Raw genomic sequence first — 144,179 nt, forward strand, 5'->3', positions numbered from 1 at the left:
TCTTTAATATGATATAGTAATCATCTAGTGTCAATAGTGGAATTAAAAAATAGAAATTGTATGATCATCTATTAAGATTGGTTGTACATCAAGCAGTGTTATATCAGGAAATGTAAAAAAATTAAACTAAGCTTGATGTACAACCAATCTTAATAGATGATCATACAATTTCTATTTTTTTTTAATTCCACTATTGACACTATAGATAATTAAGTGTTCTTCATCATAAATAAATAAAGTGATTAGGGGACTGGAAGTGCAGCTCAGGGTTAGAGCACTTGCCTGGCATGCACAGCATCACAAATATAAAATAAATAAACTAAGTGACTTAACATTTTACCTACATTTTGCTTTTTCCCTTAAGTTCACGTTATTTTAAGGTATCTTAATACCTATTAATTATGTTAATTCCGTACAAAGTTTCAACATCATGTATTTTCTTTTCCTGAAAATGTCAGAGAGAAATCAAGTTCTTCTTTTCCCAGACAATTAACATTACATCTACTCCTTAAGTCTCAACACATAAACACAATAAAGGGGTAAGATCATATTGATGAATCTGATTTTTAAATTTCCGTTACTGATTTAAACTTTAATGCTGAAGTCTGAAAAAATTAAACCTTTAAAAGAAGTGCATAATCATTCAAATGCCCCAAACGATGACTGCATCATATATGGCCATAATGAAGACAAATTAACAGTAAGATTTCAAAAATCTGGCAGTATGATAAAGCCAAAGCACACAGAATAACTTGTTTGTTCCTAAGCTACTGGGGGCTTAAGAAAGGCCCAACTTCTTCTCTGGGTCTATGGCGTCTGAATTAAGGGAGGACAATCTTATTGTAATCTGGGTTCGGGCTCATGGGTCACAAACAACAAAGGTCTAAACTCACTACTGAGAAGAATCTTGTTTTCCAAAAGCTGTTTTCAATTTAGTTCAAAGCACTGACAGTGGCACAAATTCACACCTTCAAGTTTAGGTTTTTAAAGCTTAAAGTGTTATATTGTATTAACTCCTTTCATGCCAACTTAAATTTATCCTGGTCAAGAGAGTTTTCTTTAAACCACATGTATGCAAAAGGATTTACCAAAAGGTCTAGTTTTTAAACCTGAATTATTAAATTTAGTAAGTTTAGCCCATTTAATTATTCTGAACAATGTTACCTAGTTTTGAAATGCTTTGATGTATTCTCTGTGTACACAGGCCTGTCATGTCATAATAATTTCACCAAATATTATTTAAAACTAATGTTTTAAATGGTTTTATGTGTTTAAATAATAGATTCAATAGTATTTAGGTTTTTAAATAATAGAGCTAGGATGACTAATTAAGAAAAATATTTTGTTAATTCTTAAAGAATGTGTCAGAACAGCTTAGAAGTACCATTTATATATATTAACCACTCATCCAGCAGAAAATCAATAAGAACAAAAAAGAATTCTATCAGGATCTCATTATGACCTGGAACAGGGATGAAAATCCACTTCTTCTATAGCCATCAGCTATAGAAATGCACAACAAACCACTCTCGTTATAAGACAAAGGATGGTGAATGTGAAACTATTTGGATAAGTCTAAAACACGAGACCACAAAAGGAAACAGATTGAACAGTGATTTAAGCAAAGACTGTTATACCATAGTACACCACAATATAACAGCAAATTGTCTTTTGTTGTACAGTTGGAAATAAATTAATGTTACCTGAAATCTTTGTAGCTCCTTTTCATTTACAGTGTGCTTTTACATACAACAATGTGATTTGAATCCTGGGAGGCAGGCAGAATGGTCATTTTTACTTGCACTTTAAATGGGTTAAATAAGATCATCAATTTGAGAGGTGATAACATGAACTAAGTCTAACATGTATTGAAAAACAATACAAATTATTATTGTATAAATGGGGCTTGGAATCAAAATGACACATTTTATTAAATGTAATGTGCAAAATAAAATGAAGTGACCTCTATTCAAAAAAGGTACAAGACAAATATTATTTAAAAGGCTTTAGTAGTTATTTTCAATAAAAAGAAATCTGGTATTATAAAAATACATAAAATAGTCATGAATTTATACCATTAATTTACATAAGATATTTTTTGCATAAAACAAAGTTATAAAATACTTTAAAAGGTATTTTTATACGAAAGTTACTCCCAGTATAAAATTTTTATAGCTTTTTGTTATTTTGGTTCATCTGTATAAATAAGGCATTTTATCCTTTTAAAATTCATAACTCCACTTAAAAACATAGGATTCTTTCTCTTTTAAATAAAAGTCCACTTGAGGTAGTATGTTAAAGTTTTCTTTGATTTTATTCAGTCTATGTGTCCAACTCATAAGACTGAAAATTTGGAGTCCTGTAGTTTTCTAAGGTTTGTTCATAGGTACATGTGTGATTTTCTTCCTGAAAATCTGTCCTTTCTCTTTCATCTTCTGACTCAGAGTTCAAGTCAGGGGAAGAAGGAGTTTTTAAGTGAAAGGCTCTCGGCTGACAATCTGACGGCTGTCCAAAGCTTGAAAAAGCTTCTAAGTGAGATCTTCTCAGAGGCTTTCCAAATGTCCCTGAAAGGAAAAAAGACTTTGAGCACATGGGCCCTTTTGCTAACATACAAATCAACAAAGTACAGTGCAAATGAAAAAGCATTTTAGCCCATAAACATGACCAAGATTTTCTTACAAGTCCCCATTATGGTACTCAGGTCTTCGTGTATTTGTGCAATTGTACAATGCAACAAACGAATCTGCACTGCCTCTTATTTACAGCCACTGAATAAATGCATCCATTCTTTATCACTTCCCATGACCTACAGTAGTATGGATTGTTGTTTTAGGAAATTCCTGAAGTTCGCCAATATAAGTCCCTTCCTCCTCTCTAAATTCTCCTTTCAACTCTGGAATAATTCTCCACGAAGTGAGTCTGGATAATAACATTCAAGTAAACTGTGTCTGGATAGAGAAAGTTTATTTCAAAATAATCCTGTCTTTTCTTCTTTAACTGAAACAAAATAGTACTCAATTGATTCCAAGTCTTTCTCCAGCCCTGCAAAACATAGTTTTTTCAAGGAGAAATATAAATGATCATATTGTGACAAAACATAAAATCTCTTAAAAGCTTGGTAAAATAATTTAAAATTTTACATTTTATTAAAAAAAAAACACACACACACACACACACCAAGACAGGTTGTGGCTCATTTTCCCATACTGTTCCATTCAACGACAAGAGGATCTCAGTGCTTTGTCCCATTGTTCTCATGCACTAGACCAAAAAATCCACAATCTGATCTTGGTGCCAGCCAGCATCTAACACTACCCGCCTGGGCTTTAAGGCTCCGGAGGCCTCCTATGTCAAAGGTAGTCCTATGCCAAAGGTTGTCTGACTAAGCAGCTGTTGCTAGGTAGGATGTTGTTTTCCACCCTTCTAGCTGCGGGTTCAGTTAGAAGCCACCAGACACACTAAACCACAATCATGCAAAGCACACAATTCCACCCCAAATGCTGCTAGAGCCCAAAACCACTTTTTCCACATGGCTGACAAGCTCAGCTCCTAAGTCATTCCCCGAGCTCTTGTCTTTCTGATGCCACACATGGTGTTACCCAGAAGGCTCCCATGGCTCAGTTATAGATTGAATACATAATCAAGCAAAATCCCTCAGACTGTGCATTTAGAGGCATTTATATTAGGGTATCATAATAATGCCATTAAGAAAACTGTTTTCACCAGCTATTCAAAGCTCTTGCTGTTCCACATGCAACTTACAGCATGGGTCTGGAAACAAGGTACCTAACACCTTACTGAACTTACCCATGAAAGAATTACTTGAAGTAACTGATGCTGGCTCCAGATTCGTACTAAAATCTGAAGAGTTCTTGTTTAGACACAAATTTTTCATTGTAGGTCCTTCATTTTGAGAGTAACTGGAGTTCATGAGCTTCCTCACATGTGAAGGCCACCCCAGGTTACCGAGGCTCTGCTCACAGGACTCTTCTGTGGGATGAGAACATGGGTAGCAATCCTTTTTCTTTATGTAACTGGGCTCATAGTGATCCACTAAAGCTGTTCTTCGGTCAGCACTGCAACCTTTTAAAATTTGAGGGCCATATCAGAAAGAGCTGTAGTTAGCACTTCTATAAGTCTCTCTAGAAAACAGAACAGAACTCAGGCAAGAAAGCCACATACCTGCATGATAGGCTTCAAAAGGATCTGGGCCATACATGTTCCCCTTCAAATACACAGGGCCTGAAGATCCCAAAAAGGGACAGAGGAATGGATCTGTGGCAGCTTCCACATCAGCTTCACTGCTGTTGTCAATAACGCAGGTTCCTTTAAAACAAAACTCTGAGTCAATTCACGTGTTTTATTCAAGCACCATTCAAGTTTTCTAAAATTTTAGCATTTCCTATATTTATATATTTGGCAAGAATATAGTATAAAAGAGAAAACTTCAGAAGTTTATAGGCTTTTTTTTTGGTTTACTTTTGCATTAGCAATTGAGTAGATTTGGGACAGTTCACTAAAAGAGGACTTGCTTAACCACTGAGCTGGGTGTGTCACCCACACTGCTGGCTCAATTTAGTTTCTAAGGGAAACAGATATGTGTGTGTGTATCTTGCAGCTGAAGCAGCCAAAGCTTGAACCACAACTTTTGGCACTGTCTTTTTCCTCTGAAATGTCACAGAGGACCAGAATGAGGGACTAGCATTTGACCAATGACCTGTCAGTTCCTGGCTCAAGGATGAGTTCAGCAAAAAAAATCATCTCATGGGTTATTAAATCAAACAACACAAAGCAGAGATGTCCATTAGTGGTAGACACAGCAGTTCAAGGATAAACAGTTTCATTGAGGTTAGGGTTGTCATGATGGGCCATGTGCCTGGGAGGTAGAAAGTGATTGGTCAGGAGGTGGGTCACGGTCCAAAAGAGAAGGAGACATGCAGAAAGTGACTCAACAGTCCTGGTGGTCTCCAGAGCTGCTCTAGGAGCAGACCCATCTCTGGGCCTTGGATCCAGGCAGCTTGCCACTACTATGGCCCAGTCTCAACCTGGGAGGTTTTCACCGATGTCTTTTCAGTTAGCCCACTCATCTGAATGAGGTTGGTCTCTGCTCTTTGCCACCAAATGGGTCTAAACAGAATGCTCTCTTTTAGGCTCAGATCTTCTCTTTTATCTCTATACCCTCTATCACTGGTTTGCCAAGCACTTTGCAATTGTTTTGTAAGAGTTTGTCTCACGCATGTCTAAACGAAACTGAAAACACACACACGTCCCTCCCAACTGTGAAGTCTGGCATAGAGCAAATTCTCAATAAATGCTTTTGGCAAAAGATGGTAAAATGTTTGAAAACAACATCAATAGCATCTACTTCAGAGTTTTCTCTGTTGAGTTCATCTTCACAACCACCTAGAAAGGAAGCACCATGAATGCCCAAAGTCCACAGGGAATAGTCTTGGACCAAGCCTGCTCCTGCATTATGCTGCTTCCAACGCTACCCGTAAATCTACACAGCATTCAAAGAAAGCGGCAGGGTTAGATTTCTCTAAGAGAATCACTTTAAATCATGTGATTTTTGAGACGATGCATTACACTACTTAAACGACAAACATCATTTAAGGAAGGAGGACAGGCCAGTCCAAAGAGCATTTACAATGTATAGGAAATATTACATTGTATGAAGAAATTAAATTTTATCTTACATAGTGGTTTTCTTTTATTGTCAGAAAAAAGACTTTTTTCTATTATTTAAGAGGATAGGTAACTATGTAATTTCAGCCTGTTTATTGGTCTTGGGCCAGGTCCTAAATATTAGTGCATCAATTTCTGGCAAAAATTATTATTACATCTGAATCTTTCACCATATGATTTCAAAATAACTATAGCCCACAGTCTTCTTAAACACTTACCAGTACTGTCATGTTGTGGTAGGAAAAATCCGCCTCCTGAAGCAGTGATGAACTGGTGGTGGCTTCCACTTTCTGAGGAGATGTACCCATCCTGCCTATCAGCTAATGTTCCCTGAGATGACAAATAACTGGGGATATCGGCTGGTAAGTTGGTCTCATCTGTAATCAATCAACAGTATTGTCTCAACCAAGAATGACAGGCACTGTCCCACAGCCTTCCCAGGTGAACAGTACGTACTGGTTTCTGTGCTAATCACTTAAGGAAGATGTATTACGGCAAAGCCAGCCTGATGTCTGCGTACAGGAAAGGCAAATCAGGGCTTTAAAGTACAAGCTGATTTTTTACATTATCACTCACCAAATTTCAGATGCCACTCCCATTTCAGAAACAAATGTTTAAAAATATAAAGGCTCAAGAATTTTCATAGATGAGTACTTACACCCTTGAGTTAAACATGATTTCACTGACAGTTTGCACAGATTAGTTCCATCATAGCCCCTTCCTTTATTCAGAGCTAAAGTCCTCCCTAGGTAAACCTGCCCAGGACCCGGCTGCATAATCACTGCAGAGTAACCTTGTAACTCAAGGGCAACTCCTGTTTCCTTACTGCCTGGTAAAGGAGTTAGATTACTTCACCCTGTGATTTGGATTTATCTCACAGCCAATAGGATGTGCTGATGAGGTTTTAACAAAAAGTATTAATCTTTAAATATCAGCTTTATTTCAAGCTGGCATGTTATTTTTAGCTAAGTGTATTTCTACAGCTTGAAACAAATGAGTCACCCTTCTGAGATGGGCTCAGGCTGCGAGACACACACATTCCTGAAGAAAATGACTGTGGAACCACAAATACACATGACTGCCGCATACCGTGCCAAGCTTCTGTTTACACACCTGTGTTGGTAATGCTGCAATCCTCATTCCTCCGCCTTGTGTGGTAGATGATGACCACCCACACGAGCGACGTGCCCACCACACAGCAGACCACAGCTATGATCACAACACCCACAGTGGCCCAGCCGTCATCATCTAAAGACGGGGCAGTCATCTGAGGAGAGTCACAGGTAGGAGTAGGGATCACACTGAGGCGCACGTTGCCTCTCTCTGTGCCAAGGGTATTGGACATTTCGCATGTGTATTTGCCAGCATCACTGACATCCGAGTCCACGATAATCAGCAGCTGGTTTCCAGCTGCAAAGAAGTGCCTTTCAGTCACCACCAAAGGGCTGTCATCCTTGGTCCAGTTCAACCTGGGGGGAGGGCTCCCTCCGGCAATGCACTGCAGGACGGCCGTTTCTCCCTTGGTCACAGTTCGGTCTAACAGAGGCCGCAAGAAGGATGGGGTTTCTGAAATGACAACTTATGTTTTTAATTTTCTCAATGAAATCTGGTTTCCATATGATAAGATTAGCACTTTGCATTTATTCAAATTGCAGCCTCCAATTTTGTGCTCCCAGAACTTACTAGATATGCTCCTTCAGTGCCTAAAAACAACACAACCTTCGGGATTTCATCATTCTGCTGTCATTTACTCATAACAGCAGGCATAACAGCTATTTTTATCTCAACTTCTCTCACTCTTAGGTTAGGGAATTGATAGTAGAGGATAAAACACTTTTAAAAACAGAAAATGTTGGACATAGTTGTGCACATCTGTAATCCCAGCACTCTGGGAAGCTCAGGGCAGGAGGCTTACAAGTTTGAGCCCTGCCAGGGCAACTTAATTAGTGAGTCCCTGTCTCAAAGCAAAACAAAACAAAACACAGAAAATGTATAAAATAATTTCAAGCACAAGACTGTGTTCATGGATGGAAAGGTTAAGAATGTTTCTTTTCAAAAAATTTTATTTATTCTGGTACAAATTAAGAGAAGTAAGTGGTTGAAACAATTTTTGTTTTATTTCTTTTTGCACTGCTGGGATGGAACCTAGGGCCTCAAACATCCCAGGTAAGCACTCCACCACTGAGTCACATCCCGAACCTCTAAATGCTTACCTTCTAAAGTGAAACCTTCCAGTGCCAGGTCTGTATTAACATTCTGAAACTAATTTACCTTTCTTATTTGGGATCTTAATAGGTTCCTTTAACTCTCTCAGGAACATATGAATGATAAATGTGTTCACAATTTTAAGAGGCATTTGTTCATGTAAAAGATAAAAAAGAGCTCTGATTCTCAGGGTGGGATGGAAGGCTGAGAAAAGAGAACAACAAATCCTTCCCAATATGGTCACACACTTAACTTCCTGTAGGTTCTCTACAGTGTTAAGCTTGTGAAGACTGCATGACCATGATGTGCAGAGCAGAGGAGGATAATCCCCACAAAAAGGAAAGCCATCAAAGCTTTTACCTTCCCTTCTCCTTGAAACACAGGGGGCAGATTTATCTCCCTGGCTGCAGACTTGAGGTCTAACATGCTGCAACTTCAGAAGACAGGTGCATTCAGCGTGGTATGGCCACAGACAGCTCCCTGACCTCAAAGCTTCTAAGAAACCATTTGTTCTTTCTGGGAAAGAGCAGTGTCCTATCGATCTTCACCTGTCCCCCTCACTACTTCTAGCACTGAGAGCCTTTAAATGAGCCAGTATCTTCAAAACTGACTCATTCTACCAAGTCTTAAGAAATCCTCTTACCTAGCACAGTCAGAGTTGCATTTGCAGAAATGCTTCCTGCACTGTTCTGCGCTGTGCAGCTATATACCCCGATGTCTTCTATCTTCACATCCACAATAAAGAACACATCATCCTCGGGCATCACGTGCATGCGTCTCTCCCTTGCGGCTGGGAAGTCTGTGCCCCCATCCTTTTGCCAGGCTATCTGTGGGGCTGGGTGTCCCATGGCAGCACATTCCAAGCGTGCCATGGCCCCAGCACGGATGGTCAGGTCCATGGGTGTCTTGGTGAATGAGGGAAGCACTGAAATCACAAAAGTAATGCAGGCACATGTCATATGGTGTTTCAAGGATTCACTTGATTCCTTTCCCATCATTATCACCTTTTCTTTAAAAGTATTTACAAATGTCCCTGACAAAGGTAAAGCAGCGGTTATTTATAATTTCAAGATATGGAAACTAAAGTTGAAATGGAAGGATGAAGTAACTCACCTAGGGTTACACAGGTATAGAAATGAATCAGGATTAAATGCAAGTCATCTGGCCCTCAGACTAAAAGTCATTCTGCTATCTTCTGGCCACTTTTTAGTTTACTCAATAATTATCTGTGAGCTCATGGGCAAATCAACTAATCTCTTTGTTCCCTGAGAATTCCCTTTATTGTTTTTTCTAAGTCCTTCCCAGAGGCTCTAACATTTTATAGTTTCAGGATGTGTTTGGTCCTACAATTTCAACTCGAATCTGTTCAGTGTGCCAGACCTCAGTAATCACTGGCTTAGATACAAAGAGCCAAGAGTATTAATTTCATGGAGTAAGAGGTAGAAAGGAAGATAGAGAGAGAAAGGAAGATAGGTGGGAAGCTATGAGAAGGACAGGGTTAGGAATGAGGCAGAGACAGAGACAGAGACAGAACCAGTGCTTTGTTTCTAAACATCATCCCCAAATGCAAAAGGGAAAGGTGTATCACATACTATTTACTGTAAGCTTGGCTTTGATGGAATAGGATGAACCAAAGTGATTGGAGATGACACACTGATATTTCCCTTCACTGGCAAATTCTACACTGCGCAGCCGCAGAATGGTGGTGTACTCCATCACTTCGCCACCCTGGGCCCGGAGGTGTGCATAATTTTCCATCTCAGCATCATGCAGGAGTTCATTGTCTTTTTTCCAAGCAAAAGTCATTGGGGAATCACTGCTACTGGCAGCTGAGCAGATGAAACTCAAATTAGAGCCTTTTATTGCCGACTGAGTTTCTGGCTGAACCGTGATCTGGGGTTTGGGAAAATCATCTGTTCAAAATGGAGAGGAGGAAAGAAAACAACATGAATGCTCAAGAGTCCAAGTGCTGCTCACATCTGAGCTCTAAGGAATGCAAAACAAACAGCAGCTCAGGTCTGACCCTAAGCTGATGTTGTGCAGACCGATGAGTAGTCCTGTGTTGAAAGGATACTCTGGAAGAGTGTTCAGAAAGTCATTTACTGGTGTCAGGTAGAGACAGATATCTATTTATCTACCACTGTTACCTGAGAGAAGAGTCTTACCTTGAAACTATCAGAAAACCCATCATTTATTCCAAAAGTCTTGTGCTTTGCATCAGTGTAAGAAGGCAGTTAAGAAATCACAGGGGAAGTCAAACAATATGTAAACTTGAGTGATTCATCATGCTAACAGGTGGACTGCAATGAAGTGATTATTTCAAAAGAGCCAGTACAGGTGGGTATGGTGGCACATGCCTGTAACCTGGCATTCAGGAAGCTGAGACAAGGAGAATGTAAATTTGAGGCCCGCCTAGGCAACTCATCAAGATCCAGTCTCAAAAGGAGAGAGCCAATAGAGGATTTCTAATGTTCTCAGCATAAGAAATGATATGTATCTGAGGTGATAAATGGTCCAGTTACCCTGATCTGATCATTACACGCTACAGCCATGCACTGAAAAGTCACACTGCATCCCATAAATATGCATGATTACTATGTGTTAATTAAAATTAGGAATTTTTTTTAAAAAAGAAAGAAAGCAGTTAAACTTCCAGGCTCATGGACCATCTTTGAGTGCTACCATCAGAAACCGCAATTTCTCCCATGTTCTCCACAAATAAGAAACAACAGAATTCAGAAACCAAACATCAATCATAATGATCAGTATCACCAAAGAAAGCAATTAACACCCCATTTACCATAAACAGAGCCAATGTTAAAAAGCAGTAATTTAGGTAGAGCCAAAAAAAAGAAATCTTCTAGTGAAGAGAAAAGCATCTCCAAGTCGCACTGTGAGACACTGGCTCCAGCCAGGAGTTTGGAGCAGCCAATCAATCATGTCGCTCTGCTGCCCTGTCAAAGCTACATTATAATTAGAGCTGAGCAACTCTTTCATTCCAAACAGTTATTTTTAGTTCTCTCTTACTTTTCGGAAAAGCTACCTCTTTTGAGAACTTCAGTTTCTCAGAGATGTTCTAAACCAGACAGAAACATCTCAGATTTACCAACGTGTATATTCTTTGGGGGGTCTGAAAAGTAATTTTTATGCATGTGAATGAGCAAGGGGGGGGCCCTCTGATAACTCCAATGCTAATTTTCAATGTGATGTCTGCAGGTTGTAAGCAAGGCAGTTAGTTTCATCTTATGTACCATTATTCTGAAATTCTCATCTTATAAATCAATGTCCAGATTCAGATTCAAAAAAATTATGACAATATATATTTGTCTCAAAGTAAGAGGAGTTCATATCTTGGCACTAGAGAACTGTAAAACAGGGACCATGGGAAAGGAACATCTCAGGCCCTTACGGATGAATGCCAAAAGCTTATTCGCATCCAAAAGCTACATCAGAGGTTTTATTTCCAGAAACTGCTGGCACTACTTAATGCTGCAACCTAAAAAAGAAAATACTGTAGGCCAAGCAGCGTTGAGTACATTCTTAAATGCCAATGTAAAATATGGTTCTATAATACCTTCACACATAGGCTTAAATTTAAGTAAATTTTGATTTCATGTTTTATATCCATATTTGTTTTTATAACAGTTTCCCTGGTAACTAATAGTAAACAGCAATATAATGTAATAGACAAAAAAACTGGATCAGAGATGGAAACTTAACAATTTTAATCAAGATCTGCCACTAGCTAGCTGTGTGAAGTCTGGGTAAGAAGACTTCTAATGCTGAAATCCTTGGGTGCTAAATAATAGACTTTAGAATTATTTATAACAGATACAAATTTGCTGTTACTTGTAACGGTTTTCCCAACCAATGGCTCATTTTTCAGCAGCCCATAAATCCTTAGCTACTTAACTTTCTTTTTCCTATGAGCCTCTCAACAAGCACTAGAGTGGAGGAGGAAGCAGTTAAGAAACTTCCAGGCTCACGGACCACCTTTGAATACCACTATCAGGAACTGCAATTTTTCCTGTTTTCCACAATTAAGGAGCAGCAAAACTAAGAAAACAAGCATCAAACCTAAAAATCAAAATCAACAAAGACAGCAATTAACTCCCCATCTACTGAAAAAAAGAGCAATACATATTAAAAATGAGTAGCAGAGCCTCCACTGCATGGATGCAGAGACTATAAGATTTTGGAAATTTCAGTGAAATGTCCTCTAGTTCTCCCAAGATCCAATTTCATTCTCTTTCCACCAAACCACTCTGATGCCAAAACAAAGAAGTTTTAGAGAACTCTCTTTCCCATCTGTAAAATTCGAATAATCAGCAAGCTATAGATCCATTTTCATCTATCTCAGCAGAAAAGAAAGATTTATTAAGAGAACATATGTCTGTTCAAAACCATTCTTTGGACAAATAGGATGAAAAAAAAGAATGAAAAAAATCAAGGGCAATACTTATACTCACCACACACAAAGCCATCTGGGCTAATGGCAAAAATACTTCTTCCTTTTAGCAGCTGAGGATGGGCACAACTGGCATTCACAAAGCTCTGAAAGTTGTTCTCTGCCACCCACTGTGGGAGCCATTTTAGTTGGCAATCACACAAAAGGCTTGATGTATTTAAGTGCCTGAGGAGAGTAATTATGTTCAATTTATTTAGTATGAAATGCAGATTTCTACAAGTAAACTAAAGTAAATATTAACAAAGCAATGAATTTAGAAATGGTTATAAATATTCTGAAGTCCATTTTAAATGTAAGCAATGTACCTAGTATGTTTTCATTACTATTACTGTTGATGTTCTTGCCTTACTGGGGCAGAAGGCTAACATATCAAAATTCCTGACTTCTAAAATATTGCTACTATTTTTAGGGACCTTACTATATTTTGATCCCACAAATTTAAGTTGCAAATTCAAAACAGAAAGAAAAAGAAACTCCATGCTACAACAAAGGGAACGAACACCCAACTCCTTTTGTTTTCTAGTATAAAAATTAAGTAAAGTTAAATTGTGCTAGACACTTTTTTTAGACACATAATCTAAGGTGACACACTATATTACAGTTTTCCCTTCTATCCTTATTTGGAACTCTTGGAAGGAAAAGAAAAAACTTACAGTTGTTGAAGCTTCTTCATTTGTGAAAATGCATTGCCTTGTAAAGACATAATGGCATTGTCACTCAGGTCTCTGAAAAATAGCCAAGTCAGACACATCAGAGAACACTACGGTCGTTCTGTGTCTTCAGGCAAAGTTTGGGCCACACTGCCCACTCCATTCACCAAGCAAATGCTCAAAGTGCTGAAATACATGAATGTGGCAGGCACCTCCAGGAAGCATCCGTCACAAAGCTTGGATTGAGGACCAAGGATATTTGCCTCAGAGATAGATTCTGTTGAGTGTCATTTTTGTTACACTTACAGGTTACTTGACTCCTAAGGGTCCAAGCTATTCTGCTATATTGTTTTAGTATATTTCTCATTACTAAATTAGTAACTACTGCTTAAATAAACAAATAACATTTCTCATGTGTTCTTTAAATCAATATCCATAGAACATTTTCTATAAAATGCACTCTGTTAAGTGAGTTATGTGTTACTGCATTTATCCCTAGAGCAGCCCAAAAGAAGATGGCATTGCATGTAGTTCAGCATGAAAGGGGAAAGTTAGAGCTGAATCAGTTTTAAAACCTATGCTTTTAACCACCAGCATAATTCTGCCACACACAGTTCACTAAAATAAAGGCAGTAAGATGTTCAGGCAAGATATGATTCTTAAAAGAAACACTCCAAACGGGCCATTTTACAAATAAAAGAATATTCCGGGCTGATTTTCTTTTTAACCAGTACTTATAAGCAGATTAAAGTACTAGCCACAGTGGTTGCTATTGTTTCTTTACAGAGGTCAAAATATACAAAAGGGATTTTTGAATGAGACAAGTAGCAACAGGAGACAGATGCCAAACATGGGTAGGGAAAGAAGCTAGGCGAGTAAAGGAAGGTTAAAGAAAAACGAAATGGAGGTTTACAGTCCACTGAGCCACTATTTTCACTTTCCCAAAAATGCAAGGGGCCAGATGACAAACCCTCTGGCTAGTTTTCCTTTGAAAATCATCTGTTTCAATAAGTACAGCAATACTGGCCCACCCTTCCAAAATAGCTTTGCAGAATTAAAGTACTACTACAATTTTCTCTGCTGTACCATCAGGTCTGGCGATCCAAATCTTCCTCAAACTAACTGGTGCAGTCAGAAGATGACTACCAGGTGATTTATAGATAACATCTAAATCTTCACTCTCAATACAAAGTGCAAAGGAAACAGCAAACCATATGTGTATTTTAAATGATAACTTCTTTTGTTCAAGTTAAAAGACATTACAACTTTTGACCACAAGCATTCCTTAAGAGTACAAGCAGATACATATATTACTTTATAATTTTACTATACAAGTATAAAATATACACCGATGGTTGGTTTGTTGGTTCAATTAGTCAAAACACAGAGTTCAGGCAAGTTTGTGCTCCTCCTGACATCTGCTAGCTTTCCTTTCCCACTGAGTGAAAATCTTGAAGCCCTAAGTCTCATTTTAGATATACGTGCCAGGAGTTCCTCTTTAGGGGCAGAGATTGGTCTGGCAAGAGCTACAGTGAGGCAGGGACTCCATGAAGACAGAGGCAGCTCTGCCTTGAGTCCTATTTCTGCCGGTACGATAGTCAGTAACTGATGGGTCAGTGACAAAGAAGAACGATGGTGGTGGTGGTGGTGGTGGTGGTGGTGATGATGGGGTTGTTCATTTTATATTAAGCACCAGCAACAAAAATTCTCAATATAGTGTTTAAGCCTTCCAATGTCACTCTTCAGGATTGTGAGGAGTTGTCTAACAATGAATTACAGCAATGTACTTAAATGCACAGGTAAATATATACATATAAACTTCGATACAGATAGGTAGTTCAATAGGGAAATAGGTAGGCAAATAGGTAGACACATACACAGATACAGAAATAGATGGCTGGTAGATGTGTAAATGTATTTTATGCTACCACCAGGAGAATGCCAACAAAATTACATTCTAGCTTGTTTTATCTTTCTTGACACATGACTAGACATCCATTTTAGACTACCTCTAGGGTAACTAAATCCCAGCTACTCACAGATATTCTAATGCATCCAAACCAGTGAAGGCTTTTTTGGTAATAGATCGAATCCGATTTCCCTGAAGTGTTCTAGGGAGAAAAAAGAACAACAATAACATATTGGAACAGTTAATTTAAAAGAAGCCATTTTGGGAGTGGAACACTTACTAAAGGAATGGCTTTTTTAATCATTTGTGAACAATTCCGTTTTCTCCAATTCAACATTTGTAAAAATGTAGCCTTGCCATTTACTTTTAATATAGTTCAACATGGTTTTCAAAGAATTCAACAGAGAACTTGGCAAAAATGGTATGCATGAGTTGTTCTGATGGTTACATTAAAACACTGTTTTTCAGTCTTTTTAGGAGCAGACTGATCCATTTCCTTATATTTCAAGGGAAGTATTTCCGGCAAAGCAAGTTATTAGTGGAGGTTTGCTCCTTCTCCTTCTCATCTGGGGGTACCTTTATCAGCAGCTTAAAATATAATATGGCCATCTGTAAGACCTTTTTAAAGCTAAATACAAAATGTTTTTATCCTACATTCCTGGAGCCTACTGCAGCATTATCAATGGACGATGGATTACTTCACCTCAAAGTGGCTGTGAGCAGTGTGCAATGCTGAGGTTTTCACAATGTTCAAGTTTATAAGTGCATTCATTTTAACACAGTGATAATTCCCCAAATCTAACCACTCAAAATAATCTAAAGTTCTTATTTAGTTACTAAAATAAGGTATATATACTTAAGTGTTTAATTGTCTTCCTTTTATCCAAGAAGAAAAGCCAATTAATACACATATATTTTATGCAACAGCATTCATTTAGGGGAAATGATAAAGGCGGCAATCAGATTGATTACACATCTACTTCTAATCTCTTTATGATATCAATTTATGGAGTTAACTTCATGTTAGACAAAAATTTTAAGTCAAAGAGTGAGCCCAATTATAAGGCAAATTGTACTCACAGCCATCTCAGTTTGTCAAGCCCAGAGAAAGCACCATTCATGTCTTCAATAGTCCATGAAATTTCATTGTTCTTCAGATCCCTAATTTAAAACAGCATTCTCTTTAGCGATATGCTTCAGAAACTTAAGATCTCCATCCAGGTGGCATGTCAATTGTAACAAATTCTTCGTAATTCCCCCTATCATCTCCACGCCTTTCAAAGTAATAAACTCAGCTTTTTACCATCCCTCTAACATTGCTCTCTTCCCTTAACAACATTTAAAGTTTTTGCCCCAAATCAAGACAGTGGACTTTGGCCCTGTTAATCCTTCTATCATATAATGCCCACAACAGGTCATAGAGCACCAATTTCCGGCAGTGTGAAAAATCAAAAGCCCATTGCACAATTAATTCAACCCTCTTCTCTCACTTAGGACAGACAACAGGTTGTGGAAATGACTGATAAACAAGGATCTTCCTTCACCGCTTTTTGTGTATCTTCTTGCTCTCGCTATTTTTAAAATCTGTACTGTATAAAGAAAAAGCAGTGGATTTCAAATTGTTTCCATCTTAAGCAGTTACTAACTTCCGGGAGATCCTGAGAAGGCTAAGAAGGATAATCATCCAGACAATCAGATTACTGTCTTTTGTAATCCCTTTAAGAAACACATATGGATGAAATGGATCCATTTTAATCAAACTGTTCTGGGAAAGATTAAGACCCTACTTTTGAGGCTATACACATTTCCTTGACAACAAAGAAAAGCTGCTAGGAGAAAAGTGGGCACATTTAGGAACCAATTAGGTTCGTGTACTAAGAGCAAAATGTGTAACTTACAAAGTCCTTAAACTGGAAAGCCCCCGGAAGGCACAATCAGCAATGTAGCTGACTTTGTTGTTCCCAATGTGCAGTGCATTTAGTAAGCTTAGGCCAAGGAAGCTTGAGTCATCCAACCTCGATAACTGGTTGAAAGTTAGGTCCCTGTAAAGAAAAAAGAAATTTAAAAAATAGCCTTTGTTTTTCCATTTAACACAATGATTTGTTTTCAAAAAGCCAGGTAATAAATGTAACTACCATAATCCTCACTTTAGAATTCTGCCTTTAACAATACTCTAGTAAACATTATTTCTAATCTGAGTAATGAAAAAAAATTAACTATGAGTACTTTTGCCAATGTGCCACCAACTGAAACATCAGAGTGGGCTTCAACTTATCACAACAGAAGTACGTGAGGTTGCATGTGAAGAAAACTGTCACCTTGGAAACTTTGTTAGGAAAATTTCACAGATCAGTGGTAAGAAGCTCATGCTCTGGCATGATCCCTGCTTGTCAATCTGAAGAGAATAAAAGGCAACTCACAGCTCGCTGAGTTTCTGGCAGAACTCCCAGGCATCAGGGCTGATCCTGTTGATGGCATTCTGGCTGAGGTGGAGTTCCTGCAGCATCAGCAAGCCATAAAGCCAACCCTTGGTAATCTCTGTTAGGTTGTTATGGTCCAGCTGCCTACATTCACAATAAGAATCAAAGGGAGGATCCAGAGTTCATTATCTAGTCTCTTCAAAGGGGACATACGATTACAACCTATTACATTTTCCTATTGTTACTAGATATTTGGCTTTTGCTATATGAAAACATCAGCAAAAAATACTATATACAGTCTTATAAAATTTATATGCTTATAAACTCTCAATTGGTTTATCTGAAATAAAACTCAACACTAAATTATAAATAAGATTGCATATTATGAGATAAGCATAGGATTTCAAATAAGAGCTACTGCATGAAAGTTCACTGAGCATTCTACGATCACATTGCCTGAATGGGAACCATGATAACCCACTTACAAGATTTCCATGTTGCTCAGCCCCCAAAAAGCTCCATCCATCAGTTTTGTTACTCCATTTCTTTGCATCTTCAGAGATTTCAGAGCACCAAGCCCTTGGAAAGTGAGTCCATCTACATTTTTAATCTTGTTTCGGTTTAGTTCACTGCATTGGATATTACAATTAAACAGTTAGCTTATTTGACCATTAAATTCTAGAGGTAGTAATCAAATGTGCCATTACTACAATATATTTAACCTAGTCAGTACTAAATTATTAGAATATTTTAAATTTTGAAACATTATTATTGAGAATATTAATTTGTTAGCAGCTAAGTAAATTTCTTTCTGAAATGTGATGCATTTTTGGAATGACAAAATATTGGAAGTAGATTGCACTTTAATTTCTACATCATTATCCACTCAGGATAAAAGGAAACAAATAATATTTGTGTTTACATGATCAGGATGAGGACATTAAACACTACACTAAAACAGGAGGTCAATTCAAGAGCACAGCAATCAGGAGTATCCTGCTCAATCTGCTTAAAAAGTTATCTTTTGTGACTCTTTTTTAGGTTGAATGCTTTCTTGTACGCAGTAGTTGTCAACCTTGTCTGAATACTGGAACCACCTGGAGAGCCTAGATCCTACTATTACTGAAGCCTAGATCCTACTCCCAGAGGTTTTAATGTAATTGGTCTAGGGTGTGGCCTGGATGCTGGGATTTTTAAAAGCTCCCCAAGTCTCTGTAATGTACAGTGGGCAAAGTTGAAAACCACTATTGTGGGAGCCTGTTCACAGATCATTCCACCATTATTAACAACACAGTTCTCCACAGCTACTTAAGCTATCAGAGCCTCCCTGGGCTGTTGGTATTCTTCTCATAAACTGCAGCTGTTGAGAGCCCCTGTGATTCCTTCAGTGCCACAATGGCACCTTTGCAAGGGGGTCATTCAATGATAACATTGCTCTAGCTTTTCTAGTAACAATCTAACTTGTCATGTAAGACAGCAGCTGGTAGCTCTTTTCAATGAGGAAATTCTGCAACTCCAGCTCTCAAAGGAAAGGCAGCTACATGCTTGTTTCTAAGCTCCTTTTGTCACATTGTGGACTTCAGTACACAGATACCAAGGGTTTGGAGGAAATGATGACATTTGACTCACAGGTACTGCAGCTGGGATAGCTTAAACATCTTGGGTGGGACAGTTGAGATCCGGTTCCTGTTCAGCTTCAACACCAGGAGAGTACTGGCCAAGTTGTCAAAGTACCCAGGTTCCATGGATGTGACTCTGTTGCTGTTGATATACCTATTGAAAGTTTCAAGGTGAGCTGTTTCCTTTCTTTCTTTTTTTTGAAACGTTAAAGTGTATAGAGTCTCCAGAGACTCTATTATGGAGTCTCCTCAGACTTAACCAATGGGCACTTAAAATCTTTCCTTTTAAATCCTTGAGGAGAAATGTTGTTTAACAGTCAAATAGGGGGTGCAGAACCCAGACTTAGCATGTGGGAGGCCCTCAGTTCAATCTCCTACATCAGAAACAGAAAATAAAAAGATTCACACACACTGCGGGCCAAAGATTGATTGGGACTTTTGAAAGTTAGAAAAATTTGTTATGGATACATATCTACTTTCTGTGAAATTTGTTATTTAAAAAACACAGCAATGGTTTCCTCTTATTTTTTTTTAAAGAAGCACTTTCACACCACATAGTTTTTTTTTGGTACCGGAGATTGAACTCGGGTCCTTGTGCTTGTGCAGCAGGCGGCGAAACCACTGAGCTAAATCCACACCACATAGTTTTTTTAGGCAAAGAATATCTAATTGTTTGTAATCCATAAATGTAGAGATTTTGATTTTTCAGGATTATAACAAATTTTAAGTGAAAATGAAAGTTACATTTGTGAATCACCAGCAGAAAAATAGGAGAATTATATCTTAAAGTTTTTTTTCCCCTTTGATTGTAACATAATATATTTTCATTAGAGGTGACAATTTCTGGTAAAGAAAACTACACTTACAGATACTTGAGTTGAAGGGGTGGAAATGTGGTTTTAAGTTTTGAAATGTTATTGCTGCTCAAGTCCAAAGTTTCAAGGGACTGAAATTGTTTCAGATGATCGGATAATATCTCAGCAATCCTGTTTCCAGCCCTGGAATTAAAGACATCACAGATAACAGGTTTTATGTAACAACAAATTGAAAGGAGAAAAATATTTTTTATTCCTAACTTGTTCTTAAGAAATATGAAAAACTGATCTAAATAGTATTTTTATTAATTTTATTGGCACATTTTAGGTATACGGTATAATGACATTCACCACTGGAAATTTGTACCTTTATATAATATATCTTGGTTCTTATTTTTTCCCCATTCCTTGCCCTCCCTTCAACCCCTCCACCCCTCCCTATTTACAAAGACATTGTTTCCATTTTTTTCCTTTCCTCATATTAATTCCATTCCCTTCTTTCCTTTCCCCTACCCCTCCCACTCCCCCTTCCCCTTTGCCCCTTTTCTTCCTATTTCACATTATCTATTATACCTTTTAGTCCTTACTTTCAGTTTTTCATACTAGAGAAACTATTCGGTATTTAAATAGTATTTTAAAAAGTTAAGTAGCGATACCATGTCTACTTTAATTTATGTACTGAGTCATAAATGGTATTAAAATATATAAAAACCACCATACACAAATATGAGATCTAATTTAGAAGTCGTTATCTAAATTCTATGTACTTAAAACCAACTGATTGTTGATGCTATTTTTTAGTAGTGCTTCTTTTTATTAAATAGTAAGTGAAATGTCTCCCACCAAGTAGGCAGACCAGGTACTAACACAATAATTCCCTATTTCTTTTCTTGATTCCTAATCTAATTCTTCTCTTGAAAAGTACTCAAACTACAGGTGTCAATGAACTTCAAATACTCATCAGACAGGGCTTGTTTAGAGCCATCCTAGAGAGAGAATGTTTTGTTTTAGCAATAGTAATATTCATTGCATTGCCAGAGGCTTCTGTATCAGTGGTGAAGCTCCAAGGCTTTTAATATTTTTTAAGTATTATACAAGAGCACACCAGCCTAAATAATCCCTGGGCACAGCTAGATGAAGACTTGTGGACATTAACAACCCTAAACTGCATGGCAGTTACTAGCACATGTGGCTCTTTAAAATGTAAAGTAATTGCTAGAATTCAGTTCTGTACTCATTGCACCCTCATTTCAAGAGTTCAGCAGCCTCTTACATAGAATATTTCCACCATCATGGACAGTCCTCCTGGTGAGTGTCACCGGACTTAGGAGAGGGGAATGGAGCATGAAATAAAGAGAAGCCAAGTCAAAACTCTTAAAAGGTCTTAAATATTATATCTCTCAAGGGAAAATTCAGCTTTAAGTGACAATTTTGTTAGTTAGAAATCAGTAATCAATGTGCAATGTGCAAGCCAACTTAACTATCATATTAGATTAAATAGCTTGCTCTTTATAGACCATCATTTGTGGGGGAAAATAACACACCAAAATGGAAAAGCAGGGAAGGTATCAGATCCCACTTACAAATTACAGAAAGATAATCTCTTTCTACCTCAAGGAACAACCTGAATATTATAAGGAGAATTCTATCATATAAGTCATATGCTGGTGTTTCCATAGTATGCAGGTGATTTTCACTTAATGAGAAAACTTAGTATATCTCATGTGTATTTCTCTTAGCTTGAAAATGTATTTCATATGTGCATCTCTCTTAGCATTATCTGGATTTCTGTAGTGTTTTGAGTTTATTAAGATCTTCTACTTAGGTTTCTCACTACCTCAGAAGGTTCCTGAGCTAGGTACACCTCAAAGATTTTCACAAAATCTTGCACTGCATTCTGATTGACAGAGCATGTGCACAGCTAGTCTTCTCTGCCATACTGCAAGATTCTTGGAAGGAAGGTGTGTCTATAGCTGCCTTGGAATGTGTGTGAAACCTAGTAATGCCGAGGACAGTTTACGCACTGGGCCCTACACTTTTTTATGTATTATGCCATTTAATCATAAAACAATTTCTCTGGCATAGATATGATAGATAATCTTAAAATTAGGAAACTAGGGCTTTTCACATAAGTCTAAGCATTTCTGAGCCACTTCACAGAGTAAGTCTGGATTGGTACCAAACCAATCACTGAAGGCTGTTTCATAAAATACAGTGTATCAAAGATATCTTGCCAATTACATTCTTACTGGAGATGTACTGCCAAAAGTTCTAATACTTCTCACCTTGCAAAAATGCAGAATTTCTGGTCTCAAACTGATGTGTAACCTACTCTGGCTTGTTGAACCATCAGTATGCCAACACTGAAGAATGCCCCAGAATGGGCCCCCTCCCAATCTGTGCTTCCACCCTACCTAGGTAAGAGAGGTTCCCCAGGAGTTTGCGTGTGTTCAGCACTCGTCAGTTAAAAGGTTCGCTTGCTGAATATTTGCAAATATCAGGTGCTATTTTCTCCACAAGAAAGAACAGTAAGTGGGAGAAAATGGCCTGCACAGTCCTTATTTTAAAAACTAACAAAACTATTCAAAAGTGTTAACACTCACTATATCATTTATAAGGACTATGGGGATATCTTTTCTGTTCTTTAAAACCCAAGACATCACATAATCTAACGCAATTTTTAAAAATAATCCTATACTAGGTAATGAGTATATACAGTGTATATCATAAGAGCCATATTTTACGATAATAGCCAGCAAATTTTAAAAAAGAACTGGCAGTCCTGTTTATAAATCATCAAACTCATCATATTCCTATAAAGTCTTCCAAGGTTTGTGTAGAGTCAAGTCAGCCATGACCTCTGATTGTGACCATTTCCCACATCTGGAGTCACCAATGTGTAAACTCCTTGATCTAGCTGTGGGGTACAGGGTAATGGAAGTGAGACAATCAGTCAATTTCCAGGTCCCGGAGATGGATTCAGTCCAAGAGACAAGCCACAAGGCCTTAGGGCTGGGGTGTATGGATTAAACAACACTACGCCTGGGGAATCTGATATTTTCTCTTAAATATATAACCCAATGTTTGTTTTACAAGGATGTCCTCCCACCAATTAAAGTCACCTGAAGTGTCCCAGTACCCCCTTTCTCTAGTCCCTACCCCGACCCTACCCACCCCTCCCTTCAAACTCTGCATCAGGATTTGGCCCTCAGGCTGTCTGCAGCCTTACAGCTACTCTTACATAGTATTTAACAACAACAAAAAGAAAATCCTCAGCTATAGATTTTTGCAATAAATGAAGCAAATTACTTTTTTAGGAGAGGAAGAACCACAGGTGTCTGTTACTCTGGTGAAATAAGGCTACAAGTTAGATAACAGACCATACAATCTTTAGTTTATATATTCGCTTGTTTATAAGGTAATTATGAACAAGGTATTAAAACTGTCAATTACTTAAGTGACGAATAAAATTTTCCTTGCAGTAAAACTTTGCTCCAGCCAAAGCCAGCAATTTCCTGAACTGCACACCTCCTAAATTGCAGTGGGAAAGTGCTCAGTTATAGATGCAGCATGCACAGTGCAGTCTTTGTCAGCTCTGCTGCCCAACACAAAAATCCCTTACAACTGGCAGGATAATAGCCCCTGTATCACAAAACTTTAAATTTTCCCTAAAGGAACTAAACTAAATCCAAATGTCAGCTTCTTATTAGCTCTTAGCCTAACTGGCAATAATCACCTGATACATACCAGTTTAAAACAAAAACAAAAACAAAACAACTTGCTTTATATCATGACTTTTTTTAAAATAAGGCAAATACATTTTTAAAAATCCCTTTTATCACCTGGAACTCTCAAACTAAATATATTTCAGAGAATGGATCACAAATAGCCACTTCTAGAAGACAAAGATTCAATTCAGCCCAGTTTTAATTTTTCTCCTAATACGGATAATTGCCAAAACGGATCAAAACATTAAAAGGCACTGCAGTTAATTAATATTTTAGCAAGAAATGTGTAATACGTGAATAAAAACAAAACCATGAGAATTCCTTTTTTCCACTGCTTATTGGAAATGCCATATTTCCATTGTTCAAAAATTACAGTATAGTGTTAGACCTGTTAGAAGGCCTCATAAAAATCCATTTTAGAGACTTTAGAGATTGAATATTTTCAGTGTTGATGGTACAGGGAGTTCCATGGTCAAATCGTTGCTGAGGTGAAGTATAATTAGTCCTTTGAGGACCAACAGACCTGAGGGCATGGTTGGTGGGGAGCACACATGGTTCCCTCAGGCTTTTAGGGGCCACAGGAAAAAACAAGTCCCACTCATTTCAGCCTTGGCTTCTTAGGTCCAACAATCAGAATTCACTTTGTTACCAATTTCATCTTTCAGCTAACTTTACCAAAATGCTTTAAAGTACAAAGACAAACACGGCTTATCATTTTCTTTCGATGATCTTTACTCAGAGTGCTGGAAAGAAATCTAAAGATAAATAAGATGGAGATGCCCTTGCCCTCAAGGAGGCTGACATCTTGTGAGGGGGAACATCCAACCAACAGGAGAGGTCAACAGTGTAGAAAGTAGTATGAGAAGCAAGGAGAGAGAGCAGAGGAAGTTGAAAGGGCAGATTCTAGAGAGGAGTGGCAGCACTGTAGGTGAGAAAGCAAAACTTCCCACAGGAAGGATGACTACACTAAGGCTTGGGGGCAAGGCACTGCCAAGGAAGAGGGATGATCAGTGTTGTCCAAGCAGAAACAAATACATGAGAGGAGGGCAAGGTTTCTTCCCCTTGAGGCTATGAAAGAGTACTGCCTCAAAGGCTGGAGTACAGAATGCAGGAGTAGGGATTAGAGAAACATGAAACTCAAGAGTAAAGGGGCTAAGAAGAGATTAGGTCAGACAGAGACCTGAAAGCCATGTTAGCCATTTGGTTTGTATCTCAAGATCTACTGTGTGGAGGGGCCATCAGATTTCAAATGGTGGATGACAACATTACATGTGCATTATACAATGGCTGCTCTGGCCTCAGGTGGTGAAAGACTAGGTAAAGGGTGGACAAGAACAGGCACAAGAGCATAGGTAGGAGGCTCCTAATTTGATGAAGAGGACAGAAGTTGGTTTGGTATTCCGATGGTGATGACCTGTTTAGACACCAGCTGAAGGGGTGGAGAACCCTTCTTCCTCTAGTTTCCAGAGTACAGGATGAGCTTTTTCCTCTCCTGCCCACAGGTCCAGGTTTCTAGCTCTGCAGCTTCTGACCTTAGGACCTAGGTCAGCTCTACCAGAGTTCTCACCCACTTTCTTCATTATCTCTGTGACCTGTGTTTGGGATATAGGAGGTCTTCTAAGGCACAGAGTATGGGCTAAGATCCCTTCTTGCTCGGGAATGAGATGCTACTACCCAGAAGAGCCCAATACAGGCATTTTACTGCATCCCTTGATCACTAGGGAAATGGATGTTATTCTCACATACTAGAAATGTGCTTATGTTCTGATACAGTACTTAGAACACAAGCTCCAAAAATCAAACTGGCCTAAATTATTAACAGTAAAATATAATTGATAAGGTTACTGATATGATCACTCTATGTTATGGTGATATTTTTTGATTTACTGTGATCTACAGAAACCCTAAGTGTCACAAAAGCACTCATGTACTCTTACATGGATATAAATGGTGCTAGTTTTCATTTCTAGAGTCTGAAAAGAGAACCACAGAATGGAATGTTCTTTATGAGGAACTACAATAGCAGGGTTTTTTCCACATGGGAATTCCTGAACCAATCAAGTCCTTGATGAACAAGAAACATCTGTCAATAGTTTCAACTGTCTCCTACTTAACTGTACCAGATGACACAGGCAGCTCATGGCCTTGCAGCTGTGATGTGCAAAGACACGCACTCTTGACTATTTAGAGAAAGTGTGTGCATGCAGCATTTTCCCATTAGAGAGGTATGTCCACTGAAACTTAACTCGAAACTATTTTTGTGTCTGTGATGCCCTCTTTTCTTAGCATGCATCCTTCTAACTATATTCCTTAAGTCCAATTCAGGGACTGCAACTAACAATTGCTGAATTTGTGGTCATTCCATGTAAACAACCCTCAAGCATTATAAATGTATTGACCGTTACAGTTTGGTCTATCCCAGGAAATACTGATTTCTATATGTAACTTGCAAGCAACTGGCTTAGCACCATTTATAAAGAAATTACACGTTGTTAAAAAAAATACTACATTTTGCAAACACATTGAAAGGTCACTTATTTCCAACAATAACCCCTCTTCCTCCTTCTAATGAAACAAAACAAAACAAAAAAGTTTTCTTGAGCCTCCATGAAAATTATTTTGGCTAGAATAGCTAAGAGCCCTTAATATCAAGCTGCTTTTAACAGAGAGATTTGGCAAGCAAAGAACCTCTCCCATACAGATAAAAATAAACTGTCTTTGCTCATCTCTTTTCTAAAAAGATAATTAAGAAGCTTCATTAGAAGAACACATGTTTAGACTGGCCCACTAGTACTTTGGCATCAAAGAATAAAGCCAACAGAGGAAACTCCTGCAAGGAGACAGATTTTGATTAAGAACTAACGATATTAAGTGGCAAATGAGGCACTGTACAAGGAGTAAAAAATCAGTTCTTTCACCTAGGAGCCGGGTCCATGTGAAATATAATTACCTTTTGGATCACAAGCAAGATAAAGATGGCTACAACATATTTAGTACAGAGGCCCTACAAAAATCAGGACTGTATTCATTAGCCAGTTACAACACATGCTAAAAATGAAAAAAGAAATATGGTTCAAAAGCCCATTCACACCACATACAAAATCACCCTTCTTTGATCCCCAAGAGTATATTCAATTTAGTGCTTATGTAAACAGAAATGTAAAAGCCAATCTTAGCAACAGGAGGATGATAAAGATACTTATTGAAAAACTGCTGTATTCTGAAGTCATTTATACACAATAAATTATTGCCAATTATATTTAATAAAATTCAAAAAATCCTCCCTACCTTTTTTGAAACAGAGGCCTTCCATAGCGATTTTCATATGTCAGACCACAGTTATAGTAAGTCTATAAGTCTGAAAGCCCCACCAGTCTATGATTTACTTATGAATAGAGAAAACATCTAATTAATTCATCTTCGGCTCCCCAGAACTCAGGACTCAAAGAATTGGTTCAAGATTCTGAAATGAACAATCTTGATTTGTCAAGAAACTCAAGACCAGCTTTACACTGGCCTGTATGGATTTCTCTAAACTGCTATTCAAGACACCCACGTACATCAGAAAACAGTATGTACAGTACAAACACCGGACAGAAGAAAAAACATACAATGGAGATACCCTATATGAATCAATACCTGCTCAAAGTAAGACCTCTTTGGTATCATGAGTCACAATGCAGTTCTCCAGAGAGGAGACTTTGATTCTATTCCTGGTTCTGTGTCTTGCTCTATTACACTTAATGAATCTTGATTTTCTCACTTGTAAATGGAGGAAAATGGAATGGAATGACCTCTTCCACCCCCAAGGAGCTAGGATTCTAGATATGGATGATAGACACTGTGTAAGACAAGATTTGCTACAGAAGCGTCACAAAGCTGTATCATGTAAAAATTCCAATCTCTCCTAGAATCTAACCTCTTTTTCTTTTTTTTCTCCTGTGCCACTTAAGCATAACTGTTAATTTGATTGTCTTGGGAGCTGCCTAGGGGCTTAGTAAAGCTCACTTCTGGATGTGGCTGGGTTGTCATGTAGGTGTGACTTTGGGGTCTATACCTGGTCCCTAAAGTTGTTCCTCTCTGGCTCTCTTATCAACCTGCTCGGTTTTCTTGACACAGGAAGTAGTATTCCTTCACCAAGCCCTTTCACCATGATGTTTCTGCTTTACAGCCAGATGACCATGGACTGAAACAATGAGCCAAAATAAACCTCTCTTTCTTTAAATTGTGTATGTCTGGTATTTGCTCCTAGCAACTAGAAGCTTACTACTATAATTGATGTCCCATTGCCTGGACACTCTATCCTCATCGATCTTGCTTTACTCCCTGTTTTTCTAGAACACAGCTTCTATTAGCTATCTGGCCCAAAAACCATATATAAAAGGTTCCTTTGCACAAATGGAAATGTCCACAGGACTGACAGTTTGGGTTTGCGCTTAATTTAGATTAGAAATCCTTTTCCCTTAGGATTGGGAAAGCATTGTTTTATTATAGCACAGTGCTTATGGAGACACCAGGGTTGCTCAAACTCCACCACACAGCAGGAGTGGAGGAGGGGCTTCCAGGATTGTTGAGCCCCACACCTCTGGGGTGTCTGTTTCAGTGGGTATGGTGTGGGACCTCAGAATCTGCATTTCCATCAAGAACCCAAGAGACACAGATGCTGTTAGGCACCCTTGGAGAACCACTGTCAAATCCTTTCAGGCAACTGGCACTATGATGTTTTCCCTCCTTTCAGTGTTTCTCTTTTTCCCAGTATCTGGAAATTGCACAGTAATGTATCTTATTTCAGGCATTTTTTTCTTTCTTTCCTTCTTTTATCACTTTGTTGGCACTCAGTAGGCCCTTTCCATCTAAAAATATGTTACTGCTCATCCTAGTAAATTTTTAAGATCTTTAATAACTGCCTTCCATCCACTGATGTCAATATTTCCTTATGGAATGCAATGTAGAGAACTTTTAAGGGTCTCCAGCTGATCTGCTTATTTTCCCACTTTTTCTTTTCCTATTTTCCATCCTTTTATTTTTTGGTTCTTCTTTCTGAGAGAATTCTTCAACTTTCAATGCTTCTATTACTACGTTGTTAAACTATCTCTTTACTGCATTCTAACTTCTTTTTCCAATTTACTTGTTGAACACTCCTTTTTCTTATCATTTTCATGATGCTTTTCTGGTTTTGTGGACTTAGCATTTTCTCTTTTCACTCCAAAAATATCAGATTTAGTTTTAAATTCACTTATCCTTCTGCTGTCTTTGATCCTTTTCTCCCACTTGTTTCAGCATCTCACTTTACTAGAAACTTCATTAGAAGTCTATCTACCGATAGTTACTTATTAATATACACAACAGCAATTAAAAGTTTACTGGGGGCTGCACGTGATATGAATAAGTACGATGAAGGGTGAACCTCCACACAGGTGACAACGAGAGGACCTATTACATGATGGGAAGGCCACATGTCAGCTTATGTGGGTCTTCCTCTCAAAGCCTCAGTCTCCAGTCTGGGGGTGGAAGCATGGCTGAATCATCTGGAAAGGCTAACATGGCTAACAGGGCAATGTGATTAGAGGAGGGGTGTCTGCCTCAGCACTCAGCTTTGACTTACTGTCCCTGATTTCAGAAGATGGCATCCTCAATCCCCCTTGAATTTCAGAGACTTTCTGTTTAAGCTTTCTTGAAACTTCCAGTTTTCTGTATAAGGGGAAGGGTACTCACTGGGCTTTGATTTCTGGAATAGGAATGTAGAGGTCTGATGACTTTTCATTAAAAAGTTTTAATTAATTCTTTGCTTTTAGTCCTATTGCACCTTCATAGGCTTTTGAATTCCTGAACCATCTTGATGACCTGCAGCACGTGGGCGCACACATCACAGGCACACACACACACACACACACACACTCACACATGCACTTTTCTTGGTATCCATTCTTTCTCCATCTTTTAAGTCAATTACAATTTATCCATTTGCTTGCAGAATTTGTACATACTTTATTTGAACTTGAATACTTTTGTTTTCTATTTTGTCTTTATTACTGTTGGCATATACTTTTTTCTTCCTTTGCTTTCATTTTAGCAGCTTATAGGAAAAAGTAGATTGAAAAGGAAACCTTCAGTCCATCAGGCTTAATAGGAAGTCTTCAGTAGCATTTCAATTAATAACACTAATTTTTCTTTAAAAATCAAAATAAGTAACATCTTCCTTCACAAAAATCTATTTCTTACTGAAAAGCCATTCAACTTAGAGGAGCTCAAAGGTGTTGCAACAAAAAAGTAGCCTCCACAGGGAATTTTCACCTACAATAATAGTACAAACCAGAAAACACTGTATCATTCTAAACTTCAAATTAAAAGACAGTAATCAAACAAAGGGTTAAGTCCATGTGGACACAAGAGACTAAATTAATTTCATTTTATATGATATATAGGACTAGGAATAGCACAGACATGGCACATCTTGGTTTGACTCAAGGATTTAACTGGTTTCTGTAAATAATACACAGAAAATGGGGCTGTCTGTGGTGGTGCATGCCTGTGACTTCAGGTTTCTGGGAAGCCGAGGTAGGAGGATCATTAATTTGAGCCACTTCAGTGTGAACACTATGGGTTTAGTCCCCAGCACAGGGTGGGGGGAGACACAGAAATTGTGGTGGTGATAATCATATAGGCAAATTCACATTCCCCATCTCTATTCACCAACTGGCATCAAGCTTTAAGGACTTTCACTATTACAGAAAGTGCTATTAGATATAACAGGTCAAAATGTAATATCTATTTTATCTGCCAACAGGTTTAGTGTTTAATATTTAGCTCTTTGGTCTATTTTTATTTTAGATTAATACATGGTGAGAGATATGGTTCTAGATTCAATCTTCAGCATGTGGAGAGCAGGTTTTTTCAGCACCATTTATTAAAGAGGTGATCTGGAGCACCAGTGGCACAACAGGTTAGCATGTGGTACTTGTATAAAGAAGAGATCTTTCCTCCAGTGTATGTTTTAGGATCCTTTGTTAAAGATCCAGAAGTAGCTGAATGTGCTTGGGGTTGTTCCTGCATCCTCTGGTAAAATGCAAGGACTTTCTGAACAGAACCTCTGTTGCACAGGAAATAGTGATGAGAATCAACAAATGAGATCCCATCAAATTAAAAAGCTTCTTATAGTAAAAAAAAAAAAAAACTAACAGAGTGAAAAAACAACCTACAGAATGGGAAAAAAAATTTCTGCCTATTTCTACCAAATAAAAGATTCAAACAAAAATCGGGCAAGTGAAATGAACAGATACTTCAAGGAAGTACAAATGTCCAGTAAATACAGGAAGAAATGCTCAACATCGCTGGCCATTAGAAAAATGGAAATTAAAATAACAGAGATTCCTTCTTAACCCAGAAAGAATGGCCATCATCAAGAAATCAAATAATAACAAGTACTGGCAAAGCTAAGGAGAAAAAGGAACCCTTCTAAATTATTGTTGGGAATGTAAACTAGTACAACCACATAGAAATCGGTATGGGGATTACTCAAAAAATTAAAACTAGAAATTCCATTTGACTCAGCTCTTCCCCTCTTAGATATCTTCCTGAAAGATTTAAACACATCATAATACAGTAATACTCATATACTCATGTTTATACCATCACAGTGCATAATAGCTAAATCTTGGAAGCAGCCTATACTTCTAAAAACAGATGAATGAATAGAGAAAATACGGCATTTACACACACTGGGGCACTACTCTGCCATAAAGATAAACTTGAGTCATTTTTAGGAAAATGGATGCACCTTGAGACCATAAAGTTAAGTAACGTAAATCAGACACACAAGCTTAAAAATAATGTGGTTTCTCCTGTATGAGAAATCCAAATTATAAAGAGTAAAATAAAAGACAGACAACAAGAAGAAGGGATACACAACCTTCTCAAATGGGAAGGGGATGAAGAGATGGAGGGGAGAGGGAAACGCGATGAAAAAGGGAATTAGAATGTGCTGAGTACATGTACCAGCGCCACACAAAGAATGTCAACATTATACTGTAAATGTGTATTAATAAATAAATAAATAAATAAATTTGTTAAAACCATGTCACGCAAGAAATGGGCATGAAAATTTGAACCAGGAGCAGGAAAGGCTTTGAGAAAACCTTACAGTTTTAGACATGTAAATACTATGATGCCAAAAATAGACGAAGTCGTTCTGCCCACCACACAGGGTGAGGACAAGAAGCAGAAGCTGCAGAAGGGAAGAGCTCAGCTTAGCACATAAAGTCCTGGCAACCAGAATTTCAGAAGTAGCCACTACAGCAGACTCCTGATAAAGAATGAGCTTTTGTCCCTGGAGGTGCTTCCAGAGAGAAAAGTTAGATAACCTCTCTTCCAGGGATTTCTCCATTAAAAAAAAATGTCTTTCAAATCCAAGTTACTAGGATCTCATATAGATGTTCAACACTAATTTAAAAAATGAGTTACAACAGTTACCTGACATAGCAAACTATCTCTAATTCTTTTCACTTTTTGACACTTACATGGACACGATGAGTAAGAAAAAAATTTACACAATTGATTATTTCCCTAGGTGTGTGAACATTCGTCATCTTTGAAGAGTACTGCCCTCTAGGCAGGCCAGTGCCTTGTGTGGGCTCATATAATTCAAAGCCTCTTATTTTTTCAAAAAAAAAAGAAAGGAAAGAAGGAAGAAAAGAAAGAAAGAAAAGAAAGAAAGAAAGAAAAGAAAGAGAGAAAAAAGAAACATGTATATATGTGTTCATTTTGACTCTACTGCATAATTTAATTGCCTTGCTATCAAATGGCTAAAATTGCTCATGCTTAGTAAAATTGACAGTACACAAATTTATGCTGTATTTATCTTATGCTGTGTGGTACTTGCAGCATAAATATTATCATAATATTTCACTTTGCCTTCAACCCTGTTTTAAAAACCACTCGATCTGCCTGCTAAATCTATATGAATAGAGAAGAGACAGGTGGGCAGGTGCTAGAAAGAAGGTGTTTATATTTATAATTGCTTTTCCTTTCATGTTTTGAATTTAGTACTTAAGCAACTTTCAGCCAAAGAAAGAAGGGATGGTATTGGTTAGAATTCTGTTTCACTATTTTGTCTCTACCAACCTAGAGCTGAATCTCTGGCCTATGGAAGCCAGGAAAGAAACAAAATTAAGAAAGAGAGGGAGGAAAAGTGACTAGACAGGAATAGAAACACATGTTGAATCTTGCCACTTCAATCATGAAAAGCTATTTGTTGTAACTTCATTATTTTGTCTGTCTCCACAGAACAAACTTCCTTCAGCATAGAGAAGTCATTTGGTAGAAGTTGTACCTGATACTTTGTAGCAGCAATCAAAATGGCTGGAACAAAGTTGGGGAAGGGAAGGAGAAAATGACTTAGGCTCAGTACAAACATTGACAATAAAGGAATTTTTGTGGCAAGCCATATTGGAAGGTCAAGTTCAAGAGATGGGGTCAATTTTGTGGGCTTCAAAAAAATGACATTGGAAAAAAAATTCCCAGTGTGTCACTCTGTCCATTTTACAAGTGTTGTTACCTTGGGAAAAAAGTTTTATGAGTTAAAATTTTTTTTGTATATGGAGAGGCAGGAACAGAAAATTTAACCATACATATTAATTTACGCTAAACAATCCATTCATCCATCCATCCAACAAACATACTCTGAGCATCTACCAGGCACTAGGCACTGCCACATGCCAGGGACATTGTGGGGATGAGAACAGACATGAACTCATTTTTGAAGTTTTAAAAGATCACATAGATATAATTGAAAAAGATGATTATTTATAATATGTAGATTATTATAATAGGGGAGATATAAAAATGAGCCTAAGTCTGATTACAAAGATGAGGGGGAAGGGGAGTCCTCTAGACAGGGAAAAGCACATGCACAGGAGCAAGATGCTTCTGCCCCATCCTTGGAACTGAGAAATGATTCCAGAAAAGGTTCAGTGGAAAGGAAGACACAAAGCATTGTACATCTTGAGAAGGAGTTTGCTCTTGACCTAAGAGCAGTGGGCAAATACTGAAGGGTCTAAACAGCCACCCTTCTAAACTGAGAATTCAAAACCTAGTAAGTTTGTATTCTGGGGAGAGAGCAGTTTCTGACTTAATGTGAAGATAAACTGACAGAGTGTTTGCCACAAATACAGCTCTGTATACAGTAAACTCTCTTTTTATGTGCAAATCATATGTAAACACTTCATAATCCAATAAAAGAGTACTTATCATTAAGATGTTTATGTGTTTATTCTGTAAGACTTATGCTCCATGAGCTTATTTCCATTAAGCATAATAGTATCAGGTTTATTGCATCGGTGAAAGGTCTACTGTAAAGTTCTCTATGTGCAAAGGAGACACTAGCCCGTTCATCTGCAACAGGACAGCATGGACTACAGGCTGAATTTTGCAGCTAAGGTGATCAAATAAGGTGGTTCCTCTACACCCACATGTGGGGAATGATGGGATATGGATGGTGTCCACTTAATCAAAACAGAGCTGTTTGATTCTCCTCAGAAAGTAAGTTCTAATTATGGCTTTATAATGTTGTTCTCCAACTTCCTTAACTAATATGACAAACTGGTGACCTCTTTTGATTAAAACAACTGTTTAGATTTTCTTACGTAGTTACAAAATTACTAAGATATATAATTATGTGAAAAAGTTATACTTGCCTTCCTTATATAATATTTTGTCTGAACTTTGACCCTATTAAAACAATATTGTTTTAAAAGTTATAAATTTAGTTTGATAACTTACAAAAAGTCAGTGCCATACAACCATGCAATAGTTTCTTAAATCGATGTCTCTCAAACTGATCTCTTTAAATAGTCCAAGTTTTAGAATGTAATGAGAAATATATGCTTATCGATGAAATTCCCACTTAATATGGTGCTGAGTTCAGTATATAAACAACAGAATACAGTCAACTTAAGATGAGATTACATGCTGACAAACACATCATAAACTGAAAATACTGTAAGTTGAAAATGCAGTTCACATACCTCACCTACCTACCTTAAATGTGCTCAGAACACTTACATCAGGCCACGGATGGACAAAAATCATCTAACACGAAGCAAATTTTATAATAAAGTGCTGAGCTTTTCATGTAACTTTTACTCCAATGTACTGAGAATGAAAAACAAAATTGTATGTGTATCCTTAATGAACCATCATAAAGTTAAAACACTGAAAAACCCTAAGCCAGGCCGTCCAAAGTCAGGAAAGGTCTGATTGCAAACTGATTTCTGAGCCCTTGTTCAGCTCTTCCCTATTCACTGTCCAGAAGTACTTATATGACTTCCACCTCCGGCCAGTTCCCTTTCATGGGAAAAAGAGATGTGGTGTAAATCCACAGAGAACAGAACAGAACAACGCCGGCAATCTACGGATAAGTATTTGGCAAGTCATAATTGCTCATTCTCAAAGCCACACTATGGCATTTGATTTTGAAAATGCACACTGAAAAAGTGACTATTTGAAAAAGAGAAGAAAAGCAGATTCTGTGCTAAACTGTGTCATTTCATGTCTCCTCAAACCTCCAACAATGCCCTCAAAACTGCAAACCACCCTGTATGGTAGAAGCCTTCTTAAGCCGATCCTACCAACTACTCATTCTTATTCTGACACTTTATACACTTTTTTACACTGCATGCTGGCACAGGGCACAGGGCATCTCCAGCATCGTTACTACCGGTCTTCTCTGCTGTTCAGAGTTCCTCAAAAACAGAGACAAGTCCTATTTTCCTTGTTCCCTAACGTCTAGCACATTGTAGGTGTTGTTAATAGGTACTTGGGCAGCTCAAAATTCATCTTTTAGATACACAAGCCTCCAGGCTAGAAATATTATTCAGTTATTATCATATCATAAATGTGTGCTCACCTTTTTAACCATTTGAAAAAAGTAAAAATTTTCCTGTTAATTCATTCACCCTAAATGCAGAGTACATTCGCCTTCTCTCATCTATTGCTGCCAGGATAGTTTCTGATTCCTGCCTTCATCCCATGACCCTCCTGTTCAAAACTCCACTTTGGCCCACTGCCCCCAGCCTTTGCTCGGTGCCAGCCCACTATGCTGCAACTGCAAGCAGCTGTGGCTGTTCACACTCCCCAGAGTTCTTTCATGTACAGGACGCCATTTGATCCTCTGCCGGAACCAGAAGAGAGAGGTGGGCAGACTCCCAGACTGTTGGCACAGATCAACAGAATAGAGTTAATTAAGTCTGCTGAAGGTCAGACAGGTCATCAGTGCCAGACAAGACAAAAGTCTGTGTGCCCAATTCCCAGCTCAGATCTCTCCTACAGCACAAAGGCCTCCAATGGCTCTCGTCCACTCAGATTCTTAACATGTGCCTTCTCCGTGCCATCTATGTCTTATGACATCTCATACCCTGGAACGAGAAGTGACAAATGCCACTAGAGAGGACACATGCTGCACTCACAGAAGAAAAGGAAATCACTATCCTTCCAGGAATTCTATGGTAACCACGGTTCACATTATACAAACTGCCAATAGTTCCCATCACCTAGTACTGCTCTGTATACTGTGTAAGTGGCCTGAGAGCACATGATGCAGACTTCCCTGCATAGCCAATATGAGAACACATGATGTCGTGGACCTATCTCATACCTGTTCAATTCCAAGGCCCCAGATGGGAACATCTATTACCAATACACCTGAGCAGGTCCTTACAACACAGTAAAGGTCTTTATGCAGCTGTCCTCCCTCCATTCCTGGGTCTAACATGGCTCTTCTCCTTCAGGGTGGGGGTAGATTAATTTTGTGGGAGGTATATGTGTTCTGTTATTATGTTCTGCATCTTGAATTTTTAGTTCAAGACCCGATAAAAGAGTTCACAAGTGCGAAGGGCACAGGGGCTGTGAGAAGTCTGTCATTTCTGAGCACCAAATTCAGCCTTGATGAGCTGAGACTTTCACATTTACAAAGGTAAATGAGAACAGCAGCTTTGATTTCTCCTCTCCATGCACTCCATGGCAGGCTTTCACTGGCTAGAATGGAGAGCTGCAGCCTTGACCTACTTAAGTTACTTCTCTTTTTTTCTTCTAATTAGTATTACTGCTGTTGTTATAATTTATTTTTATTATTTTACCAAGCATGCGGAGGTGAACACTATCTCCACTGTAAACCTTTAGCCAGAGGTTTAGACTGAGTATACAGATCTATCCGAATTATGCTAAGTGCATATAACTGTTCCATAAAAACTCCTTAATTCATATGTTAATTAAGCATTAACTATATGTGTATACCTGCATTTAGTGCTAGAGGAAATGATCAGCTACAGAGGACTCAAAATACAGAAGAGAAAAGTACAACTGGATCATTTTCTGACTGGGTAACAGCTGGATGCACAAGGCATGGTAAGCCTGGACAGGGCAAAGCAGGCTCACTGGAGACGACCCCAGCCCAGACAGAGGCAGGCTTTGATCACCTCCCAATAAGCACATCCCTGCATTCCCTTTTAAACTATCAATATTAATATTCCACTGTAGATATGTCACATTTCCTTATCCACTCATACATTAACAAGGACCTGTTTTGATTCCACAACTTGGCTTTTGTAAGCAGCGCCATAATAAACTTGGGTATCTCTATAATATAAGGACTTTGATTCTTTTGGGTTTATTCTGAGAAGTGAGGAATGGTGTAGCTGGGTGACATGGTAGTCCCACTTTTTGTTTTTTGAGGAACTTACATACTGATTTCCACAGTCTCTGTAATAATCTACATCTCCACTAGCAATGTAAAAGAGTTCTTTTTTCCTCAAATTCTTGCCAGAATTTATTTATTTTGTTTTTTTTGAGACAGGTTCTCCCTATGCAGTTCAGGCTAACCTTGAGCTCACTATGTAGCCCAGGGTGGCCTTGAACTTAGTGATCCTCCTGCCTCAGCCTCCCAAGTGCTGGGACTATAGGCATGAGCCACCACACCCGGATTCCAAAATTATTATTAGTGGCATTCTTTTTTTTTTTTGGCACCGGGGATTGAACTCAGGTCCTTGCGCTTGTGCAGCAGGCGGCGAAACCACTGAGCCCCCATTAGTGGTATTCTTGATGGTGGCCTTTCTGACTGCGTTGAGATGGGAGCTCAATTGCAGTTTAGTTTTTGTTTTTGTTTTTGGTGCTAGAGATTAATGAAACCCAGGGCCTTATGCATGCTAAGCACACACTCTACCACTGACTATACCTCAAGTCTTCAATTTAGTTTTGATTTACATTTCTCTAATGGTTAATGATGGTGAACACTTTTTCATATAATCATTGGGCATTGGTACTTCTATGAGGAGTGTCTGATCATTTGCCCATTGGCTGATTACTTTGTTCTTTTGGTCTTAAGTGTTTTGAGTTCTTCCTATATTCTGGGTATCAGTCCTCTGTTAGAAAAATACCTGGCAATGATCTTCCCCCATTCTGGAGGTTGTCTCTTCACTTTGATATTTTCTTTACTGTGCAGAAGCTCTTTCATTTGACGCAATCTTATTTATCCATTCTACTACTAGAATCCTATTCAGGAAGTAGTTGCCTATGGCTACATCTTGAAGTGTTTCCCCTGTCATTACCTCTAGTAGTGTCAAAGTTTTGTGTTTTACATTAAAGTCTTTGATCCATTTGAGTTGATTTTTACAAAGGTTGAGAGACAGAAATCATCAGTCTTCTCCAAGTGGATACCCAGTTTTCGTAGCACCATTTGTTTTGTTAAAGAAACTATCTTCTCAACATATGCTTTTGATAACTTTGTCAAGAGTCAGATGAATATAGCCAAATGAGTTTATTTCTGGATCTTCTATTCTATATCACTGGTTTACCTGTTTATTTTCAGGCCATTACTATAATGTTCTATTACAATGGCTCTGTAATATACTTTAAAATCATGTATCATGAGTCCTCCAGTACTGTTCTTTTTACTTAGGATTGCTTTGGTTATTCAGGATCTTTTGTGCTTCCACATGAATTTTAGGTGGTATTTTCCAGCTCTGTGAAGAAAGTTGTTGGTATTTTGATGGGGACTGCACTAAATTTATAAATTGTTTTTAGTAGTGTGGCCAGTTTAACAATGCTGTATTAATCCTGCTGATCCATGAACACAGGAGGTTTTTGCATCTTCTAGTGTCTTCTTCAATTTCTTCCCCTGATGTTGAGCTCTGCTTTTAACAACTACTGTATTCTACTGTCACGACAGAAACTGCACTGTAGAGTAGGCCACCACTGCTCCTGGACTGCTGCGGGACTCCACCTGTCCTCTCCAACCACCCTCCTGCCACCTCCAGACTGTTCTCCACATTACAGCGCCACAGGGACATTCTCAAATACCACATCTGATCATCACACACTATTTCATTTATTTCTTTCAGTACTAGGAATCAAACTTAGGACCTTGTGCTTGCCAGGCAGGCACAGCACCACTGAGCTACATCCCTGGCATCTCACAGTATTTTAAATCTTTTCAGCGGCTGTCAATAGATATAGCTTATGTTTGGGGATGCCATCAGCAAAGGTAATCAGTACTTATAACAACCTCTCTGGAACCATGCAATGTCATCTCTGGAAAAATGACCGGCTACATAAAGAAAAATGATGGATTTGCAGATACACTCTACCTTTAAGATAAGTAAGAAATAAAGAAAAATGGTTTATTTGATTATGACACTGACCCTATCAGTAACTTCAGAAATATTTATGCAATACCTGATCAACAACTGGCAGGACAGATATGTAAAATGGAGACTGCCGGGCCTAGTGAAACTCAGCGATTTAGAATGTCTAAAAATGAGGTTAGAGAATCTACATTTTTAACAAGAACTTCAATGCACCTTTGACAGCCACTGACTTAACACTTTTTAACTCCAGGACACCAGACAAATATGTGTAAGTTGGGCAAAACTACATAAACCATCAGCATCATGACTAATACCCAACCAGCTCTGGTAATAACCAACAAGGTTTCCTTTGTCCAACAGTAACATTTTAATTGAAACTTCCCTAACCCAGGTGACAGGTTTTAAAATGCCTATTGTTTGACCAGGTCATGCCACATCACACAGAGCTAAAACTAGCACATGAGAAATAATTTTTTTTGGTAGTACTTGGGACTGAACCCAGAGCCTTAGCAAAATAAATTTTTTATTTTGTGACAAGATCTCACAAAGTCACTCAGTTGCCCAGCCTAGACTCAAATTTAGCAATTCTCTTGCTTTAGCCTCCCAGAGTGCTGAGATTACAGGCGTGTACCACCATGCCCGGCTTAGGTCAGCACTTTTACTATAATATATGCTGATTTCAAAGATTATTCCACTTCTTTTCCTTAAAAAATACCATCCTGTCACAGCTATGAAATTGTGAGGAAAAGAAAAAGGACATACATACAACAAACCATGCCTTTCCCCTAGCATTCCAGTTGATTTCTGAACCAGTTCTGGATAGGATTTAAGGGAAAGTAGTTTTGATTAGATCTTTTACATTCTAAAAGATCCCTTAAAAGGTTAATGAGGGTGCTCAATGAGTATCCAACTAGCATTACAGGTGCCTGGCATTTCACCAAGCTTCCCTAAGTTTATCTGAACCAGTTCCTAACTGAATTCATCTCTGAAGCGGGGGAGGTGCTGTGCCATTTGACACAACATTAGTTCCTAGCTCCTACAGCTATAAGAAGGTCTTCCTGGTATGGTCTTCTCTGCTGGGAAGGGTCTTCATGCCAAGGAGTAGCAACTGTACAAAGCCCAGATAGTAAATCTTATGCTCAGGTCTCCAATTAAATTTTCCTTTTCTTCAACACAAGTTTTCAAATTATTTAACATATATATCTCAGAAAAATGTTTCCCTCCATAAAAATGTAAAAATAATCATAATCTTGATAACATAGAGATAAAATAACCCTAGAAATTAAAATATGGGATTTAGTTGTAGCTTCTAATCTGAGTCATGTCATGTGGTTTAACAGATTTTCTTTTAAATTTTCTGAAATAAGTACTGGTACTTAGCTCTGATTGTCTTCAAGTGCTTCTATATAAAAAAAAATGTCCCACCCTACATAACACAACATGGAAACTTAAGTGCTTTAGAAACACTGATGTGTACTGCAGACTCTAAAGGAGCCTTCAAAGAGAAAACAAAACACTTGTAGAAGGAAACACTAAAAGAGATAAAGTTTTCAAGATATTTCATAGGTGTGAAAACAATTTTTTATTCTTTATATTGCATGCGTGGGTCCATCATATAAATTATCCTCCACAGAGGCTACATAATGTGGGCAGGCACTAATTGGTTGATGGTTATATGAGAACAAAGTAATCATTGGTCAGATGTACTGGAGCAGATTAAGGGCAAAAAAGTGAGATTGGTGAGGTTGATTTGACACACAGCACTCACTAAAGCAAAACACATACAAAAGCAATATGGAGAAGATTCCAAATTGTGAAGGTTTCTAACTTTTCAGATGTTATTCTAGCTTTCTGTTTACAAGTTATAGCTCTAAAGGGTACAATCACTGTTATGTATTTCCAAAAGAATTTTCTAATTTCCACACAAGTTTTTATACTTCAATCCTAAACCATGCCAAAGTGCCCCATTTAGATTTCAATGTCACCCCACCCAGGTTACAAAATGGCACCACGGACCCATCAGCCATCCAGTCTGCCATGACCCTCAAGGCTCTCTTGAACTTGCTGACAGACTCTGCCAAAACATAGGGCAAGGACAGCAGGGCAAAGCAGGATTTCAAAGGAGCCCTCTTGGTCAACAAGAACAGCTATAGATGTTGTAAGATACCAAAACTAGAACTCCATTTAGACTCCAATATTTTAAGCAATTGTAAAAGACAAAGAAAATGAGTATTAATGCTAGCATAAAAATATTTTTTAAATTTAGTGTTTATTTGTCAAATACCAACTGCTTATTCTTTCATTCCTTTCTGTTTCTGATCTTTGGAAAAACCACATTAGTATCAAATGTCACTTAGCTCTTATTCAAACTAAGAAAGCAGACACAGCGGCTGCACCATGACTTGGCTGACCTGGGCCCTCAGTGAAAACAAACCTCTCTAAAACACCAGATGTAAGCAATTGGATGGTGATCACTTTAATTAATTGAACAGTGTTCCTGACATTTACTATATAATTTCAACTCTCCCAACGCCATTATCAAAAGCAACTTACAACAGTGTTTTCTTCTTAAATTGCTTAAAAGAAGGATGTTTTTAACTTCAGTGACTTAAATATTTTTTAATTATTCAGGATTAAGGCAGTAAACTACTTAATTTTATTTTTTTTTAAATTACTTAATTTTAGAAATTTAACCAGGAATATTCTAAATGCTACCTTTAAAGGCCAATGAATCAAAATTCTTCCAAAATCTATCTCAAAACATGAATATACATGTGTTATCTGCCCTCCAAAACACAGAAAATGTCACACAATTTTAACTGTATTTGAAAACTCAAATTTTCAAAATAATATGCAATGATATTTCTGACTTCAATTACATATTTAATTTTAATTGCAAAAGCTGATATATTGAGTAGAGATTTCTAAACCCTTATTTCCCCTGTAGAGACCAAACTTAAGAGGCTATCTTAATGGTTTATTATTATCAACTCCCATTTATTCTTACACACCAAAAATCTGATCGTGGTTCTCTGAAAACTACATAATATATAATCCATAGATCTCAAGCCAACCACTGAGCAAAGCCAGAATTAAAAGTTTGAGTCAACAGCATATAAGCAAATATGCATCTGTATGAGGTGAAATTTGCTTCTTTATCTTGGAAACCAGTTAAGCAATGACAGCAAAGTATAAAATGTGTGGTTATGTGTTGAAAGATACTTAAATTTAGGAGGGACAGTACAACCAATTTAAAGAACCTTTCTTTATTGTACCCTGGAAGAAGTATTCAAATATTGTTTGTAAACTGTTTATGCCAGTCCATATGGTATCTGCCAACACAGATAAGAAATTCTGCTAATATTCACTTACAAGGATAGAAGCGTAATATTCACTGAGACTGGACCAAGATTTGGAATGGTCTCCAATTCATTGTTGTTCAGTTTCCTATAAATGACAAGAAAAGGGGGGGGGGGGGTTAAATAGGTAAAGATACTTCCTGCATTACAAGTTTTAAATAATTTATTGTAATCCAAATATTCATACAGTGAAAGCTAAATAGGAAGAGTGGCAATAAATTTCATGCAAGTTTCAAGTAGAAAGTAACCAGGACTCACACTTCTCGCAGGCTCTGAAGGTGGCTCATGGAACTTGTCTTGATGAAAGATAATCTGTTGTGACTTAGGTCCCTATAAGAAAACAAAACCAAAATTATAAGCAGTTTCTAAAAATATTAGTTATGCTTAATGAAATGCAAGACAGAGTGGGCTTATGAAATATCTCTATAACACTAGTGACAACCAGAGAAATAATTGATCCATTCTGTCTACAAACTAGATGGAAACCAAAATGTCAAACTCAAAAATACAAACTGAGGACAAAATTAGTTTAAGAGGCTGGCAGATTCAAATACTTTAAGCCCACAAACATTTTAAGAGATGTTTTTTGGCGAGTAGTGAACAGATCTTTTGTGAACTGGTAGTTTTGCTTTACCCTCCCTTCTCCCCACTCCCAACCTGATATGATGACATCATAGCTTACAAAAAGTGTCTAATTAGGCAGGTTGCTAAAAGGAGAGCCTTGAACAGAAAACTTTTTATTGTCACAAAATTAAGCATCAATGGTCTTATGAAGTCAAACAAAAAAGAAACTGTTTTTCATGCAAATTTATTTCTCTGGATTAAGGCACAAGTTCATTTACCATATCATGACAGTGTGTGTATATGTATGTGCATGTGCATGCATGCGTGAGTTTGTTCAAAAGGACATACACTACCTAGGTGAACCCCCCCAAATCTCACTATATGATCATCTAACACATAATTTAAACCATGTCAACCATGTATCAAACAGATTTCAATCACTGAAATAAATATGCTTCTTCCTCAAAGACTCAGTCTAACTTAGCAGATAAGTAACTCAGTCTAACTAGATTTCCATAGCTAGCAATACTCCGAAAAATGAGCTTCTTTCTACACACACAGTTAAGTTATAAAGTCATGTCAGAATTTAAATTCAAAATATGAAACAAAATCTGGAAAACATGTTTGGTTATATTCCTTGTATGTTTTAATACCCTTGACTATATAGCTTCAAAATGGGGTAATGAAAATGAAATGGCTGAACAGCTACTAGATCCCAGGCTAATAAACAGTATGGCTTGGTGATTCCCATCGAAAGAGGTAAGTGAACACTTAATGAATTCTTTCAATGTTTACAATAACTAAAGTTTCAGTTTTCAGTGTAAAGTTGAAAAGCATAAACTATGCTACATGCATGAATATGTGCTCATAAAACAAAAATGAAGAGAAATCAGCTCCAGAGAAGCACAGTGTTACTTAGCGCTTAGTTAACAATTAGAAATCAGAGTTCCTATAGTCTCTCTGTTTTTGTTTTGAGAGTAAACCTGGATTTCTCTATTTTACCTTCAAAAAAAAACTGCAAAGGTTTTATTCAAAATGTATTTGCCTAGAGACCTACCAGACAGTAACAGACATGAGTAGATTTGTTCTGGTAGAGTTATAACATGAAAAAAAAAAAAAAAAATCTGGCACAGACTTGAAACTATAAAAATCCTGCAATTACAACCACTGCTGTGCATGCTCACCATGCTGACTGGAGCCAGACACTTTCCCTCACCGTCCGGCTCAAGTCCATCTGGAGTTCATCAAGGAAACTGTGAGCCCAATAACTCACGTTAGGATTCAAACAAAACCTGTGTGCTTTTAGCACCCCAGACGGCCACAGATTTCCCACGTGGTTTCACAAACAACCAAGGAAAAGAGTCCTTCACCTGGGAGGGAGTCTGAGTCCACAGAAAGTCTCATTTGGACCCACTTAATTCAGGAATACTGAACCTGCACCCCAGACCTTTCCAGTTTTAAAAGCAAAGGGGGAAGAACCAATCTGGCACTGCCATCTAATACAGGTGATTTTCCTTTTAATTAAAAAAACACACGAAGCTAAACTTACACTCCCCATTTCATCGTAAGGATCATTTCGTGGGGCAATCCTATGAGAAATGAGATTGAATGCTTAACTTTTTTCACCAGTAATGGGATGAGATTCCCCTAAGCAAAGACCTTTAAAAGTGAAACTGCCTTTAGAGACAGGTACACATGCTGCAGACCACTCATTTTGGATCAGAAGCAGGAGTTGGCAACCTTAAATATTTCAGTTATTGCAACATACTTCCATTCCTGAGTTTTGTGTGCTATTAAAACCACATTATATGAGGGAGAAGAAAAAACAATCAACCCTTAAGTGACTTTCACTGCTAAATACTTAAAAGTCATGAAACTTTTAACGCAACTAAATTTAGATTTCATATAGTTTACATTTCAGAAATGATTACTTTCCAGTTAAAGGATGTCACATTTTCCTAAATCTTCCTTATATTGTTTTTATGGCTAGACTACTGAAAAAGAGACTGAAGTTATATAATGTCAATGTTCTCTTAAACCCAGAACACAAAACATTCAATAAGGAAGGGAGATTTTTCGTTTTCAGAGTCCTATTAATGAACATCTTCCCTTTTTTTAAAAAAAATTGTTGTAATGAAGTTAATAAAAGGGAAAGGGGATGAGATAGAGAGGTGTTAACTATTTACAAAAGACATAGCTAGCCAAATCCTTGAAAATTAAAACTCTTTCTACAAGGTAGAGAAAAGCCTCTTTCTGAATATTTGCAAACAAATAAATCCATAGGACAGTAATTAATTTACAATATTTGGTTCCAGCTATCATTTTCTTCCTCTTCGCATTGGGAAATCTGACTTCCAAGTCAAATTTTAAAATGCAAATACAGTGCAGCTTCATAATCAATCCCACTGGGGCCTGCAGAGCTGCTAATGCAGCAGAAATCTGGAAAGCTGAAAAACAAAAAACCAGGCTGTAGCTGTTTTAAGACACTGATCCAAAGTGACTCATAAATCAGCCAGCTATGTTCGAGCTTTAGTCTGGAAAATACAGAAAAACAGCTGTGAAAACCCTAAAGACTATTACCCCCACCCCACCCCCAATTCTGGTATGGACCAGAAGATTTATACCAGGCCAGCACTACCAAAGTCACATCAGCAGAAACTACCTTCCAGACTTCACCTGAGCTCTGTTGAGAACTCAAACATTTCTATCTAATAAGATAAACAATTCTAAAATTCGAATGAAAATTTAATAATAATTGAAGCTCTCTTTGGCAACTGAACAACTTTCGGCTAAATAACATTCCAACAAGAGCTGCTCTTTAGGTTCCAAACTCTGTAATCACAAACTCTAGGCCAATCTCAAATAGGTACAGTTGTAACAGCCCTTTTCATTAAAGTACAGTATTAGAGGTTACTTTCTGAAACACTGAGTACAGTATTATTATTTTATAACTCAAACTATTCAACTTTTTACACATGGGGCTCCTATAGCAATAAATTACAACTGAATAAGGTAGAGAAAATATGTATGTTTTTAACTTGCAAATTCAACAAATGAAACACAGAAACATTTTATTTTTTCTAAGGAATACTTTCATAAACTAGTACTAAGACAAACTTTTAGTATTTAAATTACGGAAAGAAAGAGAAAGGAAGATACGGAGAACAATATGCCTTTTGCTACTTTTTCTGGACTACGAAAGTGCCTATGTAAGAGCTTTTCCAATTATGTAAAATTTAAGTAACAGCCTACAGTTTCTTAAACTTATTCCAAATACAGCAAATAACAGAAAGTAAAATACAATTTCTTCTTTTTCTTTCCTTCCTTTCTTCACTCCTTTTTTCTTTCTTTTTTTTTTCTCCTTTCAAAAGTGGAGAAGAGACCTCTCTAGGGCTTCAGGAACAGACAAAAGAAACATTTACAATGAAGAACTTAGACCACATGGTTTGGTGACACCTACAAAGATGGTTAGAAGTCACAGAAGTACAAGAATGACAGGGCTGCTCAATGAGTGATCACAGCAGGGCTTCTGACAACAGGCTGAGTACTTATTTATACAAGTGGAACTTATTTTCACATACATTTAAGGAATGTGGACTTGTATTGAGACAATTTATTGCTGGCGGAAATGTAATTAAAGACTGTGCTAACCAAATAAACTGTAATTTGTTTTTAGTGTGCCACCAAATTATCTGCAAAACAAAATCCTAATTGGGTCAGCTACTTTTAAGACAATGTTTAAATAGGTATCAAACCCCTTTGGTTCAACTCAACTTTTTATCAAGGGCAACAACAGTTATTTCTTTAAAGACATCTAATTCCCTCCCCCTAGAAAAATTTTTTTTACATTAGCATTCTCCAAGAGGCTACTACTTGGCACTGCAAAACTATTGAACAAAGTTAAACTCAGTGCATAATCAAAATATTTCTAAGCACACTCCAGGGACCACTGTTTTCACGTTCTTCCTCATCCCTCTGTTACTTATAGGTGTTCACCTCTAGTCATTCACATGTTGGTTCCATATGTTGTCAATAGAGCCATTCACATCTCATGAATGCACCACGCTGACCCCCACAAGAGGCAATTGAATGGAATTAGCCACAACTAATTGAAAGTCTTCCTGCTTTAGGTTAAAGCCCTTATCTCCTTCACTGGTAATAAAAACTGAAGACGTCTCATGATATGATATTAAATATCAATCCAATCAATCTAATACTCTTGAATTCAACTTTATTAAAATGCAGTTTATTAAAAACACAAAGAACATGCTGTTTAATGGTCAATAATACTACAATTCATAAGTAAAAGAATTTATATTAGCACAATATTTAAAAACAACTTATTAAAGTACTAGACCAAGCCTTCAATCACTGTTATTACACTAGGATTGTCTACTACAATTGTTTAAGAACTGAGACTTTCCACTGCAATTCTACTAGGCCCAAATCTGAGATTAAGTATGAACTGCAGTTTCATTTCTTTTAAACGAGACTATATTTGTTTAAAGAAAATACAAGTTTTAAAATATTTTCGTTTAGTTTTACAATACTCCTCCAACTTTAACGAAGCTAGAGGCTAGGTGACTAAAAAGAGAAGTGGCAATTGGAAAGGTCTAGTATTTCCAACTAAATTATATTTTCTTCCTTGTTCTTCCCTGCAGTTGGCAGTGATTTCAGGTTTTCAGATTTCACGGTTAAAATCCAAAAGCTTGCATAACAACGCTCCGCGCTCTCCCAGAACTGTCTGGGCGTGCTGAGAAGCTACAGGAATCATGCCCTTGGTTCTGAAAAAACTAGTTTGTTCTTTTCCTTATCTGCTGATCAGTACCACCTAACTTTTTATGGGAACTAAGACGTGTTGCAGTGTGGCCCAGGAGGGAGATTTATAGTCTACTCATGTGAATTAAGCACGCGGGAAGAAGCAACAAAAGTGTCTATCGTAGCGTGAACAGTGACCGAACTGGGTGTTGGAGCTTCCCAAACGAAAGGCTCGCGTGCAGTTACTGACTGGGAAAGGGGAAAGGGGAAAGGGATCCTGAACTAGGTAGAATCCGACGTGGAGCCACCCTCTTAAACTCTGAAGGAAAACGATAAACTCGGGTCGTCTGCCTGGAAGGAGCACGCAGACCAGCGTGGCCCTGGCAGTTGCCAGTGTCCCCTCCCCTCCTCCATCTGTGCCCTGATGGGGCGCGCCAAGCGCCCACCTGCGCAGCGCGCAGAAGGAAAGCTGAGGCCACCCAGTTCTTTTTCCACCCCCATGAAGCGCCTTCAGAGGCCTGGGCAGGGAACAGCTGCCTGGAGAAGACGCAGCAAGCCGATCCCTAAGCCACCGGGCCCTCGCCCGCTCCGGTTTGCCGGAATCGGGCGGCGCGATCCCCTTCGTCCACAGTAAGAATACTTACAGCCGAGTGACCCAGGACGGCAGCGGCTCGGGAAGACGTGTCAGCCGCTGGCGACTGCAGTCCAGCAGGTTCCCGAGGCAGCGGCAGGGAGCCGGGCACGGGCGTCCAGCGGCAACCCCGGCGAGCTGCCCGATCGCCCCTTGGCCGCCGCGCACTCTGCCCTCGGCCGGGCCCGCGCGCCCCAGCACCGCGCACAGCAGCAGCCCCAGCGCCGCAGCAGGAGCACGGAGCCCCAGCGCGCCCATCGCAGTCCCGCGGCCTCTGGCTCGGGCGCTCTGCAGCCTGCGCCCGGGCTCGGCACAAACTTCTAGGCGAGAGTGGGTGGACTCCGGGATCCCGACCGCGTGCTCCTCTCTCGAGCTCCCGGGTAAACTTTCTTCACTCCTGTTCGCGAAAACTTCTCATGCCCCTGAGCAGCAGGAGCGAAACCTAAAAAGACGGCCAGTTGCGGCAGTTACAGCCGGAACGATGTCTGCAAGCTTTCGCCAGGAAAGAAACTTTTTCGCCTCCTCCCCCGCCTCGGTGCTAGAAGTCCCCACGCAGCAGAGCTGCGAGGCGGGGCGCAGGAGGCCGGCGCGCGCCCATTGGCTCCCAGACCGCGGTGGACCCGGCGCCCACGTGACAATAACAAGGCTACATCCCTGGCCCAGGCACGGGAGAAAGTGGATCTGAGATTGCAGGAAATTCAGTTACATTTTCCAGCCTCTCCAGTCTCCACTACGTCCTAGGAACCATCTATCAAGTGAAGTTGAAGGGCGAAAGGGAATGAGCAAACTAGTGAGCAAATGATAGGCTAGTTCTCAGAGTTGGAGGGAACCCTGCGGAATAAAGTTATATTAGCTCCGTTGCAGGAAACCTTTCAATTCCAAATTTTAAAAAACTATATGTATTATCTTAACCATCCACGGATCAAACATTGGTTTCCATGAAAATGAAATTCTTTTAACATTAATGCCACTGCAGTTATTTTTTTCCATAAATTAGCACCAGAAATAAAAATGATAATGAAATGTAAAAGTCATGGTTTTGGAAATGGTGTATTAAGTTACAAATAGCGAGCCTTAGTTCTCTGGATAGAGATGGGGCTAAATGACCTTACAATCAACCAGAGATGGCAATCATAGATTCCAGGTAATAGGCATAATAAAAGTCATATTTACTTGGATCTTAGAGGAAAAATTTAGTATATGCATCTTGATCTATTGTAGCTTTTGAGTGATGACTTTTTTTCTTTTTTCTTTTCTTTTTTTTTTTTTTTGTGGTACCAGGGATCGAACTCAGGACTTTGCACTTTCGAGGCAGGCGCCAGGACCACTGAGCTAAATCCCCAGTTGACATATCTTGATTGAGAATGCTACCAGGCTAAAAGTACTTGCCTCCCTTTGGGGGCGGGTGAATGAAGGTAAGGATGGATTCAGGCTACAAGACTTCCCAGGGAAGTCTGTGCTGACTTCTCTTGCAGGTGACTGGGGCCTCTGAATGTTAAACATGATGGAAATCTCAAAGATCATCTGCGAACTCTGTTCTCCGGAGTAATCTGGGCAAAGTAATAGACTCAGAAAAGGTAACTAACTAATTTGGGGCAAAAACAAAACCTGGAAGCTTACTTTAAGCTTTTACTTCTACAGATACCTTGTTGTGTGCTGTTTGCCCAAGCCTGTGTGTCCTTGGGGGCCGCTTGAACTGCTCTCATGGAGGACTGGGAGTAGCTTGTGGAGCTGAGACCTTAACCCTGATCTAATAGCCACTGATTTCCACCGTAGCAAATCCCTGTATCCGTGGTGCTCACATTCATAGGAAAATGAAAAGACCCACTTTGAAGTTGACACACCCTATTTTAGACAAGTTATCCCATATTCTCTTCAGCTGCCATTGGCATCAACCCTATCATCTTTTTAAATGATTTACAAATAAAAATATTTATAATTTAAAATTATGATTGTGCCTCCTTGTGAATGGGCAAGATTCATTACAGTCATGCTGTGGGTTTTCCAGCTCTGAATCACCCATGTATTTCATATAAGGAAAATCAGACTTATGCACTGGAGTTTTTAAAAAGAAGAAAAATACCTGTATATACATTCCATTATGTATGGGCAAGGGGATGGGAGGATGGTGATGTCATACACATAATAGAAGTAAAGCACAAATTTTCTACCATTGGGGTGACATTTCATTCATTTTCTTTTCCCACTCTACACTCTCTTTGTATTATTTCATTTTTTCCCATGAACTAAATTTGTATTAATTTCTGATATTCACGGCATTCATATTTCCAATTCAGATCTTTCTCCTACAGAAAACAGTACACTCATGTATACATTCAACCACCTACAGATCATCTAGAATGAGATATTCAAATGTGTCATGTCTGAATTACTTGCACATTTCACTGCCCCTTACACTGACTTTTTTTCTCCCATGTTCACTGTCCCCTAAGAATACCTCCCTCCATCCGGATGACTGCCCTCAATCCTGAGTCACCTTTAACATTGGTCACGCTCACCATCACCATATCCAATTAATTAGCAAGAATTGTTGAAGCTATGGCTCTAAATGCATCTTGTGTGTACTTTCACAGATGTTGCACAAATTCGGTCCACCTTCTGCTCTTGCTTGGATTACTGCCACAGCCCCCTCCTATCTGGCATTCCAGACCTCTTTCCACAATGCAGTCAAATGATATCCCTCAAGCTTCAATCCGAGCCTGTGACTCAACTCCCTAATTCTTTTCACCAGTTCCCATTGTCCTCAGAGTAAAGTTCAAATTCTTTAGAGTGACCTATGCAGCTTTCTTTGCATTTTGGTCCCTATTTACCTCTTTAATTCATTATATTTCAGCATCCCCCCCGTTACTCTAGGAACTACTTGCAATTCTCTTTCCAGCTGTGCCCTTTGCCCTCTTTCACTTGCTGGTGGCTCTATACAAATCACTCTTTGTCCCTCTTCTGCTTGGTTGATTTGTGCTTCTATTTAGGTATCCCTCCTTTGGAGAAAACTTCCCTAAGTCCTGCTTAACTAGTCCTCCAGTGTGCTCCCAGTGCATCCAGTGTTGCATAGATCGTTTGTCAATCACTAAGTTGGAAATACAATAAAATCTCTTTTATCTAGCTCTATTTATCAGCCCACTGGATTAGCTGTCACTTTTTGTCCTCTCTATAAGATCTGTTGGCTGATGCCTATGACCAGCTGGAATCTGGAGGCTCCCAGCCCCTCCCTAGAACATCCATTGCATGCGCTGCTACCAATCAGGTGCTGGTCCTCAGTAGTGCCAGACTGGTATATATCCATAGCTACACAATTGAATAATGTATAAACCAAATAAATATGAACATAAGAAAATGACTTCATTTCTTTGATCATGAGTTTGAAGCTTGGGAAGTATCCTTTAAAGGTAATTACAAATCAAGGCTGTCAAATTTGATGAAGACAAGACAACTGGAAAAGTGGGAAGGGGTCTCAGAGTACATTTTGTATTGCTATGACAGAATGTCCAAGATTGGGCAACTTGTAATCAGCAGAGATTTATTTCTTACAGTTCTGAAGGCTGGAAAGTCCAAGGTCAAGGGAGTCCACATCAGGTGAGGACTGCCTTGTTGCATAATTCTATGACAAAAGGCATTACACAGGGGAGGGGTGCTGGTTTCACCTCTTTTATCGGGAACCCATTCCTGCAATAATGCCATTAATCCATTCATGAGGGCAGAGCCTTTATGACCTAATCACCTCTTAAAGGTCCTCTCAGTACTGTTGTGTTAGGAATTGAGTGTCTAACACATGAACTTTGAGGGACACATTTCAAACCATAGTAGGGGGACTATAAATAACTAGGAGAAGTCCTTACACAGTGCTTTTGCAAGCATCTTTAACATCTTGTTCTACTTCAAAGTAATCATAACTGGCAATCAATAATCAGACGATGCTTTATGGGTATGGCTTATGCTTGTCCAGAACTTCACATGGCCACCGGGAGAGTAAAAGATAATGACACGGAAAGGGCGTAGCACACATTAAATATGACTGCTCTCTTCTCAATATATCCTTAACCATGCTGGCCATAGCGGAGCTATGCCAATGGAAACTATAATTCAAAGTAAGATTTTCACAGACTTTCCAAACCTTTTATGAACTGAAGGGCAGAAAGACATTCCACTGGGTGTGCATCTATCTGAGCAGACAAGAACTGATTCCTTTTAGTGTGTAGAAAATAGAAATGAAAGCAGAGTGTCAGGAAAGACAGTCTGAAGAGGAAGAAAAAACAGTGTGATAGAAGAAGAAAAGTGCTATGCTTTAAAAATATGTTTCAGAATTAATGTGATGGAAATGCTATCTCCAAAGCAAGAGTGTTAAGCAGTGGGACTCTGAAGAGGTAGTTGAGCCATGGAGGTGCTCCTGAAAGGACGCATGCCTTTATCACAAGAGTGCCTCACCCTTAAAGCTGGTTTGCTCTAAGAGCCTTTTTGGCCTCCTTTCACTGCCATTCTCTCTCATGCACTGGCTATACCTTGTGCTGTGGTATGATGCAGGGACAAGACCCTTAGCAGATATGGACCCCTGGCCAGTGTCCAGAATTATAAGAAATACATTGCTTTTTTAAAAAAAAAAAAATTACCTAGCCTCAGGCATTCTGTAATAGCAGCCAGAAATGCATTACGGCAGAAAATGAACATACAATTATGTTTAATTTCCCAAAATTTATCATTAGATAACAGTAATCCAGAAACAGGCTAAGTGAATTGCTAATTTTCCTATGATAATTGTTTTTTTTAATATATACACAAACACACACAACCAGGACACAGTGGTTGATTCTCAGTATTTGTGGCTAACGTCTCATGAATAAGATTTAGTGTGAGGATAGTCAAATTCATTTTAACTAGGACTCATTTAACATTTTGATTAAAATGGGACAAAGTGGGATTTTTCCACTCCTGATACTTGCACTGATTAACCTGAAGGGTGAAAGTTCACTTTCCGGTGGAAATTGCCTAAATTTTACCAGTCATGCAAGCCCCATCCACTTTCAAAATAGCCACCTACTGCCCATTTTTAATTAGTATAGTCCAGCCCCAGGGCTCTGTTCCATTTTCCTGTTTTGTTTTGTTTTTTTTTCTTTTCCTGCCCCTGGCAAGTGTGAGACTTTCTTATCTTGAGTGCTGGCAAGGCCAATGACTCACAGATAAAAAGTAATAGAGGTGCTAAGCTGTCAGTTTTAACATCCAAGGACAAGAATGAAAGCTAAACACTCAGTACTTGCTTTATCATTACAATGAATGACACATTCTGTGTATGTGTGAACTGTGAAAAGGGGAAAGAGATAAGGCAAAGGAGGAAGAAAAGCACAAAACCTCCCAGATAATGATTCCAAAAGCAAATGCCTCTGTACTTTGTAACCTAACCATATCTTTTTCCATTCATTAAGGCATTTTAGAAGATATAGATAACCCCATTTTCTTACATACAGACACATAAAATGCATAACTTAGCCAAAGAGCAGAATCTTGTTTTATAAAACCCCTGCTATGAACATATTTTAACTCCTTAGAAAATATTTAGAAAAATGAAGATAACCACCCATCTGTTTCTCTCAAGTTGGCCAACTGTGCAATATTATTTGAATTGAAAACAAACACTGTTATCTGAACATTCACTTAACCACAAGTTAAATATACATTTTTTGTATTTTAGTTATTTATCAAGTAATCCTCTAGGAGTAATGTGTACTCTGAGGGAAACTCATTGTAGACAAACTGGATATCCTGGGAAATACCTCCATGTAACCTGGAGCTACTGGGAATCTAAAGATGGGCCCGGGGAATGGATGGAAGGCCAAGGGCACCTTTGACCTCTATCAGATTTTCTTCAATGCCAAGTGTCTTTCCCCAGTACTGGACTTTTCCTTCCGGGAGCTCCAGTTTCTCTTTTTCTGTGACAACTTCAGGATAATTTCTCTTCTTCCAAACCCTGTTCTATTATTACTTATTTAATTGTTTTTGCAGAAAAACAATCCTAAAACTCCACTAGGAAATCTCAACAATATCAAATCACTCATCCCAACAGGAAGCAAATGCTTGAGACGTTGTTACAAAATATGCAGAGTGGTCAGAAAGTGAAGCCCTATAACTTCAGCTCACTTGACAGTTTTACATGGCAGTTCCTCACCTGGAAAATGTGATGAAGAATGACTCATTGCAACCCATTAATACTTTAAAACTATGAAGTCCCACATTGATCCTAGTTCCTATTTCTCAGCTCCCAAATTGCCATTTTCTTTGCATTGTTCAGAGATATGAGGTGAGTTAATTACGGAAACATTTTGCTGCTGGAATTATTGGAATTCCATGAGCCCTCAACTATTGAATAATATTTGATTTTAAATTGGAAAATAAGACAACACATTTTATAAGCTTCATTTAAGGTCCTAAACCTATGTGCTATGATAGCATTCTACACATATTCTAAGACTTTTTCGTAGGAATTTTATTATGCTATCTCAAGAAGTTACTGCATCATTCAATTTGTTGTGATTTATACCATGAGGTCAAAAAAAATCATTAAACATTTACTAAAATGACTCATATATCCCCTCTGGGAACTTTTCTGCAGAATGTCTTCCTCCCATTTCTTGGATGAACAGTTGGTCTGTGTACTATCTCAGAATTAATTTGCATTTCCGAACCCTGAGAGTGCTCTTAAATGAGTTGTTTATTGCTTTTATTTACCGTTTCATCCTCATATTCATTTTACATTTACCCAGGCCTATCAAATTATTAAGGTGACTTTGTCATGAATATTCTCAGGATCAAGTTCCCTGCATTAGAATCTCTGCTTCTGTTCCTGAATATGAGAATCATCATCAAGCTACAATGCTTACCGTATTATTCTGCATGAATATTTTCAAATAGAGAATAAAGAAGAACTTCGGTCTAACGCAGTTAGTTTCAACATAAACTTTGCTCCTGCCACAGTAGAAGCAATAAAAATACTTTCCTGTTAAAAATTCCAAAATTTTGGCCCAAGGCTTTCCATACTTTTATGGTGTTTATATATTCATATAAAAAGATTTCCACTGAATATGGACATGGAGCATGAAAAAGCTCTAAGGGCACCTTGCTCATCTGGCTGCCTCTGCAGCCAGCATCTCTACTCCTGCAGAAGTTATTTCAGACTTGAACAACTCTTTTCCGTGAGAGTATTCATCTTTACAGCCCATATTAACAAATCCCTCTCACTCATTTGCTGCCATTTGAGCTTTTCTGTTTTTTTTTTTTTTTTTAAACTGGGAAAAATAGAAGCTGTTACTAGCAATATTCCTGAACTTTGCCTTTACAAATTGAATAATTACAATTCTTGGAGTTTAGCACAAACACTATTCTCTCTCTAACATGATCATTAGGGTTAGGATTGTCTCTAGGATTTATGTGTTTTGCAGAGATGAGCAAGAAGAAGTGGAGTTAAAAAGACCTTGAAACTCCTCAAATGCAGATAGTCAACATTTATCAAGCTCTTGCTATTTTCACTACTCTCTAAATATTTGTTGTATATTAGCTCACTTATTTCTTACAGCTACCCTATAAGATGTCATCCTCATATTACCATATTATGAAACCGAGGTACAGAGATGCTAAAGAATTTGTCTGTGGTAAAGTTGAGATTCAAACCTAGTCAATCTGACCTCACAATGTACCTCTTATCCATCATGCCACTCCACTTTTTTAGTCAGAAGAAGCAAGGATTTCCAAGGTCTCCCATAATCCTCAAAGAAGGAGTTCCTAGCCAGCAGACTGGAATCAATACCGAAAACATAAACCTTGCCTGGTAATTCTTGAAGGTCACCAATTGCAAAAACTCTCTCTTTTTCCTTCCTTCCTTTTCTTATTAATTCAAATTTAGGAAAAATATTTGTCTCATGTAGATGTATGAATCAGTCACTTTAGAGTCTGATTTGCAAATATTAATGTCCTTGCCTTGGTATCCAAATGGATTTGAAATCTAACCATTAGAATTAGCTGTATAGACTCTGTGATGATTAAAGTTGATTGTGTTAGCTTGATTGACTTGAGAGGCATCCAGAGGATTGATGTAGCACACTTGAGGGAGTGTCTGGATGGGTCATGGAATCATGCCCTTTTTTTCTCTGGCACAGTTCCTCTGCTTTGCTTCCTGGCCACCATGAACTAAGAATCTTTGTTCTGCCACCGTGAGGTTCCTATGGATGGAATCCCCTGAACTACGAGCCAAATTAATCTTCTCCTTAGATTGTGGGCATTGTATATTATGTCTCTGAGACAGGAAAGCTGACCAATACAGACCCAGACATTACTGTCTCCCATATCACTATACCCTTATGTCCAGGATCAGTGCATAAGGTGTCATTGACAGTTTAGAGTCAATGTTCTGTAAAAGTAAGTATAGCGTGCTGGAGAACCTGGGCAGTTAATCAGAAGAGCAAAAAGATATAGAAATAGAAATAGTCTTCCCTTTCTTTACAATTTTATCTAGGGCTGTACCTAATTAGGGGAACTATGAATGGAATACATGTGATCCAAGAAGCTCAGACAAATGAAATATTAATACTAAAGATTATATTTCAATTGTGGAGATACTTTATACATGGTAACAGAATTTCCTTTTTCTTTTTGGTTTATGGGCTAATGTTAATTTTTATGTTCTTCTAACTCCTGTAGATAGTAAAGAGAAATTTGAAAAACAAAACAAAATAAGCTGTCTCAAGTTGGCTAAGTTTAAGTTCTAGTTTCCTAATCCACTGTTGTTTGATGCTACCCTTCAAGTCTTTTGCCCTAGGAACATTGAAGAGGCTTTCCTCGATTAGGAGACTTGAAGTCCACCCTCAAATTCAAAGAGCTGGGATGGGATCGTAGTTGGGTAGCCTTGGCTCTATTCCAGCACTGTTAAAAAAAAATCAGTGACCAATTCAAGTTATAAGATTAACTTTCTTTAACTTAATCTATACTTATACATACTAAGCCATTGTTTCACGACAAGTAATTGGAATTATATGATAATATTATAAGATATTATGTATTATTATACCATATTATAAAATGTAATATGTCTTGAAAGTGAATTTACCTGTGTGTGTGTGCACAAGTGCTTTTGCCTGTGTGTTGGCTTCTTCCCCGTGATGTGAGCATCTTGTGAGCCTGAGGCCAAGGACTCTCTTAACATCTGAATACTCATCTCAGCCAGTGGTATCACCTTTCACACTCTTACCTAGACTCTGACTTTTCCTTGCCTCCTCTCTTTACCTCAGGGTTTACAACCCACCTCTCACCTGGGCAAGTCCTGTCAGATCTACTTTTAAAGTATGTGCTGATCCTGACCAGCCTCAACACCTCTGTTCCCACCACACTCTCCAAGCAACCACCCTCCTTTACAGAAGTTAACGGAAAATCCTCTCAACCCACCTCTGGAATCCCTATAATCAGTTCTCCACAAAGCAGCCCATATCTCCTTTTAAAGCACAAACCACATTGGTCTACTCTCCTGCTCAAAAGCTTCCCATGGTTTCTCTCACATTTGGAATAAAATTTATAGTTTTTATGGTGGTCCATAGGACCCCCAGGACCTGCCACCTTCTCGAATCCTACCTCCTACCACTCAGCTGCAACCTTGTACAATGCTCTCTCTCTGCCAACAGCATCCCAGTTCCTTTTCCTTTTATTTCTAAAACACACCAAGTTTATTCCTACCTGAGGACAGCTTCAGTTGCTTTTCCTTCTGCCTGGGTCATGGTCCCCTGATCAACTTCTTCCACATTTTCACCTCTTTAAAATCTCTGCTCAAGTTTCACCTCCCAGAGAAACTACTTTCTCCATCACACCCTCAACATAGTGGCTTTTTCCTCTTTGGCCCAAGGCAATCTCATTTTTATTGACTTATTTTTCTTTGCTTTATGATAACTACTTGCAATTACTATATATATATATATATATATATATATATATATATATATTCATCACTACTATTAAAACTCCACAGTCAGCATTAGTAATCAACAGAATTCACAGAGTGCCCGACTCCCCAGTGCTGACACAAAATCAGAGCTTTGTATATTTGTGCTGAATGTCTAAATGAGTCAATATTAGAAGCTTTGTCTCCCTGATTGCAACCCTTCCACTTGGGCATAATGTGCTCCACACAGAGGGGCATTCTTGCCTCATCCTTTCCTCTGGGTCCTTGACTATGTTCTCCCATTTGAACAGATTTAGGTTTTCATATTTGAATAAAAAGTCAAGGAGTAATCTAGTTCTGATTAACTGAAAAGCAATTTGGGGTTTATTTCATTCTGTAAAATAACCAGAAAATTAATTTTTCTCAACAAAAAGTGAATATTATGGATGAAACAGCAGTTAGTAGCAGGCATTTTCCACTAGTTTCTATGTCCATCGTCCTCTTAACCAGGGAGAATTTAGTAATCTAAAACAACCCACCTGCTTTGCTATTATTCCCATTATAATTTCCTCAGATTCTCAGAGGATATAACATAGGTTTTAGGCATCAGCTGCTCACTCTCACATTCCTAAACAGAAAGTCTTTGTGGTACACCGTAACTGAAAAGCTAAGGAATCTCAAGCAGTACTTTGGTCTCATGGAAAAGTGTCTTCCTATTAATATGTTAAGAAGTTTCTTAATATCATCTACTGTCACAGGAGAAGTACAACCTCTGATAATATATAAGATAGTTTGGAAATTGACATTAATGGTGAATGCAAATGAAATCATACAATTTGCTGATGGTACAGTTTTCCTCCTCCTCTTAGCATCAGTTGGAGGGCAACTTCAATTTGTAGACAACTGCTTCCCACATGTGAATTATAGTTAAATTATAACAATGATGTCATTGATGTGGAATACAAAGTGCTATGATTTTCAGTGAGGGTTATTTTACCACAGCTGTGAGCAATGTGTTTCATAAAGACTGGTATAATTCTCTGGGGAGCCACGTTAAACACTCACTCTTGGAACTCTTTAGCAACAAAATAATGTTTAAAAATAATGCAAAGGCATTTTTTACCCACAAGGTCAATATTTTATGTACTTCCTAGCTAACAAGCAAAAACTGAGTTCTTATATTGTTATACACATCATAAGTTAGGCAAAAATCCATTATATGCTATATAAGCAAGCCTGCAAATTAAACTAAGAGGGTGATCAACTATAATAAAGGTAATTTTCTGGTTTGAAATAAAAGTATAAGCTCATGGTGCATTTGGACATGAAATATTTGAAGAAAAATAGCCTGGGTTAAAGGTAGGATTAGATTTTTCTTAAAAACCTTTAAGACTGCCTGTTTTTATTTTGGTTGGATTGAAGTGAATCATTAGCATTACTGTAACTTGGGTCAGAGCTGGCCTGATGAGGGGGATGGCTGTGTTCCCAGCAGCCCTACTCTGCAGGGGAACTGCCACGGTGGCCTTCACCACAGGTGTGCTCCACCACTACACACAATTCTCTCCTTGTGGGGTCTCCACAATGGCTGAAGCTCAGTATTTTCATCATAGAGAGAAAGTTCACCAGAAAAAAAGGAAAATAATTGGCAACTAACACTAAGCAGCTGTATTTAGCATAAAGTGCAACCATTTCTTATGTTCTGAATCCTTCACCTGTAAGCCTTGGATCTGGTGTGTTAATGCTCTTAGGTTGTAGTCTTTACCCAGGATATCTGTCAGAGTCCTGCTTGACAGTCCTGTTGCCATTTCAGAGAGTCCAGGTGGTTGAGTATCAGATTGTTCCATCTCATTTCCCTTTGGGGTTGCTGTAGGTGATCCAGAAGTCTGTTTTTGAGACTTGTTTACATGTCTTCTCATTTCCACGGGAGGGTGTACTTCTAGCACCCACGTGGCTCACCTTTTCTGCCCTGGGGTCTTCAGATGCCAGCAGGGGAGCTTCCCTCTGGGTGCTGGGACCGGCTCAGCTTCTCTGCCCTAGGAGCCTGGAATGGAGGTGGGCAGCTTTCCTCTGGGTGCTGGGACCGGCTCAGCTTCTCTGCCCTAGGAGCCTGGAATGGAGGTGGGCAGCTTTCTTCTGGGTGCTGGGACCAGCTCACCTTCTCTGCCCTAGGAGCCTGGGATGGAGGCAGGGAACTTCCTTCCCGGTGCTGGGACCAGCTCACCTTCTCTTCCCTAGGAGCCTGGGATGGAGGGGGACAATCTTTAATAGCCCTAGGCTTGGCAACTTTCAGCAGAAATGATGCCAGTTCCTAATTTTAAAACTAAAGCTATATTTATGCAATACTTAAACAACTGGTTAACTCAGTGAAACCATCACCTCCACTTAATTTGGCGACATGTAAAGGAACAGATCTCTGATAAATAATTCATCTTCCAACTAATCATCAAGTCCTTCCAAAAGTGGTCACATTTCTAGCTGAGATTCACGACATCATTAAAGAACTAACGGTCCAACAACTCTAAACTATGCTTGAATGATAGCTAAAAACAATGTCTTATATTAATTTTAGTAAGATATGAAAATTTGTTTTTAAACAGCGTGACTTTTATTTCAGTGATATATTTATCAAAGGCAATTGTGAAGTGCTCAAAAATGCCTTTAACTAGGTTTTTTTAAATCAGAAAATACAGCAGTTCCTTTTTTTGTACTTTATTATACTAACCTTTTTCTTTTAATGTATTTTATGCTACTATAGATTTCTCCTTAAATACTATTTCATGGTATAATTTTTCTCCTCGAAAACTTTAATATTATATATATATATGCAACTCTCATTATATCCAATGTATATGAACATTTGAAAAATTATTAAAAATATACCTATCCAAGTATGCATAAAGTGATGAATATGGGTGGTTTGGTCACATTTGAAAGATTTTTGTTCTTTATTGGTGTTTTCTTATTTTCTAAAATGTGACTTGTCTATGTAAAATTTTTAAAATTTAGTTTTATTTGCTTAAAGTTTAAGTAATTCTTCATTTCTTTTATTTTAAAAAGAAAAAACAGAGAAAGTGGAAATGTTTTCAGTTCTACAGCCTGGTCCTTTGGACTTAGGAGACTGTACTCCTCTAAAACATGACCACATACCACTGGTTAGACCCAATGTCCAGCATCGTGGATATCTTTACTGAAACAAACACAAATAGAAGAAACAAAGGAAAAAATCATTTTAGAAATTTTCTTGGAAAGTTGAACAGCATTTTTTCAATATAAAATAATGAAAGAATAGGTCACATTAATACTATTTAATGAATAGTGACCAAATGCCTATTGCCACCATGCAAATAGTAGTCATATGGTAGAAAGGTAAAGAGAGATAGCGGTCTACTTAGCATGGTGGTTAAAAGTTTGATTTCAAATCCTGACTGATCTGGGGCAACTTTTCAAATGTTTCTAAGGCCAAGTTTCCAATCTGTAAAATGCATATAATGATGCCTATTTGAAGCTGATTTTCTGTGGGACTTAGTATTTTTAGTGTGCTTACAATATTGCCTAGCACACATGGCAAATGACCAACAACAAAAATACAACAATTTAACAGTTAGGAACGTATCCTTTTTTTTTTTTTTTTGGTACTGGGGATCGAACTCGGAACCTTGCGCTTTCGAGACAGGTGCCGGACCCACTGAGCTAAATCCCCAGCCCTAAACATATCTTTTTTAAAAAAAAAAAACTTTTTTTTTTGACTATTACCTTGATCAGTTTATAATGTTGCACTGTCAGCCACCTTACTTTTTGCTTTACTTTGCTGGTATTGCTCTCTTCCTCTGTCATTTTAAAGAAATGGTAGATAATACATTGGATTTATTTCAGCTCATGCTTTAATACATTTGCTTTTCTCTTGATTACTTTTGAAAGGGAAAATTCACTTGATGAGGCTAATTATGATTTCACAGAATGTATTTTGCACTTTCATTATTTGGGGCATAGCCTTAGAAAAACTGAAAATTGAACATATACACACTAGTTAACTGCAAGAGAAAAATGAATAGAATCTGGGTATACAGACCTTTAGATTATGAGTCTTGAGCTTTTCTTTTTTTGAGGGTTAAAAAAATGAGAGAATGAGAGGAAGGAAATTGAGAGCCCTTGCAAAGGAAGAAAGAATGCCCCTGTTTGGAAGTAATAATTTAAATCAACTGCCTTATCAGCTGAAAGCTCAAGTTGAGCTGATAATGGTTGAATTTCCTGAAATACTTTTTATAGAGTACAACTTTCAATGGTTTCAAACTTTTTCTCCATTTAATAGTAAGAACGAGAGAGTCATATCTTAGTTATGTGAGTGGGAATATTTTAAGATTTAAAAAATATGTGTTGCCTTGGGAGCAAAACACATACAGACTTCAAGGTGAAACTTGAGATATTTCCTTTAAATTATTAATTATATTTTATGAGATACTATTTCAATTTTACTTGACTTTTGAATTACATTGTTTAATGCTTGGGGCTATACATACCTACTATAAGAAGTTAACTTTGAAAATATTTTAAAAGAAAATTTACAAAAAGAAAATGGAAATTTTGCTTCTCTATTAAAGCTTGAAAGTGTCTCTATTTTCTCAAATTGATAAAGTAGTTGGTCTGTTAATTACCATATTTGCAATATTTTAATAGTAAGTTATGAATCACCAAGCTAATGTGCATATAGTACATTAATTGCAAGTGTTTTGATATGTTTTATGAAATATGAAAAGTTAAGTTTTTCTAAGGATATAATTAGTCTTTCAATTTTGGGGAGAGAGTGCTTCTAATTATAATTCTCTTCTAGTTATAATGTGTTTCCACTCACTTGTTCTTATTTAGGTTTTTCAGATGTCAGCCTAAGTAAATAATGAGAAAAAAGAAGTGAGAAAATGCCTACACATGGAACATGAGAATTATTCTTGTGAAGGAACTCATTCATCAGAAAAATAGCGATAGTAATTTACCATTTCTTTCAAAAACCAGAAATTGTAGCCAAAGCCAGAAGATTAAAAACATGCATAAATTTAATTATAATTTTAAAAAATTTGTTAAAGATCCAGTCAAAGTAACTTCTTATGGCTTCTTAAACCAAGTATATGATTTAAGTACAGGTTCTGCCCTTTGAGAGTTCTGTAGACCCAAGCTAGCCTCAATGTCAGCTTAGGGTGGGGAGTGCATTATCCTAAAAGTGAATCCCTGGTTCTGATGCCTGTAGTGCTTGCCAATGGTTGAGATGAGATGAGGAAGCATGGACTGAGTTGTAAGCTGTTTACACAGACTCTATTTACTTTCTCTCAGTGATGAAAGATGCAGAAATATGACAGGCAAGAAGACCCAAAAGTTTGCTAGTAACTCAGAAAATGGGAGGTTAGCCAAGGCTTTTAACGCCACACAAATAAGAGTGTAAATGATAGGAGTACAAACTTTATTTCCCAAAATAGAAAATGCTTATGATAATGCCGAATGCTAGTCACTCAACTAAAGAACTTCACAAATTGTGTATTATCTACTGATCCTCCTGATAACACTGTATAGTAATTATTATTATTACCATTTTACACATGAGGAAACTTGGAGCAAGGAGGACTAAAAATAATTTCCCCAAAGTTCCAAGCCAAATAAATGGAGCTAGAATTTAAACTTGAGTGTCTCATTCTAGAGAACATATTTAAAACCCTTACTGTGGTTCTGGAATGAAGGAAAATTTTGAATGTCTCCACTTCAGGAGGTTGTACTGAACCTAGATTAGGTGTTCACAAGTATAAAAATACAAATATTTTTGGTTAGGCTGACTGCTGGATCTAGTCATAATACCTGTGCCCTCTATGTAACCAATGGCATTATGAAAGATCAAATATAAAATGTAACTTATAATTAAATAAGCTGATGACAACATTCTTTAATTGTTCTATCTATCCTTTATGAATATTTGCCAAATTACCAATGCTTATGGAGATTCAGTGAGAATATCAGAATAAAGATTTCCCCCAAAGAATTCATTTCAGAGAAGCTGAATAACATATGTGGACTATTCATTAGGTTAAGTATTGCAGCCATTTAAGATGATAGTATAAATCTAGTGGCTTTGTAAAGGAAAATGATGAAAATATTAATTATATACAGAGAAAAAGGGCCAGGGATTTAGCTCAGTGGTTTCACCTCCTGCTGTGCAGGCACAAGTACCCGAGTTCTATCCCCAGTACCAAAAAAAAGAAAAAAACAATACAGAGAAAAAGTTGCTTATACATTATATTTATGATTATATTTAAAGGCATTTTAAAATAAAAAGGAAACATATCAAAATGCTAACAAATGGTTGTAAGTTGATGTGTTTGTTTTTTCTCATGAGTTTTTTAATATAGTTAAATTATTTTCATAATAGAAAAGAAAGAATAGATAGAAAAACAAAACAAAAGAACAAGAAAGGTACATTGCAGGCTTGCAACCAACAGTTTCTTGAACTGTGAATGTGGCTAATCATTAACAAGGAGAAGCTGAGTTTTTCCAAAGAGTTAAATGCATTCTCCAAGATAAGAGAAATCAGATTGGGGAAAAGACATACAAATGCCATTTAGACATTTTCAAGAGTTGCAGTTAACCCCAATACTGAATCCAGGAAGAAAAGACAGAGGGGGAAGAGGTAGAGAAGGGAGGGGAAAGATTTTAGAAGAAGAAAATCTGTTTAAGTTTTGATGTCAGCTTTGTTATATACTGAATATCTATTAGACAACTGGTAATTTTTTATTGATACTTGGAACAGAAGTTCAGGGAGCGTGATTAGGAGAGGAACCATCTGCTGATACATAAGGACTGCAATTCTGAGAATGTGGTAACTCATTTGGGAAAGTATTCTAGAGAGAAAATAGAGTCAAAGAACCTTGAGACACTTAGGAGAAATGGACTTGAGCAGGTGAAACTAGGACAGGGAGGTCACTTAGAGACTGATACTTCACTTCTGTGGAGTATTGAGGACACTGGGAATGATTGGACACTGAAAGTAAACGCTATGTATAAAACTGAGTTTAAGAGGTGAGGAATGAGGAAATTGAGGATGACTGTTAGATCAGTACTAGTGCGAGTGTGTGTGTGTGTGTGTGTGAGTGTGTGTGAATGGTGAGATCACCAAATTGATTCATGAAATAAACAGGACAAACAGATTTAGGGAGATTCATGAGTATAGATTTTGAGTCTCAAGCATGTATGGTACATGGATATGGTTCATCCAGGGAGAAATAGCCAGTCAGCAAGTAGATCTAATTAGAGCTCATAAATGAGATCAGGGCCAGCAATAAAGATCTATATGGTGAAAACCATGGTAGTGTGTGCAACATCTCAGAAAGTGTATGTCAGTAACATCAATGCTATGGCAAAGCTAGGACTGGTCTTCACACTGATGTGGCTGTGGTAAGGGTCACTGGTACTTGGGTAGGGGGATGGGACCAAAAGTCCAATTACAGTAGGTTGATAATGAGTGAGAAGTGAAAAACTGTCAACAATAAATATAGACCACTCTTTTAAGAACTATGATAGATATAAGATGCAGAATCCCTTAGCATAAGAAAGAGATGTATAGCATGTCTCTAGAATGTTGAAAAGGAACCAGAAAAGAAAGATAGTTGAAAACACCTCAGTTGGAGATAATCGATAAAGAGGGTTTTAGAGAAAGTGGCAGGGAGTGAAGTTGCAGTGAACAAGAACAGGGATATGTATTGCTCTGAGAAGACCACACTGAAGGGCTATGCAAACACAAATTAAAGCACCAGTTCTTCTCTCTCTCTCTCTCTCTCTCTCTCTCAACAAACTGAAATCTGTGTTTTATATAGCCTGCCATTCATTGTTCCATAGAAATAATTAGCAATCTTCAAATTAATAAATTCCTACTGGTCTTTACCCTTCAGCTAGCTATTAGAGTTCTACAAGTAAGGAGCAGCCCCATTACTAATCAATTTCTGAAGCTTGGATTATCTGCCCTTTTGACTTTGAAATCACATAGCCTACTTTCTGTGAATCCTTTGGTACTAGAGAGTTTTACTTTCGTCAGAAGGCCCCCAAAGTGAATATTTAATGGATCTTGTATGTTAAGTTAGATCACCCCCAAATCTCCTCCAAATATAGTAAAAATTCATCTAGCTGTATTTATTTGCATTGATTTTTGGTGAAGAAAATAGGCAGCACTCTAGCTGGGTTTTTTAAAAATTCATAAGGCAGTAGTAGAGAGTAAGTTAATTTCATTGACATATTTTAAAAGCATTTATTACATATCTTGCATAAATTGCCCCCAAACTTCATTGTTTGGAATAAAGGGGAAACTAAGGTCTGGAGGGGTGAAGTAACATGTTCAAGGTCACAGAGCTGGTCAACAGTATTAAGGGAGCTGGAAAAGAGAATCCCTGGCATAAAGGTCTAGCATTATGTGGTGTACGATTGCCAATTTACACCAAACTTATGAATGCTTTTTCTTCCTTTCACTTTGTTTTAAGTATACATGAACTTTGTTGTCCTTGGCCTCAAATAGTAGCTCATGTTTTCATTACCGTTGATGATGTAATCTGGGTCTATTTGGACATTTCACTATCTACACGTGTAACAGGATCTGGCTGCCAAATAAATAAAATGCTGTTTCCGCCTGCCTCAACTGTGATCTTGCAAACCAACTATAATTGTCTTATTTTCTAATTATCCCCTTTGTTAACAGAATTAGTTTAAAGGACTTCTTCAGTTTTAACATTTGCAGGATACAATGTGCCATGTCCTAAGTATAAGTAATAAAGAATAAAAATAAAATTAAACAAATCTATCTTAGAACTGGTATATTATTTGTCTCAGAATTTGGTTGGTTCTAGTTTTATAGATCTAAATATGAAACATATGAATGGAAAGATTCTTTTGAAAGTGAGCCTTTATGGTTTTCTTAGAAGAAGAGGTTCTATGTGTGTCAACTGAATTAAACATGACATAGGATTCCCAGGGTGGAAATTTGAGCTCTTCAGAGAGTGTTAGGTGGTTGGACTAAAGGGAAAAATAAATCAGAGACTTGGAAAGCTTATAGGTCTTATCAAATCTTATTTGCACTCTTAGGGTGGCAACTTGTAAAACAAATTAGTTATGTCACTCTTGGTATCTAAATCCCATGACAGTTTTCTAATTCTCTCCTGTGGTAATAATCCTACACATTTAGTCTGGGTTGAATACTGTTTTGTTACAGAATTGAAAGTTCTTTTCAAAACCATGGATCCTTTTCTTTTGAATGATAGTTTTTGAAGATAGGGACCAAGCACAACTAAACAAAATGAGCCCATACTCATTGCTGACTGTGTTATATTTAAGGGTATTCCTTCAAAGAAGACATAAATAAAGTGTATCACTTAGAAATGGGTTGGTCTGACTTTAACAATTATTTAGGCAGGAACAGGCTTAATTATAGCTCAGCAGTTGGGGAAACCCTTCTTATTCTAAGAAGCTGAAGTCAGTGACTTAGAAATATCACCCGAGTGTTAAAAGTCTGGCTTGTGACATGTGTTCCTTATTTGCTGTGAATATTGCTATAGTACATTTGGCATTTCAAGGTTTGAAAACAATCAAGCAATACTTTTTAGTGCCTTTACCTAGTGATTTTATTCCTTGATTTTAAAAGAGTTACATATATCTTATCCTAAATTTATTTTAAAAATGGAACAAATATAACTAGAAACTAACATGTCTATATTAAACCTCCTCTACAGAAGTAAGTACTATAAACACAGGGGTCTTCTTTCCTCCTGAACTTAAAAAAATGTTAATAATGATAGTAATATCACTAATAACATGATAATATAGTAACAATAACAATAATTATAATAGCAGGTAACAGAACTATGAATCAAATATTATTCACTTTGCTTTATAAAAATGTCTTTATTTTTATCTTCACAAAAATATGATGGGGTAGATAATATTACTATTCCTAAATTGCAGATGACTACAATTCAGAGAGGTTAGATGATATTGTCAACAGCAAACAGAGCAGAGTGTTTGAAATAAATTAAAGCTACCCTCTACTGCCTCATATACTTGCATATCTATGTTTGACTATAATACAGTCAAATTTAATCATAATTTAGAATTATATTTTATTCTAAATTATATTTTAGAAACAAAGTAATATTCTGTCTTTCCCACAAATTTATGAATTTCTCATGTGACTAACCGAACATCAACATAATTTCAATAGTCACCTAAATTTTCATTATTTGTCTGTATCCTACTCCCTTTAGATTCTTTGTAGGTTTTGGGTAGTATAATAATGTTATGGTGAACTTAGGTTTACATAAATCTCAGCATATGTAATTATTTTCTTAGGATGGATTTCTAGAAGTAGAATTACAGCTTGCTGGGATGACATTTTAATGTCACAATATTCTAAACTATGAGTACAAGTCAATTTGAAAAAAATACTGCATCTACACATAAACTTCAAATCTTTAAAAGTTTGTTAATGGGAGTACTTATATTTTGAAAGCTTTTATGATGTGATGAGAGAAGGCAGCAGGCTAAGCCATGGGAAGCCATTCTCTGACTCAAGCTTGACCTTTGCTCATTAATAGGTCACTGCTTTATCTTTGTATGAAACTCCTGCAGCTAATCCATCCTGGAGTGCCCATTGATTTTGACTAAGCTGTGTTCTCAGAGCAGCTTTTAAGGGAACTCAGCAAGAGGAGAAATTAGGCTGAAGATTGCAAAGCATGTACAGATGCTTAAAAGCACAACACAAAATGTTGTTTTCAAGCATAATTTTTATAGACGTCTTTGTAACACAAAAATAAAAGAGCATAAAATAAATTCTCTTCCAAAGGCACAGTTATCATGAATATGGGAATTTAAAGATATAAGAAATAAAGGTGGGGTAAGGCCTCCATAAACACCTTTACTCTCCAAGCAGAAGTCAATACCAGTGACACAGGTGGGATGAAGTGGTGGTGGTAGGGTTCAGTTGCTGAAAATATCTTTGTTGCTCTTAGTAACTGTTCACTCTTGTCAAGTTTAGTGCTTCACTTCTATCTTTCACCCTGGCCTAACCAATCCCAGCCCCAAAGCTAAGTCTTAGTCACTCTGTGCTTTATTGTCATTCACTGGTAGGTTCCCATATAGTAATTCTCCTCCTTCAGTCCTTCCCTGGACTCCCATTGTCAGAAAACCATATAAATATATATTGTCTTCATTAACCAATAGGCCCGGATTCTAAAAAGAACGTAAATTGTTTTTCAGTGCCCTCTATATTCTTTGCCTTCACATAGTGTCTTGTGGTCCTCTGTCCTGGGCAGGTCTTCCCCTGTGTGCTCAAATTTGTCATGGCTGTTTTCTGAAAAATGACAGCTAAGTAATCAAATGAGCAAACTCAAGCTAAATGAAAGGGCATGTTCCTGACTGTAGTAAACTGAAAAATGAAAGCAGGGGATTAAATGCAAAGTGATTACAGTGAGAATACATAAATATATAATAGCGTTTAGGATTGTCTAGGAGATTAAGTGTCTGTAGTTGTACCTTTCTTTAAATAACATTCAAAAGCCCCTTTCCAATGCTCCCTCAGGGAAGGTAAAGCCATGTATAATGTTACCTATTATAAAGGATCTATTGGTTCTTTATTCAGAGGCTTAGGTTTAAATTCTTGACTTTCAAGGAACATTATGGAAAGAACTCCCCCTCAGTGAGTCTCTAAATACCAAACAACCATGGGCTCCCAAATTTGGCTGCACGTCTGAATCCCCTAGGGAGATTTATAAAAATGCAGTGGGGCCCGGAATTTATGTTTCTCAAAAGCTCTCCAATTGATTTTGGTATTCAGCCAAGTTTGTAGACTGCTGCTAAAGTGGCTGTTTGGACGTTAGCTAAGTCAGTTTCTGGGCCTTCAGTGGCTAATCGGTAGGTGGCCTGGTGCATGGACATTGTGCCAATCACTATGACATTTTACAGCCAAATTAGTCTAGGATTGTGAGTGGCAGAAACAGCTTAAAACAGGAGTCTGAGTCCTCTATTTTATGAGGCCGCTAAAAAAATGGTGATTCGGGCACCACAGTAAGTAAGGGACAGTTGAAAGTTAAAAACACACTCTTTAACACTCACCTCTTAGTCTCTTCATCATAAAATAGAAATAGTACAGCTGGGGATTTAGCTCAGTGGTTCCGCTGTTGCCCTGAAAGCACAAGGACACAAGTTTGATCCCCGGTACCAAAAAAAAAAAAAAAAAAAGAAATAGTAACTTTATATGATATCTCTTTGGTTAACTTCAATTTGAAATAGTTTATACCTAAAGGAGAATTAAAAAGCTAGTCTAGCATAATCCAAGCTTTCTCTAATTTTACTATTTTATGTAATAGATCCTCTAAACATTTTATCAATCATGGTGTATTTATCAAACTAAAGAATTAAACCTTGAGTTTCCCCAATTTTCCCACTGTCTCATTTTGTTCAGGATGCTATGACAAAATAGATTAGATAATTTATAAAAATAAATTTAATTAAATAAATGAATAAAATAAAGAAAAGAGGACAGGAAACTCCAAGGCAGACTTTTGGGGAAGAGCATCAAGGGGAGGGGGAGGAAAGGGAGCGGTGAGGAAAGGGATTGAAAGTAATCAAGATATGTTTTATACACCTACCAGTTTCCAAAGACAAACATCACTATTATATATCACTAACATGCATTAATAAAAATTATATACATACATGTATACAACAAAAACAAAAACAACCAAATTTATGGGTTCCAGTTCTGCAGCCTGGGAAGTCCAAAATCAAGTCACCTGCAGATTCAGTGTCTGGAGAGTTCCTCACACGATACCTTCTATGTGTGCTCACATGGTGGAAGGGCAGTAGAGCTCCTTCTAACCTGCTTTACAAGGGTATCAACCCCATTTATGAGAGTGGAGTCTGAATTATCTAATCATCTCCTAATATTATCACATTGAATATTAGGTTCCATCATATGAATTTTGAGAAAACACCAATATTCAAGCCATAACATCTAGTATATTTTTTGTTCCAGTATCTACTCAGGATACCACATTGCATATAGTCATCTTGTTCTCTCCAATTGACGGCAGTTTCCCTGCCTTTTCTTGTCTTCTCTGACCTTTGATCTAAAAAAATTGTGGCCCAGTATTTTGTAGAATTTCTTTCATTCTGATTTTATCTGATGCTTTCTCATCATCACACTGATGTTATGAATTTTGGTGAAGTACTACAAAAGGAATATGCTCTTCTTGTTACCTCAGTAAGATTTTCTTGACAATGGGACCTTTGCATTGATAAAGGATTCTCTGTATGAGGACAGATCTTTCAGACCACTTCCAATTCTAAATGTCTAAAACTAATAAGCGAATATTACAAGTAGAAAGTCACACATGTAAGTTGAATGCATGATTTGGGTACAGCTTCAAGGGTAGAGATAATCAACTCCCCAAAGGGTAACCCCCATCTTAGAAAGTACCTGGGCCTTCTTACTTGGGGGCTGAATTCAGAATGTGGTATCTCCATAGGACAGGGGGCTTTCCCCGATGTGGAGTCCTACTACAGTCATCTGTAAATGGCATCTGTAAATGAGGGCTTGGTATGAGTAATTGAGCCACTGGGCTGCTCTTGTGGTTTTCATCTGCATTACTAAAAAATTAAATTGATGGGGAGTTAAATAGTAAGCAGTCTAATTTGAAAGAAAGCAAAGACCTGATTATATTATTGTGGTTTTCATGTTAAGTAGCCAAGGAGTTTTTTCTTTTTGGTCTGTATTTCTCTAACTATGAATCACAGTTCTCACTGAAATGCATTGATCTTTATTGGACTCAATCATTTCTTCAGAAATATAATGCCTACTCTTGGCAAAGTCTGATGTAACATGGTTAACCTAAAAAAGTTAATTGTATATTTCAACATATGCACTGTAAAAGTGCCTTATAATAATATTTAATTTAAAGAATGATGACACTAAACAAACTAGTTTATTTGAAATGTGATAAAGTTCCTTTAGAGAAACAGACCCACAACTTTAACTATGTAAATGCTATGGTGGGATGTCAACCGTGTATCTTGGAAACACCATGGTACTATGGAAATGCTTCTAGAAATCAGATGCTTGGTTTAGTCCTGGGGCTTCACTTAGCTACAGTAGTATTTCTCATCCCCAATTCCCCAATCTCTCTATTTGGTTTCTTCATCAGAGATTATATCAGAGACTCCAGATTAACAAACTGTCCATAAATATATTCTTCTGATATTCCTTTTAAAATTCAGGGAAGTATTGGCTATATTTTTTACTAGCCTGAAAAATCAAAATGTAAAACTCTCACAAATTTAATCATTTGTTTGAAAATTGATACGGTATTGTTGTATTTCTTATCTAGATAAAATGCTTCAGTCTCGAGAGAATAGTTTAGTTACTGGAACTGGTAATATTTGTAATAGAAAAATGATGTCATAGATAGACTTGTGTACAATTTAATGACTAAATTGTCTCTCTGCTCAAGATGTTCCAGGTTATATTATTGGCATAAAAGCTGTAAAAGTATTTGGGAAATAGTTTCATTGTGATAAGTATAATCAACATATTTCTCTATAGTTGCAGAATTGCTCACAAACAGTATTAAAAGAAAAATAAAATGACATAATGTCTGGGAATTAGAACCAGATTCAAGTTCATGATTTGTGGTTTGCCAAATGTAAAATTCCTTCTAGTAGGCCCTTTTGATAGATTTGCTTGATAATTAAAGAGGTGGTTATCATTTAGCTATGAGCAAAGGCAGTTTCTGTTTAATGAGGTCTGGTTCATTGTGTTATCCTCCTGACCAAAAGGGGAAAAGAAGCATATTACCCAATCAAACTCCAAATTACATTCTATAAAATTCCTGGTTCTTCCTTTCTAGCTAACCTTTGGAGGCCCAGAGGGAGATACCTTTTAAAGGACGTTAATGACACCTTTAGTAAGTCTTTTCTTACGCTGAGAGGTAAGTGGAGCTTTGTGATGAACTAGATGTGTCATGGATCAGCATACATATCACTTCACATTAAATTCTAGCTGGGTCCCTATCATTTGAAAGTTAGTTGTTTTTAAAAGAATAATGGGGAATCAGGTTCTTCATTAATGACTTTTTGTAATGGTTTTAATGGTTCAAATGCCTTATAGTAAACCATATTTAAATAAATATGTAAAGTAGTGATTACTTTCAAAATCAGAATAGTTGTAATCTTCATAGGAAATGACAAAACCACACAGTTTTTAACATTGCCTCTAAAACTTATCACAGTGAATGTGGATATTGTACTTTATACACAGTTTTGTGGTAACTGTTTAGCAGTTAGGTCTCTGGAAGGATAGGCTCTCATATTTGTAGTGCTTGCTGATATCCAGGGTGTAAATATTGTCAACCTGCCAAGGTTACTGTAAATGGAATTGGGACAAAATGTGCACAACCAGCACTCGGGAGCTAGCACCAGCCAGCTCTAATACTCCAATGATTATAACCATTTCATGACTGAGGATAGCTGAAAACCATGCTGTAAAATTTAGGACTACAGAGTCATAAACAGACAAGGAAAGGTCTCTTTTCCAGGTTCAATAGGCGTGCTTGTCAATTTCAGACATACCCCCCTATTTCGGAAAATTGCTAAAAATAATTCTGTAGAAAAGTAGATTAAGATCAAATTGTAAGGCTTTTGATAAGGCTTTTTTTAAACCACTGTTTAAAAATTGGATCTCTATGAATTGTGTAATTTTCACCCAAAATTACATGTGTAGGAGATTTCCCTACACAAAATCAGAGTGAACAATAAAAAAAAAGAGTAGAAGAAAGCACAAGTGGATAGCAAGTGGCCTGATGTGCAGCTCCTGAATGAAGACAGCTCTGGAATCCTTAGCCAACTCAGCTTCTTAAAACTTTGACAGAAAGAACTTTGAGAGCTGGGACTTTGTTCCTATGGACTACTAAACACGGATGATGCTCTGAGTTTTTATTGCTTTGTTTTCTGTGACCTTGTAGCATAGTCAAATCCTATTTGTTATTTTTGGACCCTAATTGAGCCTTATTTCTATGCACATCGTTGAAGAGCAGCTAAAACTTCTACTCAGGTATTTGATGAGACTCTGCACACAACTCTGATGAATGGTGACTTAGACTGAGTTATGAAAGCATTTATTTAAGTGTTTAAGTATTTATTTAAGTGGTGTTTGCTATAACTAAAATACATGTAAGGATAAAACTTCCTTTGACTGATGATATTCCAAATGCCTGCTTAAAATAACTCTTCCTGAGGCCAAAGACTTTTTTTCTTATTTCTGGGTAGAAGTGATCATTTAAATATTAGTTTTCCAAATCTTTTAAAAAATAAATATATATATATATATATATATTTTTTTTTTTTTTCTGTAGTAGAACAAATGAACGTACTGTTTTAATTTTCCCATTGCTGGATGTATTGTTGCCTAACACTTGCAACCTCAAGGAGGAAAAGTTTAATTTAGGTTCATGGTTTGGGGGATTCAGTCCATAGTCAGCTGGCTTCAAGGCAGAAACATGGCAGAAAGGCATGGCAGAGTGAAGTAGCTTAGTTCATGGCAGTCATGGTGCAGAGGAGGGGAACAGTGCCAGAGAAGAAATGAGTAAGGGCACATTTAGAGTGCCCAAAGCCATACCTCCACGACTCATCCAAACATACCCAGAAGTGTATCTTAATAATCTACTAAGTCTTTCTTAATCCAATGAAGTTGACAAGTCAGGATTTATGGTCACACCTACCCATCATCTCACATAGTAATCTGTCTTTCCCACCTTGTGGCAAGAATAGCTACAATCTTTTGAATATTTTTGTGTTTCTCCTCTTTCAGTCACTCTCTTTTCCTTCCTCCCTCTCTCCTCTCCACATTCTTCCCACTTCTAGCTCTTTTCAGGGAGAATGAGAAGCAGAAACTCAGAAAATGAATTCTAATTGAAATACAAATACTGGAAATTCCAGGTTTACGCTTCACATGGCAGAATTAACTTGGCTAACAGTATGTTGCATTTTAGACTTTCTGATGTATGGACTACACTACGAAAAGGTAACCAGATGTCCTATTAGACAAGGTAGTATCTATATCAGCTTTCCTTCTTTTGACAGCATTTCTCCTCAAAAGTTCCTACTAGGGTTACCTTGCTTATTTTGATCATGGAATAGCTATAAGCCTTCCTGGCCAACACTGTCTTCTGGGGTTCTTGAAAATCCATTGGATTTGAGATGAGCTATGATATTGCTCAAGAAGTAGCATCAGCCGAAAATAAAATCACTCACTTGTAGAACTCTTCCTCTAAAGAGTCTATTGCTTGCTGACATCTGTCAGACAGCACAGTCCAAGTCCATCGGCCTTCTCTAGGGGGGACAAGGCAAAAAGGAACTTTGCTTGAGAAACCTGATGATTATTCTTTTCTTGACCAGACTTTAGTCTGGCTCCTGAACTTTCTCCTAGGCTCTTTTGTGTACTTCCTTGTTAAATTTAGTTTTAGCAAGACTCCTGCTAAATGGTTTTAGTCAGAATCCTCCATTCTCCTTATCTGATCACCATCCACATCAAATTAGGTTTCTCATCCTCCACCATCCCTAAGTGACATTCTCGTTTGTCTTCAGCAAGAATTCTGTTAGGTTGGTTTAACCAGACACTCCTTTACCCTTGATATTTCCTCTTGGTAATATCCAACCACTGACCTTTGCCCCGCTCCTTGGCTGTAAACTTCTACTTACCCACATGGCATTGGGAATTGAGGCCAGCTTATACTGAGTTCTCTTTACCCCTATTGCAATTGTCCTGAATAAAATCTTTTACAGCCACCACAACTGCTGTCCAGCTCTGGCATTTCTTTGAACAAGTGTCAGGACAAGCTGCAACTGAAAGAAGGAGAAGAGAGAGGCTAGATGAGGAGGAAGCAATTATCTCAAAAATGAGTGAGCGAAATAGGAGAGGTCGAAAGTGGCTTGGCCCCTTGACTCTTACCATTGCCTCACTGTTCTCAGAAACTTCTGCCCCTTGCCTCATGCCTTGGTCTTCTTCTCCCTCACCATCCCCCTTTTAAAAACATTAATTTGTTTTTGTTGCTCAGGATATTTATTTGTGATATCCTCAGACATTCATTTTTCTAATTTCTACAACTAAAGGAAAATCTGATTGTGTCATTCTCTCTTCTCTGACAATATTTAATAATACAATCAATACTGATTTTACACATCCTGACTAGGATGGAGTTCTTAACGCAGAGCACTACAAACTTCTAGGTGAATGTGAATCCCACATCTATGCTGTGAGTCTCTATAATTGAAATCATATCTGAAATTTATGATTTTATGACAGAGATAAAATTCAGTTTAAATTTGTGCCGTCAAAAATTAAGTCAATGCAATATGCTCAAATTGTGTGGAACATCCAAGCCCCTTGTGAGCTGACCCACTCATTTTTTATCTAGACTAACTACTGAACATTTATTATCTCCACCCCCACTTCTGTGCTCCTAACATGTGCGAATCATCAAACACACTGTGTAGCTCCCCATTTCTCTGTTTGCCTTGAATGTACTCCCCTTAACTTCCCTTCTTTCATCTTTGCTTGAAATATATGGGCCTATTCATAATGCTAACCCAAAATATGGTTTTTATTTTATCAGTTTTTTTATTCATTACTATTTTTTCCAATAAGTTTATTGGTACATTTTAGGTATAAAAAACAGTTACATTCATCATTGGGATCTTGAACCTTTACATGATGTATCTTGGTTCTTATTTTTTTCCCTTCCCATGCCCTCCCTTCACCTCCTCCACCCTTTGCTCTTTACAAAGACTTTGTTTCCATTTTTTTCTTTTCTCATATTTTTTCTTTTCCCTTCTTTCCTTTCCCCTAACCCTCCCAATTCCCCTACTCCTTTAGACCTTTTCTTCCTATTACACAATATTAATTCTACATTTTTAAAATTACAATATCAAGATCTAGAAGACATTACCACAGATTTTACAAAATTTAAAAGGATATAGAAAGTATATTACAAAAATCTTTTTTTGAAATAAATTTGATAACTTCTAAGAAGTACCTTGGGAGACAAATTAATGAAACTAACTCTGGAGGAAATATAAAATTTGAATAGCACCTATTAAAGAAAGTATATTCCTAGCTTAAAAACCTACCTGTATGACAACAGCAGGCTCATATACATTTTAACTGATAAATTATATCAAACATTTAAAGCACAAAAAAGAAGGAACACTTCTCCCCTCATTTTAGGAAATCAACATTGTTCTAATACTAAAACTGGATGAAGATAATAGAAGAAAAAAGTATGAACATAGATAGAAATTTGTTTAATAAAAGAAAGTATTAGAAGTCAGATCTGGAAGTATGTAGAAAGTGGTTTGATCATAGGGATGGCAGTGTTGGTTCAGCATTGGGAGATCCACCCCCAAAAGTCATCATTTTAACAGAGGAAAGGAAAAAGTCATATGATCCTGTCACTAGTTGAAGAAAAAGTATTGGACTAAATTCTACAGCTGTTCATGTAAAAGCTATCAGGAGACTAGAAGTAGAGCAGAAACTTCTCAACAGATCAAAGACATATACTCCATACTTCCGGCAAAAATGCCTTATGTGAATGAAGAGGATACAATGTTTTCTCCCTAAGGTGGAGAACAAGGGCAGATATCCCTACTCTTCATCTGTCCATTAAATTTTGAAACATAGACCTAAACCAAAATAGTCTGGCAGTAAAATGACACAATTAGGATAGAATTGGCAAAGTAGAAGCAAAATCTTTATATGTAGATGAAATGATCATCTACAGAGAAAATACTAATAAATCTCTAGGAGTCCCTAGAACTTGCATTTGAATTTAGCAGGATTAGAAAACACAGGTATATATAAAACTTCAGGTCTATGTATACTTGCTATAAATGAAGAATTGGATATTGAAATTTAAAAGTTATGTAGGAGTACAAAGGATCTAGAAAAGTAAAAAAGAAAAATAAACCATGTTGGAAGACATTTATTACCTAATTTTAAGACTTCCTCTAAAGCTACAGTAATCAAAGCAGTGTTGGTGTAAGGAAAGACGTATAGATCATTGGAATAAGACAGAGAATCTAGAAATAAAACTACACATATATGGTCCACTGAGTTTTGAAATATTATTTAACATTAACATTTTATAGAACATAAACTCAATTCAAGAGCAGAGGAAAAGATAGTGTTTTCAGCAAATGGGAGTAGAACACCTGCTACCTGTATATAAAAAATTAACCCCAACCCTTTATTTCCGTACATAAAAATAACTTGAAAGGATCTATGAACCTAAATATGAAAGACTAAAACTATAAAACTTTAGGAAGGAAATTATAAGGGAAAATGATCATGAATTTAGGGTAGGCAAGAATATCCTAGGATATAAAAAACATGATGTAAAAAGAAAAAAATTGATAAATGAGATTCCATCAAAATTTAGAACTTTAAATGACATCGTTAAGAAAATGACAAGTAGTCCTTAAACAGACCATATTTATAATGCATATAACCTATGACCAGAATATATAAAGAACTCTTACAGCTCATTAATAGACAACCCAATTAAAAAGTAGACACAAGAAGATGATAAATAGCCAGTATAGCACAGAAAAGGTGTGCAACACTAGAATTAGAAAAATACTAATCAGTACAATAACAAGATTGAATTATACACTCATTAAGGAGATGATGTTAAAAGTTTTAAAAGAACAAATGTCAGCTTAGGTGTGAACCAGTTAGAACTTTCTAATACTGCTAATGTGAATGTAAAATGACAAAACCATTTTGGAAAACAATATAGAAATTTCTTGTATTACTGTTAAGAACAAACAGTCCTGTTCTTAAGTTTTTACTTGAGAGGAATGAAAACACATGTTCACAGTAGATTTGTACATACAAATTGACTATCCCTTATCTGAAATTCCTGGGACCAGAGTGTTTCAGAGTTTTCATTTGAAATCCACTTGATCTTCAAAGAGGATAGCTACTCCTGCTTTGGGGGCAGGGGGCTTCTGTCAAATTGAGTATTGTTTTCCACCTTTTAACTTTTAGACTATGAGTTTCTTTTTGAATTAAATGTGTTTCTTGTATGCAGCATATTGTTGGATCTTGGTTCTTGATCCATTTTGAAAGTCTAGTTCTTTTGATTGGTGAGTTGAGACCATTAACATTGATGGTTATAACTTATACATATTGATTTATCATTGTCATGACATTCTCTGTTTGTTAGATTCTCCCCCTTTGCTTTTAATTTCTTGTAGCTCCCAAAGGATTCATTTTGCTGGGCTTCCTGGGATTGTGATCCTCATTGTCTTTTCCTAGGATATTGTCTAAAATTTTTTGGAGTGCTGGTTTGGTATTCATGAAGTTCCTAAGGTGGTGTTTGTAATGAAAGTATCTTATTTCTCCATCAATTTTGAAAGAAAATTTTGCAGGGTACATCAATCTGGGTTGGAGGCTGTTTTCTTTTAGGGCTTGAAATACATCACTCCAAGCTCTTCTTGCCTTGAGGGTTTGTATTGAGAAGTCTGCTGCGATTCTGATGGGCTTTCCTTTGTATGTGATTTGTTTCTTTTCTCACACTGCTTATGAAATTTTGTTCTTCTGTTGGGTTTCTGGAATCTTAACTATTATATGCCGATGTGTAGATTTTTTTTTGATCACAGCTACTTGGATCCCTATATGCCTCACTTATCTGTATGTCAAGTTCTTTTCCCCTGCTTTGGAAGTTTTCTGCCATCACTTCTGTGAACAGTTTTTTATGTCATCTGTACTCTCTCCTCTTTCTTCATTGACTCCAATCAGTCTTATGTTATTCTTTGCATCATCTAGCAGCTTCTGGATTGATTTCTCATGGTCCCTTACAATTTTAAAACAATTTTTCTTTTCCTGGTCACTAATTGCAATCTTATCTTCTGTATCTGAAATTCCATCCTCCCATTGGCTCATTCTGCTGCGTAAGCTTTTAATGGAGTTTTTAATCTCTTGGAAATCTGTTTGTATCTGTTTCATGGATTCCATTTGTTTCCTATGTTGGGATTCCATCATGTTCCTCAGCTCCTCTATTTTTTTTTATCTGTGTCCTCTCTAGATTTATTAATCATGTCTTGCACTATGGGCACAATCTCTGTTGTTATCTGAAAAATTATTTCTCATTTCATTTTGTCCAGATCCTCTTTTCTTGCCAGTTCAGGGAGTCCAGGCAGTTGAGTATCACAATGTTCCATCTCGTTTCCCTTTGGGGTTGTTTCAGGTCACCTGGAAGACTGGTTTTGAAACTTGTTTACATGTCTTCTCATTTCAGTGGGGGGTGGGGGGTGCTGCTGGCGCCCTTGTGGTTCACCTCCTCTGTGCTCACAGCCGGGGGGGATGGGGGGTACTCCAGCCTGGAAGCCTCCTGTTGTCCGCTGGGAGTGGCTCACCTCTGTGCTCGTGCAGGTTGATGGGGGCTTTTATTCATTACTATTCAGCATTGAACCCAGGACCTAACATACTAGAAACATGGTTTCTATTTTAGAATTAGATAAAATTATGACAAATATTATTTATTAAAAGAAATATACAAGAGGATCCAGAATATTTTCCTTCAGCACAAGGAATTGAACCCAGGGCTTTTGTACTAAGCTACATCCCCAACTCTTTTATTTTTAATTTTGAGATGCTATTAAATTTTTGGAGTTGTCAATTCATTTATGAGAGAGATGAGTAACATATTCACCATTTAATACACAAAATGATATTACATATACATCTATTAAAATGTATATTATATCGGAGATTGTGAATTTTAGTAAAATTCCAAATAATTTAAATTATTAAGATTGGGTCAGTGAGTGCCAACACAATTTTCAGGGACCAGTTTATGTTTAGTGTAAATTGAAATTTAGGAGGTAAGAATGGCCTCTTTCTAGCTTCTCTTTAATAAGTTCCATGATTGATTACAAAATGTGAGAAGTTGAGAATGTAAAGATTTTCTTAGTGTCTTGATTTATTATGAATACCAATTACTCCCTCATTTTTATATTGACACTAACTTGTTTTGGCTTTACCTGTCTTTTTGTTCTACAAATTTCATCTCACTTGTCTTGGTCTTTCACGATATACACTACTGATGACTAGATGCTGTGTAGAAAGAGCACAGACTTTGACACTGAGGTGGAACTTCAAAGCCTGGCCCTGCCACTTACGAGTTTACTGGATGTGCTACCTTTGACAAGTGTCCTAACCTCTTCATTTAATGATAAGTGTCCACTTCAAGGACATATGATAATTAGTTTTATACATGCAGTTGTGTGTGTGAATATGCATGTGCTTTCAATTCATCTTCTATAAAAGATGAATTTATTATACTTTTAGTGTGTTCATTTGTCCTCAATTTTGGACTCTAATCTTCAAAAGAGCGTTAACTGGGTATAATTCATTATTCATTCTCTCCATGGCATTCAGTGTAATAATCTGTGCAAATTAGGTACCTTTATTTGTTTATTTAATTATGCTCTTAAATCCTTTTCTAAAAATAACATTATTTTTAAAATATGAACTCTAATACTATTTTATATATGAAATATGAACTCTAATATATACGTGTAGGTACACGTGAATTAATTTTCAAAAATAAAATACTTTGATGTAATAGCCATTTTTTCTTTTCTAAAAAAAAATCAGTTTTTAACCCAAGTGTCCTAGATTCCTGTTTTTTGTTTTTTTTTTTTAATCTTTTGTGTTATATTAAGGGCTAGAAATCAAATGGTTGACAAGAAAATACAATGCCTAGAAATATTCCTAAGGGAGACTCAGGCGTCCTAGCACACAAATGTTTGCAATTATTCAATCTTGCTTCATCTGCAAGTGATTCCGCTTCAGAGACCAGGAAGAAGAAGTGAAAGGTCGAGGGACTCCAGTTCACTGGGTAGTTTGTAGCAATCAGGAGAGCACAGAACACAGAGAGAAGTCGAAGGTCTTCCTGCCCTGGCTAGATGCACCATATGGGAACTGATTCGTTCTACAGAAAGGGGGTTGGGCTGAGAGTGTGGGGAGGATACAAAGAAAAATAAACAAAGGAGAGGAAAGCTGAGGTACAGAGCTGACCAAATGGCAGTAATAATTTTCATCCACCCTTAACTCTGTGTTTCAACCATTCTAAAAAGTCATCTAAGCAAGGGTGTTTTCATGCTGTTCTAATGCTTTTTTATTTCTAACTGCTGTAAAGACTTCACTAAAGTGAATTTATACCCACTAGGGGTAATTTATGGAAATCCCAGCAGCTTCATTTGCATAAGTAATACCTCATCAAGCTTATGTTTCTGGGCCCAGTTTGTAAGACCACAATGGCAAGAAGGGGAAACTCAGGTTTCCTATGTATGTACCAAATGACAAAGCCCCAGAAGTCTTGAATACTTCTAAGCCTGGCATATAAATATAAATAATATAAATATCAATATATAAATATATGTAATGTATCATATATATTACATAGTCTTTAGCATAATAGTAATAGTCTTTAGCATATTGTTCTTTAATTTTCCAGGGCAAATATTTCTCTTCCAAAATATAACTTCTGTAAGACAGAAATAAACAAAAGTAGTCCCAAACTATACATTTTATTTACTCATTCAACAGTAATTTTTGAGTGCCTGCTGTCTGCCAGATATTGCACTAGAGAAGTAGCACTGGATTAGCAGTGCCTTTACAGAACTGATAGTTTAGCAAAGGAAAATGGAAAATGGTAAGTATAATAAGTATAATAACATGAATAATAGTGTTAGCAATAGAAACCAGAATATACTGCAATCGATACTGTGACAAGGGAGCCTAAAGATAATGTCTAGAACACCTAAGGTAAAGGATGGAAGATTTTGGCTTGAAAAGAAAGTGTTTGTTTTTTGTTTGTTTGTCTGTTTGGTTTTGAAAAAATTTTACACAGTAGAACGTGATTAGATTTTGATTTTATAAAATCACCCTGTAGAAAATAAATTGGCTTAAGGAAGGGGTCACACAGTTCTGACATACAATTTTCCTCAGTATATGGTAGAGGTCTTCTGGAAGCTCAAATCCTTCAAGTAGGATGAAAACATACTGAGACACTCTGGAAATATATTCCGGGTATGATTCTATATTTACAAGTCCAAATGAGGGAATGAAGGAAACAAGATAGTTATCAGGGTCTTTCCCTAGACCCCTTGGTGATGCTGGTTCGAAGCTAGGTGGCAGCGTGGAGGAGGCCCGTCTGGCTGGGTGCTTGGGAGTCAGGTGGCCAGAGATCCTGAACCCTCTCCTCCCTGCTGGCCTCGTGCCTCTTCCGCACCTGTGCATGTTTCACTTGTGATCATTTTAGACTTTGACTCAGCAAACATAACTCTTCTCCCATAGGGCACTCTGCCTCCTGTTTTGTTGCTTTAGTTCATGATCCCTAATTCTTTGAACAGGTTTGCAACCTGTTTCCCAGTTGTAGAAAATTTCCTTTCAAAAATCAATAAAACTTTCACATGAAGCATTGGCTTTAGTAGGATAATTGTGAATTAAAACATATCTCAGGGGAAAAAAGCACTTTTTTTCCCCCCTCTTTTTTTGGTGCTAAAGATTGAACCCGAGGTCTTGTGCATGCTAAGCATGTACTGTTCCACTGAGCTGTATACACCTGTATTCCCATTGCAGAGAAAAATCTTGATAGAAAGTCATGTAAAATAAAAATAAGAACAAAAGAATCTGTTTATTGATATAAAAATCTAGACATGAATAATATTAATAAGATAGTCTCACTAGATATCACCCCAGCTTCATTTTCAAGTTTAAGAATATCTTATTTAACTCTTCATTATATTGTCATTGAAGCCTGCTAGACACCATTTGTCAACTGCAGGGTCACTACTGCATTGCCAGTGGGCAATGTGTTTCCTGAGAACCATAGCACACGCATGACTAGCCAGCTGTTGAATGGCTTCATGGCTAATCCTGTATATGAGCATGCTGAAAAAAATATAAGAATAGAAAGGTGCAGAAGGCCATTTCATTCCAGGAATGTCCTAATCCTTCAAGTTGAAAGTGATCATTGAATTAAATGAGCTACTTCTAATCTTCAAATGGGACAAAATTTAGATATTTGAAATTCAACTCTAAATGTTAAACTAAATGTAGGAGTCATCATAGACAATAACCAAGATGCTTGAAAGGTTCTTGTTTTGCTCTATAGCTTTTGATGATCTTTGATACTCAGAACTATATAGAATTATACTCTATGCGATCACAGATACATTATGAGAGAATATTTTCTGATGCACACTGACGCAGACTTGGTTTTTAATTTTTTATTTTGGGATGATATATACTATACAGTAATATGAATAAATTGTAAACTAATTTTTCTTTCTGTGTTCCTCTATTTGATTGATAACGGATACATATTTATAAACATATTATGTTCAGATTTTTCTTCTTTAAAGTTTTAGTGTTATTTCCTTCAGTATAAGAACTACTTTTATTTTCAACCAAATTATATTTCATGCATTTAAGAGCCAAGATTATTCCCTTTGGTAATAATGTGTAAGTAATGAATTAAGTTCTAAAATTTTAAATGATTAATATTTGAAATTAATAGTTCTTAAAACTTTGAGAGGTATTGTAAAATTCCTGGTGAATGTTTCTAACTGGCATTCATTGAATGATTACATTAAAAGCAAACTTTTGCCTAAATCTTCAAATCTGTTTTATTTTCTTCATATATTAATTTGCTTATTATTTAATGAAAAACTGTCAAGTACACTGGAAGATTTATTGTAACTTTTGGACTTCAGTAGTTATAATTTTTATGAAATAGTTAATATGTAGATTTTTAGCATAATCTTCAGCCAATATTTCTAGATTATATAATGGCTGTCTATGGAAATATTAGTGTATATAATTATTTAATATAAAATCATTTGTAAAATATATTAGGAATCCATTCAATGCTGTGCTAAATCAATACACTTTGCAAAGTAGAGAACAGTTATACCACAAATATTGATCTATCACATCTGTCATGATATTCTATGCTAGGATTTTCTTAAAGTAGGACTATGTTTCCTCACGTGAAGAGTGGAGATAAATACCACTCTCCAGTCTAACTTCTTCAGGCTGCTATTCTTTCGACACATCGTTCCCCACTTCAACTATTGGAAAAGCAGCTTACAGACAAGGAACGTCTCTTGCAGGAAATACAGTATTTAGCCTCCTTCGTAAAGAAGACTTCAAATGAAACCAGACCTTGTCATGAGCTACCCATCCATTTTAATAGAGTCTCTGCTGAATTCATTTGGGGTAATCTTTACATTAATTTGCTAAAGAACTGTAATCTGCTGTACTTGTTGTTTCTGAGAATAGTATTTTTTTCTTCTACATTTCAACCTTAATATTATTTTCTATGAGCTAGCCTCTCTAGGCTGGTTCAGAGTATAGATAGGTGCAAGTTTGCATTTCTTGAACACTAATGCCCTGCTATTGCTGGGTCATGTGAAACCCTTTCTTGTGTTGAACACAAGACACCCATGATTATTGGTACCACAGATTCTCACATTCTTAATCAGTTCCACCTGGCCAATAAACAGTAAAGCCAGGACAGATTCTCTTCTGTGTGGGTTTTCTACTTTATGGGTAATAAAACTGTCTTTGGTGTGATTTAGGAATTCCTTTGATGCCTGCTAGTTTACTGTATTGATATTCAGGGGTGTTAGCAGTCACTGGAGGGACTTCACTACCTGTACCCTGTACTAAGGCAGTGAGGCAGTTTGGGTAAATCCAAGGGGGAGGGGCACAGCCAGCAATGTATTTTCTTTTGATTAAACCAATCAAAAAAAATTAGAAATGGCCTTCTTCCAACAAGCATGGTCAGTGGTAGTTAGAGTTCTTTTAAAACTAGAGAAAGTGGGGGAAAAAAAGAATGGAAGAAAAGAGGAAAAGTGGAGACAGAAGACACAATGTACTCTTTTGACCTCTGTATAAATTTCACATTGTTCATTTGCAGTGGTCCTTTTATTGAAGTCATCTCTAGAGATCAAGTTGCTAGTCTGCAAGTTAAAAAAAAATGAAGCCGGGGTAATGCTAAGCTTTTCTCTTCTTAGTTTGTCAGTGAGAAAAAGTAGTCTCTGCAGATTTCAGGGAAGAGAGAGACCTATTTGGGACATTCTCTCATCCCTTTTCCAGGTCTAAATTTGAGGTCTCCTTATTTTCAGTGCATGGTTTGGGTAATGTGCTAGTGTTCCATGAGTCTGGTTTTTATTTTTACTGTTTTTTAAAATTTTTATTTTTCCTAACCAATTGGTATAGGATATTTGAAGTGGGATAGACTAAGTGGTGTGGGAGATTAACTCAGATTAAGATCAAATAACTGAAGCATCCACAAAAAGTGAGTGCTTTGTGAGTGTGGAACCTCTGGTTGAGTTTACTTTGAACAATTTCTTTTAACCACATTCACCAACAACTGCTCAAATTAGGACTCCTTAGGACTTTGAAGAAGTTTTGTGACATAGTGCCCTTCTTTGTATAATCTTGTCTATAATTAATTAATTGGGGTCACTTCTTGATTGGAATAAATGTCATAACCCTTAGTATTGCTACCATTATCATATTTTAATCATAGATAGTTAATTGGCTACAGTTTAAAGAGCTTAGGCAATGTTTCATAATATACTAGAGAGAACTCTCCCATAAGTGCCTCATTCCTGAAGGTTATTTATCAAATGCGTGATAACTGTTAGGATCATTATACATAAAGTTTTGAATTTTCTGTTCATGTACCTTTCCAATAAATGTTAACATACTTTAATGAATTTTAAAAATATTTGTATGATTAGAAAAATTACACTCAGTAAAGATTAATTCAATTTGTAATATGTAAAATAAACTCTTAGAGACAGCACAGAATGTCAACACCAACCAATGTGCGCATGTGGGTATGCACATGTGTTTGCATGTGTGTGTAAATCCATTCATTCAATAAGCATGTACCTAGTCCTATTATGTATGTGGTAAGTACTGAAATAGGTACTGGCACCAAAAAAATGAGTAATACACCCTCCCTCTAGTTGAGGATCATATAATGCAGTGCAGTGATAGATCTGCAGATCAGTAATTACAATAAAAAGTGATAGTACTACAATAGAGGATAATTTTTCCTGGGGGAGTTAAGACATGTCCCTGAAGAGGTAACTTTTGAGCTTTGAGTCATAAAGTGGGATTTGATAAGAGCAGAGTTGAGAATATTGTAGCTAAAAGGCTTTGAGGAATGAGGGCATATATATATCATGTCTGATTTAAATCACAGAAAAAGAGAGAGAGAGAGAAAGACAGAGAGACAGAGACAGAGAGAAATAGAAGATAGATAAATAGGATGTAGGGAAAAGTTCAGATAACTGTCTAAATTATTTATTCTGCTGTTTCAGAATGTTTTAAAATAAATGCTAATGTGTGTCATTTATCCCATTAATTTCTTTTATTCATTAAAAAGAAAGTTTTGTCCTTTTATTTGTTTGTTTCTTCCTTTAAAGCAAGAATCTTTTTTGTCTGTAATTTGTACTCTGAGTAACATTTTGGCCAATTTTATTTAAGATCATGATCCACAGGATATTTTAAAAAAAGGAATGAAGAAGTGATTTCTTCTTTTTCTGCCTAATTTTTACTTATTAGTTGATCTGGCAAAAGAGTTCTTGAGGAAGGTTGGTTCACACTTGCCATCAGTTTCCCACTGCATATAAATAATTGAGAATATTTTAGAATAAAAGAGTAAAAAAATACAGTAATTCTAACCTAGAATGCTAAAGTCTCCAGGCAATGCCTCATGACCATACTCCTCTTTCTTCTTGGGTTATTATATCTGTCCATATGAATTCTGTATGCATACATGCATTTATCAATAATGTATACCTAGTGCACTGGTCAGCATTTTGTTACTGGAACAAAATACCCAAAATACACAACTTAAAAGATTTATTTTGACAGTTTTATTTATTTTATTATTACTTTAAAAGACTTATTTTAAAAGATTTTTATTTAGACTCACAGTTTCAGAGCATTCAGCCCATGGTCAGCTGACTCCATGGCAGAAACTTCATAGTGGAAGGGTATGGGGGAGGAAAGCTGCTCAACTCATAGCATCTGGGAAGCAGAGATGTGGGTAAGAGCTAAAAAGGAAGAGGCCAGGGCAGAAATATGGCTTCCCTTTTATGGCTTGTATCTTGATGTTCTCCCAAGGCCTCATGCAGTCCGTAGGTGGAACTTTTCCAGAGGTGGTTGCATTTAGAGTATGTGATACTGGGATTGATTCATGATGTAATGCTAAAATGAAGGACACTAGGATTAAGGGTGTGATGTGAGTACTACCCACCCTAAGTAGCCTGGATGAGATATAAGGGCTAGAAAAAGCTGTGGTCCTCCCTTGCTTGTTTTCCTACCTTCTGCTTGCCAGGAACTGTTTCTCCTCTGAGATGCCTGTCTGCCATGCCACTCTGCCTTGGAGTCAGCCGATTATGGACTGAAACCTCTACAAACTGTGACCCAAATAAACCTTTTCCCATTTAACTTTGAGTGTTGGGTATTTTGTCTCAACAGCAAGAGAAAGGTAACTAAGACATTCCTCAAAGTAGACCTCCATGACCCACCCAGACACACCCAAAAATGTGTTTTACTAATCTGCTTTCAAGCCAATACAGGCATCTCTCAAACCAACCCAATTGATGATCAAGATTAACCACCATATCTAATGTTTTCAAGCATATTCCAAATAGATGTTTTGATTTCTTGACACTATTTGACAAAAATATAGGGATCTTTTACACTTATGTAAAGTCAACATTTCAAGCTGATATTAAACAATAAAATAACTAAAGCATTGATAAATTGAATTTTAGTAAATGCTAAATGTGAGGGTAAAAATTTTTTTCTTGGTATTTGTCTACACAAGCTAATACTTATAGTACTTTTTTTCTCTTGTAGTTCTTCATGGGAAGAAAACTCACTGAAATAATAGTAAATTATTATGTCACCCTAATTTGAACTTGTTAAGTGAAGTGTACTGAGTTACCCTCCCACAATATGCATGCTTAACTCCGTCACATTTGTGGTATCTAAAAACAGAAAAATGTCAAAAAATCATTTGAAATACTTGCATTTTAAAACTAAAATTAACACAGAGTAAGACTTTTGATTTAAGAGATGATGTAGAAAAGTCTAATGAACAGCTTGCTGGACTATTACAGGTTTCTATTTATCTTTTTATGCAAGAGTATAATATTTTGTGAAAATTTTAAATATTTTAACTGGTATTACATTGGGCGACAATTGCTTATTTAAAACACAACGAAAATAGGATGTGTTGTTTTAGCACAAAAATTCATATTCAAAAGAATATTTGTCGAGCTATAGCCATTTCAGTACTTTAATGTAGTGAAGATAACATTCTTGGAGTTACTTCTAGCCACTCAAATATTTAATTTAACTCGATTAAAATAAATTAATTAAAGGTATGTTTTGTGGGGTTATATATGATGCGAAACCTTGTCTGTTCATTTTTTGCTTTTACAATGTGTTATTTTGCTTCTTGTGGATATGGCTCTTTGCAAATGCAACTTTCCCTGGATTTGGCAAAAGGTCATGTTCTTCTGCCTGAAATCACAGTTCATTGCCATTCTCTGTGCCTCATACACAAGAAAGTCACATCCTGCCAGTTGGACATGGCTGCTAAGTGGGTGGGAAGGTCTGGTGTGAGTAATTTTAGTGGCTCTGGGACCCTGAGACACTCTAAGCACTGGTTCATCTTTCTGCATGATTTCTGAGCCAGAAAAAAACTGGAGATGGCCATGAGACCATTCTAAGACAGATGCCATGTCTTGTTTTGTTGTTTTTATTTCCATGAGGGAAATGGCCTGGTTACAGCCAGCCTTGTGGATGTGACCCATTTCCATGAGCTGCAGTGGTTTCCGGAGCTCTCAGTAGCATCCCTGGGTAGATGTGCTGGGGTCTTGAGTTGAGTTTGAATATGGTGAGGAGTTATTAGTCAGCCATTTTCAAAACTGCCGTGATTTTTCCCTTCATCACCCTGAACATCCTCAGATGTATCTGTAATACTAAAGGAGATAAGAAATTCAGTTTTAATTTGCTGATGTAAAAACTAAACAAATTATTGGGAACTTCACAGCAGTCTTCATAAGAAAACTGCTTGGTAGGGACAGCTTCTCTCCCTGCTTCCCTTTTTCCTTCTATGGTTCCCCTCAACAAGCATCAGTTGGCACCTTTTAACATGCTATACGATTTACTTATTAACTCTATTTTATCTGTATTCCCTCCAATTCTTAAAAACAAGCACAGATCTTCCTCTTGTCTCTGTTTGTAGATGTTTCCCCAACATCTAGAACTGTTACCTTGCCTGGAGTGGATATTCTCTAAATATTTTTAGAATGAGGTTGTTTCAAATTTCAAAGTCAATAAAAATATATCCTCTACATTGATGACTTACACATACACCATGACTTCCAGATCCATGCCTTTTCTTAGACTCTTTTTTGTTCTATAGGATCTTGTAACTAAGTACCAGGAAGGTTTCCGAAATAACTGACAAGGAATTGGCTAATACTTTGCAATTCAAATGTAATATTATATAGTTTTTATGAGTAAGGTCATTCTGTCATATAGATTTGGTTTTGAAACCTGCTGGTTGTATAACTTCAGATTGGTTCTTTAAATTCTCTGGAAGTCAGGCTCTTCATCTGTAAAAGTGGTATAATATTTAATTTGGCGAGTTGTTTTGAAGATTAAATGATATCACTTTGAACATGACACAGAGCCTTAACGAATGGTTTCTGCCATAAAAATGAATTAGTTTTTCTGGAAGTTGGAACTGAAGGTGCTTCAGTTTCCAACACTGTGATGTGACTATTATCACACTACGGGGAATCAGTACAGAATTCACTTTTCTTGTGGTGTTTCCCACCACTGAGATTGGACGACAGGAGCAGGCCAGAAAAAAGAGTGATTCTTTATGTGACTCAAGGGTCATTCCCTTTGAATCATCAAGTAAATTTGAGAAAATCTTGTTAATTATAATGATTTTCATTGAAAAAGATAGAAAAGGTATTATGATTGCTATCTAAAAATTTCCCCAGTCTCATATGTTCAGAGGTGAGCCTTTCAGAGGGAATTGCATTATGGGGGCTTTCTACTTATCAGTGCATTAGCCCATTGGTGAGTTTATACCGGAAAGGAAGTAGGCGCCAAGATATCTCTTTCTCTGACCTTTTCTATTCTCTCTGTGTTTCTGACCACCATAAAGCAAACAGTATTTCTCTGCTATGCCTCTCCACCACAGTGGATCTGTCTTGGATCAGAGGACTGAAACCTTTGAGCCTAAATAAACCTATCTTCCTTTATTTTGTGAATGGTAAGTATTTTGTCTTTTTTCCCAGCAACTGAAAAGCTGACCAATACCAAAAGTATAGTATTTTTTCTATCATTTTATATCTGAAGCAAATTCTTTTAATATAATTTATGGTAAATAACCAATTTCCTGATAAATTGTTTTGACCAATTTTAATCTTCCCAATTTTAATGTGTTGTCAGAGTGAGTTCTGAGACTTTACTTTTGCAAATGGGACAAGGATATGTTCACTCTTGAGTGGCAGAGGCACTGATAGAGGGATTCCAGGGCACAGCCACTGAGTAGCATTAATGTGTCACTCGGAACCATCAGCACGTCAAAGGACTCTCAGATAATTCCTGGGATTGACTCCCTTGGTGCTATTGGTAGCTGCCACATGATTTTGGGCAAACCATTTCTCCTTTTTTAATGATATGATTTTTATGTGCTTCCATGATCAAAAATACTATCCTAATGGGCTGGGGATTTAGCTCAGTGGTTCTGCAAACTGCCTCGCAAGCGCAAGGACCCGAGTTTGATCCCCGGTACCAAAAAAAAAAAAAAATGCTATCCTAAGGAGGTAGTGTTTGTTATCTATTAGAAAACATGACACTTTCACAGGACAGTTACTAATACACAACAATTTTCAACCTAAAATGAATGACAAAGTACATATTTCATAAGCTCTTATTTACACATAAATAAGATGGAAGGAATAAATGATATTTATTAAACTATGATGACATTTGTTAAATTTCTCTGATTAAGGCTGAGATAGCCTAGGAAACAATAATTAAAAATTGAGGAAAATTATATAAGGGCAATGCCATTTTCTCCAAAGTTTCTCTTTTCTGCAGAATCCTACATATTATAATCCAAAGTTTAGTTTATTCTTTCTGTTGTCCACCATTTCTGGTTCCTTGTATTAATTAGGCATGAAAAGCATGTAGCTAAGGTCTAGTAATGATTCTAAGGCCCTTTGAAAATATTTAAGTATGGAAAACAAATGATGTGATCCAAAATCCAAAACTGAACACCATACAGCTAATGTTGATAATGCCTATAAAACATAATATTCAGTCAATTTCATTAATTGTTAAAATTAGTATTCATAAAATTTTCATGACTTTTGGAAACAATCAGTAATTTAGATTTCCTTTTTTTTGCAGAAATTCCTGAGTATGCAAGATGATTATCATAAAATCACAACTGATTGTAAATTCAACAAGGGCCTAGCCAAAGAATTTCAGGAGAAAAGTTTACAAAAACTCTTTTCATAATTTTGCATTAATAAAAAATCAAATTTATATAGAATTTGAGTACATTTTAACACATTATATACAAAGTGTAATAAAATAATAATGAGTAACATTTATCAAATATTCTTTATGTGTTAAATGTTATTCTAAGCCCTTGTCCCTATGGATGTGCCATGGATTTTTTTTTTCTCTATACTTCATATCTCACTGATCTCTAGCCCAGTATTTTGCCTGCAAGTATAAATCTGTCCAATTCTTTTTTTTTCCCCTAAAACCTTTCCCTCTTCAATCTAGGATTTCACTATCTCTCAACTGAATTATTAGAAAACTCTCTTTGCATCTCCTCTATCTCCCTCACTTCCATTTCCACTGATGCAGTGACCCTTCAAACTTGAAAGTCTGCTTTAGGCCCTGCAGTGGCTCTAAATACTTCTGTGATTTAGGACTAAATCCTAAACATGACCTGCCAATCTCAACCACTTTACAACCAGCCTTTTCTCAGAGACCTCTTCTTTATATTTTAGGTGGAAGAACTGAACATGAGAGAGGATGTGAGGATTGCTTAGGAGGGGTGCCACATGCAGGGAGGAATTGAGAGTAGAGTAAACCTATATAAACCTGAGGTTAGTATCAAATGGAGGGCATGCTTTTCCCTGAGAGGAAAAGAAAGGAACACTTCTTGAGATATAACTATACATGCAGGGCCAGATTATGTGCTTTGGTTGCACGGTCTCATTAAATCCTCACCACAATCCATGTAGCTGACATTATGATTGACTGCACAGGTGAGATGCTCAGGGCAGCACAGTTAATGAACATAGAATCAAGATTTGAAACTTAACCCTGAACCCAATGTTTTTTCCACTTACCAACCACCCTCCCTTGCTGTTTGATCATTGTATAACCCTAGTTTGACACAGAGCCTCAAGACACCGCAGATCTACTCAATAGGTGATGGGCAAATGAAACCCTAGAGTAAATCACCCCTAGTCCATAGCTGCTCTTTGAGCAAGGCAATCTGCTTTTGTTCTGGACATGGAGACTGTTCTTACATAGGCTGAGTGACCTTCCCCACATATATCTACCTGCACAACTGCATTCTAGGACTTTCAGACCATATGAGATCATTTCAATATAAACCTTTTGATTGTATTTAATTTCCAATAAATCAAAATCCAGCCAATAAAATATCTTATTTCAGATGAAACAGTGCCATAGAGAAAATGTAGCTACCCAGAAAGCAAGAATAAGGACTTACCTGTTGTAAAGGGAAGACATTGTGGGTCACACTTAAGGGTTTTGTTTTGTTTTTTTCACTTAAATCAGGAGCTGATAGAACTTCTAGTTCACCAGAGATTATGACTCAAAATTAGACTCCTCTCAGATGAGTGAGAATATGCAATTTTTGAATTGAATGCAGATGCAATTTTTTATTGATCATTGGGAATCATATTTTTCATTTGTGTTGTTGTAAGGAACAATTTAGATAAAACATGTAGTTTTGTAGAGCTGCCATAACAAGTTACCATAAATGAGGTGCCATAAAATAAGAGAAATTTATTTTCTTTTTCTTTCTTTTTTTTTTTTGGTACCAAGGATCGAATTCAGAACTTTGTGCTTGTGAGGCAGGTAGTGGAACCACTGAGCTAAATCATTGGCACTGAGAAATTTATTTTCTTAAAGTAAGTGCTACTCTAGAGGCTAGATGTTTGAAATAAAGGTGTCAGTAGAGTTATATTCCCTCTGAAATCTCGAGGAAAGCACCTTCCCTTGCTTCTTTTACCTTCTGGTGGTTATTGTCAGTTATCTTTAGTGTTGCTTGTTTTGTAGCTGCTTATTAATCTCTTTTTTTGCGATACTGATGACTGAAACTGGGATCTTTGTACTGAGCTATAACCTGAGCACTTTTTATATTTTATTTTGAGATAGAATTGCACAGAGTTGCTAAGTTGCTCAAGCTGTGCTCAAACTTGTGATCCTTCTGCTTAAACTTCCCAAAGTCCTGAGATTATAGGCATGTGCCACTATGCCAAGCTACATATTAATATTAATTTTCAATTTAATAGAATTAAGAGAATTCTGGAGAGGTGATCGGATCATGGGGACACTAAGCTTATCAGTGAATTAGCCCACTGATATTCATTGCTTCATGTGTTGTTGGGAGGTAGGGTCCAATTGGAGGTGGTTCACTGGGATTTGCCTTTGGAGGGTGTATTTTTTGTTGGTACTCTTCCCCATGCTCTGCTTCCAGCTACCATGAGGTGAGAAGCATTACTCTGCCAAGCCACTCTTTCATGATATCTCTGCCTTGGAGTCAGCTGACCATGAACCGAAACCATGAGCCAAATAAATCTCTTAAAATGTGGGTCTCAGGTACTTTTTTCACAGAAGTAGGAAAGCTGATTAATAGAGCGAATTGGTATCAGAGAAGTGGGGTCATCTCTGTGACTCTACCTGACCATGTGCTTTCAAAGCTTTTTGGAACTAATTTGTGGGAGTAATTTGGAAAGGTTTGGATATGTGGGCTAGAGAAGCCCTAGAAAAGTGATGATGAAGCTTTTAGAGACCCAGTGCCCACTTATTCATTGGAAAGTGCCAAAATATTGAAATTTCAGTTTAGAATAAACAGCTGTTATCCAATGCTTGCCTGCTGGGGCAATTTGGCTAATGTTCTGACAGACAGGGCTCTTCGTGGCCACTGCAGCACATGTGCCATAGGTTCACCACCACTGCCCTAGAATGATGTATCAGAAGGCCAGAGTTGTGATAAGAATACAGACAGCAAAGGCCAGGCTCATGAGGTTTCAGATGGGAATGAGGACTTTATTAAACATTGGACTAATGGCCATGCATGTTATACTCAGGCAAAAATTTGTCTATTTGTTGTCCATGTTCTAAGATTTTGTGTGAACCTAAATTTAAAAGTGTTGAACTAATTGATCTAGCAAAGCAAATTTCAAAGCTGCCCAGCATTCAGGTTGTGCTATGGGTTTTGTTGGCTGCTTTTATCCATATTTTTAAGATTTTTAGTGAGACTTGGGAGCAGAAAGATTTGAAAAGTTAAATTTTGAACTGAAAAGAACCACATACAAAGTTGTTTGCTAAAGAGATTAGAACCCATAAAAAGACACCCAGTACTTTAAAATTTGAATTGGAACAAAAAGAAAAATGCCTTGAGAGCATTTCCAAAATCAGCAAGTCCCTATCCATCAGCTGGCTCAGTAGTACAAAAGTGAAACCCTTTGATTTGAGAAGAGAAATGGAATGCCAAGGGCTAGGAGAGCAGGGCTGGGAAATTAGTTTGTCAGAATCGATTTAACTGTACTCAACCATCCAGGCATTCACAGGCCTCTTTAGCCATGGTTTAAAGAGCCATGACTACTGCTCAAGTTGGGTTGGGGATTAAGGGCAAAGGATGAAGGGAAAGGGATGGGGAAATTAGTGAAGATATGCCATGTACAAGGTTCTAATAACCTCAATAAATGTGGACATTATATGCCATAAACTTGAACTAAGAGTAATAATATCAACAAGAATAAAAAGTGAGAAAGGGGAACTAGAGCAGGAGGGAAGGGGATTAAAAAAAAGAAACAAACTGTATTACGTACATGTAGCAGCTCTCCAATATGACTGTAAAATACATGTACTGCAAACATATAGTAATAAAATAAAAGAAAAAATTACAATTTAAAAATAAAAGAGTTTACCTTGAATCTCAGATGACACTTTGATTTGTATTTTTGTATAATGCTGGAATTGTTGAGACTTTAAAGAAGAGATTATACCATTTTTGTTTGTATGAAGGATAGTTGTATCATGTTAAGTGTAATTATGAACTTGCTACTGTCTTTGTTTGGAAATTAAGGTTTAAGGTGATATGTTTAGATGTTAAGTTGAAAAGGGGTGGACTTGGGCCAGTCAATGTTATTTGTCAGTTTGACTGGGTTAGGAGACTTCTGGAAAGATGATGGAATTTACGAGGTATTCTCATCAGTGAATTAATCTACTAATGTTCATAGCTGAGTGTGTTGTTTGCAGGTAGGGCTCAGTTTGTGGTGAGTCACTGGGGATGTGCCTTTGCAAGGTATATATCTCCTTGGCACTTTTTGCCTATATTTTTGCCTCCTGCTACTATGAAGTGAGCAGCATTCCTCTGCCAAGCCCCTCTGTCATGTTGTCTTTGCCTTCCAGCCAGATGATCATGGACTAAAACTTCTGCTAATATATGTGCTTGTCATGTATTGTTTTCTTGAGCAATAAGAAAGCTGAACAATACACTCCAGAACACCAGTATCTTCCTCCATGTTCATATGACCTTGTTTCCTGTGTGTCTGTGGATCTCAAATATCTCTCTCCTTGTAAAGAAGTCGTCCTAACATTTAAGGCCCATCTAATCCAGTGTGACCTCATTTTAATCGATCATATCTGTGAAGATTGTATTTCCAAGTAAAGAATAGAGGTCAGGAGCACAACGTATCTTTTTTTGCGGGGGGGAGCACAATCAAATTCAGTGGTATGTAAAATGTTTGGCACAAAGACCATATATATGCACATATATAATCTATTACATTTTAAAATTTAACTATGTGAAAAAGACAACTTGACACTATAAATATTCCTTTTCATCCCACAGAACCCATTTTTGTGAGCTTCAGTTTATTCATATTTCCTTTACTTATATTTCATGGTTTTGTAAAGTCATACATTTCAACTTTTACAACTTCAAAGGTCTCTCAGCAGAGCTCCTCCTTGCAACTATTTTGGGCATATGTTTTAGAACCTTTCTCACAAGTGAGTTTGGATCTTGTCAGTTTAGCTCCAGGACAGAGGAAACAGTACCACCCAAAGAACCTGTTTTACCCTCTGATTATCAAAAAATTCTTTCATATCTTGAGTCCTAATAATTCCACTTTAGTCAACAGTCCTAGATCTCCCTCTGGCAGTAATGTAAGAGCAAATCTAGTTCCCCTTCCCTTTCTCAACTTCTCACCAATTCCAGGTCAGGTACCAGGTCCGCCTGATTCCTGATCAGTTCCTGCTTATCTAGTTTCCTCAATTGTGCTTTGTTTGATATGGTCACAAGTTTCTTCAACATTTGGTTCTGCGCTTCTTAATAGTCTTCAATTTGTCTATGACAATTAGGATTCTTTTCCTTCTTGTGGCTAATGTTGAAGTGAGATGCCTTAGAGGGTTCATTTCTGTAGCAGAGATGAGATGGGTGCTGGCAGTGGTCCCACTAGAGTCTAAGAGTGGACCAGAGGCTGAACTACCCAAGCTGACCAGTGGCTTGGGGAAGGTCCAGTGGGTGCCCAGTATCTTCTCCAGTGCCTGTGGTTTGACTTGTATTTTAAGTAATGCAAACATTACTTATCATTTAAGTAATGATAGACAGGTTCTTAATGTGAATAACTTTGATAGTTATGACCAATATTTTTTAACCCTTTCAAAATGGGTGATCAGAAGTAGGCAAACCACTTAAACTAACGGACACAACATTTCTTCAATGGCTAAATATTATACAAGTAGAATATTTTCTGTCTGAATGTCATACCTCTGATTTTTATTTCTTTGCCCATGTTTCCTAGGAAAGAATTCTATTTATGATTTTTAACCTAGTTTTTATTTGCAAGTTCCTACTTAACAAATTGATGCTTGAACTCACTGGCATTATTTCATCAGTATTGCTGCTGCAGCATACCTAGTTACATGTTAGTGCTCAAACTGCTGTGTATATAGCATTGCAAATCTCATAATCAGGATATACAGCATGTCTGTAGGACTCAGTGTCTGTCTCTACCTCTGCCTCTCTCTCTCTCTCCTCTCTCATATATACATACTCATTCACAAAAAATATAGTTAGCAAGTATGTAGTGTATTAAAAAAACAATTAATATGCCTTATATCCATCCAACTTAAATACCTGAGATAATTTGAAGCTCAAACAATATACAGTAATGTGTGAGAACCACTTAGCAAATGATAGTGGGTACTTACTGAGACTCACCACCTGCCAGACCCTCTGTGTTCACTTATTTGATCCTCATAATGGTACCATGTGGTACCTAACTTATACTATCTCCAGCTTACAGAAGGGAGAATTGCAGCACAAGGTGGCTAAGTCACTTACAGTCATAGAAGTAGTCAGTGCAGGGACAAGGATTCAGAAGCACCTTTTCTACCTCAAGCGTTTGTTCTGATAAAAGGTAAAATTATAAAGTGGTATATTATGTAGTGTATTACAAAATGATGTGTTTTGTATAGAAATGAAATACTATAAACAGGTAAGATTTAGCTCAGTTATGGAGTTTATATGTACTCTATTATTTTAGTCTAACATCAGCCAATTGAGTATTGGATAGCTCTCTTGAACTAGGCCTAAAAATTATTTTAGTTATAAAGAAGTCTGGATTATATTCTAAGTACTTTATGCAGTTTTTGCCCCAAGAATTTGCTTTTTTGACATTGTTCTTTCAGGTCACTGATACTTTTTGGTGACATTGATAGATGAAGTAGCAGGTGATTCCCAGCCTCTGGATTTAGATTTGTTGGGTTCAAACAATCTTTTATTGTTTTGTAGCCATGTATCCAGAGGCATGTTACTTAATAACTCTGGGCTTCAATTGCTTCATCTACAAAGCAAAAATGACAATGGTAGCCATTTCATTTGTTAAGATTAGGATTATAAATTATGAAACAGAACAGTAATTGACACATAGTAAGCCCTCAGTGAATGTTCATGATTACTTTTATTATCAGTAAAGAAAATTATTATTTCTTCTTCCTTTTATGCCCAGCAAATTTCTGTTGATTCTTGAATATCTCATTGTTCCTTCTCTGAAGTATTTTTGACAGCTATTCCCTTCTCCTTGGCATTTGCGGAGTAAATTGTCCACCTCTTTTCAGGAATGTACTTGTATATTTTGCTGCTTCACCAGTTGTAAACTTTCAGAAACCAGAAATTATTTAATTTGGAGAGCAATGCCCAGAAAGCCCTCAGTATAATAGGCATCTATAATTAGTGAATAAATAAAAATTGAGAGGGTGCTGACATATAACATGACCTTTGCTATATGTATTATCTGCACTTGATTTAAGTTGGAATTCTAAGTTGATTCTAAGTTAAAGTGTCAGAATCCATTACAATATTGGCAAGATCTAGGCAACTGGGTTACACTAAAAGAGGTTATCAGAATCCCAATAAAATTGAGGATATGGTTGTGGAATTATACTTCCTTTTGACAGAATGATAGAAGGCCATACAAATTATAAAAGTCATAACTGGTTTCCCTGCCTCCAATCTCACTTCTTTCAAATCATTTCTATTTATATCAAAAAGATTGTTTTTTCTAAAGCACTTCTTTCAACATTTATTTACTGTTTCAAAACCAACAATATGTCACAATACATAATGAAAATATACCAGGTCAAGTTTTGAATGGTTGTTTGGCATTAGGTACTATGCTATGCATTTTCATGTGCTATCTTATATACTCAACATAGATACCTTATTAAAAATGAAACTCAGTGAGAACAGACCTTTGTCTTTTAAAGTCAATTTCATTCCTAATTTAATGCCTGATTGACGGTCTCAAAAATGTTGAGTAAATGAGTAGGTACCATCCTTATTGCTGTATAATAAATAAGAAAAGAAGAAACAGTAATTAACCCAGAAAATAAAAGCGAGAATCAGAATTTTAACACTTGGCCACCTCCCTCTTCTACAACCAGCTATTCTAAAGGTAAGATTTTATGCTTTGTGCCCCAGCATTCAAGCAGCAGTAGATTTGGGTCTTCTAAATGTTACAGACAGGCTGCTTTTCTTGAGTGTTCACTCAGTTTTCAGTGCTCCTTTCAAGTGGGAAAGCACTCATATTTGCCTTGCTTGTATCACCCTTTTATTTTTTACTAATTGCTCTATATATGCTGGCCTTATCCCTCCAAATAGATTTTAGCTCTTAAAAGGTATAATTTTTTTATGTTTTGTTGTCCTATCTTTAAATTAAGTAGAAAGACTTTACATGTAAGAAACATTTGATATTCATTCATTTAGTGAATATTTATTGAACACCAATTATGTATGTTTTTGGATCCGGAGATGCAGCAGTAATCATGAAAGTCAGTGTCATTATTTTCAAGAAATTTATATTTGAAGACAGAGAATAAATAAAAAATGAACAAATAGAATAAGACAGAGGTAAGAGCCATGAAGAAAATCCAACCAAATAATGGCAGGTGGTAAAGTTAGTTTGATGGTGATGGTGATTGTAGGTTCTAGGAAGGGCATCCCTGCCTCTGAGAAGACAGCTATGGAGGTGAATTGGTGAGACAAGAAAGAAGGAAGGCAGACAGACACAATGGCAAGTGGGAAAGCTGGGAATGAGTGGGGCATGTCTGAGGAAGCTGACAGACGTCCACGTATTTGGATCATTGTGATTGGGAGGATAGACATAGACAGTGGATTGATTATACAAACTAAACATCCTAGTTCAAAAATTTGAAACCCTAAATGCTTCAAAGTAGAAAACTATTGGAGCACCTATATGATGACATAAGTGGAAAATTTAACACATGATCACTAGAGATGGGCTGAAGTAATAATGCAGGCACATTAAAAATATTGAATGTAATTTCTTATGATCTATGTGATTAAGTTTCCTGGCATAGTGTAGAATTAAAATTTTGCCCCAAAACCTCACTTATCCAGCGGTGCAACTTTTAGAAGGTGATTGGGTCCTAGGGACTTTATATTCATCAGTGGATTAGTCCATTAATGAGTTCAGAGCTGAATGTGCTATTAGGAGGTGGGGCCTGGTTGAAGGAGGTGTCTTTGGCTCCACCCTTCTTTTTTCTCTGCTGCCTCCTTGCTGCCGTAGGGTGAGCAGCTTACTTGCACCATACCCTCTGCCATGTTATTTCTGACTTGGAGACAACAAACCACAAACTAAACCTCTGAAACGATGAGAAAAAATTACCCTGTCCTCCCTTAAGTCTTGGGTGTCAGGTATTTTGTCTAAGCAATGAGAAAGTGACTAATACAGTTCCTATGGATTATACAGGAATTTCATGTTTAGCATTGGGCCCCAGCCCCAAGATAACTCACATGTAAATGAAGTTATTCCAAAATCTGAAAAATGTACAAAATCAAATATACTTCAAGCCTTTCAGATAAAGGATATTTAACCTGTACTTTGTGGGTGATGGAAAGAAGCTTTGAATTTAAAATACAGTGGAACACCAAAGAGGGATGTTAAGCAGCAGAGAGAAATAACTACTTCATATTTTGAAAGATTGTTCCATTAAAAATAATTGTAGTAAAATTAAGAAGGGAAAAATGGAGATGTTAGTCAGCTATTATTATAATTCAGAAGTGATAGTGAAAAAGGGAGGAAAAAAACTCCCAAAACCAAACAGGAATGTTGCTGAAAGGAACCACCAGGAGACCGTACTGATGAATTGTGTGTGAAAGATGATGAAAAGAGAAGAGATGGAGATGATTTTGAGAGTTTTGTCAAGATCTGGCTGGGTTGTAAAGCCATTTACTCCAGAGAAGCAGGCTTAGGAAAGGACAGAGAATAAAGGAATTAACAGATGGATTAAAATATTAAAGAAATAGATCATAAGTACTTGTTTCATCCCTTGTTCACAATCTTGATCCATAAAGGATTTGAAGCACTTTAAATGAGAACACATACGATAAACAATGATAAAAAGAACATAGAAAATAAGAATGAAAAGAAATATAAACAGAAGTAGAAAGCTAAGGGCAGAGTAGAAAAGATATATCAGAATGTAAGTAGTCACTGTTACTCAGGCTCTGAGGAAAAATGGATTCAGAGTCAGTTACTTAATTCTTTAAGATCAGATCAGAGAAAGTATAACTGTCCTTCAGGAGGAGTAGACATTTTCAGGCTTTAGGTTTTTTTAAAAAATTCCTTACACCAAGGCCCATAGGAGGGTGCCCACAGAATGCAATGGGAGAATTTGGGTTCAATTTTAGCCAAGAACCTTAAGAAAGGACAGTACTAAAAAAGGTATAATGTTTGTGGAGTAAATCAAACAGTTCAAATTTCTGAGTAGCCTCTACAGGCTAGGATTGTCATTCTTGTTTCTAAGCTCAAATTCTCCTTCAGGGCTCTCCTGAAGGATGCTGATAGTCTTCAGAGAGGAAGCTCAGCTCTCCATCTGTTAGCAGGGTTAGCTGTCATTATTCACTGAGGCCTCTGATTGTCTACATCGAGTGCCTCCTTAAAGTGTGGTGATAAAAGTCTTAGCTCAATCCAAAAGTCTAGAGTGATTCAGGATCCAAATTTCAAAGGCATACAACTATGTTCTTTCCCCCTTTTTTTCCAATATTTTACTTTCTATGAATATTTTTTCCATGTGTCCCTAGAGACAAGTTCTTCACAGCACCATATGTAGTGGCATCTGTTAATAAAGAGCCCTCACTCCTACAATTCTATATAGGCCAGGCTATCTAAAATTTTGGGCTATATCTCAAGGTATACATGCTTATTTAAATATTTAATTTACCTGATAATTTTTAAAATTGGGAGAAGAGGGTCAGGTTTCGGCTTCTTTGAGATAGATTTGTACAAATGTTTTATCTATAATTTGTGGCTAAGTGTTAATAGCTAGGTGTGCTGACACATGCCTGTAATCCCAGAATTCTGGGGGCTGAGGTAGGAGGATTGTAAATTTGAGTCCAGCCTAGGCAACTTAGCAAATTAGTGAGACCCTATCTCAAAAATTTTTTAAAAAGCCTCTGAATGTAGCTGAATGTGAAATTTCCTTGGTTCAATCATCTGTATTGAAAAGAAAAAAAAGATTGAGTTAATAACTTGAACACGGGAATCTTTCTTAAAATGTACTATAGATGTGGAAAGAGAACTGTACATTAAAGGTCTGCCCAAAGCTCTAATAAATTGCTTCTTACAATAAAATATTTAATCGAATAAGCATAAGTATTTCAAAGTGTTACTTCTTTTTGTGTGTACGATGGAACTTCTCATACTATAAAGAAAGTATGATGCGAGAAGTCTATAAAATTCAAAGAGATATACACTTGGGTTTCATATCACCTAAATTCCCAGATATAAATATTTAGGATGAATGATGGATATAAATATCCCCACCCGGCCCATTTTTTTTCATTAAGTTTAATGGTAAATTTTAGGTATACAATACAGTTACTTTCATCATTGGGATCTTGTACCATTACATGATGTATCTTGGTTCTTATTTTTTCCCCATTTCCCTGCCCTCCCTTCACCCTCTCCACCCTTCCCTATTTACAAAGACTTTGTTTCTATCTTTTCCTTTTCTCATATTTTTTCTCTTCCCTTCTTTCCTTTCCCCTAACCTCCCTCTCTCTGCATATTGTAAATCCGGTACCCAAAAGAAAAGAAAGTATTAGCTTGCTAAAAAATAGAAAAAGTAAGTACTTTCAAAGCAAAGTAATGTCATAGATGTCAAAGGCAGTTTTGAGTTGTTAGGATCATGATACTAATAAAAATCACAACATACTGATACATGTTTTGTTGTGTTAAAGATCATCAAATTATATTGGCATGTTACCTCAATTATCCTTTTCCTTCCTGTTGGTGGCAGTCATATACTCAATTTTAATATTATAATATACATAATTCTATATGTTGTTGTTTTATTTTGTCTTTGCTTTTGCTGTACTGAAAATTGAACCCAGATCTTCACACATGCTGGGCAAAAGTGCTACCATTGAGCCACAGCCCTGGACACATAATGTTCTTTCTGTGTGTTAATATACTCAATTATGCAAATGTTTAATGGACATCTATGAATAAGACCCTATGTTAGAAATGACAAAGATGATTTATAGTGTAGTTAGTGGTTAGTTCTAACAAAACTAACTCTATCAAAAGTTACATTTTAATACATGCTTTAAAACAGGAACAAAAGGACAATGAGATAGGAAGAGATTCCTTTTTACTATGAGCTCATAAAAAGATCTTGTGAAGCTGAGAGTAATTTTAGGAGAGAAATGAAGTAGATTTTTGATAAATTGGGATGAGAAAGTTAGAAAACTATTGGAATGTGTTTTAGCGTATTTACATCTCTGTTCATTAAGTACTTTTCTTCCTACTAAATTTCAAATATTACAAGGTAATATCAAATGCCACAAAGAAAGTTTCCTCATTTTACTTTTTGAAATATATGTATTTTTTACACCAAATTGCTTGATAGAACAAAAGTCCGTTCATAATCTCACTTTTGTTTGTCTCTCCCACTGTTAAGGAGCATCAGAGAGTGAGCATTTGTGTTTGCTATAATAAGAGCACTGTTTCAATTATTACTTTGGGTAAAGTAGTGAACTTTGGAGTCTGAGTTTTCTTATTTCTAAAAATAGGCAGGAAGATTTTCTTGTCATCCTCTTTCCCCCATCTTCTGGTTTAAGTGAGTTAATTTGAGGCAAGGGACTTATCCTTTGTACATACATTTGGAAGACAGTCCTTAAGAAAGATGGAGGAAATGAAGGTGCTCAGACAGAAACCAGTTTGCTGTTTCTCCCAGAGTCAAGTGCCAAGAGCTACGTATTATGTTTGAAACCAACAGAGTCATGACATATTATGGATTCTTTCTATACATTAAAATCAAGCTCTCCCTCTAGCTATATAATTACATTCACTCACTAATTATTTCATTTATTCTTTCACTTAGGAAATGCTTCTTATTATGTAACTAGGGCCATGACATGGTATTAGATACTGGGTATGAATGTGAACAATATGCAGGATGTTAAATTTTACTTGTAGCTGAATTATCACATAGATGTAAAGGTCTGATTTTACATCTCAGGAAGTTTACTGTACAGACAACAGCTTTGAAAGATTCTTAGAGAATATATTGCAGGAAGAAGATAAAGGAATTGAGGAGGAGTGCTGAAATACAGCAAACTAGGTTGTCTAAAAATTCACTGAAAGCTTTACAAGGTAAAGAGATGAATAAAAATGCCTGGCATTATAATTTAATTAGAAACAAAGATAACCAATGGATGATAATGAAGTGAAAGAAGAAGCAAAAATGTGAAAATAATTTTTTTAATAATCAGAGTAAATATCACTTTAAATTCACTGATTAGAAGTCAGTGAAACTGTACCTAAATATAATATCCAGGAATGTGTTACATAGCAAAGACACACCAAAAATAATGCAGAAAACTTCAAGAGAATGGGATAGAAAAATACTTTCCAGGAAACTCTGAGCCATCTTCTTGGATTAAAATGAACAAAAATAAAACAAAATTTCAAAAGAAACAAAAAAAAAAGAACAAAATACCAAGAATTTATAGATATCAATAATGTGACTGTTGGGAAGGCAGATTGGAAGGAATGGCAGCAAATAAACAAGAGTGAGTAATGCTATGTGGGCAGTAGGGGAGACTTTGGAGAATTCAAAATTTGCTGTATTTTTATTTATTTATTTAATTTTTACTGTTACAAGCTTTTATTTATTTATTTTTCTTAAATTCTTTTATTGGTACATTGTAGGTATACAACACATTTACATTTCTCATTGGGAACTTGTACCTTTACATGATGCATCTTGGTTCTTATTTTTTCCCCATTCCTAGCCCTCCCTTCACCGCCTCCACCCTTCCCTATTTACAAAGACTTTATTTCCATTTTTTCCATTTCTCATCATTTTTCCTTTCCCTTCTTTCCTTTCCCCTGCCCCTCCCACTACCCCTACCCCTTTGGACCTTTTCTTCCTATTTTATATTATCAGTTATTCATTCTAATCATTGATGCATTTTAGGTATACAATATAATGACATTCATCATTGGAAATTTGCACCTTTACATAATCACTCTTTGTTCTTAATTTTCACTCTTGCCCAGCCCTCCCTTCAACCCCTCCATTCCTCCCTATTTACAAAGATTTTCTTCCTATTTTTCCATTTTCTCATATTAATTCCATTCCCTTCTTTCCCCTACTCCTCCCACTTCCTTCCCCTTTGCCCCTTTTCTTCCTATTTCACATTACCTATTATATATTTTAGTCCTTATTTACACTTTCAGTTTCTCACACCAGAGAAACTATTTGGTATTTATACATGTGTGTCCTATTTATTTCACTTAAGAGTATCGCCTCAATGTGCATCCACTTAGCTATAAATGTCTCTAATTTCTCATTTTTTATGGCTGAGTAGTTAGTATTCCATTTTATTTAAAAACCCCACATTTTCTTGATCCAGTCTCCACTTGATGGGTATTTGGGCTGTTTCCAAGTTTCAGCTATCACAAACTGTGCTGCTAGGAACATGGGTGCACATATATCACTGTGGTATGATTCTTTTAATTCTTTGGGGAAGATCCCTAGCAGTGGAATAGTGGGGTCAAATGGGACTTCCAGTCCGAGTTCTTTGAGGTATCTCCATACTGATTTCCACAGTGGTTGCACCAGTCTACACTCCCACCAGCAATAGAGCAGGGTTCCTCTTTCCCCACAGTCCTGCCAGCATTTGTTATTGGTTGATATCATGATAGCAGCCATTCTTTTTGGAGTGAGGTAGAATCTCAGCGTTGTTTTCATTTACATGTCTTGAATGACCAGTGATGTTGAACAGTTTTTCATGTATTTATTTGCTATTTCTACTTCTTTGTCTGAGAAATGTCTGTTCATTTCAGATGCCCATTTTCAGATTGGGTCTCAAAATTTGAGAGGTATGACCTTTTTAAGTTCTTTATAGATTCGAGATAGTAGACCTTTGTCTGAGGAAAAGCAGATGAAGATTTTTTCCCACATTGTGGATTGTCTCTTCACACTGCTGGTGGTTTCTCTTGCTGTGCAGAAGCTTAAAATAAAAGCATAAATAAAAAGCATAAAATCTTTTCCTACACCGATGTCTTCAAGAGTTCTACCTAACTTCTGTTCCAACTGGTTCAGCATTTCTATTTTAATATTTAGATCTTTAATCCATTTCAATTTTAGTTTAGTGCATGGTGACAGATATAGGTGTAGTTTTAATCTTTGGCAAGTTGAAACCCAATTTTTCCAGCACCATTTATTGAAGAGGCTATCTTTCCTCCAGTGAGTGTGTTTGGCTCCTTTATAGAAGATGAGACGGCTGAGTGTGTCTGGCATTGTTTCTGCATCTTCTAATCTGCTGTACTTTGAATGTAATATTTTTATGGCAAGATATCCTACCAACTGTTTAGAAGAGTTATGTGAATTGTGAATAAGAGCAAGGACTTTGGGGTCTGACTCCACTTGGTTTTGCTGATCTTAGCAGCCAGGTTTAATCTAAATTCCAGTTTCTTCCTTTATAAATGGTAACAAAGACCTATATTATTGGCATGATATGAGGGATGGAATAAAATACTATGTCTAAACTGTTTAGAATAGTGCTTACCTTGTGAAACTTTCAAGAGAGGAGTGTGTTTGGGGCATTTTCAGGTCTATTTCATTTTTCTGATAATGTCTAGTGCGTTTATATCCATTTCACTGGATATATAATTCTGGACTACAACTTTGTATCTTAAAGCCATCTTGCCTTTTTCTCATTGTTTTAGAAATTCACAGTTGCAGAGAAGGATAAAAAATGCTAGATTTATTTTTGAAACAGTTCTTTTCTTTTCTCAGTCAGGATGTTTTTGAATTTATTTCCTATTTCTTTCCAAAGAATTTGCTAAAATTTATGTTAACTATGGGTATTTTTGCAACATGCTTGACCTTTCAATCTACATATGGAATTCCTTCTTCAGCTCAGGAAATGATTTATTATATTTTTTATTATTGCATTGGTTCCATTTTCATCTGGATTTTCTTCATGTTCTAACATACCTACTATTCTTTACAAAATTTCTTGAGTGATATATTTCACTTCAGTCCGATGTATGTATATGAATGTCTATGCATGTGAACTCAGCTTTATTAATTATATTATTCTCTAAATTCATGTTTATTATTTGAAGTTTGCCTTTTGAAATTTTAATTATGTCTCTAAGTAGAGTGCCTTTCTTCACTGAGAAACACTTTTTCTACTTTGTTTAATACTTGAACTTTTAAAATAAATGTTGATTTCAGTAAAACCATCTTGAAAGAGAAATTGAATGCTTGTGAATTTAGATCTATTTTAGAAAAAGTGTTACTATTAAGTTTTCTATACTATTGCAATTTTACCCATTTCTCTATATTTAATAAAATACAATTTACAACTAAAAAGTGTATGCTACTTTCAGGAGGTTCTCTTTATCAGATTACATTGTTACTTCTCTCAGGGATCTATTGATCTTTATCTCTAACTTTTCTTGTGTTAATTTTGTAACAGCTACACTTTCTATGTCTTACATTGCCTAAAATATTTTTGTCTGTCCTTTTCAGATTTGTGTGATACTTTGTCAAAAGTATCCTCTTTTTAAACAGCATCCAGTTGGATTTTGTATTTTGATTCAATTCACAAGTCTTTCAAAATGGACTGATTGTTTCATACTTGTAAAATTTCAAATAACTGATGTATACTCTTATGTAGTCTTTTGCGTTCTGTTTTTTATATTTCCCTTCCTGTTGCTCCTTTTTAATTTTTCTTCTTTTTTTTCTTGCTTGATCTATATGTTCTTTATTTTTATGTCTTCTGCTCTGTTATAAAATATAATTTTTTTTGTAAAGTGGTTTCCTTTCAGTTCTTCAAAGTTGTGTTTAATCTCTTGTCAGCCACTTTCAGTGTTGAATAACACAGTGTATATTTGAGTCTGTCTATTTTAGAGCCTATTACTTTTTTCTGTCCTTCTTCACCTTCTGTAACATTGAATTTTAGATGCAGGTACTTTTTTTTTATAGTACTGCATACTTTCATACATTTTTTCAAGAATGAAATTATATTACTTCTTTAAGGATCAGCTCCAGTGTCACCTACCTTCATCTTGCTCCCTACTTAATAAAGTATCTGATTTCCCTCTCTGGATTTAAAGCAATACTTCTTTGAATGCTCTACATGCATTCTTTCTAGCATGTTCCTCACTGGTACTATAATTACTAATTTAGATATGTGTTTTCCCAATAAATGGTGAACTTGATAAGAACCATGTCTTTAGTTTTATATTTGTAGGACATAGTATTATGCAAAACATATAATCAAATCATGCACAACATATGATAAAATATAATAATATTTGGTAAATAAGTGAAAGTATAAATGAATGCATAACATCTATATAAACTATGCAACTTTACTTTTGGACCCTTACATGAGTTTGCTTATTTTAAAAACAGTAAGAAAGAAGTGATTAAATAAAGTTTTTAAGTGACCATTTTTCAGTTTCTGAAAATTCTTTATACCTGGTATAACATCTATATGAGTAATTATCTAGTGACTGAAAATGATGAGAGATTGAAATATACAGCCTCTGCACTTAATGGGCATTTGATCACTGAATTATCAGTGTGTTTAACATTTGGTAAGTGCTTACAATATGGCAGATACTGATACATAGCACATCCTATCAGAATTAGAAAGGATTTTGAGATATTATCATGAACCTTGGAGACTGCTGTAATATTGATCAGGTCTACAATGCTGATATGAACTCATTACCCTCCGATGTGTAGAAACCTCCAAACAAATTTAAATGACTCATATTCTTCAATTTTCTAATCCCTAGCCTTACGATTTTCCCAATAAAAGACCAAGGAGATTGGTTCTGAATCCACTGTTTTCTGTATTAATTCATCTTGCATCTTAGGTGCAAGATAAATTGCTGGGCACTGTGGAGTAGTCCTGTAAACTTAAACTACAATCAGAAGTTTTACACTGTTGGACACAGGTCACATAATCTTGATATCTGGTTAATATTGATTTGATACAGTAACTTACATCAATTCTTAGCATATGTTTACTATGATTGAAACTTACCCTTTCATCCTAGATGGGAGATAGAGTATGGAGGGAAAAAATTCCGAATGATTCAGCTTTGGATTTAATGTGTTAAGCTCACTTTTTCTCTGAGCTGCTTCACAAATGAGATGTTTTGTAAGCAAATCAAGCATGACACTTGTGTCCTTCAATACCCTGTGCTCTAGTTTCAGACACAGTGCAGCTGCTGCTGATACCCCTCCACCAAGAGCAAGAACTCCTTCCTTAAGGTAATTAGTGTCACGGATACTATTTACGACTCCAGGCACTGCACTCGTTGATAACGTCCTATTTTACTCTTAAAGAAACTAAATTCCTTGATTTCTAGGATGTATCCAAACCTATGTCTATCAAAAGTGAGAAAATTCTTATCAGGACAGTCTCATCTCAAATATAAATAATGTATCTGAGCATCATAATTCCAAATGTTCAAATTAAGCGGCAGTAAAAATATATACGCAAGTATATTGTGTGTACTATGCAAGTTGACTTTAATATTTTAGAACACAAAAATGAGAATTTGTGATCGAAATTTAAATAAATGAAAAAGTGAGGCTTCTCATCCAAACCTTTCCAAATTCCCCATTAACTGCAGTGGTATCATTTGACACCTTCCCTTCCCCACTCCTCCTTGCCAAATTGTAAGGCTTTGAAATTCTACTCTCTTGAAAGAAGGCAGTGATACCCCTTGCTTACATGCTTCCTTAGCTAGGTGAGATGCTTTTCTTTCTCTTTTGTTCACATACTGAATCTTGAATGCACAGAGAGGCACTAGGGTTTTTAGAGTCATTGCTTCCTTTAAAAATTGCCTCACTTATGCCTTCTGATGTTGGATCTTAAAAGTATGTGAGAATGTTTCAAATCATATGGCTATTGATATGTTAAATGTGGAAATCTCTTTTACCTGACTTTTCTTCTTCCTAAGAGAACATGTAGAGGTTATAAAGAAATGTCTCATTGATAGGAAATAGTTAAAACTGTACTTTAATATATTCTTTCTCTCTTGAACTCAAAAGGATAGGGTCCCATGGGAAGGAGGCTGGTTTGTCTGATTGCCTTCTAATCCCCGGTCCTTAGGAAAGGGCTTAAACTGAGACAACTGAGTAAATATTGAAGAAATAATTTTTTTGTACAATTTCATTAAAGAGTGAAAGAGTTGAAAGGGAAGATTCAATAATTTTAAAATAGGATCCTTATTCATTGTTGAATTCTGTTTTTATATGAGATATTTTCATATTTAATATAGTATACCTCTCTATGGATAAAAAGATATCTAAATTTATAAATTCATACATGTAATTTAGAAAAGAAGTTTGAATGTTTAACAGGTTAAATATGTTTTTAAACTCCTATTTCCAACCCAGATGGAGTAACAGGTACTGGATTTGCCCTCCCATGTGACGGAACTAGAAAACAAGGTGAAATTTATAAGCACTGAGCATCAGGTAGTGACTGCGGTCCTTGAAAGATGGGAAACTCTTGGTATGAATCCTAGATTACCTCAGTTTACTGCCCTGAGACAACTTCTAGGCCTTCTGACAGGAAGAGAGAACCCAGGCAGAACTTGGTAGATTCCCTGAGTTGGGGAGATGGAGCTGGGAATATTGGGAGTGAGACAAAAAAAAAAATGCTGGAGTTCAGGAGACAGAGTTTTGCATGTGGAGAAAAAGTTTGGAGATCTGAGAAGGTTGCATGTGAATATTCAGCAGAGTATGGAACAGGCCAATGTGTGAGGAAGATACTTAGGCTAGGGAAGAAGTATTTGAGAGTGTTAGTGGGAATAGTGGCTGGCACTTACACAGAGCTGTGGATGGTTCCTACCAGACTCAGACCTCACAGTTCACAGGGGATTGGGTAGAAATTCAGAAAGATCCTGCTTCATCACTGGGGGATATTAACCTTAAACTAAATGCTGTCTTGGTCTCATCTAGCACATCTCAAAACTCAAAAGGATCAAACTACTTACATGTAACTTGACTACATCCCAGAACTAAAAATATGTATAGGTAAACAAAAATATGCACTAACCTACATAGTAAAATTCATAATGTTTAGCATCAATCAAAACTTACCAGAAAGCCAGGGACTTAGCTCAGTGGAGCTGCCACCTTCCTCGCAGGTGCAAGGTCCTGAGTTAGATCCCCGGTACCAAAAAAAGAAAAAAATTACCAGGAATCAAATGAAGCAGGAAAATACTACCAATAATGAGAAAAATCTTCTAGTCAAAAACAACCCTAATTAACAAGCAATGATATTAAAATAGCTATTATAATTGCATTATATATATTTGAAAAAACTTAGCCAAGGCCCAGAAAACATAAAATTACCCAGATTGAACTCCTGGAGTTAAAAACTGCATATCTAAGATTAGAAGTACACTGAATACCTGGGGATTTAGCTCAGTGGTTTCACCGCCTGCTGCGCAAGCACAAGGACCCGAGTTCTATCCCCGGTACCAAAAAAAAGAAAAAGTACACTGAATAGAATTCACAGATTAGATATCAAAGGGGAAAGATTAGTGAACTTGAAGATATCATAGTAAAAACTGTATAAAGCAAAACAGAAGGTTTCAAAAGTACAAAACAATTCAATGGAACAGCACTGAACTATGGGACAACTTCAAGTAGCTGATTGTATGTGTAATTGAATTTCCAGAAATTATTTGAAACTTATTTGAAGAAATAATGGCTGAACAGTTTCCAAAGTTGATGAAAACTATATTTGTACACATCCGTAGAGTACAATGAATCCTAATAGTAGAAATATGATGAAATTGACACCAAGACACATTACAATGAAATTTCTCAACATTAGTGGTGAAGAGAGACTCTTAAAAACAGGAAGAGAGAGAAAAAAAGGCAGGAAAGCAATGCAAGTCAGTGAAGCAACTGAAAAAAGTCCTAGGGGAAATAGACAATTCCATAATTATATTTGAAGATTTTTATATCTCAGTGTTTGATAGATAAAGCTAGAAAGAATATGGAAGACTTGAAAAATGCTATTTGACCTAATAAACAATCACCAATAAAGAGCAACAGAGTACACATTATTTCCAAGTATACACAGAATATTTAGCAAACTGGACCATATTCTACTCATAAAACAAGTTTAAGTATATTTACAAAGTTATCTAAAAAATTCCAAAATACTTAGCAATCAAATAACAGGCTTCCAAATAATTCAAAGGGCAAAGAAAAAATAAAAATTGAATCAAAAATTATTTTGAATTTAAATGAAAGGATAACATATCAAAATTAAGTGGTATACATAATGAAACTAGAAAAATGATGCACAAATTAAGCCCAAACTAAGAAGAAGAAAGAAAATAATAAAAAGTCGTAGCAGGATTCAATTGAAGTAGGAAACGGAAAAACAACAGAAAAATTAGTGAAAGCAAAAGCTAGTTCTTTGAGAAGACCAAGAAATTGAGAAATCAAGTCATTACCCCCAAAAAGGACAGAACACAAAAACTTATCAAGAATAACTATAAATTATTAAAGTTATAAAAGAATAACTTTGTAGGAATAAATGCAACATCTTGAATGAAATGGACAAATTCCATGTGACACACAAACTGCTTGAGAAGAAATAACTTGAGTAGCCTTATATGTATTAAATAATTTGTAGTAAATATCTTCCACAAATAAATCTCCAGCTCCAGATGCCTTAACTCTGAATTTTAACAAAAGTTATTGACAAAATAATGTAGTTTTAGATGAGCTCTTTCAGAATACTTAAGAAGAGATAATACTTCTCAACTCATATTATAAGGCTATTATGCTATTTCCAAAATAAAACTCAGATTATAAGGAAAAAAACACTACAAATCATTGTTCCTCATGAGAATAAATGCAAGAGTTACAAAACTTAAATCAAACCTAACACTTATAAATAGGATAATACATAATCACTAAATAAGATGCAGTTTAGAAATGTTGGTTTAACATTTGAAAATCAATACATGTAATTTATTAATCAACTAAAATCTATATTTTAGCCAAAATTTTTTTGCCAATTTTTTTTTTAAAAACCCTAACTTTGATTCATGATAAAAATCTGTCCTCTAACTAGGACTGCAAGGGGGTGTTCTCAATTTGCTTGAAAACATTCGCATAAACCTTTACCTGATATCATAATAGTGAAAGACTGAGTGATTTTCTCACTCAGATCAGGAATAAGGCAACATTTCCACTTTAATTATTTCTGTTCAGTACTGTTTTATGGGTCTAGCCAATGTAATGAAACAAGAAAAAGAATTAAGACAGCTAAATTGTACAAAGGATGTAAAAACCTATTTAAAGATGATATAATAATTGATATAGATAGTTTAATGGAATCTATCACGAAAGCTACTGGAAGTAATCAATAAGTATACCAATGTTTTAGTATATAAAATACACACAAAAAAATTATATTTCAGTATATAGCAACAACCGTATATTGAAGTTAAAAATATTGCCATTCATAACAGTATCAACATGAAACTTCTGGCATGCATTTAAATATATATATATATTTATTTATCTAAAATTATATTTAAATAATTATCTAATATATATATATGATGAAATAAAGGAAAAAAAGACCTAATAAATGGAGAAAGTAAGACATATAAGTATGCAAAAAATCTCACTATTGTTGTAATGCCATATCACCTCAAATTAACCTCTAATTGCAATGGAATTCCAATCAAGACTCTAAAAGACCTTTTTTTAGAAATTCAGAGCTGATTATAAAATTCACATGGAAATGAAAAGAACCTGTATTTGCTGAATAACTTTTGAAAAAGAACAGCACTGTGGGTTAAGCCCAGCAGTAGAGCATTTGGGAAGAGAGAAACACTCAGTTTATCCCTAAGCACTGCCAAAAAAGAATAAAAACTAAATAAATAAAATAGAAAACAGTTGGTAGACCTCAATTACATAATTTCAAGATTTATTGTAACACAGTAGTGAAGAAAATATTATACTGATGTCAAAATAAATGTACATCAATAGAAAAGAGAATCTAGAAGTAGTCTCAGCATATATGATTAATTAATTTTAAATAAAAGTACAAAGGCAATCCAGTAGAAATTGGGTAATGTTTTCAGCAAATTTTGCTGTCGCAATTAGATATACATATGCCAAATATCCATATGCATATCCAAAACAACTTTAATCTATATTGGGAATCAAATTTTAAAAAAGAAAAATTCAAAATGGAACACAGCACTACATGTAAAACCCAAAACTATGAACCTTTCAAAAGAAAGCATAGAAGGAAAAAAATTTTTTTGAGACAGGGTCAGTCTTGCTGTATAATTTTTATGTTCTTGAACTCACTACGTAGCTTAGGCTGGCCTTGAACTTGCAAGCAATCCTCTTGGCTCAGCCTCCCAAGCACTGGGATTACAGGTGTGTGAAAAAATTTGTAACTTGAAATTGGGCAGAGATTTCTTAGATATAACACTTAAAGAAAAATATCTACTGAAAACATCGAGACACTGGACTTCATCAAAGTTTAAAACTTTGGTGTTGACTCTATTAAGAGAATAAATGAAAAGACAAGCTATCCCCTAGAATTACATATTTATCAAGCATGTTTCTGATAAAAGACTATAGTTAGAATATATGAAAAACTTTCAATGCTCAATAGTAAGTGGGAAAAAAACAGTAAAAATTAGTATTAGTTACCTTTTCATTGCTGTGACAAAATGCCCAACACCCAAAGTTAAAGGAGGATTTAGCTCACAGTTTGTAGAAGTTTCAGTCTATAACTGGCTGGCTCCAAGGCAAGGTGGGATGGCAGATGGGCATCACAGAGGAGAAACAGTTCATGTGTGGCAGCAGGCAGCAAAACAGTGAAGTAACAAATAAACATCAAGCAACAAGAGACCATAGGATCTATCTTTCTGTCCCTTATATTCTATCCAGGCTACATGTCTTTAGGGCACATAGCACTCACACCCAGGGAGGGTGTTCTCATTATCCACTGCCAGAACTATGCCAAACAAATCAGTGGGCTAATTTAGTAATCACACACCCTTGATCCCAGCATTACACATCCCAGCTCCAGCCACCTCTGAAAAGCCCCACCTATGACTGCACGAGGCTTTTGGGGGACATCTAAACACAAGCCATAACAATTGACAAATTACTTGAACAGATACTTCACCAGAGAAGATAATATAGATGGCAAAAATATGAAAAGACCTTTGATACTATTAGTTATTAGAGGAGTCACAATAAGATTACAGTATGAGCTTATTAGAATGGTCTAAATTAAAAATAGACTAATCTTATCAAATGTTGCCCAGAATGTGGTAGAAATGCACTTTGGAAAAGTTTGGCAGTTTCTTTCTTTTTTCTTTTTTTCTTTTTTTGGTACCAGGAATTGAACTCAGGACCTTGTACTTGCGAGGCAGGCAACGGCACAACTGAGCTAAATTCCTGGCCCCTTGGAAGTTTCTTAAAAAGCTGAAATACATGTTTGTTACCTAGTCCCCTCTTGGGAAAAGAAAGCATATGCCCAAATATCTCTATTGTTTTCAAGCCTCATCTATAATGGACATAAATTAGAAATAACCCAAATGTCCATCAACAAGTAAATGTATAAACAAATTATAGTATATTCATGTAATAGAACACTACTCAGCCACAAAATGATATGAACTATTCATAGGTACAATAATGTTTATGAACATGGGTGAATCTTGAAATAGTTATGCTAAGTCATTGGAACTGAGCAAGAAAGAGTGGTGATGAACTTACGGCCCAAGTGCTGCAGCCAGCTGTTTGCTATCATTGAAAGCTCTAACAGGTTCACCATCACTGGTGTACACAGTAAGTATCACACCATGTAATGCCATGTATATAAAACTCTGAAATTATAATTAGCAAGTCAAATGTTGTTTAAGTATAATATTTCATTTATACAATTGATTTTAAATACTGAGGATATCTACAACTTCTTTATAAAGAAGTACATAATACTGATCTTCATTTTTTTTTCTTTTTTTTTTCCTTGGTGCTGGGGATCGAACTCGGGACCTTGCACCTGCAAGGCAGGCTCCAGAACCACTGAGCTAAATCCCTGGCCCTGATCTTCATTTTTAGTATTATAAAAACTAATTATTTGGAATTTTGGATCATTTAAATTGGCTTGAAGAGTACTAGGTCTTTTAGGAATCTTGATCTAAAATTAAAGAGGGTGAACTCTGAAATAGAGCTTTCTTTTTAATTTTCTTACAAAGATACATTTTTTTCTTGTGGCTTTTAAAAGGGATAAAATATCTAGTAAAGTTTATAAGAAATTGTAGAGAATATGTATATTCTATTTTTTATTGTATAGAATCACAAAAAATGTACAATTATAATTGTATAGAATATGACTTTGGGGGAAGTTAGAATTTCAACATATTTTATCCCTTTTTTTTTGTAGGGAACGCAGTGAGGAAAATGCGACCTTCTTATTCTCTCCATCTGTGAACCACTTAGTGAATAAAGTGCTTGTGGGGGCCTCCTGTCAATCCTCTGGAGTTAGAGTCCCTGGAGGGACTCTAGGAAGGACCATGGTCTAACAATGGAAAGCTTCCCTGTGGATGTTTGCAAAGGGAGAATTCATTTTTACATCAGCCTCTACATAATGTTTAAACTATATTAAACCAGATTTTATGATATTTTAATGAAGAACAACTTTAACTGTTTATCATGATTGTCCTGGATCCCCCAACATATCCTAATATGGAGTTGTTAAAAATCATTGAGGTGGACCAGGGATTTAGCTCAGTGGTTCTGCCACTTGCCTCTCAAGTGCAAGATCCTGAGTTTGATCCTGGTACCAAAAAAAAAAACAAAACAAAAACTCCAAACCATCAAGTTGCCAGCTACCTGAACTCCAAAGAGGATGTCTTGGTATACAGTCAGTAGCAGTATCTGTTTTCTGCTGAGCCCGTTGCTTCTTGAAATCACTTTGGTCAGAAGAAGAATAACCTCTTCTTCGTCTCATTGTGAAGTTTTTCAAATTTTTGATTTTATCAGTAAATTTGCAATTGGTAGAAATTGACTTTGTGTATTTATTTCTTTGTTTTGAACCTATAGTTGTTTCAAAAGCATCTGGATAAGAAGTAAGTCTAAAGGAAGGTGTGTAAGCATTGGCAGTAGATAAACACAATGAAAAATGTTCTTTAAAAATATATACAATGTTGGGCTAAATTTAGAAAAAAATCTATACAATAAATGCAGACAGACTATTTCCCCAAATATCAAAATATTCATGCTGTGTCTTCAATATCCAATTTTAAGGAGTGATCACTATAATATTTAAATTCTAAACATAGTCTCAAACTAAAAAGGGCATTTTGGTAACAGATTTGTTGTTAGGTAGAAAGGGAACTATTCTCTCTATGGTTTTCTGGATCATAATTTTAATAGCACAAAAATGCTCTTAGTTTATGTTTAAGAAACAATGTCACTGTTATGTTGAACATGCTAACACCTTATTTAAGTAGCTAGATTTGGTTAAATGATCCTCATGACAAATTAGCCTTGAGCCAGCCATGGTAGTGAAAGCCAATCTCACTCTAATTACTCATTGAAAATTGCTATCCATGAGATCCTTTGTGGTTTTTTCCTTAAATTCTTTTATTGGTACATTTTAGGTAAACAATATATTTATGTTTATCATTGGGTGCTTGGACCTGTATATGATGAGATCCTTTGTTTTAAACTTATTAAACGGAAAGAAAGGAAATGGTTGCTATTCATGGAAGGATGTTGTCCTCTCTTTCTGTCTCTCTCTTTTTATGAGTTTCAGTTTTGTTGACTTAGAGCAGCATGTGTAACTGCACTTTTTGCCATTGATCTGAGTAAACTTCCACAACTGTACAACACGGAGATCATTGAGCACATCTTCAGAGCTAATTAAATCAACATGATGGGCTCCTGCAGCTGCTTGCTTTGTGTCTATGGGTTTCCAGTGCATGAAGCAAATGTGTGGCATTGGGATAATAAACTCCTCTCTCTCTTTTTATACCACAGTAACTTTCTCTCCTCCACAAATCTTTACTTATTTACCATCAAGCATATTTTCATCTATTCTTGTTCTCTATTGCAGTCTACATTTTACACATTTTGAAGATCATGTTTTAGTAAGGCCCCTCTTTTCTTTCTTGAAAACTGTTTTGTCTATTTTGATATAATAATTGCTTAATTCTTACATAGTAAATAGAATAAATATTTAATGTTAAAAGTATGAGCTGAGGAAAGAATATGGTTCTTTTAACATTGTTAATATTTTTAGTTTTTCCTATAAATTATCCATGGCCAAACTTCCAATGTTTGTGTTTATTATTTTGTCATCTCCATGGTAATCCTATGAGGCATTATTATCTTTAATTATCAAAAGAGGAAACCAGTGTAATGAAGCTGTAGTTATCTCAGTGCACAGAGAGCTGAGATTAACACTCAGTTTTTGTTTTCCACCTTAGCTTTCTTTGCATCTGGGGAGATTATGCTTTAGAAAATAAGCGGAGCCTTTTAATTGAAGGAATATATTATATTCTCCTTGCTTTAAATAATTCCTTTTTCTATTTATTCACAGGATATCTGTGAGCAACATACGGGCCAATTCATTCTTTTTTTTTTTTTTTGCCAACAAAGAAGTTGTCTTCTTTATAGCAAAGGGTTGAAGTTTGGATCATCTTGCCTCTGTCTTTCAGAAGTAAAGATATTCCTCAGATAGATACATTAACACATTGTTTCTTCACTCCTGATCCTCAAAGAGAGCAGTCAGGAGACCCCATGTAATGAAAGTCAGAGTAATTTGCATGTGACAGATACAAGATAAGTTTTTACCCAGACATTTTTGGTAAACAATTTTGTCCTTAGGGATAGGGTTAGCACAGAAACCATGTTATATACATAACATGTTAAAAACACACATGCATTCACAGAAATTTGTCAAAGGTGGAGTGGTGTGTCTAGGGTGGAGTACAAGGCTCAAGCTCCTTGAAGTGTTTTCTGTTTTGGAGTAGAGCAGTCCCGTTCTTCTAACCATCTGGCTCCTCTTAGAGCAGGATCTGCTGTCAGCATTTACTTGAATAGAGAGGGGCTGTCTCTGCCTGTGTCATTCTAGGGATGATCATTATTTAAGGGCTGGATTGGTTTAAGTTTTTATTTATCTACCAGGACAAAATGGTAACACAAATAAGTGTGTTCTGAGATTGAAATTCATTTCATTTCCAGAGTTTAATCATATACACTTAAACATAGCTTCATTTTTCATTCCATTATAGTCTTTATAAACTGAAGCAATCCTAGCAGATGATCAAATTAGCATAGACATTTGACTACTGATGTAACTACTGGAGAATATAACTATTTAAATCACTTTATTCAGATTCTCCCACCTCTTTTGTCAGAATTTGTACTTTTTTGTACTGTACTGGGGATTGGAACTAGGGTCCTCTCACTGAGCTACATCTCAATGTGTGTATGTATTTATTTTGAGACAGGATCTTGCTAATTTGCCAAGTTGCCCAGCCTGGGATCCAACTTGTAATCCTCCTTCCTCTGCCTCCCAGAGTGCTAGATTACAGGCATGGGCCAGCACACATTTTTTTTTTAAGTGTTGAGGTGTATATGGAGCCAGACTTTCATTGCTGTGACATGTAAAGAGATATAGTACCTTGAGAACAGTATGATGGATTGATACATTCTATAGTTCCTTTTCCATCATCTCTGGAAAATGGATGTTGTGAAATTCAAGAACTTAGACTATCAAAGCAGCCTGAGTTTGAATCCTAGTTACGCCATTTATCTGCTGTGCGATTTTGAAAAGGTCACTTTGCTTATCTGTGCTGTAGAATCTTCATTTGTAAATGGAAATCTTAATAACACATATCTCGTATGTGCTTATGAGGATTAATGAGTTCATATACATTTAATTCTTAGAGTCTGGCACATAGTCCTTACTAATTATATGTGCTATTTTATTATAGGGAGAATATAAAAATGACTTTAATTTTCCTTTAGAATGTATGTAATATGTCACCACAAGAAACTTCAACTTTTTAATAACCATTGTTAGAGTTACAAAGTATTTTCTATGGATGTATTAAAAAAATACATGCAAATTTCTCTTAAGGCAATTCCAGTAATTGAATATTTTGAGACCAAGAAAGAAGTAAGGTTACTTTTTTAACTAGATCCATTGGGGTTAGATGTAAATTCATTTCAAATTCTTTCAGAAAATTCTACTTCCTCTCTTTTAGTTACTCTCTTCATACTTCGAAGAGAATATTCCCTCAGGGGGTAGGGAGAAGAACTTTAATCGCCATCTTCTCTATTTCCTTACCCTCATTTTATTTGGCCAGCAAGGATCTCTTGGGAATCTCAGTCAATGTCAGTCTCTTTCCCTGTCTCTCTCTGTTTTTGTCTATTGGTCTCTCTTACCTTATTTTGCTTAATAAAGTCATTGCTTTATTCATTCAACACTCAGCCCAATTTTTACTTTCCTCCAAAGACCTTTTACTGATTTTCTAGGACCTCTTTGTTGTTTCTCTTCTCTATTGGATTTTGAATTTTGCTAATTATGACTTTTTGTATTGCAATTATTGTTTAATATATTTGTTTACCATACTGAACTGCAACTTTCTCCAGAATACACCATACTAACGTTTGTATTGTGAACAGTTAGCAGAATGTCCACTGTAATTAGGTAGTCCATATTTCTTGCACGGGTGAATTATGTAACCTGTATGCATCAGTATTTGAGCATATGTATTCCTAGATATAACTGAGGAAAGTGTCTTCCCAATAAGCATTATCTTTAGGATATCACTTCAGTTTGTCTTCTGGTTTGTTGCTGCCATCTCTAATCCAGTATTAATGAGCACTTGGTATATTTTAATCTAGTTAAGACATACCTTGTCTGGGGTTGGTAAAATATAACAAACCAACCAGCCTTTTAGCAAGGATGAGCTTATCTGAGAGTGAGAACAGAAAGGGCAAATTGTGATACAATAAAGTTACATAGTGAGTTCAAGGCCAGCCTGGAATACATAGTGAAAGCCATTTCAATAAAAGAGGGAGGCTACTGTACAGGTTATTGGAGGGGGCACTGGCTGGTCTGGGAGTAACCCAGAACCCTGAACATCCTGTGAGTTGGAGCCAGAATGTAAGGGAGTCCTCAGGTTAATTGGTACCCTGAAGACTAATGGAGATTATGTTAAAATTCAAATGCAATTTGCCCTAAATCATAGAGCTCAGCAAAGAGGAGCTCCGGGTGACACTTTGCTTGAGCCTGAAGGCAGTTCTCCCTCCCCTTACAAAGTGGAAAACCATCTTTGGTGTCTTCCTGTTAGACCTCACTAGGCTCATCACAGCTGTGCAGGACAAAGTAGTGACTACTTTTAGCAAAATAAAATAGGTCCAGTAGTAAATTCAAAGTAAAAAAATTACAATAATTAAATCCAAAGTCTTTCTTGTTATTTCTTGACTCTGCTCAGTAGAGTTGCTCAGAAAGCTAATCTATCCATTCACAATTCATCACGTGTTTATAGTTCAAAAAGTTGCAGAGATCGAAATTATTGGCCTTACAAACACTGTCAGTCTCAGTGTTAAATTATTTGGAGATTGTGAAATAGCATTGACTTCAGAGGGGTCAGAAGGTTCTAGAATTGTACTACTCCCCATTTCCTGCATTGGAGAGAGCTGCTGGTACATGAAAAATAGGTATTTAAATAGTCTATCTGATTTGCTTAGGAATAACTTCAAGTATTTAAAGCCATATATGCTGTTGGATAGTACCTCACATATAACTTTTGGAGCCAGATTTATTCAGTGTTTAAAATATTCTTTGGTTAGAATTTAGCCACATTTGGAAATTCTACAAAGTGTTTTAAATGAATACCCCCATCATTTCATCATTTCATGATCAGTTCTTTTTTTTTTTTTGGTACCGGTGATCGAACTCGGGACCTTGCACTTGCGAGGCAGGCGCCGGAACCACTGAGCTAAATTCCCGACCCTCATGATCAGTTCTTATGGCACAAACTGCAATATCTCCTGACTTACCCCCTCGACATCCATCTCCACAGGTACAGATGAGAGCACCAAGACTGTCTTTGACTGTCTGTCCCTTTCCTTTCCTTTCCTTTCCTTTCTTTTCCTTTCCTTTCCTTTCCTTTCCTTTCCTTTCCTTTCCTTTCCTTTCCTTTCCTTTCCTTTCCTTTCCGAAAGGATTCATTTTCATTGAGTGCCACTTTAATTATGACATTACTTTATTTCCACGCACATACAATGGCTCCTCTTTCATATTAAGTACCCACTTTAGTATTATGACTTAAGACCTTGTACTAGTTTCAATAATGTAAACTTTGAGCTACATCCTATCAAGATCTCCTATTCCACCCCCAAAGCATCCACTTTATATTCCCCTTGCCCAACCACACATGGAATTAATTTACTTTGTATGTGTGTGTCTTATTCTCTATACCTAGAAATTCTCTCTTCATTTCAGCAAAATTTTCCATTGTTTTGTATAAGATTTTCATCTGTATCACTGGTGAGAATGACCTGTAACTTTCCAGCATTTAAGCATGTTTATGAAGAACTACAACATGTTGGGAGCAGTTCTACATAATTTTGGGGAAAAATCATTTCACAATTAAATTATTATTAGGCTTAGTTTTCCTGCCTACAGGCCAGCTATGGTATGTCGAGAAATAACTCCATTTTCACCTCTGGTCACAGCTAAAACCTCAATGGTCTGTGATGCTGTGATGCTCTAGGGGATGATTATACCAGCTGAAGACATGCTGAGGAGGAACAAATTCCTAATTAATATAAGTTCCTCATAAACTTGGATCTTCATTAGCATAAGTTCCTCATTGTTCTAGGATTATTACTGCTGCCTTCTCACTGTGCCCGAAAAAAGTGTTGCAGACTTGGGGTCTTTTGTTTTTGCTGCCCAGAGCACCCTTGATGAGGCCCAAAGCTCAGCTTCTTCTCTAAGTCTCATTTTCTGTCTTTCTTTATTAATTAATTTGCCTTGTGCTGTCATGGCTTACAGGAGACTAGGACTCACTGCAGGAATTCTAGTAACATCCCCTTTCCCTATTCCCTATAGCAGTGCAATCAGTTAAATCAATTAATTAATAAAATTTTCATTGATCATTACTCCTGTCCTCTGGTAAGCATTATGAAGATAGCAAGATAATTATGAGATAATTTTTACCCTCAGTTGTGATAGAATTATAGCTTAATGTAAGATAAATAATATATCAAATACTGTGTTTATTCATATAGTCAAACATGACAGAACTCAATGATGAGAATACTTCTCTGAATCTAAGGATATTCGGACTCTCACAGACTTTCACTCTACCAGATTTCTGGTATTCCTCTTTCAAATATTTGATTCTAGTTTTCTGAGGTGTCCAGCATAGTAGCCATTAGTCAAGTGAAATATGCAGCACTGGATACATGACTAGTGTGACCCAGGAGCAGAAATTTAATTGCATTTAACTCTAATTAATTTAAATTTTAAATGGATATTTAATTCTGAGAAAACTTACATACATTTGGAACAAATTGAGTTTCTCAGCTGTTTTTCTGAATGTAAATTTTATAAATTTAAATATAGATCAAGAAGTACTAGTGAAAATTTAGCAACAGAACTGAGGTGTGACGTGACGTAAGTACAAAACATGGTGGATGGTAAAGACAGCAGGAGTCAAGGAATGTAAAATATATGATTAATTTTTAAACTCACTGCATTTTGAACTGATAATACTTTGGATGTATTGGGTTAAATAGAATACATATCAAAATTTTATTTCACTTTTTTCTTTAAAAAATGATCACTACAAAACTTGAAGTAACATATGTGAATTGCAGTACGTTTCTATCGGACAGCACTATTGTAAATGAATGACATCTACACTAGATTCATCTATGTCCCTGAACTGCATTGGTCAATTACTTCCATGCTGTTTCTGTTATCTAGAACTCTACAGCACTTAGGGCTTTTGCTGATTTTACCACATTAATCTGCAGTTTGAAATCTTACCTAAAAACATAGTCCTGGATTATCACCTGCTGCTGGAGTGAAACATAGACCTCTGCCTATGTGGTCCACTGCAAGTATATATACCATGCAGTTTCATTTTGGTGTATTTCTTTTTATTTAAATATTTTTATCCCTTCATGTATACTCCCTTAAAGCTGCAATGGCTTTAATCGCAATTCTAGATTTTTCTTCTTTTTCAATCTTGAGTGAGAAAATGAGTTACATTTTGAGTTTATCTTCCTGTCACAATTCTTACATTCTGGAGAAACTAATTTTAGTGGTTGGCTTTGTATCCATTCTCCTGGCCATCTCCTTGGTCTGTCCTAGGTCAACTAGAGGATAATGGGAATGCTAGAAAACTACTCAAGTTCCAAGAGTATAAATCCCAAAACTATGCTCTGTGTTGTGCTTATTATGCTTAGCATACTTAAGGCTTTGGGCCTTGTGTTTCTTAATTTTTATTTTGTTAAATCCTTTGTGCATGTTTTTAAATGGTCACATCTGTTTCACCAACTCATAAATTCAGATTTAGGTTCAAACTGACAACTTCCCTATGTAATTTCTCTTTTCTGTGGGAGACGAAATACAAAATATTTGTCTTACCATTTAACACTCTCCACAATTTGACCTTGACTGGAATGTTCACTTTTACCCCTGGCAATCTAACTCTAACCCATTCTTGTTTCTTTATTTTCTGCCATTTATTATGACACCAAAGCCTAAAATATTTCTCTGGCTCTTTATTGAATGCTTACCAGACTGCTCTATACTATACCTAAAGAGTAAATACATTCTGCATTGTCCAGTAGAGAAAAGTGTTTACTGCTGCTTGCCCAAATCACTATTTCTTTCAACTTTAAACTATTTCTTCAACTTTAAAACATTTAGTTGACACATAATTTTTGTACATATTTATAGGGTACAGTATGATACTTTGATAGTTGTACATGTACACATCAATTCAGGGTAATTAGTGTTTCTTTCTCATCAAATCAAACCACTATTTCTTGAAAGAGTCCCTTTATATTGTTTGAGAAAAGATTAGTAGCTTTACTGAGAACTGGTAGTTTTATCCCTTCCCGTGGCTCAAATCAGCCCAGCAGTCCTTCATCCCCCACATCATATTGATTCTTTCTATGACAGGTGTCAGGTTGTCAGATCCAATTGATACGTTCTTCAAATGCTGATATAAATCAAAGTTTGAAACATAGAAACACATTTTCTGTTCATTTGTTTGTAAGTTGAGTGGTGCTTTATCCACTGGAAAGGAGCCATGACTCTTTATAAAATGGTATATGTTTGTTCTTTCATAGTGCTATTTCACTACATCGGCCAAGTAGTAGCACTGATATATTTGTCCACTTATTTTTGTTTTTCAAGAAGAGATACATTCACTCATATCAGCTACCATTTAAAAACAAACAAAAAAGTATAATGTATTTTATATAATGCATAATTTTTCTCAGATTACAATCTATTAAAATTTAGCCTTTTTTAAAAGTTGAGGCATGCTTATGAACAACAATGAATATTTATGAACTACCTATGTAATGCAAAACATTGTTAGGTAGCACTGGTGAATTTTCATCGTTATTCATTGATGACAACCATTAGCAATGCTATAATAATTAAAAACCCACCATTATCATCATTTTAAAAAATTAAAAATTTCGGGACAGTTTACCGTGTGCCAACACTATTCTTAATTATTCAGATGTATGGCTGAGTCATCCCAAACACTACAGAATCATTGTATTATTGTCCTCAGTTTGCAATGGCTACTTTGCCATTTTTACTTTAAGAGGTACATTTCATATTTCACATTTGTAAAGGAAGATGAATTAATCTACTTGTTTGTGGCTAAGTATGTAAAGCAGAAGTTTAACTGATGAGTTTCTTTTCTTTTTAAAGTGTTTTATAATTCTGCATATCTAAGAGCATTTTGGTTTCTTTAAAAGTTGTGGTAATACACTTAAAAACCAAGAATTCCATGAATGAAGGATTGTATTTGGGATATGGGAAGTCATCTACTTAACACCTGAAAACCGAACTATGCGAGATAAAATCTAAATATTTGTAGATCACTTATTCTCTCATTCATTATTTACTTCATGTTTATATATTGAATATTTACTGTAGTCTATTTCCTCATTGATCTTTTATTTATAAACAGACAGGTATTCAACAAGCACATAAACATATTTTTAAATTGAAAATTATAATAAAGGCTTCAGGGTGGAAATATAAAGATTAACAGAGATGACTGTATAGGTTGGTCAGTGAGGTTCCTCTGAAAATGAGAAATGTTAGCATACAGCTTAACAGTGGAAAAGCTCATGTGAGAAGACCTGAGAAAGAATGGCATACACAGGTAGGAAGAGTAGTGAGGCCGGAAGAGCTTAATCTTAAACTCACTGATCTGTGAGCTTTCCTTACCCCCAAGAGAGTTTTGTGGCTCATCCACCTTATTTCTGCTGGTGCCCACAAGCAAAACCACACAAGTTTATTAAAATGTTTCTATAATTAGGGTAATTAGCAGTTATTATGGCTGCATTTCAAAGTAATTCTGATACTGTTATTAACTAACGTTTAAAATGCCTTTTTAAAAAATCTGACTTTTGTATAGTAACATAAGCACGTGGTGCATCCATCAGCAGACTCCTGGAGGGCAGACATGAGGCTGCTACAGAGCTTCTTAAGCAAATTCTTAGGCAAATTCCCAGCTCAGCCTCTTGAGGGCTGTGTGCATTGGGGAATTTACATAACTTCTCTGAATTTCATTATTAGCAAAACAGGGAGAAAATTTTGTATTTAAATATTACTGTGAAAAATTGATTAAAATACTTTGAAAGTATTTGGCATGATATAGGCATTCAAGTATTTATAATAGGATAGATCTTTCATATATGTTAATAATATCAGTGATTCATGTTTATTGTGAAATTGCATATCAAATGGTCTTTAAGAACTTTCAGTGTTCTTATGGAACAATTTTACATGCTTCCTTATTTTACATCTGAGGAATAAAAAGCTCAGGAGATTATACAACAGAGCCAGAATTCAACCTAGATATTCTGACTTTGGAGATTGTGGCCTTATGACTACTTTGAAAATGTGTTTTCTCATTTAGAAGGAAATTAGCAAAAGCAGAGCCTTATAAGTTTCTCAAGATAAATAGCACAGGCAATGGTATTTGAGGGTGAAATCTGCAGCTAAGAGAATTTGTTTGCATCATGCAGAATCAATACATCCTATTTAAAAATGACCTCTGCAGAAATTAAGGCCAGTTTTCAAAAGGAAAAAAAAAAGACAAATTGGCCATTAAGATATACAGCTTGTTATTATAAAGGGTCCTGCATGTATATCACATAAAGGGTTTACACAGCAGTTTATTGTCAAATAGCAGCATGTAAATTTCCAAGAATCAACTTGGCATCACTGGAAAATCATACCCCTGAGACCTAGGTATTGTAGACAGTTCTACAGCAACTGGATCATAAAGACTTTTATAGATCAATAACCCTCAACCTTGCTGCATTAAAAAGCATCTTCATCAACAAAGAGAGTTTCAAGGAGTCACAAAAGCACAGTGGGATTACTGGAACAGGTGACAGTTGCGTGTGTGTGTGTGTGTATGTATGTATGTATGTATGTTATTTTTTCACAAGGTCATTCATTGGTGCATCACAGTAATTTAATCATGGTTTAATGATGCAATTTTAATGTCCTAATACAGTATAGTAAAATGGTACAATATCTGTATACAAATTACTTTATCCTCCTTTTCAGGGATAATGCCATGCCTTCCACACTAGTCCTAAATTTGCTGAAGAAGGGATGTTATTGGAATGTGTTTAGTTTAGGACAACAATGTGTCCTAAGCTCTTATCCCAACCCATATTATGTCTCTTTGAGTTCTTCATCTGTAAACTTGAAGATAATAATAACCATTTCACAAAGTTCTTAATTTCCAAAGTACACATCTCACTGAGCTACTTATCTGAGAAAAATATGACTAAGAGAATTTATTTTATAACTTGCTCCAAGTAAAGTTGAGATTGCCAGTTATCTTTCCTTGTTATGTTATATGACATAAAAGAAATAAGCAAATTCACATATATATCTAATAAAAAAGTTAAAATATAAGAAGTTTTTTGAGTGATAACCATCTATTATTGCAGGTCAAATGGTATGGTGTTTGAAATGTACAAAATACTTAAAGGGCATGTACACTGAGGATGATTTTTAGGTTGCTTTCATTTAATTGTTGGGATTGATTAAAAAGTTATTAAGGAGGAAACTTTATTGAGCACTTATTCTATGGCAGATGTTTTATCTGCATTGAATTCATTTAAGTTTCATAGTGGCTATAATATATATTTATCCCTACACTACATATAGGGTTATTGAGACTTAGACTATTAACTAGTTCAAGTTACAGCTGCAATGAGATTACTTGGCCCAAGGTATGCAGATTTAAATGCTTATTTTTAAGTTAAATAGTGAACTACAGAGAAACTTGACTGGTTAATATAGCAGAAACAATCAAAAGAAAAATCCCTTGAATGTAGCTTTTAACTGATCTTATAAGTGAGTGGAATTAAAACATTAATCCTGAATGATACATGTCCAGATTAAATATTTACACATAGATAGTATTATTGATATAATAGATTACAAACACTGCAGTGAAATATAGCCAATGAGTTTAATAATCAACACAATCAAGTTTGACATTAATGAATTATACTCTAATAGGATTGGGGGATATGCAAAATTCATCAAATATGCACATTGAAATATTTATGCAGGCATTGTGGTACACATCTGCAATCTCAGTACTTAGGAGGCTGAGGCAGGAGGATCATCACAAGTTTGTGGTCAGCATGGGCTACATAATGAATTCAAGTCCAGCCTGGACTAAAGAGCTATCTCTAAAACAAAAATAGAAACAAAAAAACAAAAAGAAGAATTTATAGGTAAAATGACATTATAGCTGAGATTTGCTATAAAATATTTCAGCAAAAACTTTAAAAATTGATTGCACAGAAGAAACACAATCAATGGAAAATAGATAAAGTTGAGTGATAGGTACATAGAATTAATCACGATGAAAGTGTTCACAATAAAGGATTTAGAAAACAATAAGCCAATTGAATCCATTAGGCTAAAACTAGGAAATAAATTTTATTGCTTTGAATGAATCTGTGTTCAGATTTTTAGCTGTTCTGTGTATGGGTAAAAGGCATCTAGGATACATATTCCCTAGGTTCACCAAAAGTTTTAATATTTTTAATAAGATAATTTAATGTTACAAAGGTATGAATTTCAGAGAGACAAGATACTGTATCCTTGAAAAGGAGACTTAGTTTTAAGGATCATATGGAACTTCAAAATGTTATTCTCCTAAACATAACACTACTGAGTGATTTTTGGTTTTTGGGGTACAGAGATCGAACACAGTCCTTGCGCTTGCGAGGCAGGCAGCGGCACCACTGAGCTAAATACCTGGCCCTACAGTACGATTTTAATACTATGTTTTTTTCTAATCTTAATTAAAACTAAGACTTACTCTAGAGTAATATTTAGATCCTAAACCATTAGGGGCAAATTATTTCATTATATGTCATTGGCACTTTATAATTTTTTCTTTTGTTCGTCATTTAAAATGTCATCAACACAAATACCACCTACACTCTGGTGAAACAAATACAATTACAGATGTCTTATTAAGTTGAGAGGTACTATATAGCTTCATTCTTAAGATAAAAGAAGTTAAATTGCTTTAGTTTTATGCTTTTACAGTGTGGAAACGAATGAGAGGTTACTGTGCCTTTATTACTTGAAGAACAGTTGGCTGCCTTTTTCTACTCGTTTTTCAAGAGTATTTGTTTCTTCATCACTAAATCAGGTTACTGCATTTTCTACTAAGCATCATTCTTTGCTCTTAGGCAGATTGTGAAGGAAATATGTTTTGGGTTTTCTTCTGCAGCTTACCTCTTTCTTGTGGTAAATTCATTTTCATGCCAGACCCACAACTGTGTTGGAACATCAGCCTGTCACTGGAGCCCAGACACTTTATCCCCCACTGCTGGCCTCTGGGCCAGTCCCGGAATCTGTCTGCACCCACTCCTCCATAAAATAGAGGAATCAGCTGAAAGAGGGGAATGCATATATTTATAGGGTAAGGCTAATAATTATTAAGTGTTTAAAGGTAAGCATGCCTCCCTACATCTTTAAGGAAGTGTGAGAGTGCCAATCTAGACTTCTTTCATGTGTCATTTTAAATCCAGATAAACTATTTTCATATTAAATCAGACAGATACACTAGGCAGCATAAGGCACAGCTTGCATGCATTTTAAAGCAATACCATAAGATTTCAAAGAAATTTCAAGTGGAAGGTTGGTGGGTTGCTTTGGAAGCTTCTCACAACCCCCGGGTGTGGGTACTGACTCTTTAGTTTCCTCCTCATCAAGGATGCCTCCGTGGAAAAATTTGAGAAGTGTCAGAATGTGACTATTCTATGTAGACTTCTATTTCTATCTGGTTTGAATGATGTCTAGATGACATTCTACTGGATGACATTTGACTAGATGACATTCTAAGAAAAAAGGAATTATAGATACTTTTGAAAGAAATAAGGATCTTGCCACTTTCAAATTGCTTGTTTACAGATACTTTCATTGATAAAGATTCTGAAGCATTGATAGCCCTTGTGTTTTAATTAATAACGAGAGACTTAGGCATTGCCTCTAAACAATATATAGCATATTGAAGAAAACTTTTTATGGTTGATCTTCTTTTATTTTCTTCTTTTATACTTTTTTGTATTGGTACATGTTTGTAATACACAATTACTACATTCATTTTGGGAAGTTGGCACATGCACACAATATTTCTCAATTTTTTTGAAACAAAAGTAAAAATCTTTTGGTGCAAAATACCGTAAGATCAAGACTCAGCTAATGTAACTACCACTGCTGATGTCTCAGTTTCCTATGGAGATGAGAGGAATTTAAATAATGCATTCTTCCTTTTCCATGTCCTATGAAATACCTGAAAGGTAAAAGTTATAGAGAAATAAAACAATATACTATGGACTTAAATTCTATTGCACTCTAAATGGTTTCTTCATTAATACTGAGAGCTTTATTGTCCCCAAACTTACACTTTGAAATTAATAAAAAATGAATGGAATGGTAGGGTAAAATATGCTAAATGTAAGCTTTTCATTGAAACAGATGCCTTCCAATGGTTAAAAATAAGAATCTCTGCCTTTGAGTTTTATTTTGTCCTGTGTATTACAGTTAATAAGGAAAGAAAAGAAAAATAGGGAGGCAGGGAAAGCTCCTTGCTAGCAAATTGAGTTCCTTGGGGAAAAAGCAGAGGAGAGAGACCAATTTAGTCAGGGGAAATTATAATACACCAATCATGGTGATTGATTCTGCACAAGCAGAGGCACATGGAAACAATTTAAATGTTGTCCACGAACTACTGCCTTCAGACCTAATGGCATTTTATTTATCAGGCTCACTACTTTCAGAGGCAGCTCTGTCATTCTAGAAAAAAATAAGAGGGTTGGTATATTCTTCTTTGGAATTAAATGTGGGAAATGGATAACAAAGGGGAAAGGCAACTGGTATCAGTCCTTATCTCTTTGTCTACTGCTTCTCTACTAGAGAGATTTTTGCTTTGAACATCTTACAGTCAGTGCTCGATTTGGATAGCCCATGTGGATGGGTTTTGATTAAGGCATTTTATTTAGCATCCCACTCCCAACCTTTATTCTCTGTCTTTAGTTAGCTCAGTCTCCAAGTGAGATGTCAAGATTCATTTAGGTGGGTGGATTGTTTTAAAAACCTAAAAAGATGGTCCTGGGATTTAGCTCAGTGTTTCTGCCACCTGCCTCACAGGCGCAAGATCCTGAGTTTGATTCTTGATACAACAACAACAACAAAAAACCCTAAAAAGAAGCTTTGCCACACAGCAGGTGCTGCCATCAAGCTTCACTCCCAGCTGTGACCACCTACCAACTCCAATCTGGCTCTGCTTTTGTTTCCCCTTGGTGCAGAGCATCAGAGGTGAGAACGAACCCCTCAACTGGATCGTGGAAGAGGCCAATGCTGGGGAGAAGTTATTTTGGGGTTTGGGGTTTTTCTCCATTTTTTCCTCTTCTATCTTATTTCTTTACCACTTTTAATTTTTTCTTCCTTATCTTTCTTTTACTGCCTGTATTTAGCTCTCAGTTTTTCTTCTTTCTTCTTCTTGTTCATCTTCTTCTATGATATTTTTATACTACTATTAATTTTCATTCACTTTTTAATAGGTTTCCCTACTCATTTCTCTCTTCACCTTCTCATCTTACATTGATAAATCTTTCAAATTTTACTTTTTTTATTCTCTAGTTCTCTGTCCCCCTACCTTTGCTATTATAACTATTAAGCTTTATGAATTCTTAGATCACTAGTTAATGTTATGCTATTATTGTTGAATACTTTTCTATTGTTAGTGGAGGTAAAGTAGTTTTACTAAGTAGATATTTACTTTAGGTCAATATTTGGGTTTTCTTAGTGTTTATTCTATAATTATAGAATTCTTTTCTATGGTTAAGGGTGGTGCATTTTTGATTCTTAGGGCATGCTAACATGCAATTTGTCTTTGACATTATTATTGCTGCTGATTTTATTACTATAGCTAAGGTGACACAGTTGTTCCTAATAATTGGTGCTCTCTGGATGCCAATATCTGGATTGCCTTCATGTCCTTAACAATGCTGTGGCCCCATTCCCAGGGAATTGGGTACTGAGCTAAATATGCTGCAACCCTTCCTCCCATACGAATTAAGGTGGTTGGATCCTGGGAAAGAGACAAAGGCCAATAGTTAGCCACATCCAGAGAGCATATCTGAAAAGCAGGTGTCATATAAGCAATAAAGCTTTCCTTTATAATCAACCTACAAGCTTCAGCTCAAAAAACAAATGAACAAAACATAGAAACTTAAGAAGACAAGCTAACAAAATGCCTCACAAAACCCCTACCTACTCCAAAGTAGGTGCATATGGCACTGAAGGGTAGGAAATCAAAAGCAACATAGCCAAATTATTTGAAAGGATAATAAGACATGATAACAAAACAGATCAATAAAGTGCTTGGTGAGCTCAAAGATGATATAACTAAACAGATAATGGATCTAACAAAATGATTAGGAAGTCTACAGAGGACACTGATAGAAAGCTAGCTGAACTAAAGAAAATGAGACAAAACATGAATGACAGCACAGAAAATAATTAGTCTATAAAAAGGCACCAAATTCAGGAGATTAAAATTCTATCAAAAGTATGGGCAGCAGAAGTGACCGATGTGAGAACAGAGTATCAGACCTAGAAGGCAGGCTGTTGTTGGTGACCATTTAATGAGAGATACTGTAAAAATGTCAAGAGAACATGAAAAATGGATCCAACAGTGGCTAGATGACACAAAGATGATGAATCTAAGATTAATTGGAATTAGTGAAACGTCAGAAGATAGCGCAGATGTCATAAAAAATGTTCACTGAAATAATAGCAGAAAACTTTCCAATATGGAAAAGTGATTTCTCATATGGAAAAGTAAGGCATACCTATGAATCATCATATCAAAAACCAGAGTGAGCCCAAATAAATAATTTACTGATGCACCTCAAGGTCCTAGAAGAACAAGAACAGTTCAAATCCAAACTAATACAAGAAAGGAAAATTTAAAAATCAGAACAAAAATCAATGAAGTTGAGTCTAAAAAAACAACACAAAGAATTAATGAATCAAAGGGCTGGTTCACTGAAGGAATTAAAAAGAATAAACAAACCCTTAGCCAATCTTACCAAGAAGACCAAAGACCCAAATCAATGCATTTAGAAATGAATAAGGTGAAATCACAATGGACACTGACAAAATTCAGAAGATTATTAGCAACTGCTCCCCAAACTTGTACACCAATAAACTGGAGAATCCAGAAGAAATGAATCTTTCCTATACTCATATGCACTACCAAAATTGAACTAAGATGGTATAAAAACTCTGAAAAATAAAATAATAGACAATGAAATTTTAAAGCAATAATAAAAATTCTACTAAGAAGAGCCCAGGTCCAGATGGATTCACTGCTGAATTCCACAAGAACTTCAGGGAAGCTCTACCAACACTCTTCAAACTCAAACAAAATTGAAAATGAAGGCGTACTGACAAAGTCATTCCTGGAAGCTGACATTACCCTGATTCCAAAACCAGAAAAGGATCCAATCAAAAAAGAGTACTAGAAGCCAGTCTTGCTAATGAAAATAGATACAAAAATCCTCAACAAGATGCAGGCAAACAATGCAATAAATGATCAAAAAGATCATACCTCATGACCAAGTAGACTTCATCCCCCCCATGATGCATGGATGGTTCAATATACACAAATCAATAAATGTAATACATCACATACACAGAAGCAAGGACAAAAATCACATGACGCTATCCATGTCCAGAAGATTGAATTTAGACTCATGTATTTCTACACTAAAATCAAGATGCATCAAAGATCTAAATGTGAAAACAGAAATACTTAATGTGCTGGAAGATGAAATAGGTAAAACTCTTGAAGACATAGGCATAGGCAAGAACTTTCTGAACAGGACCCCAAATGGACAAAAAACAGTACCAAGAATCAACAAATGCAAACATATCAAACTCAAAAGCTTCTGCAAGTAAAGAAAAGAACAAATAAAGTGAAGAAACAACCTACATAATAAGAAAAAAATTGCCAGCTACTCCTCCTAGAGAAATAATATCTAGACTATACAAAGAACACAAGACAATTAGACCTGAAAAATTAAACAATCCAATTTTAAAAATGGGTAAGTGAAATGAGTAGACTGTTCTCAGAAGAAATACAAATGGCCAATAAATACATGAAAAAAATGCTCTTCATCTCTAGCATTAGAGAAATGCCAATTAAAATCATACTAAGATTCCATCTTACTTCAGAAAAATTGGCTATTGTCAAGAAATTAAATAATAACAACCGGGGATTTAGCTCAGTGGTTCCGCCACCTGCCTCGCAAGTGCAAGGTCCCGAGTTCAATCCCCGGCACCAAAAAAAAAAAAAAAGAAAAAAAAAAATGAAAGAAAGAAATTAAATAAAAACAAATGCTGACAAGTCTGCAGGGAAACAGAAATACTTCTATATTTTTGGTAGAAAATAACTCTGTGCTATCCCAGACAAAGGTAGAAATGTATCATATGCAGTCTCAAAATTTATGAATCTCCTGAAAATTTTGTTATCCACCTAGAGCAGCATCAGTGGCTGTGGACATATTCTTCTATGATGTGGCTGTTCTTGGTGTCTTCTCTCTTAGTTGAGGGTTATGATAGTCCTAGAGATAAAATAATACATACGGAAGGCTCTTTGCTCTTGCTTAATTGACACAAAACAGATTGTCCATTGAGCAATCAAGCTGGAAAGCACGTCCTTATCCTCACCCTAGCCCTCCCACTCCCTAGTGTTATTCAGTGGACCTCCTGGGTTTTCATCCCATATGTTTGTCCACCTCTCTGCCTCTATCTGTGCCCTGTGCCTTACCCTAGATTCTAATTGAATTATCACCCCCTCCCTTCTATTGTTTTTTACACAAGTAGAAGTCCTTTTTTTTTCTTTTCTTCCTTTTTTTTTTTTTTTGGCTTTTTTGAGACAAGGTCTTTCTATATACTTCAGGCTGGCCTTGAACTCGAGGCAATCCTCCTGCCTCAGCCTCCCAAGTGCTAAGATTACAGATATGCACCGTCCTGCCCAGCCTAGTTAGTCCTTTTTCTAAAATCCAACATTTGTGTGTCACTCCCCTATGTAAGAATGGCCAATAGTTCTCACTTTCTTATAGGATTAGGTCAGAAAAGTCTCTTAACAATATGACCAAGCTGTGCTTTCCCAGAATCCTCCTAAGATCCCTCTGAGAGCATGTATCTTAACATACTCTTTGGTTTTCCCACATAGATGCACAAATGGATCTCCCCAAATAGCATATTCTTTCATATCTCTTAGCATTTCTATATCTTGCTACCTGCTAAGAATGCCTTGTCATGAAACCTACTCACTTTTATCCAATTACTTCTTTTGTTTTAGACAAGGCTGAAATGAAATTTTCCTCTTTATGATTCTATGTGCCCACAGCATTTGGTATTTATACATTATAGTAATTGTCACATTAAGTTGTAGGAATGTGCACAGATCTCGCTCACTAGTCTGTGAACTCATTATATTCCTACCTTCCCTCACATTTCAACTAGCCTATCTGAACCCCATTTAATGGGAACCCCAATTCAATCAGTTAATCACATAGAACTATTTTCTTTGATAATTTTTGAGAAATGTTTAAAGTTCTCTCTTTTTTTTAAAGAATCATTTTTATTTTTGAGTCTACCTTTTTTTTTTTTTTCTTACCAAGGATCAAATTCCAGACCTTGTGCTTGCAAGGCAGGCAGCAGAACCACTGAGCTAAATCCCCAGCCCCTCAAAGTTCTCCTAATGTGAACGCAAATTGATGAGTTCATCTTATAGAAATTTTCTGTTATTTTACTGAAATAAATCATCTACGTGAAAGCAGCTAAATTATATCTCCCTTTTAAATATATGGCCTTGAGTTATCAAGAAACTTAAGCAATATTCATATGTAAAGAATAAAATGATCATAAACTTAACTTTAAAAGTACAAAGTTCATAGATTAATAAAATTGGTCAACTGACTTTTGCTAATGCGCTAGCTAGAAAATAGGACTTTGTAGTCTAGTTAAAATCCTTTTTCTTATTTTTTAAAAGTCAATTCCTTCAGTGTCTATGCAGTGGTGAATTATAATGGGCATTTAGTTAAGAAAGCACACATACATATTCAGTTTACATTTAAGGCTCAGGTTTTCATTTAAGGTTGCATCTTAAACATTACATAGATTTTGATGTCATGTTAAATATTCTTTAAGTGTTAGTGGAAAAAACTTCAATGATCTTGATCCTTTAGTTAGAAAACTAACTTGAAAATTTCTTATAGTTATTTGTGGTTTATTTGGTTTAACTGAAACTACTTGAGTTGTGTTGTTGTCTTCTTGGTTTTTTCTTCCTTTTTTTGGCAAGATTATCCATTGGAGACTGGGACTTCTTGATATCCAGTTCTAGTGCCTCATCTTTTCTCCAGCTTTACTTTAAAAACTTAAAAAAAGTTTAAAAATGATAGTTGAGCATTTAAAGATATTTGGAGAAAGTTTCCTGAATTTCCAGCATGAGTTTTTCACTGCTGTGTCCTTGAAGAAAATGAAGAGGTATGAAGAAAACTGTTGAAGAAGAGTTAAATAATCAACCTTTTCTGAGCCAAACCAAGGGCCTATGGTTTGGGCGTGATCAAATATCAGCAAAATATTTTCTAATTTGTGTTTCTTAAAAGGGTTCTTTTCAGGACGCCAGAAGGAATGTGAGGTTTGGCCTCCTTTTCACATAGAAGTTGCTGAAAGGAGTACTTGATGTCTTTTAGGACTACATGTTTCATAAAGAATCTTTAGCTTTGCCACAGTGCACAATGCAAATAGTATTTATTCACTTTTAGCTCTGAATGAGTGTGTATGTCCACAGCCAGACCCAGGCATTTCTCTGCAGGTGCCTGTATCCATCTATTTTATAAGCTGACTAGTCACAAACCTACCAATTTCTCTTTTGAAATGCCTTTAAAACACACTTTTCCATGTACTTCAAGTTTCCCTATCTTACTCAGAACTCTCTGTCCGTGTTCTCTTTGGTTCAGTGCACACCTCTCACTAATCTTCACTCCCCTCACCACAAATGGAAATAATGTCTAGTTTCCAGAATGTTCCCTAATCATCTCTGTTTTGCACACCCAATATTGGAAACATACAAATTTCCTGTTTCTCAAAGTAATTAATTTTAGCACATGCTTCAGAATCAGAGCTGTTAAAAAATAAAATACAGGCTCCAGACTTGTGACTTTCTGGTCCTAGCCTGGGAATCTGCATTTTTGTTATTTCATCAGGTGATTTTTAGGTGCACTGAAGTGGAAAGCCTCAGATCAAATGGCTCTTCTGTCCTCAGCTTCTCTTCAGCCAACAGAAAACAGGCCTCCTCTGCGTGGGGTGAAGCCTCTGATACATGTTCACTTGTGCCGCTTTCTGATTATTTGTTTATCCAACCGAAGTATATACTCCCTGGGGCAGAGGTCATGTTTGTACTTCATAATGAGGTAGAACAAAAGATCACTGGCCTGGGCTGGGGGGTTGGACAAGTTAGCTTCTTTGTAGATTCTATCTGTGAGGACAAACAAGGCTCTTCCAGCCTTAGGATACTCATAAGCAAGGGAGAAAACTAATGGAGACGGTGTCTAAGGTCCCCTCTGCTCTACTAAAGACTACAGGGCCAAGTTATAGAAAGGCAAGAGCTTCAAATCTTAGCTTTGCTATCACCTTTGTAATTTTAAAGAAAACTAGATTTTTCACGTCTCAGCTTCAATGGGAGAGGTAACATATACCTTCTGAGATTGCCATGAAGATGCTGTATAAAATACCTGGCACAATAACTCATATATAGAGGTTTCTACGTATGGATATTATTTCATATCCTCTCTCACCACTCATGATTCTGGATAAAAAGAATTTCAACATTAATACTGGGTTGATCACATTATTTTCAGACTTATGCTCCTGCATAATTTTTTATTGCTTTGTTCAATGATAAAATATAAAAGTGGTTGGATTCAAACTTGGTTCTAATACTGAATAACTCAGTGGTGCTATATATACTATTTTAACTTGTTTTAAAGGGGTAGTCATCTGCTTACTTTACTTTAAAGTTGTTGTGAAGTTTAAAGGAGATAACACATACAAATATACAGACAGTTTTTAATACAGAGTTCGTGTTAGCTATTAATTCTTCTGTCAAAGGTTAGGATGACCTACCCAAACTTCACTGCTCTGGGACTCAAAAGACCTGCACAAAAAGTCTGGAACAGCCATTGTCTTACATGGCTTTAGACAGGTTACAATATCTGTCTGTGTGTCAGTTTTCTGCTTACAGAGTAGTACCAATAATAACCCATTCCATGGGGGCAGCAAAAGAACTGGATAGGAAACACATGAGCAAATACTTTCAAAGGGCAAGTTATTATTTACATTTATTTTATTATTTTATTTGTATGCATAAAATGCAATACATAAAATCACCCATATTTATTTTAAATTTACCATGTTACAGGCACTTAATCCTCTCAATGAATCGTCACAAAACCTGTTGAAGCATATATTGTTCTTCTTCTGTACACATGTGAAGATAGAGGTTTACAGAAGCAAAGTAACTTCCTCAAGGACTCATAGCCACTTGCAGAATAGGAACTGAAAACCAGGAAGACCACACCAAAGAGCAAACCCTTAGCCAAGGACCACCAAGATTGCGTTCGCCCAAGTAATTTCATTGTGTTGGTTGTGGCTCTTCCAAGAAGAGATTAGATCTCATGGTTGAAAAAACATGATGGAGGCTTTCAAATTGAGTGAAGCCGTGACTATTTAGAACAAAACCAGGTAGCTGTTATGTGACTGAAGGTTGCCTTCTCTGGAGATTCTGGGTTCTCCATGATGGGAGATGGACGCTGTGACAAGGCCTGTTGTCCTGCCCTCCATCTCCACAGGATGCAAGACATAGAATTACTTTCCCTCCCAGAGAAGATTTGTTCCTGTCTCCCTTTAATTTTCTCTGTCTTTTCTTTCTTCCAATTCAAATCTGGTCAGAGCCTTCTCCTCCAGATTAACGCGTTTTCTTATAAATACAGCATGTTACTTGGATACCAATTTGCTAAGACCACATTCAACAAAACAGACTCCTGTTCAATACCTTCACCAATTAATTGTTTAGGTCACCACAATTCCACTTCTTCTACCTCCCAGTTCGTCTCATATACAATGATTTTTAAAAGTTTAGTTCAGTGATGTAGATACTTAACTCAATGCTGACATTTACTATCTCTATGTGAGTTTTGAATAATTCTAGATATGTTCATGGGGTTTCTGGCATATTTATTAAAAACTCAGTATCTAAAAACATTATAGTTGATATATATGTAGCACTTATCATATATTCATATTTATACTTCACATATATCTTATTATATCTCAAGATGAGGAAACAGGTTGAGTGGTGAAAGGGTCGGCTGTATAGTTACAAAATATTCACAACAGTAAAAAAAAGTGACAATATAGTCAGAATAGTCACAAAATAGAGATATTGACACTTGAATATTTGTTTCTTGGTACTAAATCTCATATTCTTTTTATTACCCCACACTCCCAAGACATTAGCTAATTTCTGTCTAACTTGCAAAATGTACTTTACATAATTGTTGCAGAAATGCCTTACATTGACAGGGTGTCTTATAATGCACTTCTATTTCCTGTGGTCCTTGTAACAGCCCTTGGGTGAAACTGTTACAAGTGGCGAAGTTTAAGTCTAGAAAAACTAAGTTGTTTCTCAAAATTCACATAGATCAGAGGTATGATCAGCATTGTTTCCTTTATGCTTCAATACTCTACCATGGTGCTGAGTGTAATTTGGGTAAAAAGTGACTTTAATCACCATTCATTTTATATAAAAAGATGGGCAAATCAAAGACTAATATAAATAACAGTTGCCATAAAATCACATTTGAAACAGTATTTTAAAATAATTAAAACTATTAATTTTAAAATCTGTTTTTAAAAATTTAAGTCTATGGTAGAGACTTAAAAAGAAGGCAGTTCTTTTTCTTTTCTTGTTATTTTTTTTTAAGTGAGAGAATTATTCTGTCATAGCTACAAGATAAACCAAAAGAAACTTTTGGTTTTGATTAGGATTTTAGTTAAGGAAATGACTGAAGACATCTGAAATTTATATTCTTTCAGTCACTAATTAATTATTTCATTCATTACTCAGCAATTGCACCGTGCCAAGTGCTATGCAATATTTCCTGCACTAATGATTACAAAAGAAAATTTGAGATACCTTTATAAACAAACCTAAATCAAAGGTAAAGTTAGATGGTTTGCCCTCCATGCAGAGATGATTAGACTTTATGTCATTCTTTTATTATTTCCACAGAAATTATGTAGATTAGCATTATGTTGGCTTCATTTCATCCATGACAAGAGAAAAAAATGAAAAAAATAATCAGAGTATAGTTGATGACTCTTTATTCTTCTATTTTGTAGCTGTACAGTTTTCTTTCCTCCGAACCTGACTATGGGTAGGTGGGTAACTAATTTGGGCTTTACTTTGTTTTTGAAGTTTTTGCATTTTATCTTTCAAGGAGAAAAATTAAACGAAATTGACCCATATGCCATATATTAATTTGTACACCAGGGGAAAATAATTTCAGTCCAAATTTACAAAAAAAGAAAGAGCTTTATAGTGTATGTGATGATATTAACATTGAGCCCCAACTGGTCACCCATGGCTTTAGGTATGGTCCCAGCTACTGCTTCGAGGCTGAGGTGAGAGGACCACTTGAACCCAGGAGTCCAGGAGTTCAAGACCAGCCTGGGCAACATAGTCAGACTCTGTATCATTATCTTATTTTACAATATGAGAAAAGCAAACAAACACTTGCGTTTGCCCCATCAGAAGCCAGGATGACACACCATCAGCTGGGTTACAGTTCACTGTAGGAAGTTAAATAGAACTTGAATGAGAAGTAGAAAAGCCTGAAGCAAGTCTTTACTTGTCTGAGGGAGGAAACAGCTTCCCTGCACGTTCTTAAGCCCAATATTGTCTATTGAAACTATTCTCTATTTCTGCTTTACTTCAACCATTTTTACTTAGGTAAAATTTTTGGTTTTCATTTTAAATGTAGAAAATAATAGAATTTCGTCCAGCCTGACATGTTAACAGTTTCTGTAAACTATCACTGGGAGGTTCTCTGAATAAAACAATTTACCTTGTGGAAATGGAATATTCTTTTGCTCTTATGCAGTACAGTTAACTCATGAGCCTTTGACTAGACTGTAAGCCTGAAGACTCCTAATAACAAAAAGCAATTTCTTCACAGAGAATCAAGGAAAAAATGTTCATGACCTCAGAATAACACTTTTTTTAAATGAGAGAATATTTCTCCTTTGACTATAACTTTAATTAAA

The 144,179-nt window shown here is 36.3% G+C and overlaps 1 protein-coding gene across 2 annotated transcripts; it reads right to left on the reverse strand.

The window, feature by feature from the left end:
• Positions 1-1,601: 1,601 nt before the first annotated feature.
• Positions 1,602-49,003, reverse strand: Lrig3 (leucine rich repeats and immunoglobulin like domains 3). Of its 2 annotated transcripts, XM_004861155.4 has the most exons (19): positions 48,460-49,003; positions 42,752-42,823; positions 42,507-42,581; positions 19,823-19,954; positions 18,967-19,110; positions 17,823-17,966; positions 17,338-17,481; positions 16,816-16,959; positions 15,998-16,078; positions 15,048-15,119; positions 13,012-13,083; positions 12,360-12,523; positions 9,483-9,803; positions 8,534-8,815; positions 6,799-7,251; positions 5,904-6,062; positions 4,183-4,326; positions 3,808-4,083; positions 1,602-2,564 (listed from the first exon to the last, which is right to left on the reverse strand). In XM_004861155.4, exons 1-19 carry the CDS (start codon positions 48,702-48,704, stop codon positions 2,323-2,325), a joined length of 3,366 nt encoding a protein of 1,121 aa, XP_004861212.1. In that variant the 5' UTR covers positions 48,705-49,003; the 3' UTR covers positions 1,602-2,322. The 2 variants fall into 2 exon arrangements, with proteins under 2 accessions (XP_004861212.1, XP_021097076.1); XM_021241417.2 differs by lacking the exon at positions 13,012-13,083.
• Positions 49,004-144,179: the final 95,176 nt, after the last annotated feature.

Source organism: Heterocephalus glaber, unplaced genomic scaffold, assembly GCF_053883595.1.
Source record: "Heterocephalus glaber isolate CG9 unplaced genomic scaffold, H.glaber_assembly_v1.0 deba00001569, whole genome shotgun sequence".
Lineage (NCBI taxonomy): Eukaryota > Metazoa > Chordata > Mammalia > Rodentia > Bathyergidae > Heterocephalus > Heterocephalus glaber.

Excerpts from the sequence above, each read along its gene's own strand:
- Lrig3 (XM_004861155.4), bottom strand. The coding sequence starts at position 48,704 with ATGGGCGCGCTGGGGCTCCGTGCTCCTGCTGCGGCGCTGGGGCTGCTG. Across the intron at positions 17,967-18,966 it reads CTATCCCAGCTGCAGTACCT|TGAACTAAACCGAAACAAGA; the intron begins GTGAGTCAAATG and ends TATCCAATGCAG. Across the intron at positions 15,120-15,997 it reads CTTGACAAACTGAGATGGCT|AACACTTCAGGGAAATCGGA; the intron begins GTGAGTACAATT and ends TTTTCTCCCTAG.